Raw genomic sequence first — 144179 nt, forward strand, 5'->3', positions numbered from 1 at the left:
ATAATCTATGTATTAGAATAGAAACAGAATTCATTTTTTTGATTGGAAGCAATTGGTATTTTGATGAATGCGTCGATTTTTTGTCTTGGCTGAGCATCACATTGTATAAAACATTACATGGTGTGAATTTTTAATCTTAATCATACATACAATCTATGTAAGGAGAAACCAGTTTATGATTTTCTGATTGAAAGCGTTTGTGAATTATGTAAGGGATTTATAGGCCTCCACAAAATATGTAAGCTACTGCTGGCCTTCAATTAAATATGTAATGGACGAATTGAAATAACACTACCTGTTTTATGGGTGGGTGCAAATGATAATATTGGGCTATTTCAAATGATAAATATATTTTAAAAAAATCAATTACACATGAAAACATTGTAGTTTTCTTGTGGCTGATCCATTATACCTATAATAATCGTAAAGTCGTCCCTTATCTAATAATATTTCATTTTTCTTTAAAAATGCATTACATTGTTTAAGTATTAATACCGTACAGAGGTATTGGAAAAAATGATCATATGGGTGGTTGCCTGTGAGCAACTAGAAACAAATATTAATAAGTTCTTTATTGGCAAAAATATACCATTTTAGATTTCACAAACGCTATAAAAATTCGATATCAAAACTATAAAATCTGGACATTTATTTATCTATTTATCACATTGTGTACAAATACTTAACATGAGGAAAGGCACAACATGCTCATGCCCGAAACTGTCCCATTTTCAATTTATACTATACTGTCCAAATCAAAATGTTGCTTATATGTCACTTTCACTTTTCAAAATAGTATTTACGCATTATTTTTGCAAAATGAAAGACCAATGAAATATTCTGATCAAATAAAAGTAATGAATCATGTTGTTCAACTAATTTTTGTTTCAACTGATATTACCGAGTTCGAAATAATTAATTGTAATATAGTATTAAAGCGTGTGTATAAATTCTTGTAAATAATGATAGAGGTTACCAAATAACATTAAATTAATTTGTTATGCTATCCAAAAACTTATGATTTTGTCAACTAATGTGAAAAACTATAAAACCAATGTAAGAATAGCCCTGATGAACATGTACATAATATTCATGACATAAAAACAATATAAAAATCTTGAAGTCCCTTTATTTTTTAAAACAATAAAGGGTACTTCAAGATTTTTATATTGTTTTTATTAGTTCATTAAATGTAGCTCATGTGAGTGAAGTATTTTTATTCATGACATGTACAAATTAATGTTCCTTGTATTCGTTCTTGTATGTAGATTTGTACATAGTTGTATAATACGATAATTCTGTATAATATTTTTCAATGTATTTATTTTCTGTATTGTTCATTTATGACATTATATGGAGAGAGGAGAAAGCAATTCTAAATAAAAGGCGTCAATTGTCATATCTATGAATATATGACATTGATTGCTGAAGATGTACACAATGATTGTATAGCTAGTCTATGAGTAAGTAATATTATTCTTGTCAATTGAATATTATTGGTGTATTACTAATAACCAGGTCTTTGAATTGATGTTGTTGTTGTTCAAATTTCTCAGGGCTATTGTTTCATTGGTGTGTCACTCAACCTAGGTTCGATTCTATCAATTTTTGGAAAATTATTCCAACAACTAGCACAGAAGGAAACAATTAGATTTTTGAGGGAATAATAGTTAACTTATTCACCTTGAGGGATTATTAGAAGTATTTTTAATAGTGTTAGATATAAGATATTAATAAATTGTAAATAATCATTAATAAAAGAGTTAATAATCAACTTTAGATTGTACTGTACTGTTAAGACTTGTTCGGTTGTTTTTGATAATTTTGTAAAAATACTTTTTGTACATTGCTTCAAAGCATGTACCCATTGATAGCAGATTGGACTACACTCTTGTATAGACGTAGGCTAGATCTTGGGTTGTTTTTGATAATTTTGTAAAAATACTTCTTGTACATTGCTTCAAAGCATGTACCCATTGATAGCAGATTGGACTACACTCTTGTATAGATGTAGGTTAGATCTTGGGTTGTTTTTGATAATTTTGTAAAAATACTTTTTGTACATTGCTTCAAAGCATGTACCCATTGATAGCAGATTGGACTACACTCTTGTATAGACGTAGGCTAGATCTTGGGTTGTTTTTGATAATTTTGTAAAAATACTTCTTGTACATTGCTTCAAAGCATGTACCCATTGATAGCATCTTGGACTACACTCTTGTATAGATGTAGGCTAGATCTTGGGTTGTTTTTGCTAATTTTGTAAAAATACTTTTTGTACATTGCTTCAAAGCATGTACCCATTGATAGCAGATTGGGCTACACCCTTGTATAGATGTAGGCTAGATCTTGGGTTGTTTTTGATAATTTTGTAAAAATACTTCTTGTACATTGCTTCAAAGCATGTACCCATAGCAGATCTTGGACCATGTATAGATGTAAGCTACTTCAAGTTTTCACATGAATGCTGTAACTACTCTTTCAATGAAACCCCTTTATTTGAGCTCGATTATCCATAACTTCTGTTGTCCAAAACTCTAGTGAGTCGAAAACCGAAAATTTAGGTTCTGGATAAACTGAAGTCTACTTTGGACTTTTAATTTTTCATCCTTGATTCCTATTCCTAGTTTTCAAGATAAATGTTTTTTGTACAATAAAATAAAATTATAATAATTTGTTCCAAAATAATAACATTACTGTATTTGAACTACAAATATTAAATTGTACATGAATATTATTAAATTTCTATTTACAATTTTACTATATCTTTTTCAAGACTTACAGTAATCAGAATCTATTACTCTACTTCTTTAGTCCTTAATTATCCAATAATTAAATATCCAATATTATCCAATAATTTTATCCTTAATTAACAATAATTATCCGAAAATTTGTCTATTCGGACATCATGTCACAATAATTTTACACGGATAGTCGAGCTCTGCAACACTTTGTATGTCCTATATAATATGAAACTTGAAGTCTAGTTAGTTATAAGTATAAGAATATAATAGGAGAAGAGAACATACCCAAAGACTCTCCTTAGTATATAAGCTATTTAACTCACTTGATCCAGTTTTAGAATCTTAATTCTCTGTAAATATTCTCGAAATTCTCTAGAATTATAGACTATGAATACTATTCAAGGATATTATTATGATACCTTATGTACTAAGAATATTTTGTTCGAATTTTTTATCCCCTTAACGGGGATCATCATGGAAACTCATTCTAAATTGTAAAAAGAAATTAGTAAAAAGATTCTAGTAATCTTTGTAGAATATTATAGACTGTAAATACTATTTAAGAAAATCATTAAGATGACGTTATTGTACTAATAATATTTTGTTCGAATTTTTTATCCCCTTCAGCCTATTGGGGATCCACTTAGAAACACATTCTAAATTGTAAAAATAAATTAGTAAAAAGATTCTCGTAATCTGTCTTTAATTATAGACTGTAAATACTATTTAAGAAAATCACATTATTGTACTACGAATATTTTGTTCGAACTTTTTTTATCTATAATTGAATCGGTCTGAAGAGAAAGGGAACATGTCAAAAATCATAATTTTTCAGGGGAGAGAAAATCTGAATACTGTACATATAAAAGTATTGATAATTTCAAGATTGTTTTTCGTCATTAGGGTGCAAACTCTTTTAAGACAACAATTTTAATCCAGTATGAGCACTTATATAAGATTCATCTCTTAAAATTGAGTTTTTTGTTAACTTCCTTTTACTCATGATGATATTATAAATTATCACTCTTCAACTTTTACAATAAACACCTCAACCGAAAGCAATCTAACATCAAAGCAACGCGTGACCTAAAGGTGCGTACAGACTTTCGCTCTGCTCCGCAACCGAACGTCACTCGAGCAGAGCGATTGATGATCGACCGGGGAGCAAGAGTGGAACGCGAGAAGAGCTAACATCTCCCGTAACGTTCATGATCGGTGCGACTGCAGATCGGGGGCGGAGCGATTGCAGAGCGATGGCGGAACGATGGCGGAGCTTGCGCGGAGCGGGTTGGAGGCGCGTATATCTGTACGCAGCTTAGCAATAGCATAAAAATCACAACTGACAAACAGCTAATTTTCGAATGTTCGACGTTGAAAGGGAGGGAACATGTGTGTCATGACTAGTTCCCTTTCACTCCAGTGCAGCAAAAATACGATATCTGTTTCTCGTATAAAGAGAATGCTGACATGTTCCCTTTCAACTCCAATCAATAATTAGTCATGGATTAATTTCATCTGGTTTATTCTATTTTGTTGGTTTTTTATTTGATCGTTTTAGTTCACGGGGTTTATTTTTTATAAGGGGTATAATTAATTATTGTCCTTCTTTAATAATATTTTTTTTTAATTGTAAGAAATATATCTTGTCCTCCTAGACTTAATTTATCCCACAGTAAACAACTCATTTCAACCATAGAAAAATGAAAAATTTTGACATGTTCCCTTTCTCCTCAGGCCGATTCAATAATTATAGACTGTAAATACTATTCAAAGATATTATTATGACACCATATTGTACTATCAATATTTTGTTCGAATTTTTTATTCCCTTTATCAGGGATCAAGATGGAAACTCATTCTAAATTGTAAAAAGAAATTAGTGAAAAGATTCTCGTAATCTGTCTAGAATTATAGACTGTAAATACTATTCAAGGATATTATTATGTTACGTTATTATACTAAGAATATTTTGTTCAAACTTTTTTATCCCCTTTATTGGGGATAATTTCAATGGAAGCGCAAAAATTGTAAAAAGAAATTAGTAAAAAGATTCTCGTAATCTTTCTAGAATATATAGACTGTAAATACTATTCAAGAAAATTCTCATTCTAAATTGTAAAAAGAAATTAGTGAAAAGATTCTCGTAATCTGTCTAGAATTATAGACTGTAAATACTATTCAAGGATATTATTATGTTACGTTATTATACTAAGAATATTTTGTTCAAACTTTTTCATCCCCTTTATTGGGGATAATTTCAATGGAAGCTCATAAATTGTAAAAAGAAATTAGTAAAAAGATTCTCGTAATCTTTCTAGAATATTATAGACTGTAAATACTATTCAAGAAAATACTCATTCTAAATTGTAAAAAGAAATTAGTGAAAAGATTCTCGTAATCTGTCTAGAATTATAGACTGTAAATACTATTCAAGGATATTATTATGTTACGTTATTATACTAAGAATATTTTGTTCAAACTTTTTCATCCCCTTTATTGGGGATAATTTTGGTGGAAGCTCAAAAATTGTAAAAAGAAATTAGTAAAAAGATTCTCGTAATCTTTCTAGAATATTATAGACTGTAAATACTATTCAAGAAAATCATTAAGATAACGTTATTGTACTAAGAATATTTTGTTCGAATTTTTTATCCCCTTATAATCGGGGATCATCATGGAAACACATTCTAAATTGTAAAAAGAAATTAGTAAGAAGATTCTCGTAATCTTTCTAGAATATTATAGACTGTAAATACTATTCAAGAAAATCATTAAGATAACGTTATTGTACTAAGAATATTTTGTTCGAATTTTTTATCCCCTTATATCGGGGATCATCATGGAAACACATTCTAAATTGTAAAAAGAAATTAGTAAAAAGATTCTCGTAATCTTTCTAGAATATTATAGACTGTAAATACTATTCAAGAAAATCATTAAGATAACGTTATTGTACTAAGAATATTTTGTTCAAATTTTTTATCCCCTTTTAATCGGGGATCATCATGGAAACACACTCTAAATTGTAAAATAGTTATTTGTGCAACTAGTGCGCATAGTGACAGTTTGCTGCACCGAAAGAAACGTTTACGCCTGAGCCGTAGGCGAGGGCGGAATGGTTTCTTGAGTGCAGCAGAGGAACTTTGCGCATGTATTTCACATTAAGTTTTTCCTACAGTTACCATTGAATATGAAAAGTGGGTAATTATGGGTAAAATTGCCTGAAATGCATCAAATAACTTAGTAGTGTTTGAATGGCGAGGCGGCTGTGTGGTGTGTGCTGTGGTGGCACTGTGCTGTTGCTGTCCTCGTTATAATAGTAATAATTAGCGCGTTGTGCTTGGTTGCACCTCTGCTCACTATAGCAGCCACAGCAGTCACTGTTACCAACTTCATTTTGATTTTGCTGCACTGTTGCTCCATATAACCTACTAAGTATTTTTCGTTGCCACGTTGCAAATCTGGAGTGCAGAAAAATTTTTCCCGCACTAGAGCGGAAAAGTGATTCTTTGCGTTCTGTAATCAGTGCAGCAATGGCCACTTTTCAACGTAACTGTAGGAAAAGAAATTAGTAAAAAGATTCGCGTGATCTTTGTAAGCTAAAATAATCAATTTTTCCTAATAGTTAGTTGGTGTATAGCTCAGGCCCGAAAACCCCTACTTTCAATGGAACTAGTCTGCTAGTCAGAAAAAAATAACATTGAATCTTATGGGAGTGTTCACGTATTTTTGTTCTGCAAATGTGTGTGAACACTCCCATAAAATTCAATGTTATTTTTTTCTGACTAGCAGAGCATAAATTCATTAGTTAGAACTTGGATTAATTCAGATTATCTGCAAAACAGCTATATTGTAAATAAAATTAACTAGTGATAAAAGTAAATTCGTATGGCTTTTGTTGGTGGGGAGTCCCTTGCGGGAAGGTCCCACCGCCTGAATATATAATTTAAGCCGTCAATGGGCCTTACGACTGTCATACTTCAGCCGGGACCGACAGTTTAAAACTAGTGATGATATAGCACTACTCAAATTACAGCTTAATAGCTTAATGACAATATGTTTAGTGAACATTAGTCATTAAACTATAGTAGTTTAACTTGCATTTAATGATCAGATTTGTATTTGATTTCATGTAGGTACTTAAAATGAGATTTTGAGATTATCAACCATATTATTATCAACAAGTAACGTATTAGGGTTGATTGATTTGTTAGTTGACAAGTAAATTTTATAGTACCCTTTTTAAATTCACAATTCACAATTCAAATTTTATTCACAATTTCAAAAAAACAATTTAGGGTCCTGCCAAACCTGTAGGTTTTTCGGCGGGTGCCCAATCACAAAAACAATATTAAGAACATAATTAGGTAAGTTTACTAGGAATTTTTATGACATTCGAAGTTCGAAATAAATAAAGAAATAAATAAATTAAAAAGTTTTTAAAAACAAAAGGGTAATATGGAATTATTCTTCAAACTAGTTGAAACAAAATCTGTAGATTATCATCCACTTTATGGTATCCAGGGTAAAATTCGATAATTCTTTGTCAACGTACTATGACTAAGTAAATTTGTCATTATTAGGGATGGGTATCGATACATCGATGTTCCAACATCAAACATCGATGTTTACTGTTCGATGTTTTTCACTTATCGATGTTAGGATGAAAAAAACATCGATGTTTTGTCTTTCGATACCCATCCCTAGTCATTATACGATGTATTGTTTATTCTTAAAAAACGTATGATACATACAAAGGTATAAATTTGTAAGATGTATTGTTTATTCATAAAAATATTCATGATACATGTTGATGACATACCTAAGAGAGAAAGAGAGAAACAAAAATCGGCAACGTTGTTCTTCTATCTTTCTTCACTGCCATTATAACGTGGACTGCACTATAGTATCATGGATTATAAAAACATTATACATAATTATTTGAAAGTAATGTACTCATATATGTAAACAAGATTTAAAAATATGATATTTCTATAAAAATGTAAATAATTTATGATTGATATTAGCGTGTGTGTCAAGTTGTAATTTATTATTATTCAGCGTAAGGCGCTACGACATACATCTTTATTATGTAGAGTCGTTGTGTCGTCTACGGTCAGGAGAACATACTTTGTCTGACCGCCAGTTAGTAGACGTTAGCTCATTCAGCGTTATACAGGGTGCATGCACCACAAGGAGACTAACTAGCATTAAATCCTATGTAATTTATTAAAACTATCAAGTGTCTGTTGTAATCTGTGTGACGTCACACCAAACTAAACATGTAATCCTAATTCTGAAACTAGACTTTCGGATATTGTACTTAGGTTTCTTCATCTACTCAAATAGATTATCAAGTACCGGAATATAAAAGGTGTGACGTTACACCAAACTAAACATGTACCGGAATAGTAAAGGTGTGACGTTACACCAAACTAAACATGTACCGGAATAGTAAAGGTGTGACGTTACACCAAACTAAACATGTACCGGAATAGTAAAGGTGTGACGTTACACCAAACTAAACATGTATTCCTAATTCTGAAACTAGTGTTTTGGATATTGTACTTAGGTTTCTCTATCTACTCAATAGATTATCAAGTACCGAGAAGGTACGCAACCTTAACTTGAATATTGTTATCATACTTGAGTGTGTGACTTTGTGTCACCTGTTTGTAGATATGAGGACTTGTTCCTATCTTGATAAATGGTAACATATACCTCTTTCAGGAAATTGTTATCATTTGATTGGGGTGACTTTGTATCACCTATATGTAGATATGAGGACTTGTTCCTATCTTGATAAATGATAACATATACCTCTTTCAGGCTTAATAAAACTCTGCTTATCACTTTAGAAAGTTTCAATTTAAACTAATAACATTCATTATATATAAATGAGATCAAGGCTTTCCATTTTCAGAGTTTAATACTCATAGGGTTTAATACCCATAGCTTGAAGTGTATTACTCTCATTACACTTTACAAACTTATTGTCAGAGATGTATACTACATGCTGTTATCATTAACGGTATATTTTCTCTATGTTTGCTTAGTAATTTTAAGAGATCGGTGTCATTTATATATATATTTGTGAGTAAAATCTTAGAGGAAAGATATCTAGCTATATTTTCTCTATGATTCAATGCTCTAATCTCTATTTAAAGTTAATCTTTGATCTACTTCCACTGTAATAGGCCTACTACATCTGAGATCTAGAGATGGGAAGTTCGGATCACTTTACTGATTCGGATCAATAGTTCAAATTCACTGCCGCGACCCGTTGTCAAATGAACGGGTCTTTTGAATAAATGTGATCCGGATCACTCGTTCACCTTGATGACCCGTTCAATTTGAACGGGTCATGACCGAACGACACATCTCTACGTGAGATCTCATCTTTATTGAGAAAGAATATTCGGTATGTCTACTCACATTAGAAGAATATTAATTATTATCTTCATGTGAAGTGATGAATGGTTCAATATCTGAGTGGATTCTTGATTAATTTCGATCAAGTATTGAAGCTTCAGCTCAATTCTTTCTTGAAATTATGCTTCAATATATTTGTAATATTATATTCTATGTAATGTCTTGACGTTTTCAACTATGAATATTACTTGTAATGCTCAATATTTTCAAGCTCTCTGAGCTTGAATATCCTAACTGGTGTTATAAGATCTTAGCGTGTTAACTAACCTATGCTTGCTTGATAAATCGTAATTGAATGTTGTAAATGTATTTCTGTATTTCCTCATCTAATTCGAAGTTTGATTACAATTTCAAGCTTCGATTTTTGTAATTATTATCTACTTTCACTGTGATGTGTATTGTGATATGTGTTGATATTGTAGGTGCTAAATGTTAGATGGTATATGTAAATTTCGAAAGTAGTTTATACTATTTTCTACTTGAATGAAAGTATCTTAAGTTTTCGATGGAACTTGGAACTGTCTATTTTTGTGGCTATTGATATTCACTTCTAGACCTAAAATCGTCTACAATTATAGATGTTGTATTCTTGTGAAATATTTTTGAATGTCCTTTCTACTTGCTTGTCAAGATTGCTACGGTACTAAACATAGAAGTCATATTTATAATGATTAATTATTAGGAATTGATTTTTCTACTCTTGATGAAATTAATTTGAAATCTCATCAGCTATTAGTTATACTACACATGAAACAAAATGGCGATGTAGAGATCTGCTATTTCAAGAACAATCTCCGCTGTAATGTTGACAATAGACAAACCAATTTTTAGAGTTGTTACAAAACTATCCTTTTCTACAAATCTCTCGCCCCACCCTCAGAGCGCTACATATTTCAGGACCCTTATATTTTTTTTAATAATTTGTCAAGAATTGATTGGTTGTTTTTTCTTTTGAAAATAATTATTTTGATCTTAGAAAATGGAAATTCTATCATTTTCTCAAAACTGATGCATTCTAAAACCCCATATTCGGTTCTGATTTTTGAACGTGAAATTTCTTCACCTCAAAACTGATCTTAGAAAGTGGGAATTCTATCCTTTTCTCAAAACTGATGCATCCTAAAACCTCATAGGTCTATTCGGTTTTGATTTTACAACGTGAAATTTCTATCTTCACCTCAAAACTGATCTTAGAAAGTGGAAATTCTATCCTTTTCTCAAAACTGATGCATTCTAAAACCCCATATTCGGTTCTGATTTTAGAACGTCAAATTTCTATCTTCACCTCAAAACTGATGCATTTTTATGCATCTTAAACCCCCATATTCGATTTCAAACGTGCAGGCTTTTCGTCCCTCTAATATTGTATTCTGCTTTCTTATATTTGCCATATACATTTTGTTACTGACTTGGTATACCGTACTTTCATGTATATAGTTATTAATTAAATGGTTCCTGACTTTCTAAGTGTTACAATGTTCCCTAACCAGTAATTATTAGAAATCCTTAAGATTGTCTACAGGAAAACTGATGGTTTTCCAATGAGGCTGTTGTATTAGAAACCCCTTACGACATTGTCTACAGGAAAACTGATGGTTTTCCAATGAGGCTGTTGTATTAGAAACCCCTTACGATTGTCTACAGGAAAACTGATGGTTTTCCAATGAGACTGTTGTATTAGAAACCCCTTACGACATTGTCTACAGGAAAACTGATGGTTTTCCAATGAGACTGTTGTATTAGAAACCCCTTACGACATTGTCTACAGGAAAATTGATGGTTTTCCATTGAGACTGGTGTATTGATGTTTATATTATAGTAAGCATACTATGTGTAGATGGAGTGTTGTACCCTTTACCCTGAATTGCAAGCGTTTTTATTAGAATTTCAGTTTATTTTGAGCTGATGTTTATGTTGTACCCTTTACCCTGAATTGCAAGTGTTTTTATTAGAATTTCAGTTTATTTTGAGCTGCTCCTCTTAATTCATTACATGATAATTTCATTGCCCAATTTGTCAATTAGTTTATTATGTTCATAATTCTATTACCGGTACCATTTTCTATTGAATTCAATGATTCTAATAGAATATTAACCTGTTTTATCAATAATTGAACAATTAATTTAATTTCAACAATTAATAATCATTCAACCGGAATTTGAAAAACGTTTTATTCATCTATGGCAAGACAATACATTCATGACTCTCTCCAACTATTGATAATTTATTGTAAATTGTTTTTAGTTTTCAGTAGCTAACATACCAGTATTAGAGTGAGATTGTGTCGTTAATTGTATATTCTTGCTTATTCAATGTAAGATTTGTTTTTGTAACTATTTATTTTGTACTTTGATTTAGATTAGTAATGTTTATACTTTTATACGAATCCCTTGTTGTATTCTGTATTAATAAATGTGATTAATGTTTATATCGTTCAATTTTCTCTGTACCATACCATAGGTAATCAGCATGATCACTTACGGCCGGTTGCACAAAGTCTGTTAAATTTAATAATAATTGAATTCCAAGAGAACCAATCAGAGAAGGCTTTTCTGATTGGTTCTTGTTGCATTTGATTATGGTTAAAATTTAGCAGGCTTTAGTGCAACCGGGTCTATTATATTAAATTTATTTTTAAAAATGAGGCTAATATCAGAGACAAGAAATATAGCTTATGGATTAGCTTATTGATAATATAAGCTTATGCTTATCCTTTATCCATGCTAATATCAAGAGTAGAATCCAAACTATGATATCGATATTCCTCCAATCTATACCCAATCTAAACTCAAATAGAAAAAACAACATTTTGTTGATATTATCTATTTTTCAATTATTCTAACCAAATATATGAAAAATAGTGAATCAATAAAATTATAATTCTTATTTTTTAAAGTAGAATAATATAGTTGTCAACACCCAAAAATAGTTGTATTTCATACACAGTTGACAAATAAAAAATACTCATTAACATTTATTTACATAACTGTTCTTAGCAGATTTAAAAAAAAATACATTTTTGGCCTATGAACATGAGTCAACTTTACAAGCATGCGGCTATAGCTATGAATAATTGAGATACGGTATTGAAAGAAATCACTATACAAGAGTGTAGTGTAATGAACATCTTGAAGCAGTTCTTCGGTTGAGGGTTGGTGATTTTGGTACTGTATGTAATATTTTTTATAATGATAATTCGAAACCAATAAGTCATGTAATCCATCCCAGTTCAATTGGTTTTATTTACAAAACTGAATATTCAATGCCGTTCATAGACTTCGTGCAACATACAAAAATCAAATCAGGGAAATGTTAAAACAGGACTAAAATGTCAGTTGGGTTTTTAGTCATTTTTGAAAGTATGAACTTTTCGAGAGATTCTACATCGTTCCTGTTGCCATGAAGCTTCAAGGTTCACAGTCTTGGTTGAAATCAAATACATTGAAAATTATTATTATGCGCAGGACACCTAACCAACTAAAAGTAGATCTATAATAGCGTTGCAAGCTCGTTAAAAAACATGCATCTTATTCATGTTTTAATGAATGTGGAAAAAGCTCGAAAAACAGCGTTGCCGATTTCCTGCCTTTTATAGAGGATTACTGATATCGGTATATCTGATGTAATATCAACTGATCATTCTTGTTCAAAATACTCAATGATTGTTTTTTTCCATGAATTTTTTTTAATGATTTATTGATAATTTTTATAATTAAGACAAAATATTTTGTTAATTAAATTTCTGCATCTTATAAAAACGATCTGGAAACGTTGCAAGTCTAGAAAAGGAAAGCGTTATCTGATGTGTCAAATAGGACAAGGATTGCAAGATGGTAATCAGAATAGCTCAGTGTATATCCTTTCAGAAACATCAAACAACGACCAAATAGGTCTTAGTAGCAGTGATCGGAACAGTTTATGTGCGTTCAAAAAGGATATGATAAGAAACGCTCTTCGGGCATTGGTTCGTTCTCTAAATCATGTATTCTGAATATTGTTATAAAATTTTATTTGAATATTTGAAAACTTGATGTTCTTTTCAGTCAATTTTTGTCAAGATTAAAGAAAAAAATTTATTTTGAGCTTCCTTTGTTGCGGTAGCGCATGAAAGTATGATCAGCTGAACAGATTTTCGTTGAACAGATCAGCCAGGCAGTTGCATTGCAAGCTTGGTCAGTAGGTTCAAGATGTCGTCGTATTCGTCTGTCTGTCTTGTGCACTGTGCAGTCTTAATTCAACTGCCTCTGCTTTCAGTCTGTTTATGAATTGTTTAAAGCTAGATTATTGTGTACATTTCATTAAATACCATATCATGGATTATTTATGTTGATAAAAGTGAATTCACCAGTCAGTGGTGGATCTTGAATTATTTTAATTGTGCCTGTGAGTGGTGACTGAGTTGTGCTTCCGTTAGAAAGCTGGATTGTGCTTCCACATTGCAGGTTTGTAATTTTAAAATTATTTCTTTGTCTATTCATTCCCTGTCTTTCTTTGAATTGAATTTCATACTCCGCATTATTCCAATTGCCTGAGTTTCTGTGCTGTTATTCTAATAGCTTGATAGGTAAGATTTGATGAAAGAACGCTCAATAACGTTCAGTTTCTAAGTAAGTTAGGCTAGACAATCTGCCGGATTTGTAGTTAATATTATTTCATCAATCGATTTCAAACGGTCATAATAATAGATCTCTCTCTTGATCCATGAGCGTTTATACATGCATAATATCTTGTCAAAATTAAAAGATATATTCAAAGGTCAAATTATTTCTATGTGTCAAAACCGATAGTTTAAATTAATGTTTTCGCATGTTCAATTACAATCCAAACTAAATAGATAGCACCCGTTATCTATTAAATAACCTAATGATACCAAAAAAAAAAAGAAGTATAAACTGATAGTTTTAGTCCAGTTACTAGCATTGCGTTTACAATAAACAATAAAATAAAGTACACTTGTGTAGAAAAGTAGGTTTAAGTGTTCACCTGTTGAATTTATTGCGTTTGCAAATAAACTATGCGAGTTTGAAGCTTTTTACTGCTTTCAATGATTGGTAACAATACAATAAGTGAACTGCTAAATGTGTTATGTGGAGTTTTATTTATCTAGTATTTTACAATTAATATAGAAGGTACAGCAAGCTCATGCCCAAAACTGTATTTTTTCAAATTTAAAATACTACAGTTCAAATCAAAATCTAGTTTACGCTACTATCACTTATTAAAATATCAATTTACACTTCAGAAAACAAACAATATGTTTTTAACTAAAATAGCCTACTTTCTAAGCCCAATATAGCTTACTTTTAAGCAAACACTTCAATTTTTAAATCAGCTATTCAAAGATTCACATCGCTTTCTGGAAAAGGTAGGATCAATAATTCATCTCATCGACAGCAGTATCTAAAGTCAAGGTAGGATTATTTCAATAAATTATATTGTCTTTGTAAACCATTTGCTTAGCGTTATAAGTTCTTATTCATTTGTTTCCCTTCGTTCCCTTGTACATGATATTATACCGTTAAACTGTGTTAATATTTTTAATGGTAGATAATTATATAGCCTTATGTTTTCCTGATGAAGATGACCATATGAGCTCTTGGCTTGTGCGTAGGTAATGAGTCGAATGATGATGAGACATGAGAGTACAGTTTTAGTTGGTTTTCGAAACATTAGGGAGCAATTTTTTCAAGCTCATGGATGGTATTTTGAGAAATTTGGCTCTTGAGTGGTCATTCTCACAACGGGAGTAGCAGGTGCATCTAGCTTAACTTATCGATAGCTTGTCAGCGCGACCACGAAACCAATTGCTTCCCTAAAGCTACTAATGATTTATATTGTTTTAATAATTATTTATGAGCATGAAGGATATTTTTACTTGAAGTAGGCTTATCAATTATAATGACACCGCGTTCTTGCTCAATTGTTGGGGATTTCCGATAGGCTACTATTTGAGACTAGGGTCTAATAATTAAAAACTTTACAAACTGAATATTTGACCTACTGAAATCGTGATGAGACATCATCACGTCGTACTTGAAGTAGGTAGGCTTATAAATCATGACACCGCGTTCTTGCTCAATTTTTGGAGATTTCCGTTAGGCTATTATTTGAAACTAGGGTCTAATAATTAAAAACTTGACAAACTGAAAACATGACCTACTAAAATCGTAAAGAATTTGGGCCTACAACCATCCTCGGTAAACTAAGAATCAATATGCAAAATTGCAAGTTAATAAGACCAGTAGTTCAGACGTGATAAAGCGTCATACAGTTGATTCGTGAATTTCTTATCCCGTACGTGTAGGGCCTACAAGCCAATTCTCTTCTGTTTTAGCCTATATTATAGATTGAGGAGCATGAATTTTTACTTGAAGTAGGCGTATGATAAATTATAATGGCACGGCGTTCTTGCCCACTTATTAAATATTACAGATATCAGATTATAAATACAGATAAAAAGACAGCTTTGCTGATTTTCTGCTTTGTCACTGCCTTCCATAGCTGATAGCGGTATATCTGATATGAGCTCACCTGTTGATTCTTGTTTGGAATAATTAATTATAATTTATTCCTCAAGAAAATTTTTTTTTTAATTATTTAGAAATGAATTTTCATAATTGAGATTCAATTTTTTTAAATTAATTTATATTCCTACATGTTGAATAACGATCTGGCAACGTTGTGGTAGTAGAATAGGATAGCGCTATCTGTTTTGTCGAATGATAGACCAGGATAAAAACAACATCGTCAATGGAATACTGCCATTATAACGTGGACCTCTCTATAGTGTTGTATTCTTCAAATCGTAAAGTAGCCTATCTATGAAAGGTGGTTGCAAGTAATAATTTTATTTTTGTTTTAGCAAATTTTATTTATTTATCCATTCATTGTCAAAGTAAAATCGCTTGTTTCTCTAGTTCGACCGTCTGTTAGTTGGCCAGTACCATAGATAAACAATAGCGTAAGTAGATATCCCATGGTATAGGACTTTTATGTCGCAACTTTTACTGTTATCTCAAGCTAATTATTATCGATTACTGTCAGTTTTTACTGTTTTGTTGGGGTGAGATTGTATGAACGGCACAGTATGAGAGACTACCAGTGTTACACAGCTTCACGGGAAATAACTAAGTGGACTATCGGCTTGAGATAACAGTAAAAGTTGCGACATGAACGCCCTATACCATGGGATATCTACTTATGCTATCGTTTCTCTATGCCAATACCTACCTCTAACTTCCGCTGTCAAATTACTTTACATTTACATTTATTACATTCCTTAATCACAACATCAAATTAATGATTAGGAGAGAATCAACAGGATAAACCCAAAACTGTTCCTCTCCCTAATTTTGATAAAAATAGTCCAAATGAGGTTATGAAAACACTTTTATAAAGATCACAAAAATTTACAGGCCAAAAATACATTATACTAAAAATTTTGTATCTCGGTTGATCAGAAAGATGAAACAAATTATTATTACACTTGAAAATGCATTAATAAATTGAAAAATATTTAAAAACTTGATAAATTTGAAGCCAGAAAAATCACAAAAACATTCACTTTGGTTCGGAATGCACTTGAAACTTTTCTGTTCACAGTTTCTATCGTAATTACCCCGCGCATAAGTCTTTGAATTACCTATGTCGGTATCATCCTCACCCAAGAACGCCAAATAAACTATTTCATATTCAAAAAATATGAACCGTATCTATACATCTTGAAAATTATTTATTCATGATTTATTGCTGGTTTGATAATTTTAAATTAAATTGGGAATTATCCGAAATTTCAATGTGTGTTTTTGTGTTGTGCTGTAGGTGAGAAGCGAACACAGTAAGTCAGCAACGCATCGAATGGAGCTTGGCCTCCTGTCATGGACCACAGCTTTCAAGTATGCCACTTGACAGGTGAGGCTTTTTTTCAACTTATTTACTACTATCTCATTACCACTATTGATTCTGTGTTATAGATGAGATTATATTTATTTACGTAGATTACTTTATTTGCAGGCATATACACTAATAATACAGCGATAACTATTCAATGAATTTAAGAAACAGGAATTGAATTGTAGTAGGCCTACGTTAGCCTATGGAGGTGAAATGAAAATTGAATTGAGATGATATGCATGTTTATTAATTGAGTCAATTATAAACAATTCATTGAAATGGTTTCATCAATAATTTGTAACTCCATAAATCGTTGGAGTTTGAAAAAATAACATTTTATTCAGTTTTGTAGAATTATATCAAAAGTGATGAAGAACAAAGTGATACAAACATGACGTTACTGAGATATGTTTTGGATTTTGTTCTCAATAATAATAATAATAATAATAATAATAATAATAATAATAATAATAATGAACGTTGATTTTCAACAGTAATTGTTCTCAATCGGTGTTTTACTCTTTTGCTGTCATTGTTTATTCTCATCCCTTTCATTTTACAGGTTCAGGTTTTTTTTTTGTTTGCTTTGGAGGCGAACCTTCAGTTCAAACTCAATATCGAAGTATATGTCGATACATGGTTATTTTTAGTTCTTTCTGTTCTAGGATTGACCCTTTTCATAATTTTTTGCTAGATTTGTTGATGAACCTTCAGTCCATTAAATACCCAGAATTTCTTTCTCTTTATTACAATTTCCCTCTCTTTGAATATAATGTTAGTTTCAATGAATTGTTAGATATTTTGTTGGGTGTTGCCACACTGTTTGCTTGGAATCCATCTTCATCTTCTTTTTCTGGTATTTTTCTTGTGTCTTGTTTTGTTGTTGCATCTTTCAAAATATTGTTATCTAACTTCTTAAAACTGTCAACTCTTTTGCTGTCATTCTAAAGTAATGTTATAGTTATTGATACAGTATTTGTTTTACTAGCCTGATGGTGTGTGCGATTTGTAAGTACATTTCAATCTTATGGTTTGCGTGATGTTTTTAGGCAAAACGAGAAGTATTAATAAGTTGAGGATTGAGAGTTGAGGATTAATAAGGGAGACTCTCGACTGTGGAATGAAGAACTAGACTAGTTCCGAACAGGTATGTTCAGTCATATTTAATTTTGTGATTTTTATTTTATAATTTTAATGTTACACCTTTTGTAATATGTTGACTGTGACTGTCAGTGACTCTGCTGCGTTGTTGAAAATTTACTTTTTCAATAATTCTCAATGATAAAAACTCATATCTCTGATCGGCAGTACAAAGGTGTTGAGTCAAAACATAGGATTTCTCAGTAGAATAACTATAGTGAGGTCCACGTTATAATGACAGTATTTGATCAACTTTGGTTTTGCTATCCTTGTCTATCATTTGACAAAGCCGGTGGTTCTATCATTTTCTAGGTCCACAACAATGCCAATTATGTTTTTGACAGTGTAGAAATATAATTAATCAATGCAGAGAATCGGCATCGCTATTCTTTTATCTTCATCCACTGCCATTATAACGTGGACCTTACTATAGAGCTTTTAAATACTCTAATGGAAGACTTTGAACAATTTCAAAATTAACACATTACATTCACTTTTGAAAACACAACTGTAACATTCTCTTTTATCGACAGTCTTGCTACTAATTCTTAAATGCTTGGTAATATATATTTAGATATAAATACCTAGAATATATTGGATGTTTTCAATATTTTGATAGAATTTATGCTTATTCAAATGGCATGTCTTTTGTACCATACATATTTCAATTATCCTATACTATTAAATGAGCAACTTCTGTTTAAATGTTTGTATTTCACCGGATCTCGAAAACGGCTCTAACGATTCTCACGAAATTCAGAACATAGTAGGTTTATAATATAAAGATTCGATTGCACTAGGTCTCATCCCTGGGAAAACTCGTTGAAGGACATTAAAAGGATAATTATTATTCATCCTTGGAAAAAAGATGATAATAATTATTTCGTCGTCTGTTAGTGATGGAAGTGAGTGAGCAAGTTCATGTGTGTGGGACTGTGTCAAAATTATGACTCAGCTGTTGAACTTTTGTAATCATTCAATCAGGTACTTGGTGCCGGTTGCAAAAAAGCCGGCTTATTTTCAATCCTGATTAATTCCAGTAGATCCATCTTTTTGAAATGGTCTTCTCTGATTTGCTTCACGTGAAGTTAATCAGGATTAAAATTTAACCGACTTTTGTTCAACTGGGCCTTTGTGAGGGAAATTTTTGCATTCCTCTGGAAATTTATCTCAATTTACTGTGATTAGATAGAACATTTCTGTATGAATGTTATTATAATTTCTTCTTTCGTAATACATTTTTTATGCTTTTGTACTCCAGAGCAAAGCTCGGTCCCTGATGTTGTTCCTTATACTGCATTGGATTGATAACAATTATTCATGTAATGTTTTTTTTGCAACAAAAGTTTAAATATTCAACAATTATTGCAAGTAGCCTAAGATTCAATGTCAACGTGTCAATGTGCAAAAAATCGGCAAATCTTTGATGGATTGAAGCCTAAAACTGGCAGCTGCTACCGAATTGTTTGAATAGTTGATACCTCCTTACTCAACATCATGAAAATATTGTACAACGTTTAGTTGACTATTAAATTTCTAATTGGTTGTTGATATTATGTTGAGAGTTAATAGATGTGGTTTACCTTTGACAGTGAGCAGAGTGAGAGAGAACGAGGGAGAAGCTGAAGATCATCACTGAATGTCTCCGGAACATTTAAGCGAGCGAAGTGAGTTCTCACCACCTGAGGTCATCACTCTGTCGCCGCGCAAAGTGAGTTCTCATCCCCTGTTGCAGTCTCCATTCGTCTCGATTGCGTGGTGAGTCATCTTTACTATTTTTTTAGATATTGCTGTTACAAGAAAATTGTGTAGCAGTACCTTTCAACTCGAATAAAATGAGTTGACCTTCGAGCCGCCGCCTCCAGCTGACTATATCTGTGGCTTGGTGCAAGAACTACCTATAGTGAGGTGCACGTTATAATGGCAGTGTAGGAAGATAGGAGAAAAGGGTTGCCAGATCTCAGTCTTGCCACCCAAACAGCTCATACTGGTATATCTGATGAATTTAACTGTTCATTACTGTTGAAAATAGTCAATCATATTTTATTAGTCAAGAAAATATATTATTTTAAGATTTACTAATAAATTATCATAATTGAGATAAAATATTTTGTCAATTAGTTCAATTTCTACATTGTTGATAAACGATGTGGCATCATTGCAATGCGTGAAAGAGATAGCGCCATCTGCTTTGTTGAACGATAGACAAGGATAGCAACACCATTGAAAATCACACACTGCCATTTAAACGTGGACCTCACTATATGTCAAAATATTAATTATCTCACAAATCAGCTTGGAAGTTCACCTTGTATTTTCGAACAACGGCATTTCAATACGGAAGTGCTAGAAGTGCAGAAGTCGACATTGGTAGTTCTGGCACAGAGTATGAATGACATTCTAAAAACATATGTCTTCATTGGTAGTTTCCACACTCTGAGAGTGGAATAACAGTTATTTATAATTTAGTTACCAAATCATGACATTGGTAGTATACATTTTATAACTTTTTATTGCTTCGAGATAGGACATTGGCACTTCTGGAACTGAAAATAATCGATATTATTGATGTATTAAATTCATTTTTGAAAAAAATGACATTTGTAGTTTTTGCACCAAGCCACAGATATTATATCAGCTTCAAAACTTACAGGTTTCTTTTTTGTTGTAATAAAATAAATTCGTCAGGGTCGAGTAAATTCGGCTAGAAAACATGAAATGTTGGACGTGCCAGGGACCTTCAAGGGATTACTTGGTGGTGGAAATGAGACTAGATAAGGGCGAGACCAAACCAAAATATCAACCAGTCAACCCAATCAGCCAATCGGAGAGCTTCCTGTCCTAACGACTCGTCTGAAAACCCCTCGTGTGGCCTATTTATATGGATTTGATTATTGTTTGATCTTGCACATTAATGGAAATACAGCAATAGACTGGCTTCTCCACACATCTGTGTAATCACTTGTCAGCTGATTTATGATGAAAAATTCTATAGTCTGATTTTTACTCTAATATTGGCGTATGAAGGAGGCTCCTTCTTCCTTTTATATTATCCTTGAAATGCAAAATTTCCAAAAACCTTGTATATACGTCGACGCGCAATTAAAAAAGGAACATACCTGTCAAATTTCATGAAAATCTATTACCGCGTTTCGCCGTAAATGCGTAACATACAAACATTTAAACATTAAGAGAAATGCCAAACCGTCGACTTGAATCTTAGACCTCATTCGTTCGGTCAACAAAGCAGATAGCGCTATCTCTTTCTCGCCAGATCGTCTTTTAACAATGTAGAATTAATTAACAAAATATTTCATCTTAATTATGTCAATTCATTATGAAATTTTTGAAAAATATAATTTATTGCTTTATTATTTTAAACGAGAATGAACAGTTAGTATTACATTAATAAACCTGAATCAGCTACCATTTATAGAAGGCATTGACAAGACAGAGGTTCGGCAACGTTGTTCTGCTATCTTTCTACACTGCCATTATATAACGTGGACCTATCACTATAGCAACCAATAAGATTCTAGTGTTGGGTTTGTTTATAGACAACCAAATTTAAGATGGATCAAGTTTATTTTATGTATAGGGTCCTGAGTTGGCTTAGACTTGGGTACTTGATTTGATGTGAGTTAGGGCTAAACCAAATGAAGCGTTTTATTTCAGACAAAGTCGGCAGGGAAGGAAACTCGCCGATTGGCTGATGGGTTTTCGTATATCAGCTAATTGGAGAGCCTCCTGCACTTTTGACTCATGTGGCTTGGCCCTAAAGGTCAATGAAACTTGCCTTTCCAGCTGGTTACCTTACCACACATTTTTGCGATTTATTAAATGTTGCTCACTGTAAAATGTTTTTTTGTCATAACTTACTCAATTGCAGCTGTTTTCCATGCAATTAAATCAAGCCAGTAAACAGCGGTTTGCAGAAAACATGTGATTTTCATTACAGCATACTATACTGTAAAGAGATCATATGTTCTCTTTACAGTCGAGTATGTTGGGACTCTACTGAGTCCTAATAACATCTGAGTAATTAATATACTAGCTCAAATAATTAAATAACTCATTTAAGGAGTTTCAAGTTATAAGAACTCATCTGAAATTTTATAATATTTAGGCTTTATTATTTTATTTGAGCTCGAAGGGTCTGTCTGTTAAGAACTAGGCCCTACGGGCTTAGGTCATGTTTATAGAATGCAGTAGCTCGAGCAACAGCGGGTAATGGTTTCTGTTTCTCAGCAATATTATTCTTTCTCAGATAAGTATGACAAAAAATATTGTACGTAACTTGTACGGTAGCGTATTTACCGCATTCGTATGATAATTCTGCCCTCAACTACGTTTCGGGCAGAAACAATCATACTTATGCGGTAAATTATCGTTACCAGACTTGTTACGTAAAGTACTATTTCTGTGTCATTGATTTTGTAAAAATTATGCATTCTATTTTTACAGGACACAGAAGAGCGGGACAGATGCACCATAGGAGAATGATGGCCAAGAGAGAAGAAGGATATCAAGAAGTAGCAGACTGGAAGAAAATTGAAGAAGAAAAAGGTTTTTGGAACTCTAGTGAAATTTTTATAAAGTGACAAGTGAGACTCCAATTTAGTGCAATTGATTTCAAGTGAAGTGTGAGGACTCAAATCTGGTTTCACTCACACCAAGGACATTGAAGATATCTTGAATTTTGATATGCCATGTTTTGTTTTTGTTTAATGTTGTTTAGCTTTAGCGTTGTAAGAAATAAATGAGCAGGGGGTGTGTCTTATTGGGGGGGGGCCTTTTCAGGCATCGATGCTGGCCGGCAGGAGGAGGAGGAGGAGGAGGGGAGAGGACAACGCAGAACTTCAAAAAGGGAAAGTCAGCTCTCAACCGATTTTAACAGTTCAATCAAGTTTTCTTTCCTCATACTTTTCAATCTATTTCAGTCTACATCATTTCAATCATCTGTATTTAAAATTTTCATACAACTTCTAAAGTAATTAATTATTTACAAGTGGCATCTTTCGATGTAACTTGTAAAGCTTTTTCTTGTGAATCAAATTAATTTCTTAAATTAAATACATCAAATTCTAAAGTTTGACTTTTGTAATTAACTATTAATAATATAAATGTATTGTTGAACTGTTAAATTCGGTAGTGGGCGACTTGTGTGGAATTGGTAATGCATGTCTAGACCATCAACCCCCTTTCAGTAGTTTCTCTTTCTATTAGCTTTGGTAGAAAACCTTCAATTCTATTTTCTCATTGTTTATTCCCATTCCTTTCACTTTACAGTTTCAGGTTTTTTTTGTTTGCTTTGGAGGCGAACCTTCAGTTTAAATTCAATATCGAAGTATATGTCGATACATGGTTATTTTTATTTTCTTGAACTTTTAGGAATGTCCCTTCCATTTTAGGTTTCAGGTTTTTTTTATTTGCTTTGGAGGCGAACCTTCAGTTCAAATTCAATATCGAAGTATATGTCGATACATGGTTATTTTTATTTTCTTGAACTTTTAGGAATGTCCCTTCCATTTTATGTTTCAGGTTTTTTTTATTTGCTTTGGAGGCGAACCTTCAGTTCAAATTCAATATCGAATTATATGTCAATACATGGTTATTTTTAGTTCTTTCTGTTTCAGGATTGACCTTTTTCATAATTCTTTGCTAGATTTGTTAATGAACCTTCAATCCATTAAATACCCACAATTTCTTTCTCTTTATTACAATTTCCCTCTCTTCAAATATAATGTTAGTTTCAATGAATTGTTAGATATTTTGTTGGGTGTTGCCACACTGTTTGCTTTTTTCAGGTGGAATCCATCTTCATCTTCTTTTTCTTGTATTTTTCTTTCTTGTGTCTTGTTTTGTTGTTGCATCTTTCAAAATATTGTTAGCTAAAAACTGTCAAATCTTCTGCATATTTTTGTAAAGTGTATTTTCAATTGTAAAATCTGTATGTAATCCTTTCCTTTACCATTCATTCTTAGTTTTGCCTTTCCCTCATCCTCTCCAGTTTGAATACCGTACCTACTTAGTTCTTCTGTCTCCATCTCTCATGTAGTATTTCACCTCAACTCATCCATCCTTCCTCTACTACACTCACTCTCCACTTCCTCTAAATCCAAATCTCCTTTCACTCCTTCTCACTTCTGCATTATTTTCCAACTGGCATTCTCATCCAATTGCATTCTTAACTCCTTCTCCTTCCTCCTATCATTCCCATCTCTGCATCCTTATCCTGATATTTTTTACTTATTCTTACACAATCCTCTGCTATCATTCCTAACTCTGTATCCTTATCATGATATTTTTTGTCTCCTTCCACAATTCTCTGCCATCATTCCTGTCAACTCCAACAACTGTATCTCTATCCTGGTATTTTTTGTCACCTTCCACAATTAACTACTAACATTCCTTCCCCTTCATCCATATCTTGATATTTTTTCACTCCTTCCACAATCTCCCTTACTATCATTCCCATCTCTGCATCCTTATCCTGGTATTTTTTGTCTTCTTCACAATTTCCAGCTGTAATTCCTATCTCTGTATACCAATCCTGGTATTTTTTTTCTCCCACAATTATTCCCAGCTATCATTCCTATCCCCCTTCATCCGTATACTTGTATTTTTTCTCTTCTTCCACAATTCCCAGCTGTCATTCCTATCTCTATGTCCTTAACCTGCCATTTCCCCACTATCCTAATTCTTCAGCCTGCTCATCCTCCATTCTCATGATCACTTCATCATAGTTGCCTCTCGCTCTTCTCCTAAATCTCTTTCTATCCACAATTTCCATCACTATAATCCATCCCATTCACAACCCCCTCCCCATCATTAATTTGAATTACATATTTACTCATTTAATAATTCTCCACTCTCCTTATCTTAATATTAATTTTGTCCTTTAGAGCCCTATTTTCTTCTTTGCACTCGCTTTTGGCATAACTATTTGTATTATATTGAAATGTTTCAATAATATTAAGTGTAGGTATTGATATCAATAATTAGTATTCAATATTCTGACAGATGCAACAACATTAAATTAGTGTGGCAACACTCTTTTAGTGTAGATTGCCTGTTTCCCCCACCCCTCTTAATGGTCGAGACATGCACTTACCTCTTTCACAAATTCTTCTACTCCTTTTGGAGGGGCGATCCCCTCTTCGTAGAAGTGGGAGTTACCTCTTCAGAAGGGGAACCACTCTTTTTTGCCCCCTTTGGGGAACTTATCCCTCTCCCTTCCGGTGGTGGGAAAAGCCCCCTTTGGGGATTTGTCCCTCTTCCTTCTGGGGAGGGAAAACTGTCACCTGGCTCTGTGTGGTCCAGTCAGGCTCAATGCGCCCTCTGTCGTGGATGGGACCACTCACTACATTGGGGGGGAGGGGACAGGAACACATGGAGCCAGGTGCCAGTACTTGGACGGAAAGATTAGTGCCCGTTTTTTTTCTTTGGGACTTTTCGACAGTGAACGTTTGTTTCACTGTAAACCTGAATCTTGAGAACGAGGACAAGAAGGGAATAAAAAAAAAAAAATTTTTTTTTGCTTTGTATATATATATATATGGTTGGTGAATACTATATGTATATGGTATGTATATATACTAGAATAAAAACAATGTGTGTGTGTTTATATATATATGTAATCAATCTTTCTTTATTGGTCTATGTACAATGTATAAATAATCAATAAATACATAAAAATCTCAAATGTGTATTACTATCCTATCCTAGACTACTAGAGAAGAAGAATAAGAAAGAAATCTAGACTACTAGAGAAGAAAAAGAAAGAACGCCAAATTGCGGCTTCAAGCATGAAATTTGCAAATTTTCAAACGGCTATATCTAATGAACGGTAAGGAATTTCGCCAATGTGATGACATTATATTGTTTCTCTCGTCAAATATTAATTATATCATTGCTGAGAGTTTTAGCGATTTTAATTAAATTTTGGATTCATGAAAAATTTTTCTGCTGTGCTGTTCTAATTCTCATCCAATACAAATGAGCTCAGTAGTCACAAAAATCCTGAGAAATTTGAATTTCCCGCTCAAATCAGTCAGTACCTCTTGCGTTTCTGTTGCCCTGGTAGTATTTTAGTTGGTTTTTAATTCTGTACCAGGGAGTCAGAACACTTGAAGAGGTAGCAGGTTTTTTCAACGCCTTCAAATGCAAGCATAGGCAACCCGCAACACTTATCTACTTTGTGTACCTCTTGCATGTTTCTGATGCCCTGGTAGAAATCTGGTCATTTCTAATATGCAAATGAGCTACTATTTGAGCGGGAAATTCAAATGTCTCATGATTAGCGGGAAATTCAAATTTCTCATGATTTATACTAATTGAGCGTGAAATTCAAATTTCTCATGATGTATGTTACTACTGAGCTCATTTGTATTTTAGAATTGTAACAGGAAGTTAAAACATAGCAAGTGGTAACTGAGGCATTATTTAGTTCAGTTGATAATGAATGTGTTTTTATTTTCAATTTCATCAAATGTAAGACTTTAATTTGGTACCAAAATCAAACAAATCCTACCATCCTTTCGGAGTTTCCAAGATAATTTACATCATTTGAATTCTGGAAACAGACGAAAAAAGGTAGGCCAAGGAACAGGTGGGTGGACCAAGTGAGAGGATGGAAAGAAAGAGCCATGAACAGAGAGGAATGGAGGCGTGTTATTGGGGGAGGCCAGGGCTCACCTAGGGCTGTAGCGCCAGATAAAGAAAGAAAAGAATTCTGGAAAAATAAGATTTATTGAAAATAAAATTCCAATGCTAGTAAGTTACATTCTTATCCAAAGCAAAGAAATAAATAGAGGTTGTAAACGAGTCTCAAATATGATGCAAAATTGTCACAGTAACAATAAATAAATAATAAATATACATAGATCTAAGCCTAATAAATTCGGAATAGAATTGATAAAGTTGGCAAATCTTTACAAAAATTGAGTACAAATGAATATTTATAGCGTTTAAAATTTGTTTACAACTAATTACACAGGTTATTACTATATTTTACAAATTCACAACTTTAAGAAAAGTATAAAATCTATTTGGGGAATGAAAAGTATAGTTCAATAATTTTTCATTTTCTATATTAATCTGTAATAATTTGGTAGTTTTTTCATAACTTTCGTTTTCATGGGCAGTAGGCGTATTTGACACTTTAATATTAGAAAATAAACATGCAAGTTGTCAACTTTGATTTTTCAAAGTTGTGTGATTCAAGTTTGTAGAGCGAGAGAGAGAGAGAGAGAACTTTCAGGATTTACGTTGTGAAATTTAAAGAGTTAATTAAAATATAGAATTGAAGTTAGTTTATAAAAAGCAATAGCTTACGTTCCAAAACTAGTTCAAATTTTAATAAATCTTAATTCACTAAATATCGAAAATCAGATTATTAGAGAAAAATAATCGTTCTAAATCGCACAAAATTTGTATACATTTGCAATACGAGTAAAATATGAATGTCTTTTCAAAAATCAGAAAAATGATCGTTCTAAATCGCACAATTTTTTTATAAATTTGCAATAAGAGTAAAATAATTATTGCTTTAATTATAGTACAATAATAAATTATGGAGCAAAACACTTCAAACTGTCTGAATTGTTTAAATGAGAAGCATGACAGTTTAAAGTGAACCTCAATAAAAAATTCAAATTATTATTTTCATTGACCAGTTCTAAAGTATTCTCTGAACACTTCCCTCCTAATCTCAAAGAATCTATATAAATTTGACTTTGGAATAAAATTGTCTGATAAAATTTATGTTTTTATTAAAATTTTTGAAAATGAGGTTGATATTATACAGGTTTTGTTGTACTGATATCAATCAGTAGATAAGAAATAGCTTCCAGTAGCTAATGATATTTCAAACTCAGTATATATTTTCCTACTGAATTAAAAAGGCACTGTTGGACTATTTACAGTCCGAGGCTTATTTTTGTCAATTTTATAATTTATATTTCATGATTATTTAATTTATTTTATAATCGTTCCACAGTCTCCAGCTTATATACAAACGTATTATTTATAACAAACATGTTAATCATAAACATGCCATTTTTACAACAAATATACAAACTAGGTACTCTAGTCACAAATAGCGATTAATATTCATACAATAAACTATAAATTAGAATAAAAAATGCGTGATTACTTATAAATAATTAATATTGGTGATGCAATTCTATCACATAATTGTTAGAACGTTGTAGTTCCTTGATAAGGCTGAAGGTTTTTAGCGTAGCAAGATCGTGATACGCAACTACAGTTTCCGTTACATGGATTTGATACACAATGCAGTGGAGTTGAATAATAATTATATTATTTTAGTGGAGTTGAAGAATGGTGATACACAACTGCAGTTGCATTGCAAGATCGTGATACGCAACTACAGTTTTGATCACATCTATCCACTAAACAAGGTGGCAATAGACAATTGGCCATTCTACCAATCATTTCCACCACTGACTTTATATTACGTGAATTTCACTATAGAAGCAAAGTTTAGAATTTAAAAATCTATCAACAAAACTACTGTCATACTACATCAGCTACTAGACAAGGATATACATAGTTCTACACTGTAAGGCCCAGTTGCACATAAGGCTGTTAAATTCTAATCATGATTAAATTCCAAGAACCGAACAGAGATGGTTTTTCTGTGAAGAAGGCTCCTCAGATTGGCTCTCGTGGCATTTAATCGGGATTAAAAGTTAACAGACTTTTGTGCAAACGGGTGTAAATCAGCTAACTCACAGTTTTGTGTAACATTATCAAATCGTCAGCTTTCAGCTATATGGATGATCAGCGAAGAAGAAGAACAGGATGAAGAAGAGATGTAGCAGGAGAGAAGTGCAGATGAAGAAGAAGAAGAAGAAGAAGAAGACGAATCAGGAGAAGCAGAAGTTTGTCGAGTCGCTCACAGCACTGTTGTTGGGCTTCGATGGCCAGTTTATTCGGAAAAATCCAACCTGCAAAACAGCAAACAATTATTATTTTCATAAAATCGTCAAACAAATTAAATACACAGAGTGATTCATAATTATGGTAAAATAATTTAATACGTGATAGTAGAGGTAAAAATAAGAAAAAAAGTTCTTATAAACATATATCCATAAACGCTTTATTAGCGAGCTATACAGGGTGAAAGATTTCGCCCAGAATTCAGTTCCTCTGCTGAAATACACCGATGCTGAATTGTTTGGGGACTAGTTTTTGAAAAACTTATGCTGGATTCATATGGGAAAATATCTGAAAAATTGAATAAAACTAGTCTGGAAGCTGTAGTGTGAGTAGTTTTTGAGAAAAAATACTCCTCATAAAACAGCAAATTTTTGTGGTGTAATGTACTACATACGAATACATTTTATTCAACTTTTATTTGAATTTAGTTTACACAGCTTACATGATTCTTTTAAGAATTAAATTATCTACAATTTTTATTGCGAAAAATTATTTGTTTACTGGTCATTAAAGAAAGTTATTGGGCATCAAACGTAGAAGTCTGTGTTTTTCTACCTAGATTTATTGCATATTTCAACTTTTTTCTCAAAAACTACTCACACTACAGCTTCCAGACTAGTTTTATCCAATTTTCAGATATTTTCCCATATGAATCCAGCATAAGGTTTTTAAAAACTAGTCCCCAAACAATTCAGCATCGGTGCATTTCACCAGAGGAACTAAATTCCGGGCGAAATCTTTCACTCTGTATAGCTCGATAATGAAGCGTTTATGGATATATGTTTATGGATATATGTTTATGAGAACTAATGAACCTGTTCCGGTACCCATCTCTTTCTTGGTCTCCCTACATCTCTTTTTCCTGTAGGTCTATAGTTTTGGACTACAACGGGAATTCTTCCAGGTGGCATTCTAGGTTCATTAATAAACCTAATCCCTGAAGTGAAGATGTTCAACTTTGTGAAGATGAGAGAGTGAGAACTTTTTTCTTATTTTTACCTCTACTATCACGTATTAAATTATTTTACCATAATTATGAATCACCCTGTATAAATATAACACTATCAAGACTCATGAAAAAGACCTCTTTTATTGAAAACTAGCTGGTAATGCGAGCTCCGCAAGGGTTTAACTTTAAAAAACTTGACAAACTGAAAACATGAGCTACTGAGATCTAGGAATTTGAAATAGGCCTATAACCATCCTCGGTAAATTGAGAATCAACATGCAAAATTTCAAGTTAATCAGTTGAGTAGTTGAGACGTGATGATGCGTCATTCATGCATTTCCTATCCCGTACATGTATAAACCAATCTTTTCCTCTATTATACTAGTAGTTCTGTGAACAGTAGACCTCGCGCAGTTATAAACCACAGTCTCCTCTAATACTGTCCATCAGAGTAAATTCTGTCCTGTCCTGACGTGTCGGCGATGGCTGTTTGGGTTGTTGTATCAACAATGCTAATAATTTGATGTAAACAGCTATATGCTACTGCCATCAAAAGCTTACCGAGTTGAAAGCAGATAAAAGTCGGGAGAAAAAACTATGCTACTTCAAGTTAGCAATTGCATGCCTCACTGCATGCAATTAATAGTTCACACAACAGCTGTTTTTTCAACTTAGTTACATTGAGATATTGAATTACATGCAATTTATAATCCACTCGACAGCTGATTTATGATAATTCTATAGTCTGATTTTTACTCTAATATTGGCGTATGAAGGAGGCTCCTTTTCCTTTTATATTCAATTCAATTCAAAAAATAATTTATTCCGCACAACATAATATTATAACAAAACATTGTACCATCTAACAATACAAAAAAAAAATACTAATGAAAATTATATGTTTTGCTTCAGATGACAAAAACATAAAGCGAAATAAATATGAGCACACCTAGGCAGAAGCCCTATTGGAGTGCACTTCTCTTAAAATAAAATAAATTTAAAGACTAGAGTAGTAGGACCGCAACGCTCTACACAAGAAATAAACTTTATTTATGTGAAAATTAATAATTATAAATTTACCAGTGTTACGGTCTTCATAATGCGTATTATACAGGTAATCTATTATAACAATTGTAATGTTATTGAATGAATTTCCATTGATTTTCATGGAAAAAATTAAGATAAATGAAAAAAATAATAAAGTAAAATAAATAAAATTATTCAAAAATTTTCTCAGTGGATAGCGAATTAAATTATGAAAACAGAAAAACAGGGAAAAAACCACTGACTTAAGAATAAGATTATACTTCCTAATATTTATACTAATGTACAATCCTCAAAAAAGATTCACAGTCATTCAATGTGAACAAATTGAACTTCAAACTTTCAAGAAATATATTGAATGGGACTGAGGTATTAAATTTTCTTGAAATCAAATTAAACATTCTAGGTGCATTGAAAGAAAATGAATGTTGAAGAATTGTTAAATTAGATTGGGGAACTTGAACTAAAAACCGTCTGAAGTCATATCTGATATCCCGAGTAAGATTTGCATTGAGGCTTCTTAGAAAGAATATTATCCTTGAAATGCAAAATTTCCAAAAACCATGTATATACGTGGACGCGCAATTAAAAAAGGAACATATCTGTCAAATTTCATGAAAATCTATTACCGCGTTTCGCCGTAAATGCGGAACATAAAAACATAAATATAAACATAAAGAGAAATGCATAACTTTCGACTTGAATCTTAGACCTAACTTCGCTCGGTCAATTATATAAGATGAACGGCTGATTTTAAGCAGAGAACAACTGGGAATTAGAGCGATATGAAGACTATCTGTTTATTTAGAAGAGAAATAGTACATGATCAGCCTAGTTTTTCCTCCAAAGTCATAATTATATTATGATTATAGTGTTTTGTACAATAAATGAATACCATAAATAATTAAATTCATTCATCAATATAAATGCTGGTAAAATGCATTACAGTTTAATTCTGTTTGAATTACACGATTAAATTTCTAATTCGAATATTAGGTATTTTGTATCTTATAATTCCTTAATTTCATTCTTATATACTGTTTTATTCATATTGTACAGCAAAATGTTCTCATTTTGCAATAGATACCTACATTTGAAAATCAAATAATACTGATTTGTATCATAGAGAAAAGATGGCATAATAAGATATCCAATGGTTTGCAGAATTCATTCAATATTTGGTATCAAATTATGGTGTTGTGTATCTAGTTGCGAAGATACTGTATCATATTGTGTTGATTCTGTATCATGTGTGGTGATACAGTATCATTTAGGGCCGTTTGCACCGTCAAAGCTTAAACTTTGCTGGTGGCTTGAACTCAAAATGAAACACATTATAACAAACGAGACTTGATACGGGTTTAATCCAGTTTAAAATGGAATTTCGTTTAAACAGTTACTGTGCAAACGGCCCTTACGGTGCTACTGTATCATGTGTGGTGATACTGTATCATGTGTGATGATACTGTATCATCTATGGTGATACCATAGAGAAGAGATAGAATAAGAATACTTATGGTATAGGGCGTTTATGTTGCAAATTTCACTGTTAACTCAATCCGATAGTCCTAGTACTAGTTGCTTTTTGTAAAGCTATGTGACACTGGTAGTCTCTCATACTGTGCCGTTCTTACACTGTCATCCCAACAGAACACTAATAATAGACAGTAGTTGACAGTAATCTGCTAGAGTTAACAGAAAATCGGTATAAAATTTGGAACATAAACTACCTATACCATGGGATATCTTCTAATGCTTGTATCTACACAAATCAGAGGTATTTGAATACTCATCAACCGTCCATTCATTGATTGATTGAGTACTTTATTTATGTAGATTACAATATATACTGGCTTATACACTTATATACAATAGCTTACAATACAGCAAAGTTTTAGATGAATTTACATAACATAAACTAAGAAAATAATTATTGAACAGTACAATAATATGAAAAAAGCAATTTGGAATAACTATACAAGATAATATTGTAATGCATCTACATAAATTGAAGATACTGGGAGACTCACCTTACAAGTTTCGTGCTTGAAAGCTGAGTTACAAATGACCGGAGATACAACTCAGAAAATCAGCCGAATCAGGGTGAGTTATGCCAAGTCAATCTCCAGACATTCCAGAGAGAAATCGTCAAGTATATCAACCACCAACAGTCAGGTTCATACCTGAAAAGACAGACAACAAACCTTTTTAAACTACATTTACTATAACCATAGAGAGACAATAGCGTAAGTAGATATCCCATGGTATAGGGCGTTTATGTCGCAACTTTTAGGGCCGGTTTCCGAGCTCGGGATTTAGCTAAGTTCTAGACTTTAACTGGCTTTAAACTCTGGAGTCAGAAAATTGGCTTTCCGAGTCAGAGCGTTAACGTAGTCGAGGACTTGAATAGACTCTGGAGTTTAGAGATCACGTTAGACCCTGGAGTTTATAATTTCGCTTTCTGAGTGAAGGGCTTATAAGTCCAGGACTTGAATTAGATTCTCGCCTCTTTCCGAGTCGAGGATTTATCAAAAATCGTCAAGTCCAGGACTTAAAACAGCGTGATTTTAAACCCTCGACTGGGGTAGGGTTTAAATTCAAGTTCTAGACTTAACCGAGCAAACACAATAAATTCAGTTATTGTTTTGGAGTAGATAAAAGCCAAATAGATGTCATGGAATACCTAAATTATTTGGATTAATCTAGTCCATCTAAATTCATAATTTATAGTTTGCAAGTTCGTTTTGGAATAAAATTGTATCAGAATCATGCGTAAAAAACTAACCTCATTTCATTTTCCTGTGACATAACCTAAAAATGTTCAAGAAAAATAATACAAGGATTGTCTTGGAATTTATTCTCCAATCTGGATTTTATTAATCAATGTCATATTCAACATATTAATAATATAAAAATAATAAATTATTATTCAAGTTTTTTCAAAACAAATACGTTTTCAAACTCAATAGCCTAATGAAATTTTTATTCCAAAATCACTGATTAGGATCAATGATCAATAATAGCATAACGTAAAATGAAATGTTTATTCATTCACCTTTCAAAGGTTTTGCTTTGAATAGGCCTACAAAGAAATCGAAACGTATTTTTACAAAATAGTTTGGAGAGCATGCTCATTTGAATTGTCCCGCTGCAATCAGCTGTTTCCGTTTTGGCTATAATGCCAACAATACAACAGCAAAATATTGTGAATTTCCCTCATGTTTACTGCGTTAAAGTCCTGGACTCAAATAAGTCGAGAACTCAATAGACCCCGGAGTTTAGAAGATAAAATCGTGACTCAGAAAGTCAATTTAGACCCGAGAGCTTATTTTAGTCCTGGACTCTGTAAGTCCAGAACTTATAGATCCCGAGCTCGGAAACAGGCCCTTACTGTTATCTCAAGCCGATTACTGTCGATTTTTACTGTTTTGACCGGGTAAGAGTGTATGAACGGCACAATAAGAGAGACTACCAGCGTCATAAAGCTTCACGGGAAAGAACTACGTGGATTATCGGCTTGAGATATTGTTTCTCTATGCTATAACCAACCACTCCTACATACTACAATATCAAAGCTAAAAAACACAATTAGAATAGTACTAACCTATAGTACTTTGCAGTGTAAGGCCCGGGTGCACAAAAGACGGTTAAATTTTAATCGTTATTAATTTCAAAAGAACCAGCCAGAGAAGGTTTTTTAGAAAAGAAGGCTTCTCTGATTGGTTCTCGTGAAATTAATCACGATTGAAATTAACCGGCCTTTGTGCAACCGGCACTTAGTATAGTAATGTACTGCTAGAATGCAATGGGCCATGCAAGACCTGGCAATACATTGTAATTTCTTTTGAAGAAAAGTCCACGTTATAATGGCAGTATTTTAACAACATTGGTGTTTCTATTCTTGTCTATCATTCGACAAAGCAAATAGCAGTATTAGCAGCTAGCAGATAGCAGAGTACCTAGCTTCTCTCTAGCACAGTCCCTCATGCTGTATGGGATTGTGGGATGGGGAGGTGCAAGCTTCTTGCACATCAAATCAAATTTTATTCTCACAATTTACAAATAATACAGTACAGTTACAGTACATTTATATATACCCTTACGTTATGAGAGACTCACATGTAGGCTTAAGCCTGTGTTTGTGAGGGCCTGGCGTAATTCGCTGAATTTAAAATCGATAAACTAAATTATGAAAATTGATATTATATTAAACTAAATTGAGAAAAATACACATTAGAAAAAATGATATGAGTAAATGTTGATATTATAGGAAGAAAACAAATAATTGGCTGCAGAAACAGCCAGTTATAATTAATGACTAAAATTTAGTAAAACTAAAAGGTAGATTCCAACATCGAACCGCTCCTCAGGGTACAGAGTGTCATCAACCAGAAGCCTCCACGCTATTCATGAGATCAGCTATTCAATGAGTTTGACGTGATGGATCCAAGACAGCTTTACTCCAAGGAGATACTATGCAGATTACACAAGAACCCAACAACATTTCAAACCAGAAACCACAACCACAACACCAGATACAGGAATCTTCTCATCACCAGTGTTGCAAGGAAGACACTTCACCAGACACATTAAAATCATTTAGCACCAAAATTATATAATCTACTTACTGCAAACTTTAAACAGATTAATCATCCTAGAAAGTTCATAACAATAGTACACAATTGGTTGATGAGCAAAGGAAGACAGAACATAGAAAACATTATTTCAAATAACAATTAACCACCTAATGACTTACTAAACACTAACTAATTAATAATACGCACAAAAAAACTAACAAAACCTACTCTAGAACATGGTACGCCATAGTGGAGTAGGTCAATTTCCACACAGAAACAACTAAACAAGTAGAGGACACATTATAAGAATTTTTTGTAACTAACTATTGTATGTAATATTGTAATTTATCTAATATTTGGTGTAATTGATGTTGTAGTTTTAGTTTTTGGGAAATAAACATTTATTTATTAGTATCATTTTCTACCCTACAAAGTTGCCAGATCGTTTTCAACAATGTAGAAATATGATTAACAAAATATTCAATATGAAATATTTGAAAATTAATTATTAAATAATTGATGAATAAAATATAATTGATTATTTCCAACAAGAATGAACAGTTAGTATTACATCAAATGAACAGGTATCAGCTATCCTCTATAGAAGGCAGTAGCAAGGCAGAGAATCGGTGGCAACGCTGTTCTATCTTTCTCCACTGCCATCATAAAGTGGACCTCACTATAGCGAACAACTTATAATAGCTGACGAGTGAAGAATACTATCCTCAACTTCCATTATAAGCTTTATTCAAGTAAGGCTTTCACTGCCTTATTTATAAACTAGCAGGTAACCCGTGCTCCGCAAGGGTCTGATTAAGAACTTGACATACTGAAAATTTGACCTACTGAAATCTTGAAGAATTTTTAATAGGCCTATAACCATTCTTGGGAAATAAAAGGATCTATAATGCAGAATTTCAAGTTAATCATTTGAGTAGTTGAGACGTTATGTTGCGTCATTCGTGAATTTCCTATCCCGTACGTGTATAAGCCAATTGTAGGATAGATTTTATCATTGTAATGTGTTTTTATTCCGGATAATAAATAATTGAACTGAAGTTGAAAGCCTCACCTGTCAAGTGGCATACTTGAAAGCTGTGGTCCATGACAGGACGCCGAAAGCTCCATACTGCAACAGTGTCCTCACCACAACAAAAGTGCTGTAACACATCTGCAACATAACACAAAAACAGTTTCACATTTCGATAAAATCGCCGTAATATTTTTTTTATCTATTGGATGAATGGAACAAATGCAATATTTAGAATAGAAGGAACAGCTAAAATATTAAATAAAAAGGCTAAGAAATAGTCAAAAACCACAGATTTTATTAATAGTTAGAAAGACCGTTTTCGGTTGTTAAATCATTGTCAATCTCTGATTGAAAAAAGAACAGTTAAAACTTGACACTCAAGAGGAAGAACAAGAAAATGGAAGAGAAAAAGAAGAAATTTGAGAAGAAGAATAGGAGGAAAAAAAAGTGTGGTGCATATTATAAAGTGAGCACCACATTGATTCGCTATCCTTGTCTGTCATTAGATAAAGCAGATAGCTCTATCATTTTCCAAGTCCGCACTGTGCCAAACTGTTTGTTGGCTATGAAGAAATAATGAACTACCAAAATATTTCATCTCAATATCAACATTATTTATTACAATTATTTGCAGCGATCAGTCCAAAGTTTTAGCAAACCTCAAGTGACAAGTAAAGTTCAGGACTGGTGTTCTATTATTGAGTCATGAGAAAATTACTTTCGTGGAGAATAAAATATAATTTGAGATAGAATTGATCATTATTAACAGGAATTAACAATTAATATAAAATCAAATATACAGTGGAAACTTGAATCACAGCTATCTACTAATCTATGAAAGGCGGTGATAACAGAAGGTGGGCAAATTGCCGTCCTATCATTTCCACTGACTTAACATAAATCTCCCTATAGTCTATAGATGATGATCATCATAATATGACTATTTGATGGGATAATGGGTACCCTCAACCACTGCTTGAAAATTGTCTCGCTCCCTTCGTCGTCCCGCACTGCGATTCGAATGATGGCGACGATTTCTACCATTTAACCACAGCTTGTAAACTGTCTCAGTCCCGTCCTCGTCCCGCACTGCGATTCGCATGATGGCGCCGATTTTCACCATTTAATCGCAGCTTGTAAATAGTCGCTCCCGTCGTCGTCCCGTACTCATCCCCGCATTGTGATTCGCATGACGGCGCCGATTTCTACCCATTTAACCACAGCTTGTAAATTGTCTCTCCCGTCGTCGTTCTGCACTCATCCCCCACTGCGATTTGCATAACGTCGACGATGTCCGCCATTATTATTATTATTATTGTCATTTGTTACGTGAAGCCACAAATCTGAGCAGAGCTCAAGTGGCATGTAACATGTCATGAACATTTTTCTATGCAAAGTGTATGCATCTGTATCAACTCAAAGTGTGAAGGCACCACAACATTCCTCCATTGTATAGGGACACGCTTCCACAAGTACATTAGTAATAGAAGACAAGAAAAGCCTATGACTACCACATAACCGTATTCTTTCAGGTAGACAATTGAAGAGCTTCAGTCCCGAATAATATGGTCCTTTTTCCAAAAGTGTCAGTCTGTGAGCGGGGTACTGATATACAGCTGAACTCTTTGCTCTTGTGCTATTGCCATGGCAAACTACATTTCCTTCAAATCTCTCTGAATTTCTGAATACAAAATTTACAGTCTCAAGGAAGTGCAATGCTGGGACTGTGAGAAACCTGTATTTTCTAAAAATGGGCCTACATGAATTGGATGGCCGCAAGCCCTCCAAAACACGAACAGCTTTCTTTTGCATCTTAAATATTTTATATAAATTATTTTTACTATTCCCCAAAAGAAGATGCTGTAGCGTATTAGGGCTAAAAAATATCCATGATACACCTTCTGAGCTGTCTTTATAGTGGATGCAGTCCTCACAGTTCTCAGTGCAAAAAGTGCATGATAGAGCTGTTTTATAAGTTTTTCCAAGTGTTTATCCCATTTCATATTTTTTTGCAATTCCACTCCAAGAAAACTAGTCACTTCAACAGACAAGCACTCCCATTTGAAGCATTCAGGTTTGAAGGTTCAGCATGATGTCCCGTCACGGCAAACCTGATATAGTTGGATTTAGTCATATTCAACTTCAATGCATTATGACCAAACCAATTGTTGAGTTGATGCATAGCTGTTTGAGCCCTAATCATAACTTCGCTATCATCCTTACCAGTAACCAGAACCGTTGTATCGTCAGCATATAAAATGAGCTTGCCATCTACATTATTTGGCAGGTCGTTTATAAATAAATTGAAAAGAGTCGGTCCAAGCACAGAGCCCTGTGGCACACCTTGCTTTATTCTTTCCCATGCTGAAAATACCAGTGAACTCCCATTACTCAATTTAACTGACTGATATCTATTTTCCAAATAGGACACGAAAAATTTCCCTGCTTTACCAACAAATCCATAGAATCCAAGCTTATTCAACCTACCGTACTACCAGTGTCTGATTTTATTTCACCTGCGGACTTATTGACCTGTTCACTAAAAAATGTTGATGGATATTTGAGCGTGTAATAGTATATTTCGCACCTAGGGCCGAAAATGAGACTTTTCCGGCTCGAAATCGGTTTTCAAGTCCGAGGCCGTAGGCCGAGGACTAGAAAAGATTGAGAGCCGGAAAAACATTTTTGCCCGTGGTGCGAACGCTATTTTTCGCCACACAGAGAAATAAACAATATATATGAGAATAATTGTTTATTAAGCAGTTCCGAAAACAAAAGTGGAAGGTCATAGCTCTAGCTATTAGTATAGTTATTAGTATCTAGTTATTAAAGTATAGAAAACTGAAGAATACATAATACTTGGAAACCTCACAGAATCATATTGATTTTTCCAATACATCAATAAATTTTAGTTCTATTAGGATCCTCCTCAATTTAAATCAGGCAGCCTTTTGTTTTCCCAATTCCAAAAAAATACCTAAAATACTCGTTTCACTGGGAATTCGTGTCTGATAGTAGCCTACATTATAACTGAAGAATATAAATTATTACTTATTTTATTGTGATCTATTCATATTTTTCTTATGAAATTCAATAAATTATAGGCCTACAGCATGAAGACTATGTCCAATTCATTTGTACTGGTGGCAAAATTTTACATTGAAAATAATTATTTGATAAAATCCAAGTTCAATAGTAATGAAAACAAATTCCTTCAAAAAATAATTGATAATAATACGTTTCGAGGGAAAAAATTAAGAACAAAAAAATGGGAAGCATCGGGGGATTTGAACCGAGGTACCATCGCTCCGTAAGCAAGCTTCTTACCGCTGCGCTACATAGACATTTGTAAATGACAGTCTTATAACCTGCTGATAAAAATACACACTTTGGGCTATGGAACTTCAATTAGCCTACGGTAGCATAGATGAATTTGAACATTAATATTCTGAAAAATATAGAAGGAAAATAGAAATTTGGGCTTCCAGGTGCACGAGATTGATATTTTTAGAATCTATGTTCAAAATTTGGAGATCTAAATCATTCCCGTTTTTCCGGTATGCAATCCACAAGTTGACATGTTTTGATGCGAACAAACACAACTCCACTCTCTCTTATTATAATAGAAGAAGAAGATATCTTACCTCTATTTCATTCATCCAAATAAAATGATAGTATATTACTGCAGAATACTTTATTCAATTCTAGAAGCATAAACTGATTCTGTCTCATAAACTATTTGTTAAAACGTTCAGCACCATGGATATTGCCCAAGTAGTTCCAAAACTATCCACCAGGTTTTGTGATAAACGCAGTACTATGAGGTTTGAGGTTAGATTCTATTATACTCTGAAAATTGAATTTGAGTAGTTTATAATATCTTATTTGTATTTCATTCATCCAAATGAAATGATAGTATCTTATTGCAAAATACTTTATTCAATTCTAGAAGCATAAACTGATTCTGTTTCATAAACTATTTTGTAAACCCGTTCATATCAAATCAGAATCAGCTGTTATTCAAGGTCATTTTACAGCCCTAGGGCCGTAAAGTTTTACCGGCCTGGTCGGAAAACAATCACTTTCGGCCACCATATGACGCACGTAAACCAGCTCATTACATCCAAGTGTGGCGAAAAACTATTATTTAATTCTTCGGCAGCTGTATTATCTGTATCAGTGTCACCTGTCATGTTTAAATCATCACCCAGACTCGAAATGTTATTTGTACCTTCTGTATCTAATCTAGCCATTTGTGCACCACCGTGAGATTTTCCAAGTGTTACAACTGTATCACTAGTGTGTCCACCAACAAGCAGATGATTTCGTATGTATTTTCGGATTCTTTTCTTTCCCTGACTCTTATTTAAATGAAGGCCGTGACGAGTGTAATCCCCTATTTCAAAGTGGCCAAGGTCGAGTAGGTCTAAATCATCACTACTGGAAATCTGACCTGATAGCCATGAATTCAGCTTGTTGACGTTCACATTCATAAGGGGCTTATCATATCTGTACGGAATCGTTGATATTCAACGTTCAACCACAGCTTGTAAATTGTCTCTCCCGTCGTCGTTCCGCACTCATCCCCCACTGCGATTCGCATGACGGCGACGATTTCTACCATTTAACCACAGCTTGTAAACTGTCTCAGTCCCGTCCTCGTCCCGCACTGCGATTCGCATGATGGCGACGATTTCCACAAATTAACCACAGTTTATAAATTGTCTCTCCCGTCGTCGTCCCGCACTGCGATTCGCATGACAGCGACGATTTCCACCATTCAACAACAGCATGTAAATTGTCTCTCCCGTCGTCCTTCCGCACTCATCCCGCACCGGTGTTCGTAAAGCTAGCTACACTACTACGATTCGCATGATGGCAAAGATGGCGAGAGAATTTTTAACCAGAATTTTATTTTTTTAACTGTGGATACAACTGGAGAAATTTGGTATCCCAAAGAAATTAATTTGTTAAAAATGAGTGTGACAGGATCAAGATGCTGTGTTAAAATAGATGGCAACTACAGTGAACCGTTCTTGGTTAATTCAGGAGTCAAACAGGGTGATGGGCTCTCTCCAATTCTATTCAGCTTGGCCATAGAAGAAGCGCTTCAAAAAGTAGCACAGCAAGATTTCAGTGTAGAGGTTGGATCGAAGATTAATGTGTTGGCTTTTGCAGATAATGTGGCAATTATTTCAGAAAATATAGAGGACATGAAAACTCTCCCAAATTGCTAATAGAAGAAGCCGAGAAAATGGGCCTAATAATAAATTACTACAAAACTAAATTTATACATTTTACAAGAAACCAGGGGGAAAGGATGGGTAGTCTGAAAATAGATGAACATCAATTCAAAGTGCAGGAATTCAAATATCTCGGAGTAACAATCTCAAGTACAAATTTGGATAGTGCAGAGATACAAAATAGGGTAAACTCAGCAAACAGGTGTATATATGCCTGCAAAAAACTACTTTCTTCTAAGTCCCTATCTCACAGAACAAAGCTCAGACTATACTAGACAATCATAAGTCCAGTGTTACTCTATGGGTCTGAAACTTGGAAAATGACCAAGAAAGAATAAAAAAAGCTCATAGTGTTTGAAAATAAAGTGCTGCGAAAGATATATGGGCCCACGTACGAGCAAGGAAAAATGGAGGAGGAAACATAATAAGGAAATCAGAGACCTCTACAAAAAACCAGTCATTGTAAGTGGAATAAAATGTAGGAGATTACAATGGGCTGGGCACATACTCACAAGAGGAAAAGAGTTCAAGCTGAAAAAAGTTTCAACACCCAACCCTCCAGGAAGAAGACCCCGTGGGAGACCCAGACAGAGATGGTGGCAACAGGTTAAGACTGACATGGAGAGACTTGGAGCGACACAAAGAGATGCTGAGGAGCGAACTACGTGGAGACAGTTTGTTGGTGCGGCCAAATGTCAACTTAGATATAGATGGCCCTGGCAGTAAGTAAGTAGAATAGAATAGAATAGAATATTCATTTTATTCAATAATATACATATAATACAGAAAATTTCCATACAGTTGAATAACGTCAGGAAGATTTACAGTCAAAAACTGTAAAAACTGTAAGTGACCCGTGGTTAAATGATTGTGAAATCATCTTCTAAATTCAGTACTCTAACATCTTTAAATGCGGATTGCACGCCATAAGTATCAGTATAAGTTTCTGGTACAGTGAAAATATTATTCCCATAAGTTTTGATGGGACTATTCATATAGGGCTATAGTGAGGTCCACGTTATAATGGCAGTGGAGAAAGATACGAGAAAAACGTCGCCGATCCTTGTCAATGCTTACTATAGACGGTACCTGTTACATGTTTATTGATGTAATATTAACCGTTCATTCTCGTTAAAAATAATCAATTAATTTTATTAAGCATGAAATTATATTTTTCAATAATTTCATAATTAAAATGAAATATTTTGTCTATTATTAATTCTACATTGTTGAAAGTCGATCAGGCAAAGCGAGAAAGAGATAGCGCTATCCGCTTTGTTGAATGATAGACAAGGATAGCAATACCATTGCCAATCAAACACTGCCATTATAAAGTGGACCTCACTAAAGTCACTCAGCCGGGCTGAGTGGGGCTATAGTGAGGTCCACGTTATAATGGCAGTGTAGGAGTAAAGGGTTGCCAGATCTCAGCCTTGCCACACAAACAGCTGATACTGGAATATTTTATTTTTATTAATATTTTTAAGTATTTTTTTAATTTAAAAATGATTTTTGTTTGTTTTGAATTTTAAATTGAGTGTGCAATTATTGATGAATGTTGTGACACATAACCTAGCTACATTTGGACTGTTTTATAAATTAGAATTGGAACCGTTTTGGGCTTATAAGCCTGTCATACTTTTATGTAAGTTGTGTAATTATTCTAAATGATTAAATTATATCTGATCAATTTAATTGTTCATTATTGTTGAAAATAGTTAATCATATTTTATTTGTCAAGAAAATAGATTTTTTAAATATGTAATAAAAAATTTTCATGATTGAGATTAAATATTTTGTCAATTAGTTGAATTTTTACATTGTTGATGAACGATGTGACAACATCACAAAGCGTGAAGGAGATAGCGACATCTGTTTTCTTGAATGATAGACAAGGACAGCAACATCATTGCAAATCACACTATCATTATAACGTGGACCTCACAAGTATCATTAGAAATCATAATTTTCACTGTACTGGAGACTGTGTATATAATATTTGTGTAGCTAGCCTTGTATACAATTAAAAATAAAAAAAAAATAATAAATCAGCGCTATTCTTTTTTAACTCCAAAAGTTGCCAGATCGTTATCCGACAATGTAAAAATATAATTAATTAACAAAATATTCAATCTCAATTATGAAAATTTATGACTTAATCATTGAGAAATACATTCACTTGACGAATAAAATGTAATTTAACATGTTAAACAAGAATGGATAGTTGAAATTATATCAGATATACTCGTACAGTATCAGCTCTCTTCTATAGAAAGACTGTGGCAAGGCAGAGAATTGGCCACACTGTTCTCCTATCTTTTTCCACTACCATTATGACGTGGACCTCACAATAGATTCATTAGAAATTGGAAATAATATTTTTACTGTATCGGAGACTTACACTGATACTGATAGTGTGAATCTGCCTTTATTCTATGAATTCTATCACTTTTTAAAACATTACATGCGCGTAATGGGTAAATAGAACTTGGCTAGGTAACATAATAATATGTTTTAAAACATTGCATGCGCGTAATTGGTGAATATAACTTGGCCAGGTAACATAATATCTATATAATAATAGCATGGATAATAATAATTATTATAGTAATAATAAAAGCTAATGTAACTCACAAATAAGTAAATAATAATAATTATTAAGTTATAGTAATAATAAAAGCTAATGTAACTCACAGATAAGAGAATCATGTAATACATCAAGATAAAACCATAGAGAAACAATAGCGTAAGTAGATATCCCATGGTATAGGGCGTTTATGTCGCAACTTTTACTGTTATCTCAAGCTGATAGTCCATGTACTTCTTTCCTGTGAAGCTTTATGACGCTGGTAGTCTCTCATATTGTGCGTTCATACACTCTTACCCGATCAAAACAGTAAAAATCGACAATAATCGGCTTGAGATAACAGTAAAAGTTGCGACATAAACGCCCTATACCATGGGATATCTACTTGCGCTATTGTTTCTCTATGATAAAACGTACAAAAATATACAGTTTAATATGCACGAGAACCAATTATTATTAGAAAAGGCTTTTCTGAAAAGACGGCTTCTCTGATTGGTTCTCGTGAAATTATTCAGGATTAAAATTTAACCGGCTTCTGTGCAACCGGCAATATGTTGTTTGAAATAAGAACAGCTAAATTAACAGAATGAGATGTAAGAACAATAATCATTCCATATCGCATTATTCAAACGATTCCTGTTTGTAATACTTGAACAAACTAATAAAATTAACAAAGAAGAGTAAATAAATATTGAACTCATTATTATCCTCAAATTATAGATAGATCATCTGTAAATCAAAAATCAAAATAAGAATTCAGTAGTAAACTGAATTAGAAATTAGAACTGAGGGACGCAGAACTGTATTGTAACGCGGAACTTTAAATAAACACCGAAATTAATCACAAATATCAAACATATTTACCACACAATATGAATAAATCATCCGTGAATCGAAATAAAATTTCTCACGACTAGAAATTCAAACTGGGAATGGAATTAGTAATGCAACACTTCCGAAGTATTACAATGTAAGGACCCCAACATAAAGACCTAAACCGTGCAATTTCATCGGTTAGATTAACCAATAGGCTACTCGCACTTTTCAGTATAAAAACATAAAAAATTGTATGATATTCGTAGAAGTGAATTGAACCTTTTTAATACAAAAACTTTAATTAATATTTGATTATTCAAGATGTATTAGATGTGAATCAAAACTAAACAAGAATCAAGTGGATAACCTGTTGAATACGATTACCTATCCGCTCACCAGCTATTGAACATTTGTAAATGTATGGATAGAATAAGGAAATAATAGTCAAAAGCTATTTGAAATGTAATAATAATAATAATAATAATAATAATAATGGTTTTTGTTCATAGCACAGACATGCCACCAGGGCATGTCCATAAGGGAACACGTCAAGATAGTAATAAAAACAAGTCCATAGATGGACAGTCAAAATGTAACAGAAAGTAAAAAGAAACACAGAAAAATACAACCAAGCAGCAGGCAAATGCGCTATTACAAGAAGTAGCTACTTACAGTTGCCGTGTCACATTCAAAAAATTCCCTTAAAGAGTAAAAGGGATTCTCGTGCAGGAACGTCCTCAATCTCCTCCTCAAGACCACCTCAGGCAAACCTCTGGCGGAAATGGGCAGCTTGTTGAGGATCCTCACCGGCTGGTAGGCCAAGCTGTTTTGAGTCCTCCCCAATCTACAGTAAGGGAGGTTCAGCCTGTGCCTGTTCCTGGTGTCATGCCGATGAAAGTCACCTCTGGTAGGTAAGGCAACAAGTCCCCGAAAAGCTGCAATGGCAGACCTGTAAATGTAGAGGTTGAAGACTGTCATAATGTGCTCCCTTACAAACAGTGGCTTGCAATTCGCCAGATAATCAGCCCCACATAAAATTCTTATAGCCTTCTTCTGCACCAGCAATATCCTTTTTACCTCGGCAGCACCACCCCACAGTGTAATACCATAAGCCATCACGCTATGGAAGAAGGCAAAGTAGCACATTCGATGATGGGCCCCCGGGATGCAACCTCTCAGACTCCTCAGCAGGAACAGCACTCTATTGAGCCTGCAACAGACACCCTGAATGTGATCTCCCCAAGCAAGCTTACGATCCATTGTAAAGCCCAAGAGCTTTACCGAGGGGAAGTTGAACTGATCACCATTCTTGAGGCTGAACACAATGGACTGAGTCTTCTCGCTGTTAAGCAAAAATCTATTTGCTCGGAACCAGTCAGCCACGGTCCCCTCTGAAGCCTGCATCAGTTCATGCAGGTCAGCCAAGTCCCCATTGATGTCCAATAATGAGGTATCATCAGCATAGCATACCACTGTCCTGTTTCTGGAGAGAGCAACATCGTTTATCATGATCAGGAACAATAAGGGCCCCAGCACAGAGCCCTGGGGCACCCCACAGGTCACCAATCTCACCCGCGACCTTATACCATTTGCAGACACAGCCTGCTGACGACCCTCCAGGTAGGAGCGGAGAAGCACCAGAGGACTGCCAACTATGCCATAGGCAGAGAGCTTAGACATTAAGATGTCATGGTCTAGGGTATCAAAAGCCTTGCTGAGATCACAGAGAGTCAACCCAGCAAGACCTCCCCCCTCCAAACTCTCAATTACTTTTAAGATTAAATTACCCACAGCCTCAACAGTGGACCTCCCCGCTCTGAATCCAAACTGCGTACCTGCAAATAAGCCATTAATCTCACAAAATTCATAAAGCTGCTCTGCTATTACCATCTCGAATATCTTTGAGAGTACAGGTAATATAGATATTGGCCTGTAATTGTTGGGGTCACATCTATCACCTTTTTTAAAAACTGGAATCGTTTTTGCCAATTTGAGCTGGCTAGGAAAAACAGACTGAGCTAAGCATAGGTTTATACAGTATGTCAGGGGAACAACTGGGTAATAAATATCAATAATTAAAAGTAAATTTACATACTTTACCTAAAATATAGATAGAACAAAAATTCAGTCAATTTTTGAGCACATCAGTTCATTGTTATGAGCACTTACGTTTGTGGAATCAGATAGATTTAGCACTAATAGCACATTCACGTAATTATGAATTTAAAAAAAAAATGTTGAAAACCCGTTATTTTAAAAGATATACATTAGAATATTACAATAATATTATCAAGAAAACTAACTAAAATCCGACTGTTGTTGACAAGACAAAACACAACAGTGACAACACGGTTGCAGACTGCAGAGTGCAGCTATTAGGATCGCCAACATGACGGAACTAAATTCACCTACATTTGACTGATATTCCTTCAATTTTATTTGGAATTCATGACACAGGCATTAAAATTTTTATTATATAATCTATAAAATTGATAAATACATACGAAATTCCAGTTTATCGATATTATTTCATTAACAGTAACATAATTATTAACTTCGACTAGCATCGACAGGAGCAAATATCATCAGTATGGCTGTGGCACTGAACGCTAAAAATCAAAATCACGCTTTTCTACGTCATGGCGTCGTTGCTACAGTGAGATTCACATTCATGTGTCAGAAATGGTTGGATCATAAATACAAATGTTATTTCATAAGGAATGCTGACTGTATGAATGGAATATGAACTCACAAAAACCAAAAAAATCGTCATAAAACCTCCAAAATACAAAGATATATCCTTATAACATACAAATAAAATTCCTATATCCTCTTCAGGCCGGTGGGGGGTTTTTGTCCTCAATCGAGGACATTCTATTCCAATCTATAAAAAAAATTCAGATTAACTTATCGAAGAAGAGCCGGTTGTGTCCAATCAAGGACGTTCTGAACTGCACTCTAGCGCCAGTTTTTCACACTAAAAGTTGCAGGTTATGTTTGTAGGAGCGAATTTTCTTGAAAGGTCACGTGAAATGGATCAACCCATGAACATTGCTGGTAAGTCCTTATTTTTCAACTAACTTGTGGATATTCCCATATTTATCCATTCTCTATGTATTTTTTCATCATTTGACTGCATATTAAGTTAATTTTTATTATTTTTTCCATTATATTTGGGCATATGAAAAACGTACTCATTTGAGGACAAACGGCGTCTTCTCTTCTATGAGTATTCTCTAAACAAACTTTTGTTGTCCTCATTTGAGGACAATGAGCTCATTATCTCAAAATTACAATTACTGACTGGACTATACAACTTTGCATTGAAAATTTAATTAATAGGACAACAACAATTTTAAAATGTAGAATTTCTGCAATAAATGATTTATAAAAATGCATCCATATTGGAAGAACTGATTTTTCAAATTACAATGCCTGTATGCTGATAAATTCATCAATCCTGCGGTTGCAGCCTACACATTTTACAAAACACACATCAGAATAATTTTGGTACAGTACTCTATAAAAATTTGGTACATTTTTTCTAAGTATTTTCATGATTGAACTCTTATCTTTTCTCATCCTTGCTTTTCCACAAATCTGAACGAGAATTAAATTGAAGAGATTCTTTTGAATGGAGACTTATCCGAGCTGGAAGATGAAGGATGCGATGGAGATGGAGGTAAAGTATTTTTAATCAGTTGTCAATTTCTCACTAATGTAAACTAGTTATTATTATATTGAACTATAAAATAAAGATATATACTTGTGGTTTGCCAGCTGTTTTGCTTTGACAATCTTTGTTAATCTTGGAACCGGACTGTATCAAGCCTTGAGGTTCTTGATTGGAGTAAGGTGCTGTTTACTTTGTTACACCAAGTATGATTCTCGTGTATTGGTACTGCACAGTTCTGTTCATTGTCGACAGTCTCTGACAAAGCTCCATGTAAAGTAAAAAACCTATCACACTACAAATATATGTTTATTTTCTACTTCAAAGTTATAATATCAAGTTTATTTTTTGTTTTGTGCTGAGATTGTTATTCTCTTGATCTATAATTCGAAGAATATTTTAAAATTTGATATAAAGTTTTTTGAAAAACAAATAACAATTATGTATCTTCTTTCTCTCTGACAGGTGTCACAGAAACTGATGATGCCTTAATTGAGGCGGCATTGGCTGGTGAATATGATGGAGATGGATATGAAGAAGATGATACTAGTGCTGCAGGAGAAACAGGGCAAGAGGAAACAAGACAACAAGAAACAATTGCTTCAGAACAACCAATTCCTTCCACCAGCACTGGAATCACACAAAAAGAACACGGTGGCGACATAGAGAGGAATTCAATGGCCAGATACAAATGAGGGATGAACCCAATACTGAAGCTGGAACTCGAGCAGATTGGAGTTCTATGAACTATTTTGAACAATATATCACAACCGAAACCTTCATGTCATTCGTCAATTTCACCAACCTCAGGTATGTCCAAGAAAAAGGTAGAAATCTAAATGTCACGTTTGAAGAGATGAAAATATTTTTTGGCATCAACCTTCTCATGAGTGTATTGAGGTATCCAAGGCTGAGGATGTATTGGCAGAAATTCACACAGGTTTCAACTGTCACATCAAAAATGTCCAGAGATAGATTTACACAAATCCGCACAAATTTAAAAATTGTGAATGACCTAGATGTGTCCCAGGACCAAAGAAAAGCAGACAGACTTTGGAAAGTGAGACCATTCCTTACTGCAATAAGAGATGGATGTCTGAAGATGATTCGCCCAGTAAGAGTATGCATTGATGAGCAAATGATACCTTTTACTGGTACTGTCACAAATCTGAAACAATTTCTACGAGGCAAGCCCAATCCAGAAGGAATGAAAAAATTTGTTTTGGCAACACCGGAGGGTCTGGTTTTAGATTTCTGTGTGTATCAAGGAAAAGGCACTACCTTTCAAACAGACTGTCACCTGACTTTGAATGTAGCAGAAGCTGTTGTGGTGAAATTGTCAGAGTCTGTTCCAGCCGGCTCTTGCATCTACATGGACAGATATTTTACAACTGAAAAATTGATCGATCTGTTAGGAGAGCAGCAAATAGCTTGCACAGGGACAGTAATGAGGAATAAGCTTCCAAAATGTGATTTCATTTGCGATAAAGATTTTTCTCGTTTGCCAAGAGGTACCACTGAAATGTTTGTTTCTCAAGATTTAGAAAAGGTGTCAGTTGCTGTAGTGAAATGGAACGACAATAAGCCAATCTATCTTATGTCGAGCAAAGAAGGAAAAACTCCTATGGATGAGTGTAGACGTTGGTGCAAGAAACAAAAAAAATACATTGACGTGTCAAGGCCCAATATTGTAACAAGTTACAATCAATACATGGGTGGTGTGGACATGAACGATAGGCTCATATCCTATTACAGGAACTTCTACAAGACAAAAAAGTGGACATTGAGAATTATCATGCATTTTTTCACTCTGGCTGTTGTCAATGCTTGGGTGCAATACCGCAATGATCGAAAAATTCTAGGGAGACCCAAAAAGGAAATTTCTGACCTTATGGATTTCATGATGGAGATTTCCGAGCATCTGACAGAGTCAGGAGACAAGGATAGTTCAAGTGAGGAAGAGCTTGAAGAAGAACAAGGACCTCCCCCCCAAAAAAGAAAACGTCTTCCTCCTCTACCAGCACGACTGAAGAAAGCCGGACATATGCCAGAAGCTCTTGAAATGAAGAATCCTGCAAGGTGCAGACGACCGGGATGTAGTACTGGCAAATCACGGATCAAATGTAAGAGGTGTGATGTTTTCCTCTGTCTCACAAAGGATAAAAATTGCTATGAACTATTTCACCAATAGATTATAAATTTGTGTTCTCAATTTCATTTAAGTATAATTTTATCCACTGAAATTCTAATTTTTCATTGATTTTTATTTGTTATTTTTATTCCTATGTTGATGTCTATGATTTTAATGCTTAAATATATAGTGATAAATATTGAATGACTGAGATAGATGAAGGATGCTCTTATTAGAATTTTTGTGACTCAATATTGATTTTTATTTTTATGACTAAGCATTCATATTCAGTGAACTTCCTGTACATTGATTGGTGAGAAATGCGAAAATTATTTTATTAAATTATATAATCTATAAAATTGATAAATACATAGGTAATTCCAGTTTATCGATATTATTTCAGTAACAGTAACAAATTAACTTCGACTAGCATCGACAGGAGCGAATATTATCAGTATGGCTGTGGCACTGAACGTTAAAAATCAAAATCACGCTTTTCTACGTCATGGCGTCGTTGCTACAGTGAGATTCACATTCATCTGTCAGAATTGGTTGGATCATAAAATAATACAAATGTTATTTCATAAGGAATGCTGACTGTATGAATGGAATATGAACTCACAAAAACCAAAAAAATCGTCATAAAACCTCCAAAATACAAAGATATATCCTTATAACATACAAATAAAATCCCTATATCTGCTAAAATTAATGTTAGAATTTATATTATAATTAAACATAGAGTACGATTTCAGATATTTCGAAGAGATGTTGTCCTGAACTGGCAGAATCCAAAGTCAGGGCAGTGGCACAGTGAATGAGAGTTTTGAAATTTTCAAACAGTACAGCGCGCTCTACCTACCGGCAAATTCACGAACTAACTACTGTAGAGCGCGCATTTTGAATTTAAATTTAGCAATTTTGTCTCCTTACCTCAATTTACCGGCATAAATGTTACAATATTGAGTCAATTATTTTTAAATTCCAGCAGTGAACCATTTGAAATACTTCTTTCTTCTTTCAATAGAGCTGTAAAACACAAATAAAATCACTCGTTTAATATTGTGATTATAGCTGTGACTGTTTCAAAGCTCTATTATAAGAAACAAATTAATTTTATATAAGTTAATAAAATATAATTTCAAGATGAATTGAACAAGAAAATTTCTTCTAATATAGCTGAAACAATGCCAACCATAATTATTTAAACTACTATCGTATTATCTAGGTCTACACTACATTCTATGCATTGTTCAGCTCTGAGCTAACTTGGCCGCTCTTCTGTTATTAGTTCCTAAAAATTTAATGCTGTAGTCATGTATAGTGTATAATAGTTTGATTCACCTCAATCACAATATTATTCATCTTGAGCTACTTTTCATTTCAATTTTAATAGTCCATTCCTTGAAGTCTTGTAATTAGTGATACTTCATTCAATAAAGCTGTAAAATACCAATTAAACCATTTTAATTAATTTGTTCCACTTCCCAAGCTCAAGCTACTAACTCAATTGAACCACTTATATTAATTTGTTTGACTTTCCAAGCTTAAGTACTGTATAATATATAGAATTGATGATAATATTGAGATGTATTCTATTATGTATATTATTCAAACATCATTATATAGTTTATAATTTAGATAATATGAAATTAATTCAAAAAAAGAAATTGAAATGCTTCTATTTTTAATGTTAAGCAATCACACCAATAAGGGAAATCTTTACTACTAATACACTCCCTTCAAAGAATCTTGTTATTTTACCTTTCTACTAATACACTCCCTTCAAAAAATCTAGTCTTATTTTACCTTTCTACTAATAAACTCTCTTCTAACAATCTAATTTCAAGTACAAATATTCTACCTCGGATCAAATGGTTTCAAGTATTTCTTATTAGAAAATCTGTATAGGTACTTCTTTTCTCTTTGCTATAAGTAGGCCTACTAGTCAAACAGTCAGTATTTCTTTCAAATATCATTCATGTTTTTCATTCTACCAACACTGACGGTCTGAAGTGTATCTCACTTTACTCATAGGGTGCAAAAAGTATAACACCAATTCTAGAGTTTAGAAGATATGGATTACTTCTCTATATCTGAGCTTATACGTCCAAGGTTCAAAGCTAACATGATATTAATATATTTTCACCAAAAATGGTCGAAGATCCTTGATGGTGTAGCCTATAGTGTATAGGTCACCTTTCTTCAAATATTTAATACTCAAACACCTTTAATAGGGAATTAGATTTTTGATAAACGTTTGTCAAAGAAGTTTGATTAAATAAATCATGCCGCTAGGCTTCTGCCATTGGATTGGATACAGGTATCAGGGTTGGATCAAACTGTTTGATGCAGAGGATCATAACGATGTAACTAACGTTTGATAATGTATTTCATAATTTTACATTACCTAGGCCCGGTTTTAGCTTGCCGGTAGCTTTTTGACATAGCTTGAGCTTCTAACTTAGGCCCGGTTAAATTTTAATCGTGATTAGTTTCACGAGAACCAATCAGAGAAGGCATCTCTGATTGGTTCCCGTGAAATTAATCACAATTAAAATGAAACGGCACTTTGACGGAAACTAAATTGTTTTGCTAAATCTATGTAATGGGCCTTGCAATACAAACACAACCACACTTCAATTTTTCATAAATTTTTATTAATTTAATTGTATATATAAGATTTTTAAATACTTAAACTTTGTGAAATTAATGACCAATAATTGGTGATCGCCACTGTTATCAATTAATCATCAGAAACCGACGCGAAAAGGAAGTATTTGAAGAGAATGGGAGAAGAGGAAGGAAATAAAAGAGGATAAGGACAAGGAATAGCAAAGAAGACGCCTGGAACAAATTACACTGTCATTTCGGATACTAATTTCTGACATAAGAACTAAAAAAGCTAGATATCCATGTGTGAATACTATTAATATCGTATCCTATGAACCACAATTTCAAAAAATTTCCACCTAAAAAATTAACAAACATCACTACAATAAGGAGTTGAATTTGTAAAAAGTGATGGTAAGTTCTAGCAATAAATAATATAAATGTACAGTAACAAATTGTTTTACCTCCAGAGATGATGTAGATTGTAAACGCTGTTCTAAAAGAGCATCCTCTTTGTACTAAAATGTTCGTTATCTCGTGATCCGTTGACAAACACCACTACTCACAGAACTGCTCACGATCACATCATCATAAAAACATGGATGTATCGAAATATCTATCTTTGTTCCAATTTTTCTCTTCTCTCAAATTTACGATTATTCTCGCAATATTCGAAAACTGTTCACCAACAAATCAATAGTGATTACATCACTATCAATATATTTTTTTTTTCAAATTCATGATCATTTCCACAATAAATGTCATCAATGAGAAATGTTCACCATTAAATTGACTGACATTCTTCCAATCAACAAGAAGTATTATTCGATGAGAACAATTGAACAAAAAAACCCTACTTAAAATTAGCTAGCAAACGCATTGTTGACAATTTAATATCATTGGCAATACGACAGAAATAAACAAAAACAATAACAAGTAATCAGTTTGTTGTTATAAATACATCTATACCGATAGAAAAAATAATATATAATAATATAAAAACAATTATATATTATCAGTTATTATTGATTAGAGTAAGAGGGTTGTAGTCTGTATTTCTCAGCAGTTTCCATAGGTTTTCATTCAAGGAATAATAAATAAGAATAACTCTTCTCAACTCTTCAGTATGGGAGGAAAATGTATTATTTTCCTAAAAGATTTCCTTTGACACGTACACGTACGTTACCACATCACATAATTCGCTTGCCTCCACGCAGAATGCGTCGATACCTTCGACACACCCTTTATATCACACATGACTTGTCTAGCAGAGTTTCTGACATGACATTCTCATTATTACTTGTAATAATAAACAAATGGAGCCCGATCTTCCAATTAATATTTTTTTCATTATGCACAAAACAAAGAGAGATGAAAGAGACAGACAACCGATGATGACGACACCACTTAGTTGTCTCCCCACCAGTCGGTGTGAGAGCTGCCTCCCCCTCCACTGTTGCCGCCGCCATAGGAGCCACCGTAGCCGCCTCCGCCACCACCATGGAACCCTGTAGACAGCACGAATTCGAGTTAATTCAACACAAACTTTGAATCCAGCACGATATCGAGTCTAATTGTCAAATCAACGGTCAAACAGGTTTGTGCAAATTAAAGCCTGGTCCACACGCAACGATATGATCGCACCAATAATCGTTGCAATTAATTGTACATCGACGTTCCGTCCATATGCAACGATTTTTTGCCCCAATTTCCTTCGCAATTTGTTGGTCTTTCCTCTTTCCTTTCTTTCAGTTGAGATCAACATGGAAGAGATACTGTTGTGGTCTCTTTATGTAATTTGTTTGGCGAAAATAGGGAAAAAGAGACAATTCAAACCAAGAAGTGGTGTCGTTCTTGGCTTCTCAAGAGAGACAAGTTTTCGCATGTGAGACTACTGAGAGAGTTGAGGGATGAACCAAATGACTGGCGCAACTATCTGATAATGAGAGAAGACTCATGCGTGGAATCATTAAGGGCCAGTTTCCGAGCTCGGGATCTAGCTAAGTCCTAGACTTTAAACAGCTGGAGTCAGAAAATTGTTTTTCCAAAACAGGGCGTAGTCGCAGTCATTGTCATAGTCACGTTTGAATTAAATTTCGAAAAACTAGAACACAGAATAAAATAAAGAGAAAAAAGGGTAAAGTTTCAGCTATTTTGAATTATTTAGGAATGTCTAATTTCGTCAAGGAAAAACGTTTCCAATTATAGAAATGAGAAAATAAAAACTACGACTACTGTTATAAAAGTCGCGACTACGCCCAGTTTTGGAAAGCCAATTTTCTGACTCCAGCTGTTTAAAGTCTAGGACTTAGCTAAATCCCGAGCTCGGAAACCGGCCCTAAAAGATACGTAATTCGTTTATTAATTATACAAGAAATATTTTTACAAATAAAATAATCATTAAAATACAATAGTTTTTGGCGTGACTGGAAAAAGAAGCCTTGAGCTCCAGCCACGAGTTCTAAAAATAAGAAATACATTTTAAAATTAAATTTTTTAAACTTGGTTTCTCCCCTGATAGAGAAACAGGATACAGATATGCGAAAATCAATTTCTTCCCATGAACGACTCACCGCCACCCTCAGATATCTTGCTACAGGATGCAGTTTAAAGTGTATGGAATTACTGGTTACTGATTGAACAGATAATCGGAGAAATTTAGTTTGATCGAAGCACTGTCTACTCGCTACAACCTGTCGCTGCAATCTTGCCAGATTGGTGCAATCGTTGCCAGGTTGATCAAGTTATCGATCAACCGATCAACCCCGATATATCGCGATCAATCTCGCTCAATCGCATCAATCTTTCGTGCATTGGCTCAAATTATTGTAACGATATGGTCGGTACCGATCAGATTGGAGCAATATATCGTTGCATGTGAAGAATAAAAATCAATTATTATTTTTAAGATGATATCAATAAAAATGTTCTATGATACTTTTATCCAAAATGGCGGCTCATTCAAGTTTTAGTTTTTCAGGAAATAATTGATAAAGTTCAATCAGCCGCTATTTTGGATTAAAGTATCATAGAACAAAAATAGAATAAAAGTTAATGGATAAATAGGAATGAATAAAAAAATAAATACAATGGAAATAAATAAATAAATAAATAAATAAATAGAATAAAAGTATCATAGAACATTTTTATCGATGCAATCTTTCTTGTATTAAAAATGACTTTAAAATGATGTATCACACAATGGGTGTTATAAGGTAGAGTATTTGACCAGTAATGTATCCTGAAAGTTACAGTATCATATCCAATTATTAATTTGATATTGCGATTGTGGTATGTAATAAATAAATAAATAAATATCTACAACAGACCCCAACTTATTGAAGGGTTCCCATACATATGACTCACTCTTTATAATTGGACCGTAATTAAACAGAGGTAATTGTTTTTAATTTTTATGCAATAGTACTGACCAGAGTTGCCGGAATTGCCATAGTTGCTGTAGCCGCCCTGTGAGCGACCACCCCCGCCGCCCCCTGAAGAGCGACCGCCTCCACCGCCCCCACCCTGTTGGCGGTAGTCACGTGACCCAAACTGGCTGCCGAAGCGACCGCCACCGCCACTAAAACACAAACAATCATTCATTTATTCCTCATAAATTATACAAACCGAATCAATAAACTATACAATATACCATGGTATAATTGAACTAATGTACAAAATCAAATATTAGGAACAACTTCCCCAAAAGAGCAAGCACGAGCTTGGGCAAGGAGCCAGCCGAACTCTAATAACAACTTCAATAACTTCAGTTACTATAGTGAGTTCCACGTTATAATGGCAGTGAATAAAGATAGGAGAATAGCGATGCCGATTCTCTGCATTAATTAATTATATTTCTACACTGTCAAAAACATAATTGGCATAGTTGTGGACCTAGAAAAGGATAGTACCACCGGCTTTGTTGAATGATAGACAAGGATAGCAAAACCGAAGTTGATCAATTACTGTCATTATAAAGTGGACCTCACTATAGGAGAAAAACGTTGCCAAGTCTCTCCATTTTGCCACTGAGTGTACACAGCTGTTACTCAATTCATTCCATTAAATTTGATCTAATAATAATAATAATTAACACTTCCTTGATAGAATAATCAATTTAAGTCAAATTAATCAAGAAAATATATGTTTTCATAATTTGATTCAAAAATTTGCTTTCATAACTCTGAGATCAGATTTTTATTTTCATACAAGCCTGAAATGGCGGTTAATTTGAAAAGCTGTGATACACCAATCTGAATTTCAAAACAACAGAAATTAAGTTATTTGGTAGGTATTCTATTCCAATTTCGTTTAAAAATAATAGAAAAACTATTCAAAATAAATAATTTCAATGAAAATAATTCTGAAATAACCAGTATTATTTATACCGGTACGAGTAGGTCTAACCTATACGTGTAGGCTAACTGAAGCAAGGATGAAGTCTAGAATGGTTAGTTATCAACTTTAAAAATGTCATTTCAGGTATTTTAATTAGTGTTTCTCATACGGTAATGTCTAAAAATTATCTCATTGTTTCAAAAATACATTTTAAATCAATTATACGACTTGTGTACTCAAGTATTTTGATAGAATGAAGAAAAAAAATGGCGGCTGAGAACTGTTTCTTTACTTTTGTACAGCCACTGTCAAAAGTAAAAATAAAATTTTCTGGCAAACGGACAACATTGCAAAGCGAGAGAGAGATACCGCTATCTGTTTTGCCGTATAATAGAAAAGGACAGCAACAGTATTGTCAATCGTACACTGCCATTAAAACGTGGACCTCACTATATACCATCTTTCTCCTGTAAGACCATATTTTAAGAACTCAATCCACTTACAGTTCCAGCGATATACTTCCTGGAAGTTGTTACATTTGTGTTCAAAAACAAGAATATTTTTATGCTAACCGAATTTGTCATACTTATAAAACACGAGGTAAAAATGCAGGATTGTTCCAGTTCCCTATTCATAGACTGACTCTTCTCGAAAAGGGACCGTATTATTCAGGACTCAAGTGTTTCAATTTTATTCCAGAGAAAATCAGGCTGTGCAGCAGCTATAAATTATTTGTATCAAAGATAACTAGGCCACTTGTAGAGTCCTTAGACCAGTTATAGAATAGACACGCTGGGAAGTCTAGCCTCTGAAGCCAACATCTACTGCCAAATCCACCCATCTTGACGTCACAACAGTGACGACACGCATCGTATGGAAAACTTTCAGATTGTGTCTATTTCAGATTCATTATGTTTTTAGGTTATTTCTAGCTACGAACAAAAACGATATCGGTTAAGTTATAATGTGTTATGTGATATCACCTTCAAAGTTAAGATGTGCTTTGAAAATAATAAGGTACGGTAGCCTACAAAACTAATTTATTGTCATGCTGCAATGAGTTCACTTACATCATAACCAAGGATAATATTACAGTTACAACTTACAATATTTATGTGTATAAATTTCAACTTACGCATGAAAAGATATTCCACTTTTTTCCTAAAAATGTCAGTGCAATTATATGCTGCGCAGGAGATTACCATTTTCATAAATAATAATTACATAAATAAATAACAATCTGCTATGGCAAACAAGCTATGTTTAACAACAATGCATTGTTCAACAACAATGTAAGTTAAACACCACAAACACTTACACAACAAACTCAAAAAAGTTTTCTATAATTTCTTTACGATGTGTGACGTCACTGTTGTGACGTCAAGATGGGTGGATTTAGCAGTAGATGTTGGCTTCATCGACTTTCAGTATGAATATACAATGAGTCATGTCTATTCTATAACTGGTCTAAGGTAGAGTCTTGCCATTATACCATTGAGGAGTGTTTTAGAGCATTAATGCCCGGTTGCAGAATCGACACATAATGTCACCCATAGTTAACAGCGCGGACTTGACTATTTAACAGGCCAATTTCGTTGCAAAGACGTTCTGTTAGCTATTGCTCCGCCGATAGGTAACAGCGCGCCACAAACAGGTTTTTCCGTTGCAGAGACGAAAAACCTACAGGCGGGTGACGTCATCTGAGGCTACCAATAACCAAAAGTGCTGTTATTTAAATGCCCAAAATCGTGCTTATAAATCCACTATAGATTCGCGCCAAGTGTACTTTAGGTTATGTTGACTTGTTTGCATGTTTTAAAAGACAGACGAAAATGGTCATACATTATAATAACGCTAACTATTTTAAACTGTGGATAAACTGAATAAAATATCATTGACTGTTCGAGTAGCTTGGACAAAGATGCAATACAACTTTTAATAAATTGTATAATTTAATAAATTTGAATAATCAATTATTATTAATACTAATAATAAGCACTGTATGCAGAGTCATTAGAAATATCTTGTAAACTGGCTGCTTTGCTTCCAAGATATACCAAAATTCTAGAAGGTAATAAAATAATTCTGGTCAATTTTTTTAAAATTAATATTATACAAAAATAAATACACCAGACACTTATTTCACTTCTACCTCTGATTTTATTTCACTTAATGAATTGTTTATAGTTATTATTTATAATTATCAAAAATTCAAGCTAACTTGACTGAAAATAATTACAAATTAGTCTGCAGTTTACAATCTTGATTCCTTAACCTCCAAACATCAACAACGCATAGCAGACGATGCAGTGTTGTGATAAACAAGCGCCATGTTGTGACGTCATCCGACTGGAGGTTTGGAAGAACTGTTCACAGTAATTCCCTCCCCGTTGCCAATACATTAGTTGGATAGAAGCATACCGCGCAAAAAGTGGTATGAGCAGCAGTGTGACATGTGTGTGCCTCATCCTTTGGTAGAGTTAGTACCTTTTGGTAGAGAGTTAGTGGGGAGGATATTTTTAATATTCTTTCCAAAGAATGGACATTGATATGTCCAAAGCTCCGCCAATTTATGTAGATGCATAACAATATAATTATTATCTATAGTTATTATATTACAAATTGCTTTTTCATATCATATACAGTTCAATAATTATTTTCTTAGTCTCCATTATGTAAATTCATCTATAATTTAGCTGTATTGTAAGCTATTGTATATAAGTGTATAAGCCAGTATATATTGTAATCTACATAAATAAAGTACTCAATCATCAGAACCATAGCTAACAGGGGTCTGGCAAACGACTCTGCTATGAACAACTATTTATGGGCGAGTTGTTAACTAATGGCTCTGTTAGCTGTGGGTGATTTTATGGAACGACTCTGCAACCGGGCAAAATGACTCTGTTCCTGAAAGTGGCAAAAGTGCTAGAAACTAGTTGTGTTTATATAAAAATCTGGTGTGGCGCACTCATACAACTTTCCTTGCCGTTATGAAAATTGATCACCTGACGCTAGTGTTCCCGCGCATCTCAAGTCTACTATTCAAAGATTTTAAGCTGGTTACAGGTTAATAACGCTGGAGACACACGAGGTCTGCTATCTCTTCATAGTGAATCATTTAATAGAATCAACAGTTTGCAATTGGATAATCACATTTTCTCGAATTTCGAGCTAATTTTTAATTTTAGGTGAAAATGTTACTGAACATTAATTGTAGAGATTCTCATGCTCAATCTTTTCCACTCGAATTTTTTTGTTTAAATTGTATCTGAAGCCTGATAATTAAGAATCTAAAATCAAACTTTGCATAGATGGGGCGGAGCTCCTGAAATTTTTACAGATAAGGGACTTGTGGCAGTTGATAGAACTTATCGATGACTATTTCAGGTATAACTTCAATCAAAATCGTTGGAGCCGTTTTTGAGAAAATCACGAAAAACCCTAATTTTGACAAAATTTTCGCCATTTTAGCCGCCATATTGAATCGCATTTGATCGAAATTGTTCGTGTCGGATCCTCATATTGTAAGGACCTTACGTTCCAACTTTCAAGTCACTCCGTTAATTGGGAGATGAGATATCGTGTACACAGACGCACATACAATCATACACATACACACACACATACAGACCAATACCCTAAAACCACTTTTTTGGACTCAGGGGACCTTGAAACGTATAGAAATTGGGGTACCTTAATTTTTTTCGGAAAGAAATACTTTCCTTACCTATGGTAATAGGGCAAGGAAAGTAAAAAATATAAGAAGGCACTAGTGATGTGAACTGACCTGGACGGGTATTTGCCACCTCCTCGCTTGCTGCCGCCAAAGTGCTTCAACTCGGCAGACAGGTTCTCCAGCCAGCTGGGGATCTCCTGCTTGGCGTCACTCAGCACTTCAACCAGGTCCTTCACCAGGTTGCGGTTCTTGTCGTTGAAAAACGACGTGGCCAGCCCTGCAAAAGCAGTCAAATTTCACTAAAAACACTTGAAACAGTCACTAATCATAGTTGTCTAAACATATCAACACAACAAACCAATCAAAACTAACTCATTAACAATTGTTGTCCTAACCTGCCAACACACACTTAGGTGAGCCGTCCACTAGAACCGTTTTCGTCCGAACTAGCATCGGCCGAAAACTACCGAACTCGTCCGAAGGATCCCCCAACAAAGAAAGGAATAGATGCTCGTCCATTGCAACAGGTTTATACGGCCGTCTCCGGCCGAACAAGTTTTCGATCCGAATTGAATGGGATTTTTTGGCTCCATACGAAGTCGAGCTGGGACAACATCATTCTAACCTCAAAATTGTTTCACAGTCTTGTCTGTTTTTGTTTTATAAAGTTTCAACTATGGACAATGAAAAGTTTGTTTCAAGAGAGCATGTTTCATTGTGGGATATGCGAGGCAAAATATATCAACGTCATAATCGTCATAATGTTCAAAGTAATCTGTGTATTGTATTGTTTTTCTAATTCTCTCTTGCTTACAAAAGGAATTGCATATATGCTACAAATGAATTACATTATGTTACTAATGGATTACATATGTACAGTGAATTGTAGATTAATAATTACATGAATCATCTCTTTTTCTTTTGAGTTTTTAAATTATTATGAATTCATTCTAGTTTTTCTGCTCTCTTAGTATTTCACTCTTAGTACTTCTTTTCGGATTGAAATTTTATTTTTTTTTCTAGTTTTTCATACATTCCATATGTTTCTTTTTTCTTTATTATTTATATTTTTTCTATTTTCGACTGAATCTCAAGCCACTAATTATAGCCGACTGATTACTCGTTGCCATCGCTCAAACTACTTAGTTTTGCTGGTAACGCTAATGATAATATTATAATCGATTTTTAAATGGAAATATTTTAAGTTTAAGTTTTTGCAATGTATTGTATATGAAAATTTTTATATTTTCACATTTGTAAAGTTTGTTAATGATTTTGGCAATAATATTTCTTATTTCTTATTTTATTTATTTCAAAGATTGCTTAGTAATGAATAACTAATTTAGTGGATATTACTATTCAATTTTCAAAATCTCAATATAATCATTGTATATGAAAAATTTTGGTGGCTATGATAGTAGTTAACTAATGGCTCTGTTAGCTGTGGGTGATTTTATGGAACGACTCTGCAACCGGGCAAAATGACTCTGTTCCTGAAAGTGGCAAAAGTGCTAGAAACTAGTTGTGTTTATATAAAATCTGGTGTGGCGCACTCATACAACTTTCCTTGCCGTTATGAAAATTGATCACCTGACGCTAGTGTTCCCGCGCATCTCAAGTCTACTATTCAAAGATTTTAAGCTGGTTACAGGTTAATAACGCTGGAGACACACGAGGTCTGCTATCTCTTCATAGTGAATCATTTAATAGAATCAACAGTTTGCAATTGGATAATCACATTTTCTCGAATTTCGAGCTAATTTTTAATTTTAGGTGAAAATGTTACTGAACATTAATTGTAGAGATTCTCATGCTCAATCTTTTCCACTCGAATTTTTTTGTTTAAATTGTATCTGAAGCCTGATAATTAAGAATCTAAAATCAAACTTTGCATAGATGGGGCGGAGCTCCTGAAATTTTTACAGATAAGGGACTTGTGGCAGTTGATAGAACTTATCGATGACTATTTCAGGTATAACTTCAATCAAAATCGTTGGAGCCGTTTTTGAGAAAATCACGAAAAACCCTAATTTTGACAAAATTTTCGCCATTTTAGCCGCCATATTGAATCGCATTTGATCGAAATTGTTCGTGTCGGATCCTCATATTGTAAGGACCTTACGTTCCACTTTCAAGTCACTCCGTTAATTGGGAGATGAGATATCGTGTACACAGACGCACATACAATCATACACATACACACACACATACAGACCAATACCCTAAAACCACTTTTTTGGACTCAGGGGACCTTGAAACGTATAGAAATTGGGGTACCTTAATTTTTTTCGGAAAGAAATACTTTCCTTACCTATGGTAATAGGGCAAGGAAAGTAAAAAATATAAGAAGGCACTAGTGATGTGAACTGACCTGGACGGGTATTTGCCACCTCCTCGCTTGCTGCCGCCAAAGTGCTTCAACTCGGCAGACAGGTTCTCCAGCCAGCTGGGGATCTCCTGCTTGGCGTCACTCAGCACTTCAACCAGGTCCTTCACCAGGTTGCGGTTCTTGTCGTTGAAAAACGACGTGGCCAGCCCTGCAAAAGCAGTCAAATTTCACTAAAAACACTTGAAACAGTCACTAATCATAGTTGTCTAAACATATCAACACAACAAAACCAATCAAAACTAACTCATTAACAATTGTTGTCCTAACCTGCCAACACACACTTAGGTGAGCCGTCCACTAGAACCGTTTTCGTCCGAACTAGCATCGGCCGAAAACTACCGAACTCGTCCGAAGGATCCCCCAACAAAGAAAGGAATAGATGCTCGTCCATTGCAACAGGTTTATACGGCCGTCTCCGGCCGAACAAGTTTTCGATCCGAATTGAATGGGATTTTTTGGCTCCATACGAAGTCGAGCTGGGACAACATCATTCTAACCTCAAAATTGTTTCACAGTCTTGTCTGTTTTTGTTTTATAAAGTTTCAACTATGGACAATGAAAAGTTTGTTTCAAGAGAGCATGTTTCATTGTGGGATATGCGAGGCGAAAGATATCAACGTCATAAATCGTCATAATGTTCAAAGTAATCTGTGTATTGTATTGTTTTTCTAATTCTCTCTTTGCTTACAAAAGGAATTGCATATATGCTACAAATGAATTACATTATGTTACTAAATGGATTACATATGTACAGTGAATTGTAGATTAATAATACATGAATCATCTCTTTTCTTTTGAGTTTTTAATTATTATGAATTCATTCTAGTTTTTCTGCTCTCTTAGTATTTCACTCTTAGTACTTCTTTTCGGATTGAAATTTTATTTTTTTTTCTAGTTTTTCATACATTCCATATGTTTCTTTTTTCTTTATTATTTATATTTTTTCTATTTTCGACTGAATCTCAAGCCACTAATTATAGCCGACTGATTACTCGTTGCCATCGCTCAAACTACTTAGTTTTGCTGGTAACGCTAATGATAATATTATAATCGATTTTTAAATGGAAAATATTTTAAGTTTAAGTTTTTGCAATGTATTGTATATGAAAATTTTTATATTTTTCACATTTGTAAAGTTTGTTTAATGATTTTGGCAATAAATATTTCTTATTTCTTATTTTATTTATTTCAAAGATTGCTTAGTAATGAATAACTAATTTAGTGGATATTACTATTCAATTTTCAAAATCTCAATATAATCATTGTATATGAAAAATTTTGGTGGCTATGATAGTAGTTAATTCAATAATTGGCAACTAGACTGACGTAAACGGTTCCAATGGACGACCATATACGGCCGAATCAACGGCCGGCAGATTCGTCCGATCCAACGGCCGAACGGATCGGTAGAATACGGTTCCAGTGGACAGTTACCCTAGACGGTAAACGTACTCGACCGATACGTTCGGCCGTTGATTCGGCCGAATATGGTCGTCCATTGGAACCGTATTCTACCGATCCGTTCGTCCGTTGGATCGGACGAATCTGCCGGCCATATATGGTCGTCCATTGGAACCGTTTACGTCAGTCTAGTTGCCAATTATTGAATTAACTACTATCATAGCCACCAAAATCTTTCATATACAATGATTATATTGAGATTTTGAAAATGTAATATAGTAGTTAATTCAATATTTATTCAATATTCAATAGTTCAGCCAACTACTGAACTAGACTGACGTAAACGGTTCCAATGGACGACCATATTCGGTCGAATTAACGACCGGCAGATTCGTCCGATCCAACGGCCGAACGGATCGGTAGAATACGGTTCCAGTGGACGGTTACCCTAGAGCGAAGCTCAGTTCCCCGATACTGTGAATTATACAGCTAAAGCTTTAGTGACGTTCACCGACCATATCATTACGGTCGCTAAATAACGTCACCGCTATCTTAGGAAACCATATAGCTTACTTAACTCTCACCAATCTGAGGACAATTCAAGTTTTGGTAGGTGTGAGAACAAGCATTATAGTGAGGTCCACGTTATAATGGCAGTGGAGAAAGATAGAAGAAAAACGTTGCCGATCCTCTGTCTTGTCAATCAATGCCTTCACTACCTTCGTTGACCTGCAGGGAAATGTTAAGTGGGATAGCCACGTAAAAACATTGGATGTGAAATTGTCCAGTGCTATTTTTGCCTTGAAAACAATAGTCAGAGTGGCAAATAGAAAAACAGGGTTATTGAGGGAGCCGAATCTAGGGTTTCATGTAGGCCAATTTTCAAAAAACTCAAATTATTAACAATTCCAGCCCTTTATTTTTTGGATATTGCATCTTTTGTTTACAGTAATAAGCAGAAATTCATGGAGGATAACATTTCACACAGATACCCCACAAGACATAAAATGTTTACCCTCCAGTACCCCACTCATAGACTTTCGCTCTTGGAGGGGGGACCACATTATGCTGAGCTCAGAATTTTCAACTGTTTGACGGAAGAACTTAAGAGTGTTGACAGTCATGGTAAATTTTATACAGCTCTCAAAGATATACTGACTGAATGCTGCCCGTATTCATCAAGAGAATGTTATGAGATCTTCTCATTGAAATCCTAGAGATCAGAAGTTATCCAGACGATTTTGTAAAATGAAAAACTTTCCCTCAATGGAGGGAAACCATATACTTGATATATTTGACATGTCGTACACCGTTTGAGCTGTGCTCATCATATGCGGTTTTATACGATGAAATAACAATAACAATAACTTCTATAGACGGTAGCTGATACAGGTTTATTGATGTAGTATTAACGGTTCATTCTCGTTTAAAATAATCAATTATATTTTTCAATAATTTCATAATCAATATGAACTAGTTAATTTATTATTAATTCTACATTGTTGAAAGATGATCTGACAACAGATCAAAGCGAGAAAGAGATAGCGTTATCCGCTTTGTTGAATGATAGACAAGGATAGCAATACCATTGCCAATCAAACAGTGCCATTATAACGTGGACCTCACTATGGGATTGCAGTAGTACTGACCGAGATTGCCCATACGGCCGGTACGACCGATGCGGTGGATGTACTCCTCAATGTCGCTGGGCAGGTCGTAGTTGATGACATGTGTCACGTGGGGGATGTCCAGGCCACGCGCCGCCACAGCCGTGGCCACCAAGATCGGTGTCGACTGCAACAAACATCCCACAACACACCATTATTACATGCTCAAGTAATAGTGAATATACAGGATGGGTGAAAAGTCCGAGAACGGCTTAATATCTCATACACAAAGGTAAATTGACGGTGGGTGTGATTGGAGATCCTACTCAAATTGAAAAAACTACTTTACAATGACTTTAAAAATCTGATTGGGGATCCTACTCAAATTGAAAAATAGTATATTTCGCACCTAGGGTCGAAAATTAAACTTTTCCGGCTCGAATTCGGTTTTCAAGTCCGAGGCCGTAGGCCGAGGACTAGAAAAGATTGAGAGCCGGAAAACATTTTTCTATGATATAAACATTTTTCAATATACATATAATAATAATTGTTTACTAAGCACTTCCGAAAGCAGAAGTGGAAGGTCATAGCTCTAGCAAATCTGAGGTAATCTGAATATCAGAAAATTGTTCAAGTATTTTCATATTTTTTTCGGATTTGTCTAAATAACCTAAAAGATTATGTTCAATTATGTGGAAGGTTGAGTTTATACTTTTTTATTCTTTCAAATGACAATAAGATGATAATTATTATTATAAATGTTTTAATTATTGAATAATTAACACAAATAATGAAAAGTTTTTTGATCAGCTGTTTTAGCACACTTGAAATTTAGCGGCCGGAAAGGGTACTCTTTCCGGCCTTAGCCGGAAAGAAACCTGTTCTGACGTCAGACGAGAGTCGTCTGCAAACAATGTCTTTCAGATCTACGTAGGGGCTGGAAAACAGCTGCTTTCTGTGCAGTGTGGCGAAAACTACTTTACAATGACTTTAAAAATCTGATTGGGGATCCTACTCAAATTGAAAAAACTACTTTACAATGACTTTAAAAATCTGGTCCGCCATATTGAATGCAACTTCATTTTTTTAAATAGGAAGGTGGTCGTGCGATACATGATTTCGATAGGGAATTTCAAGAAAAAAATGAATGGCGGAAACCGCATATCGATATCTCAAACCGTTTCGAAGATCGATGATCTGAGAACGAAGAATCAATGATTTTGAGAACAAAAGTCTGAGAACGGCTTAGTATCTCATAAAAAGAAGTGATTCCAAGGTGAGTGTCATTGGGGATGTTACTCGAATTGAAAATACTACTTTACTATGACTTTCAAAATCTGGTCCGCTATTTTGAATGCAATTTTATTTTTTCAAATAGGAAGGTGGTCATGCGATACATGATTTCGATACGAAATTTCAAGGAAAAATGAATGACGAAAACTGCACATCGATATCTCGAACCGTTCAGAAGATCAATGATCGTCCGTGTACAGGCTACCTTCATCTTGAAGCAAAGTTAAATCGATGCCATTAAAAATCGACAAATCGATGCCATTAAAAGTCGACAAATCGATAGTATTGCGTACCGATAAATGACCAATCAATATAATATCGACAAATCGACCAATCGATGCATACCTTCGACTTGAAGAGATGCAGCGCCTCCTCGCGCTCCTTCTGGGAACGGTCGCCGTGGATGGAGGTGGCCGGGTAGTTGGCGTCGTGCAGGAAGTCGTGTAACGAATCGGCGCCGCGCTTCGTCTCCACAAACACCAGCGTCAGCGACGGGTTGTCTGAACACACAACAAATTCAAATAACATTTCAACAATAATTACAGTATAGTGTGTTGTCTAGTGAACAGAACTAACCTTAAAATGTCAATACTTTTTAATAAATTAACACTTAAACACTTATTAACACTTTTTAATTGACCGAGCGAAGTGAGGTCTAAGATTCAAGTCGACGGTTTGGCATTTCTCTTAATGTTTAAATGTTGCGCATTTACGGCGAAATGCGGTGATATAGATTTTCATGAAATTTGACAGGTATGTTCCTTTTTTAATTGCGCGTCGACGTATATACAAGGTTTTTGGAAATTTTGCATTTCAAGGATAATATAAAAGGAAAAATGAGCCTCCTTCATACGCCAATATTAGAGTAAAAATCAGACTATAGAATTATTCATCATAGATCAGCTGACAAGTGATTACACAGATGTGTGGAGAAGCCAGTCTATTGCTGTATTTCCATAAGGTCTATAGTTTCAATCAGGTACTTGTGGATGAGAATACTGCGTGAGGTCTACTGTTCACAGAACTACTAGTAAATTAATAGAATAATAATCTATTTCACTATCCATGACAAACTGCCATGACTATTTTCAGAGTTGAAAATTAATTTTAAAAAATCCGAATGCGCTCCACACGAGAGTACTAGTTTTTGATAACTAATATTCAAAATTTAGACTGCAATGTCGTCAAAAATAGTTCAAAACAAACTTTTTAATAAATAACACTACTTCTTAAACTTGATAGCCTACGGCACAACTCTACTTTACTAGCTCGTTTTCATAAGCATAGTAGTGGTAGAGTAGAGTGAGAAGCGGTGGTGGGGGAAGGCAAGTGGTAGAGTACTATCCCACGGTGCTATAACACTCTTCAAATTCATTTATTTAAAATATTGATAAAATAAATATTCTAATTACTATCGTATTTCATAAAACTTAAAAGTGAAAAAACACTCACATTCTTTGATGTGGCGACGTCCGTTTCGTGCTGGTATTACACATTTTGTGCAATGTCAGTGTTTTTTCACTTTAGAATTTTATAAAATACGATAGTAATAATAAGTAAAAACACGATGGATAACCAACAACGAAATATTCTAACTTACAAAATGGCACTACCGGCAAAGAACTCTACTGAAAACTAGTACTCTACCATGAACATTTTCATTGGGAGAGTTGACAAGATAGTTAGTACTTGCCCAGGTAACTCTACCACTAACTCTACTAAAGAAAACCAGGCTTTAGTGGCCAGCCTCAAACTATTTATTTTATCCTTCAAGCATTTTAGTAAGTACAATCATAGAGAAACAATAGCGTAAGTAGATATCCCATGGTATAGGGCGTTTATGTCGCAGATTTTATTGTTATCTCAATCCGATTACTGTCGATTCTTACTGTTTTGACCGGGTAAAAGTGTATGATCGGTACAATATGAGAGACTTCCAGCGTCATAAAGCTTTACAGGAAAGAACTACGTGGCTCAGCTTGAGATAACAGTAGAAGTTGCGACATAAATTCCCTATACCATGGAATATCTATTTATGCTATTGTTTCTCTATGGTACAATGCTGTGTTTTCTTTGTGCGTAAATGCCGTCGTTGTCCACGACAGGGTGAGGATCTCAGATTGGGTAGATTTCAATTTGTCTAAATAACCTAAAAGATTATGCTCAATTATGTTTTAATGGGGAAAGTTGAGTTTATACTTCCAAATGGCAATATGTTGATATTATTAGAAATGTTTTTATTCTTGAATAATAAACACAAATAGTGAAAAGCTATTTGATCAGCTGTTTTAGCACACTTGAAATTTGGAAAATATGAATGTCAACAATGCTTGCCGTCGTCGACTGAGGAAATTTACGCTTAAACGAGAATGCACCTTAAGCACTATTCTATTCCATCTTGGGAAGAAAACAGAAAAGTGACTTACTTTTGTCGTGGAAAGCGGCAGACAGCAGGTCGAGCAGGAACGAGCGCTTGTCGTTCTCTGGCACGTACACAATCTTCTGTGTGATGTTCTCCGAAGTGGAGCCCACTCTGCCCACCGCCAAGAATATGTAGTTCTCCAAAAAGTCACGCGCCAGCAGCTACACACAATACAATCATTACATTCCACCATACAGAAAAGGTAGCACTTGATTTGCAGAATTAATTCAGATTTTGGAGTTATGTATCAAATTATGGTGATACTGTATCAATTTGGGATGATACTGTATCAATTTGGGATGATACTGTATCATGTATCGATATTTTCCACTTTCGATCTCTCTGTATTGAGACACTAAAATCTTCTCTGATCTCTCTGTATTAAGATTAAAACTATTCAAATGTATTTTCAAGTATTTTGATGAATTAAGATTAATTCTATCTTATTCGAACATACCTGTATCTCCTTGAGAAAGGTGACCAAGAACATGACGTCTTGTAGTCTCAATATTAAAAAAGCAAAACTGCATTTATTTATTTCAAGAGTATCATGTCAAAATTGGCGTATCATTATACTCGCAACACACTTGTATCTCCTTGAGAAGATAAATTGATACATCACTAGTACGTATCATAATACTAGCGTATCATTATAAATTCAACTGTATCATGTCACAACTAGTGTATCATGATAAATGCAACTGTATCATGTCACAACTAGCGTATCATGATACACGCAACACACCGGTATCTCCTTCAGAAGGTAAATTGATTCATTACTAGCAACACATAACATGAACATAACCTACGTAATATTTTGACAATTCAAGACAAAATTAGGAAATTGAAGAAGTTTTGGGCAATAGCCTGTTTTTTCTTTTCCGACTATTGTATTGTTGCTCTAATAAGTAAATACAGGGTTGTGCAGAGGAAACGCATGTTTTTTTCGAACAGCCAGTACTCGTCAACGGGAGAGGGTATTGCCCTGGAACGAATGCTGGCAGACGACCCATACTATGCCATTTCAGTTGCTATGAGCGTTGGAACGTTCAACATCGTGTGTTCGCTGTTACACTTTTGTTCCTGATTGAATACCACAAATTCACAGTTGCACAGAAGTATGTTGAATTTTAAACATGATTTTTGGAGTGGCTGTATTCGATTGATGCTGGCTTTATGATCCAGAGGCCCGGGTTCAAATCCGTTGAGGACATAAACACGGGTTCGTAATCCCATCGAAAGCAGTTTTAGAAACAATGAATCTGTAGTCACAGTGCAACAACGCTTTTTCGTCAATATTTTAGAGTTGGGCGTCGAGGTGCAATGCCCGATTTAAATACTGTACTCCGATGGGTTGCAGCGTTTAGGTGTACTAGTTCTGTGATGAAAAAGAAACCACCTGGTCTTTCCCGTTCAGTTCGTACTCCTGAAAATGTAGACCGAGTCAGTGTCGTCGAGTCGATCGTCTAGGACTACACTAGGACTGCCGTTCTGACTCGGTCTACACTTTCCGGGGAACGGGGAAGACCAGGTGGTTTATTTTTCATCACAGAACTAGTACCCCTAAACGCTGCAACCCATCGGAGTACAGTATTTCAATCGGGCATTGCACCTCGACCCTCAACTCTAAAATATTGACGAAAAAGTGTTGCACTGTGACTACAGATTCATTGTTTCTAAAAAAAACTGCTTAACAACGATTTCACGATATTGTACGTTCCAACGCTCATAGCAACTGAAATGGCATAGTTTGGGTCGTCTGCCAACATTCGTTCCAGGGCAATACCCTCTCCCGTTGACGAGTAGTGGCTGTTCGAAAAACATGCGTTTCCTCTGCACAACTCTGTATTAAACAAACCTGTATCTCCTTGGGGAAGGTGGCGGAGAACATGAGCGTCTGGCGTTGGCCGGTGGGAGGCATATAGTCGTTCTCGACGATGCGCCTGATCTGCGGCTCGAAGCCCATGTCCAACATTCGGTCGGCCTCGTCGAGCACGAGGAAGTGGCAGTTGTCGAGGCCGATCTTGCCTCGCTCCAGCATGTCCACCAGGCGGCCCGGCGTGGCCACCAGCAGGTGACAGCCGCGGTCAAGGTCGCGCATCTGGTCTGCCACTGACGCGCCACCGTATCTACCCGACACAACAAACAGTCAAGTTAGGTTAGGTTCACAACCTAATTAAAAAATACTAAATTATTGCCTCAAAAACAAAACAGAGCATAGAATAGAATGATGAATTTATTTAAATTAATCGGCGTTAAGCTACGTTTACACTATGCTTTATAGCAGAGCTATATAAAGTTTGAGCTACATATAGCTCTGTCAGCTACATATAGCTCTGCTATAAGTAGATTTAACGCTAATTTTATGTAGCAGAGCGACATATAGTTGGGAATAAACAAGTATTCACTGCTCAGTTCCCAGCAGGATGTCGCAGAAGAAGCTAGTTCTTGCAGCAGCCGTTGCTTTCGCCGCAGCTACTGTGATATTTTCAGCACAGAGAAGAGAAAGAAGATATTGGATAAGACCTTCACTTCAGGCTAGGAAACAAAAGTCCTAAATGAGGATGATAGAGACGACTTGACTTATGAAATGCGCAGTAGCCTACAAGCTCTCTGACAACAAATGAGTACAGTATAATCTGGTGCAGACCCAGCAGGCACCAAACAGCTGCAAACAGCAGTAAACAGCTGCGGCAGCCTTCCTTCAAGGACAGAGCAGCTACATCTAGTTCTGCTATAAACACAAATTGACATGTAGCAGAGCTACATATAGCTCTGATTCTTTTTGATGTTTACCGAGAAATTTTGGATAGCTCATTTTCTGCTATATAGCTGAGAAAATAGGCTTAAAACTGCTATATAGCAGATCTCCAGCGTCACTTTTTGAACTTGTAGCAGAGCTATATAGCTGTGCTACATGGAGCTCTGCTACATAGTATAAACCTAGCTTAAAGCTGGCTATGTAGCAGAGCTATATAGCAGAGCTGTATAGCTCTGCTAAATGTTCAAAAAGTGACACTGGAAATGTGCTATATAGCCCGGCTATATAGCAGTTTTAAGCCTATTTTCTCAGCTATATAGCAGAAATTGAGCTATCCAAAGTTTTGGATAAAGTTTTATCTAAACATCAAAGAAAATCAGAGCTACATAGCTCTGCTATATGTCAATTTTTAATATAGCAGAGCTAGATGTAGCTGCTCTGTCTTTGAAGGAAGGCTGCCGCAACTATTTACTGATGTTTGCAGCTGTTTAGTGCCTCCTGGATTTACACCTGATCACTTGATATACTGTACTCATTTGTCAAAGACCTTAAAGAGATATCTTTAAGGTCTTTGTAATTTGTTGTCAGAGTGCTAGTAGGCTACTGCGCATTACAAGCATTTCTTTCTGATTTATAATTATATTATTGTGCAAAAATGGAGAGTGAATTTGACTGGAATAAAGACAATATTAGAAGAAAGTTCTTGAAACTACCATCACAACGAATTTCATAAGTCAAATCGTCTCTATCATCCTCATTTAGGTCATTCAAAAGGTCACTACTACTGTATAGTTTTCTAGCCTGAAGGGAGGGTCTCCAAAATCTTCTTTCTCCTCTCTGTGCTGAAAATATCACAGTAGCTGCGGCGAAAGCAGCGACTGATGCAAGAACTACCTTCTTCTTCGGCATCTGGCTGGGAACAGAACAGTGAACTTTATTCCAAAAATTAGCGTTAGAATCTACTTAAAGCAGAGCTACATTTAGCAGAGCTATATGTAGCTGACAGAGCTTTATGTAGCTCAATTTTATATAGCTCTGCCATATAGCTCTCCAGCTACATAGTGTAAAACTAGCTTTAGAAGCAAAACCAAGAGTTCACAATAGCAGCAGGCGTTCACAATTATATGAATTGAAATGTTTAAATAAATAAATGTCCTGAATAGTTTATCATCTCCAGGAACTTACTGGTTCAGTGCCGACTTTATAATAATTTATTATAGTTAATCTTTGGAATATATAATAAGATTTATTGCCTTACACAACAAATTAAACAGATGCTCTCGGATTGTGAAAATTCATGTTAAATAATCAGCTTCATTACAACATGAAATACAGATTACAATAATGTAATATTCTAAGGGCCGTTTGCACAGCGACAATTTAAAATAAATTTCATTTTTATGTGGATTAAATCCGTATCAAGTCTAGTTTGTTATAATATGTTACATTTTGAGTTTAAGCCACCAGCTGATTACATTCAGTTCAAGCTTTGACTGTGCAAACGGCACTAAAGGTGTGTACAGATTTAGGCGCTGCAAACACGAGCAATTCACTTTTCATCAGCTTAGTATATCTGTATTTGTACACAGAAAAGGTAAGATATAGATATAAAATGCTCGGCATCAGCTGATTAAAGGTAGGCGCACACAGATCGTCATCGGACGGACGGCACGCATCGGACGATTAGATTTGATGCATTGTTTTCTATTAGAGTGCTCATACCTATCCGCATCGTATAGGTATGCGCACTCCAATTGAAAACAATGCATCAAATCTAATCGTCCAATCTGTCCGATGACGATCTGTGTGCGCCTACCTTTAAAGTGAATTGCTCGAGTTCGCACCTTATGGCCTAGTTGCACAAAGGCCTGTTAAATTTCAATCATGATTAATTCCATGATAACCAATCACAGAAATGATTTTATGAGAAGACGACTTCTCTGATTGGTTTTGTTGGAATTTAATCATGATTGAAACTCAACAGGTTTTTGTGCAACTGGGCCGTAGTCTGAGAGCTGGTGACGAGTAACGAAACATTTAAACGAATAAAAGCGAATATCTCACAAAATTTTACAGAACAAAACTTGCATAGTGACGTTCACGTTATAATGGAAGTGGAAAAAACTAGCAGAACAGCGTTGCAAATTCTCTGCCTTGCCACTGCCTTCTATAGAGGACAGCAGATACTGGCGTCTGCTGTAATATATACTGTTCATTCTTTTAATAATCAATTTATATTTTATTCGTCAGGAAAATCTATTTTTCAATGATTAAATAACTAATTTTCTTGATTGGCATATAATATATTGTTAATTAATTGTCTCTATTCTGTATAGGGCTACTTGTAATATAAATATAAATAAAAATAATTAAAAAAAGGGTACTGAGATTTTTATTTTTATTTCTATTTATGTTAATTACTTATTTTCCATTTTTTTCATCCCACTGACCACCTATAAAGGGGTTTAAGGATTTGTCAATTATAATCTAAGTCGTCAATCTTTGCATTCCATAATGCAAAAAAAATTCCTCACTGGAATAAAATCTGCAACAACTCCTCCCTCACCTTAGCAGGTAAGGACAGAGAATGTAAGAGCCTTTACGCGTGTTGGCAATGAATTATAAAGCCGAATTCCTGCGCTCTTATGAAAATTTATATTTCCACATTGTTGAAAACAATGAAATGGAGAGTCCGATATCACTAGACACCAAACCTGCATCACTGTAGAAATCAATCTGAAAAAAACGATCTGGCAACGTTACGGAGCTAGAAGAGGATTGCGCTATCTGCTTTGTCTAATGATAGACTAGGATAGCAACACCAATATTAATCACACACTGACATTATAACGTGGACCTCACTGATTCAATGCCAGACTACTCACGCGACAGATGGACGCACACGTGACCGATAGGCGAACTTCTTGGACTCCTCGTAGATCTGTGTGGCCAGCTCACGGGTGGGGGCCAGAACCAAGCCAAGGGGGTGCTGTTTGCGGCGACCGTACGACTGAAATCAACAAACAAAACTATTACAAAAATCAATAAACAAAAATCACCAGACAAAACACAACTATTACACATAAAAATCACCAAATTATATCCACTCAACCAACACACTACCATATTCATTTCCTAAACACCTTTTAAGCTAGATTCCCACATACATAACAGTGACAGTGAACAGAGAAAATATAATTCCCATAAGTTCTTATTGGATACCACTGAACAAAAAGTGTAAAGGATTCATCAAGCTTCATTTTTGAATAGTTAGTTATGTCGGTTGAACGCATTGTTCTCAAGATATGAGCGTGGAAGCAAAACGCTGAAAAATGCAACTTTTAAACCACCCTCATCCCCTTAGCACATGAGTTAGGAATGGGGACGGACGACTTTTGATATGTTCTCCTCCTAACTAGTCTCAAAAAAATAAAAAATTTCACACCTTCAAGAGCGGATATCTCAAAAACTAGAGGAGATATAAAAAAAGTTGTAGAGTATAATAGAGTATGGAATATTGTAGGAAATTATGTTAGTTTTAATTTGTTAAATGACAGTCAAGTCCTTAAGATACATAGTTTTTAGTTTATGCGCGAAACCAAAAAAATGGACCTTTAAACCACCCCCACCCTTTTAGCACAGGGGGTAGGGGTGGGGACTTTTGATATGTCTACCTCCTTACAGAACTGCGGGGTGAAAAATTGTCTTCCCATCTTTTCCCTCTATAATCTTTCCTTGACTGGACTATATAGGCTTATTTTTATTGCTATCTATCAATTAATTCAAATTCAATAATTAAAACATATTTATCAAATTTATTATTCAAAGTCTACGCAACAATAAAAGCACAACCATACAGAACTTTCTCAAAGTGATTATGTGGCATTATTGGTGGCACGCGCGACTCATGAATGAAAAATTGCAGGTTCAAGACCGATTAATCCCATTCTTTTTTTTGCAGAGAATTTTCAACTCTGTTAAGATTATCCACGTAATTTTGATAAAATAATCAATAATGATGATGGTTTCTCGATCCATTCCGAGCTATTAATATACGGTTTTGATGTAGGTATTTAAAAGGACGTGCAGTCAAGTTTTCAAGTGAATAAGCAATATTTATTGTTCACTTACTGACTGGGGTATTTTCAAACGGCAAGCGTCCATTTTCAACAGTGGAGATAGGAATTGCATTATGTTTAGGAAGAACATGTGAAACCATACTGAATCGCCACTGTTAAAAATGTACATGTAGCTTGCCGTTTGAAAATACTCCAGTCAGTAAAGGCTCGATTACACGGGGCGAGTTTACTCGCTACTCGCCGGCTAGTTGGCTAGTAGCTAGTAAACTCGCCCCGTGTAAACCCATACTAGCCGACTCGCTGGCTTTTTACTAGCCGGCGAGTCGGCGAGTAAACTAGCCCCGTGTAATCGAGGCTTAAGTGAACAATAAATTACTTATCCACTTAAACAATTGACTGCACGTCGTTATAAATACATCAGAACCGTGAAGTAATCATTCTATTTTTGATATTTCCAGGACATAGGAGATTGCATTTTGCAAGACAAAAGTTTCCTCAGTGCAAAGCACTAGACTAGGCACTCACTCTAGCGTTGGGATTCTGATTGAAGCCATGCGGGCCGCGCTCAAACATCTGGTTGAGAATGGGCACAAGGAAGGCAGCCGTCTTGCCCGAACCAGTTTGCGCGCAGGCCATGACGTCACGCCCCGCCATGATGATGGGGATGGCGTACTTCTGGACCGGCGTCGGCTTGTCGTAGCGCGCCAGCTTTATGTTGTTCGAGATGATTTCAGTCATCTGGATGTCCTCGAACTGAAACCAATCACACATTCACAATTACAATCACAATTACAATCACAGTTACAATCACATTTACAATCACAGTTAAAATCACATTTACAATCACAGTTACAATCATAATCACAGTTAAAATCACAATTACAATCACAGTTATAATCACAATTACAATCACAGTTATAATCACAATTACAATCACAGTTACAATCACAATGCACAAATTATAGTGAGGTCCACGTTATAATAGCAGTGGAGGAAGATAGGAGAACAACGTTGTCGATCCTCACTGTCTTGTCAATGCCTTCTATAGACGGTAGCTGATACAGGTTTATTGATGTAATATTAACTGTTCATTCTCGTTTAAAACGATCAATTATATTTTATTAAGCAAGGCATTATATTTTTCAATAATTTCATAATGAAATTTCAAATTAAGATGAAATATTTCGTTAATTATTATTTCTACATTGTTAAAAGCCGATCTGGCAACAGAGCAAAGCGAGAGAGAGATAGCGCTCTCCGCCTTGTTGAATGATAGACAAGGATACTACTTGACAATCACTTATCACAGTTTATGATAGACAAAGATACTACTTGACAATCACTTATCACTGTTTACAATGGGCCCGTTCTGTGTACATAGTATGTGGTAAATTGTCCGATTCACAATTTACCAGGTAAAAAGTACCGCGACCCAAGCGTTCCCGCGTGGGAAGAATTTTGACAGATTCTGTACCAGAAACCAGTTCCAAATTCCTGCCCCACAGTCGAAGCGTGGTAAATTGTCCGGCCTGGTACAGTTGTTTCAACTGTCTGAGCTCTAATTGGTCGATTATTGTAGTCTGCTTGCTTCTCTGCGCATGCGCTGATAGTTTGTTTACAATAGCATAGCCATATAATAAATAACCAACAATATTATGTTTGATAACCATTTGTTAAATGAATTTTTACTGCCGGTAAAATGAGTACAACTGGGATTTCAGTTATGTTATATCTAATTTATTTTTATTATTTCTAGAATAGAGTATATTCTGAATTTCTGTATGATGTACCCAATTATTATGTGAATTGTAATTGTATAAATCTTGTATATATGGCAAATAAATTGAATTGAATTTTTCTCTATAGAAAATTTGAGAGTAATGGAATGAAAGAAATGCACACTTTTCTAGACGGTAAGTTTGTAAAACAGCCTTTTTTCATTCACGCAGCTAGTGAACGACACATTTTGGTGTAAATCAACTTCTCAAGTGCGCGCCGAAAGCTTGAACTAACGATTTTGAAATGGCGTTCTATGGGAACATTATGCACTAGTCACGTGATGGAACAATTTACGATTGGAACTGGAACAATTTACTGTACACAGAACGTTCACAATGGTACAGTGGATTACTGTTTCTGTAGTTTCAAGTAGTCTTGAATTGAAGAAGACTTGACTCACCGAATCGATGTGATTGGGCACATTGTTGCCGGTAGCATCGACGGGAATGCCCTCGTACTTGTTGAAGTTGATGCCGGTGTTATCCGAATGGAAGAGCATCGACTCCGTCTTCTCGTCGCGTGGCAACATGTGCAGCCAGTCGTTGCCACCGCCCCCGCCCCCGCCACTGCCCCCATCCTGCCACCGGTCGTTCTGTGCCGGCATGTTGCCGCCTCCGCCTCCACGGCCGCCCCAGCCGCCTCCGCCCCCGCCACCTTGGTTACGGTCGCGATCCCTGCAACAAACATCCAACATGTTAGCTTACAATGATTAGTAATAAGTAATTTTTCAAAATTATATTTTTAATATGTGAATATTTCCTATTTTAGTTATAATAATAATGTGAAATATTTCTTCTATGTTTAATTTTGAAGCATCTAAATTTAAAAACCTACTTTGTGAAAATACCTGTTGATTTTGTTGACCTACTCCACTATGGCGTACCATTAACACAAGAATACAAGATCTTTATCTGCCATAAAACAAGTTTACAATAGGCATCGTCTGTTTAACAATATTTTCATTTTTGAAATAATTGAGTCAATTTGTCACATATCACATAATTTAGATACTCATCTGTTGAGTAAAATCCTCTAACTCTTAAGCCATCCGGCAATAGTTCTCGGCCTACGGCCTCGGACTTGAAAACCGATTTCGAGCCGGAAAAATCTCATTTTCTGCTCTAGGTGCAAAATATACTATTCTATGGCTCTTTTCAGATTTTGTTTTTCGGCTCATTCATGAAGAAGGTTTTTCGACATGCTATGATGCTACTTCCAGAGATGGAGGCGCTAACCGATTCCCAGTCTGGCCTGAGGGAGTTTCGCATGCCTGCTACTTCCAGAGATGAGGGTACCATGATTACAAACCACTCTCGGTCTCAGACAGCACCGTATCGCGCATGCGTTAGTAACGGTTTTTTCCCGATCCATACAGTCAGTTCTTTGAATGTAACGTTCTTTGTGATGATGATTACCGAGCACCGTAACTGGAGCTGTCATTCCATTTTGATGATGATATTATTATCCAATGCGCATGCGTTAGTAACGGTTTTTTCCCGATCCATTCAGTCAGTTCTTTGAATGTAACGTTCTTTGTGATGATGATTACCGAGCACCGTAGCTGGAGCCGTCATTCCATTTTGATGATGATATTATTATCCAATGATGATTTATCATTAAATTCGATATAACAATCAAATCAAATCGTTTATTGCACAAAAATATATACAGAATACAACTAAAAGGAAATTGACAACTTTGTGCTACACGTCGGCAAAAGAAAACTTGTACGCCGACGTGGAGTCCTAATATAACTTATTCACTTATACATTAATATTAATATATAAAATGATCCTACAATATTATAATATAGGCTAACAGTAATCAACATTCAACCAACTAAATATTCTATTCTAAGAAATAACAATAAATTAAAGATATACATAAAGCTGAATTTAAGATTCATACAACATCAATCAATATTAAACCAATCAATAATTATCATATCATCATTTCATTCAATAAAAGGAAGAGTACTTTTCAATAATATAATTAATAAAATATAACGGTTGTTATTCAACTAATGTTAAAAAACACTACAACCAAGTCAGCATATTGTCATTTCAAAGCAAAAACCTAACCCCCTAACCTCCCCTTTTATATTTAAAACATTAATAAACATAAATCTTGGTAAAACCCCGTATTCCCTTCCAGCATATTGCAATTTCAAAGCAAAATCCTAACCCCCAACCTATCTTTTCACCTTTGAAATATCAAAAACCATAATCCTTTCTAGCATATTGCAATTTTAAAGCAAAAACCTAACCTAGCCTTATGAAACATTATCAAATATAACTTAAAAAACCTAACCCCTAACCCTTTCACATTCAATACTTTGGTTTTCAAAGCAAACTCCTTACCCCCTAACCTATCCTTTCATCTTTGAAACAACAAGAAACATAACTCTACCTGGACCCTAGCCCCTTCTTGCATATTGCAATTTCAAAGCAAATACCTAACCTATCCTTATGAAACATTATTAAATACTGTATAACCTAAATAAAACCTAACCCTTGACCCTATTTTGTCAATTAGTTGAATTTCCACATTGTTGATAATCGATGTGGCAACCTTGCAATGCTTGAAAGAGATAGAGCCATCTGCTTTGTTGAATTATACACAAAGATAGCAACACCATTGCAAATCACACACTGCCATTATAACGTGGACCTCACTATAGATACTCAAAGAATAATACTGTATAACCTAAATAAAACCCAACCCTTAACCCTATTTTGTCAATTAGTTGAATTTCCACATTGTTGATAATCGATGTGGCAACCTTGCAATGCTTGAAAGAGATAGAGCCATCTGCTTTGTTGAATGATAGACAAGGATAGCAACACCATTGCAAATCACACACTGCCATTATAACGTGGATCTCACTATAGATATTCAAAGAATACTTTTGAATAACTATGTGATAACTGTGACCGTTGCAAGCCGTTACTCTGTATCTGAGACAAAGAGAAGCTGCTCCATGTGGGATGTAACCCACATAAATTGGGTCAGGATAGGTACTTGACTCGGCTCACTCAATGGTCAGGATAGGTACTTGATGAATTGATAACTTGAAGAACTGACGCTGTGTGAAAGTAACCATAGTCTGGTCTCTCACTGGCTAGCCTCGAGACTCCACTGTGGCCAGCTACTCCCAGAGACGGGGAGTCTCAGAAACCTCTCATAGTCTGGAGCCTTCATCCAGCCGTTCTGCTATAACTAGAATAGAATAAGCAGATGTAGAACTGTTATAGAATAGGTAGAAACATACCTGTTACCGCCGCGATATCCGCGATTGTCGCCCCAGTTGTCACGATCTCGGTCATCGCGACGATCCCTGTCATCGCCGCCGCGACCGTTGAAGTTGTCATAGTCCAGACCATTGCGTCTGCCACCCCCACCACCGCCTCCACCGCCCCCGTCTCTACCCCGACCGTAGTCGCTGCCTCCGCGGTTGTTACCTGGCAAACCACATAAATCACAAATATTAATAAATAAAAATCATAAATTTGTTGAAATAGCTACATGAAGGGAGTACATTAGTTCGTCAAGTGCCTATTTTGACAAGTCCTTGAAATACTGATCAGAAATCCATCAATTTAAAAGAGATAAATAGCAACATGAAAGCAAGGACATTAGTTCGTCAAGTATTTATTGCATACGAAACATCATGCAGTTGAATATCGTCAATGAAATCTAATATTATTACACATTATAAATCTACAAACTAATCAAATAAGATACTAAAATCGATATCAATGCATATTATATAACATTTATGTGAATGCAACGAAATACAATATCAATATAACACAATTTATCATTGTGTTCGAACATCGGCGAAACCAGATATTCTTATTGGGCCACTCCCGTGTTTCGGACGGAAACATTAAGTGGTCGATCCCGGCTGCATAAAAGCAGTCATGTCAGAGGCCCTGCAATTGGTCAACCTGGAAACCCTGACATCTTACCTGGACCAGCCAGGTCACTCGGAATTCATTCATTTATTAAATTGATACTGAAGCCACTCTCTGAAGAAGAACTCTTCATACTAATACTCTCTGAAGAAGAACTCTTCATAAAAGTTTTAAAGAAGTTTTTTATGAAGAACTCTTCATAAAAGTTTTATAATATCTTGTTTAATTCATCTGCAAAATGAGAGATTCAACTAGAACGCCGCCTTTCTGTCTACAGAAAGAACGTGGACCTCGGATCAATCAGTCGATTGATATAGACTTACATTTATTTTTTGTAAAGCTTTTTTGTATTTTGTTTTTTTATTGATTTAATTAATTTTTATTTCATATTGATGTATCTTGTGTGTGTGTGTGTGTGTGTGTGTGTGTGTGTGTGTGTGTGTGTGTGTGTGTGTGTGTGTGTGTGTGTGGTGTGTGTGTGTGGTGTGTGTGTGTGTTGTGTGTGTGTGTGTGTGTGTGTGTGTGTGTGTGGTGTGTGTGTGTGTGTGTGTGTGTGGTGTGTGTGTGTGTGTGTGTGGTGTGTGTGGTGTGTGGTGTGTGTGGTGTGTGTGTGTGTGTGTGTGTGTGTGTGTGTGTGTGTGTGTGTGTGTGTGTGTGTGTGTGTGTGTGTGTGAATAAATAAATTGAATTGAATTGAATTGTTTTTGGCAAATAAATTCATTCATTCATTCATTTCACTCATTCATTCAGAGCTCGGAACGCCTAACCGCTCTCCTCACACTCATCAGGATCAAAGTAAGCGACCGGTACGACAAAATTATAATTACCACGAGTCTATAGTGAGGTCCAAGCTATAAATTGCAGTATTTGATTGAAATTGGTGTTGTTTTCCTTGTCTATCATTCGACAAACCAGATAGCGCTCTCCTTTAGTTCCACCACGTTGCCAGATCAATTTTTAACAATGTAAAAATATAATTAAAATATCAAATCTCAATTATGAAAATTTATTATTTATTCATTGAAAGATATATTATCATGACGAATTAAATGTAATTGATTATTTTAAACAAGAATGAACAGTTAATATTAGTTGTTATCCTACTAATTATAGTAATGTATATATTAATAATATAGACGTCAATGTATGTAGACGTCAGTTTGAATATCAGTGTTACTTGTTTATCAATAAAGTCCCAACTGAATTCATTATTAATAGAATTAAAAAATCCATAATGAATCTTATACTGGATTGGATTAGGATAAATGCTTATTTTAAATTATCTATATCCATTATGTAGTGTTTCATTCTTGTGTTATAAATTTAAAAAAATATTTGTCAAGGCTTCCTTGAATTCGTCTTTTTGAGCTTGCCATTTGCTTATGATTTTGTTACTTTGTCTTATAGTTTGTAAGTATTGAGATGTGACCTGGTTTCCATAGTTTTATTTATTCTAGTGGTTTGGATTAGCTCTTTTTTTCTATTGACATGTTTGCTGTACCTAGTTGTTCAAACTCACTGCCGGCGCACAAGTTTTCTTTGCCGGTAGTGCCATTTTGTAAGTTAAAATATTTATTTTATCAATCTGTATTATTTTATGGCAAATAAATGAATTTGAAATATAAATATTATACTAATTATATTAGATTTCTCCACTGCCATTATAGCGTGAACCCCACTATAGGAAGAGACCTTTATGTATTTCTGTGAGCCTATATAGTGAGGTCCACGTTATAATAGCAGTGAAGAAAGGAGAAAAACGTTGCCAAGTCTCTCCATTTTGCCACTGACTGTAAACAGCTGTTACTCAATTCATCCCAATAAATTTAATCTAATAATAATTATCATTTCCTTGATAAAATAATCAATTTAATGTCAAATTGATCAAGAAAATATATTTTTTCATAATTTGATTCAAAAATTTGCTTTCATGACTGAGATCAGATTTTTATTTTCATACAAACCTGAAATGGCGGCTAATTTAAAAAGCTGTGATACAACAATCTGAATTTCAAAACAACAGAAATTAAGTTATTTGGTAGGTATTCTATTCCAATTTCCTTTAAAAATAATAGAAAAATAGAAATCCTATTTAAAAATAAATAATTTCAATGGATTAATTCTGAAATAACTTTTCAATATTATTTATACCGGTACGAGTAGGTCTAACCTATACGGGTAGGCTAACTTAAGCATGGATGAAGTCTAGGATGGTCAGTTATCAACTTTTAAAATGTCATTTCAGGAATTTTAATTTGTGTTTCTCATAAGGCAATGTTTAAAAAATATTTAATTGTTTCGAAAATACATTTTAAATCAATTATACGACTTTTGTACTCAAGTATTTTGATAGAATGAAGAAAAAACATGGCGGCTGAGAATATGGTTTGTTCAGTTTTGTACAGTCACTGTCAAAAGTAAATGTAAAATATTCTGGCAAATAGACAACATTGCAAAGCGAGAGAGAGATAGTGCTATCTGTTTTGTTGTATGATAGAAAAGGACAGCAACAGTATTGTCAATCGTACACTGCCATTATAATGTGGACCTAACTATAGGCCTACATTATTGAGATGTAGATGGATGAGCTAATAGTATTCTTTCATTCATTTATCAATGCGGGTAGATTTTATCAGGGTAGTATTGATTTGAATTTGAACTGACCGTAAGAGCGATTGTTGCCGCGATTATAGTCGCGATCCCAATCTCCGCCGCGAGAGGAATCTTTGTAGCCGCCCCCACCTCCGCCTCCGCCGCCCCCTGACTTGTTGCGCTGATGCGGTGGCACGTACAGGCTCTTGCCTCCGCCCCCTGAGTTGCCTCCCTGGCTACTGCCTCCCTGGTTACTACCAGAGCCAGAGCTCTGCAAGTCCAGACCAGCAAACTGCAACAAAATCAACATTAAAATCATGTCATTCACATTCAAATACAAGAACAAATGTAGTACACAATGAGCCATGTGAATAAAGTTGAGCATTTGCTTATACCCCTAAAATATTGCCATAGAGAAACGATAGCATATAAGTAGATATCCCATGGTATAGGGCGTTTATGTCGCAACTTTTACTGTTATCCCAAGCCGATAGTTCACGTAGTTCTTTCCCATGCAGCTGTGTGACGCTGGTAATCTCTCAAATTGTGCCGTTCCTACACTCTCACCCCAACAAAACAGTAAAAATCGACAATAATTAACCCTTTCTATCCCAATTTATGAAAAAACAAGATGGAAAAATTATTCTGGTGTTTTTATGTTTCAAAACACTCTTAAAAATGAGAAAATAATTTTCCCCAAATTTTTCTCACCCTCCAGGGGCCCCTAGGGGTTTGTTGTTTTAAAACAACATTGGGACATTTGGGTCATTTCAAATATGTATAGTAAAAAATTTTGGTTTTGCATTAGAAAAATCAATGGTACTTTCATCATGCTTTATTCAAGGAGAGGTGAATGATTTCATTATGGAATCATTCCTAATCAATAATTTTTTCTTGATTTCAACATTATAAGAATGATAGTCATATAATAAAATTCTCAAGAGTAGTAAAATGGATTCTCAAAAATGTGATACACAGAACCAGATTTTGGTGACTAACTTATTTATTATATTCATAACTGATACATATCTACATAATATAAAAACATGAAATTGAAACTGAAAATAAGGTTCTAAATATCATAAATTTCCTACTTTTTTAAAACTATATTTTGGTTACTAACTTATTTATTATGTTCATATCTAACTGATACATACTTACATAATATGAAACAAACTAAAAACTGGGAATTGGGGTTTATCATATTATAAATTTACTACTTTACTACATCTACTTACATCTACTACTTTATCATATTTACTATTTTTGTAGAACAAGTTGTTCCTTGTAGCCTATTGGATTTTTTTATTTTATCTATGGTAATCATTGAAGCACATTCTGTTTGGGACTGAGCAAAGACGTACTCCACATTTTGTGCAATACACCTTGGTGTACCCAGTCTTACACAGCTTCCTTGTTTTGCAAAATACCCATGTTCGTGCCCAATATTTCTTCCAGTGTCTGGAGAAAAAGGGAATTATGAAGCTAGGTTACACTATGTAGCAGAGCTACATGTAGCTCAGCTATAAAGCTCTGCTACAAGTTCAAAGAGTGACTTTGGAGATATGCTATATAGCAGTTGAGCCTATTTTCTCAGCTATATAGCAGAAAATGAGCTATACAAAATTTACAAAATTATCCAATATCTTCTCTGTCGTCTCTCTCTTCTCTGTGCTGAAAGCATCACAGTAGCTTCGCCGAAAGCAGTGGCTACTGCAAGAACTACGTACATTCTTCTTTGGCATCTGGTTGGGATAACTAAGCAGTGAATAGTGGTTTATTCCAAACTATATGTAGCTCTGCTACATGAAATTTGCATAGATCTGCTTATAGCAGAGCTATATGTAGCTCAAATTTCATATAGCTCCCCAGCTACATATAGTGTACACTACTATAATGTAATGTATAATGTACTATAGTGTACCACTACATATAGTGTAAACGTAGCTTTAGGCTATTTGCTTTCTTACCAATGAGTCCTGTAATACAGGACTGCTGACTCAGGTAATGATTTAAATTGCACAGGTAAAACAGACTTTTGAAAATAAATTGGAGAGAATCTTACCTGTACATTCTCTTGTAGAGGATCAGCAATAATATTACTGTCCGGTATCTTGATTTCTAAAAAACTATTCAACTCATCTTCAGGAAGATTCATGAGTTTGTCTAAATCTTCATTATCCAAGATTTTGTACATTATAACGAAAAACAATCATCCACAATAATTCAATAAACAATAACTCCACGAACGCGTTTGAAAACTGAGAGAAACATAATAACATAACCTCAAAGTCTCCTCACATGTGACTCCTCTAACGGCTCAATGTTGTTCTAAAACAACAGACATAAAATTTTGAATATAAATGATATTTTTGTTCAAGTTTCTATTCCTATGACTGATATTTCATCATGAAATAATAAACAATTATATGGATATTTTTTATTCTTATTTTCAGTTCTTTAGAATTTTATAAAATATTATAAAAACCGGAGAAAATTGTCACATTGAAGTGTTGGTACAATTGGATATGACAGCTGCTTTTTCAGAAATTAGACTGCATTTGAGTGCTCTCTAGTGGTATAATACTAAACTAGACTAATGTAGCTTCCAAACAAGGCCAGTAAATGGCAGATTCATTCAATCACTGATCCAATAGACATCATAGAAAGTCATGTTGTTCAGGAACAACAGTGGGATAGAAAGGGTTAACAGTAATCGGCTTGAGATAACAGTAAAAGTTGCGACATAAATTCCCTATACCATGGGATATCAACTTATGCTATTGTTTCTCTATGATGATACGCACCGCACTACATTATATGAGAGAGGAGTTAAAAGTGCTGGGATTCGATTGTACAACAAACTACCAGCCCTCTTAAGAGCATCCACAGGTCGTAGATTGAGAGCCTTGATGAAGAAGGAATTGTTAAATATTTGTGCATACTCGATTGATGAATTTCAAGCTTATTATGAGATGCAAATTTGAATAAAAACACAAATCTGTTGTCAAATTCTACACTGTTTTATTTGGTACACGACTATGGTTTCGTGACCACACCGGTCACATTTTCAAGTTCAGTCAACTTGGTCGTGTACTAAATAAAACAGAATTTGACAACAGATTTGTGTTTTTATTCAATTATGGAACGGTTCTACAATATTGACAATGACTCAGTCGAAGATGCAAAATTAGTTGTACAGTTTTATGTAACTTATTCGTACAATATTATTGACTAATATTCATTGACAAATCCAAATACCTCTTTTAAAGGTGGTCAGTGGACGAATGGTAATAATAATAATAGAGCATATGCTTCATTTTCTATGAATAAACGTGAGCAAAACCTTTTGCTCATGCTCATCAAAAAAATAGTTTGAGCATTTGCTCAAAAGAAAAACTTATGCTCAAAATTGTATGAAAAAACTAGAGCATTTGCTCAACTTTTGAAGCAAATGCTTCAAAAAAGGTGAGTCTATTCCAGAGCAGCTTTTCATCTTTTGCTCATAGTAAAATGGCTCAACTAATTCGTATGAGGAAGAGGAAACTATACCAGATACGATCACAACCAATAGTTGAGAACTATAAAACTCTTTCAAGATTCAACCATGATATATATCACCATTATTCCTTCTGATATAAAGATAGCCATCACAAAATAGGAAATAGGCATTCAAGAAGATGAGAGTGTAGACGATTATAAGAAGGTTATTGATATTATAAGATTATGCTGAAGATTATTACAAAGTTAACAGTTTTTACGCTATTATTTCAAATCAATTATATTTTATTCGTCAAGAAAATGTATTTTCCAATGATAAATTAATAAATTTTAATCGTTGAGGTTCAATATTTTGTTAGGCTAATCATATTCCTAAATTGTTAAAAACGATCTGGTTACGTAACGGAGCTAGAAAAGGATAGTTCTATCTGCTTTGCCAAATGATAGAAAAGGATATCACCACCAATCTTAATCGAATACTGCCATTATAACGTAGACTACACTGTAGGTGATATGAGTCATTCCTTTAATTCTCGTAAAACAAGTGAAAAATAAGCTAACACTTTATGTGTCATTTACTCTATCACTTCCATACTTACTCTATACTACTACTTAAAGGCACGCCACACCAAGCTCGCTACCGCAGCGGTAGCGAAGTTTTAAAAATCGCTAGCCACCACCTACGACCGCCTGCTAGGCGATTCAACTAAACTTCGCTGAGAGGTAGTACGGCGGACAAAGCGAGCTCAGTGTGGCGCGCTCAACCTGAATACATGGCAGGCGATTCGGAACGGTTCTACAATATTGACAATGACTCAGTCGAAGATGCAAAATTAGTTGTACAGTTTTATGTAACTTATTCGTACAATATTATTGACTAATATTCATTGACAAATCCAAATACCTCTTTTAAAGGTGGTCAGTGGACGAATGGTAATAATAATAATAGAGCATATGCTTCATTTTCTATGAATAAACGTGAGCAAAACCTTTTGCTCATGCTCATCAAAAAAATAGTTTGAGCATTTGCTCAAAAGAAAAACTTATGCTCAAAATTGTATGAAAAAACTAGAGCATTTGCTCAACTTTTGAAGCAAATGCTTCAAAAAAGGTGAGTCTATTCCAGAGCAGCTTTTCATCTTTTGCTCATAGTAAAATGGCTCAACTAATTCGTATGAGGAAGAGGAAACTATACCAGATACGATCACAACCAATAGTTGAGAACTATAAAACTCTTTCAAGATTCAACCATGATATATATCACCATTATTCCTACAAAAGAATAAATACAAAAGATATCTGATATAAAGATAGCCATCACAAAATAGGAAATAGGCATTTAAGAAGATGAGAGTGTAGACAATTATAAGAAGGCTATTGATATTATAAGATTATGCTGAAGATTATTACAGAGTTAACAGTTTTTACGCTATTATTTCAAAATTCAGAACTCAACTAACCTAAAACTCAATTCATAAATAGAAAACAGAGCAGACGACGCAAACACAAGCGGTGTCTCCTACTTGCATATTTAGCGCTAACGTGAGCTATAAAAACAACGTGAAGGCCACAAAGGCGAATCAGCTGATGAAAAATCTTTAAAATACGTGAGCATTTGCTCCAGAGTTCATGAGGAGAAGGTAAGAGTATAAGGTAAAGCTTATTCATACAAAAATGAGCAAATGCTCATGCTTCTACCTAATGCTCATGAGCGAAACCTTATGCTAATGAGCATATGCTTTGGTTTTATTCATATGGCCCAATGTGTACGACACCATAGAGAAAAGATAGCATAAGAAGATACCCCATGATTTGTAGAATTCATTCAATGTTTGGACGTTTTGTATCAAAGAATGGTATTGTGAATCAAGTGGCGATGATACTATATCAAATTATGGTGTTGTGTATCAAGAGCATATGCTTCAGTTTTATTCATATGGCCCAATGTGTACGATACCATAGAGAAAAGGTAGCATAAGAAGATACCCCATGATTTGTAGAATTCATTCAATGTTTGGACGTTTTGTATCAAAGAATGGTATTGTGAATCAAGTGGAGATGATACTACATCAAATTATGGTGTTGTGTATCAAGTGGAGATGATACTGTATCATTTTGTGGTGATACCAAAAAGATAGCATCAGAATATATGCCATAGGTCGTTTATGTTCCAAATGTCACTGTTAACTCAAGCCGATAGTCCTAGTAGTTAATTTTCGTGAAGCTATGTGACGCTGGTAGTCTCTCATACTGTGCCTTTCCTACACTCTTACTCCAACAAAACAGTAAAAATTGACAATAATCGACAGTAATCGGCTTGAGATAACAGTGAAAGTTGCGACATAAATGCCCTATACCATGGGATATCTACTTAAGCTATTGTTTCTCTATGGTATTATTTTGTGGTTTTACTGTATCATTTATGGTGATACAACAGAGAAAATATAGCATAAGATATCCCAATGTATAGGTCGTTTGTATTCCAAATTTCAAGCCGAATTTTTGTTCACTCAACCCGATTACTATGTATTATTATTGTTTTGGCCTGGTGAGTGTAGGAATGGTAAAGTATGAGATACTATATCAGCGTTACATAGCTTTACGAAAAAGATATACTATGGCAAGGTCCACTGTATAATGACAGTAGAGAAAGATAGGAGAAAAACGTTGCCGATCCTCTGTCTTGTGATGACTTCTATATACGGCAGCTGAAACAGGTTTATTGATGTAATATTAACGGTTTATTCTCGTTTAAAATGATCAATTATCCTATTTTATTAAGCGAGCAATTTCTGTATATATTTTTATTTCTGGTTATTTATGTACAACGGATCTCGAAAACGGCTCTAACGATTCTCACGAAATTTGAAACATAGGAGGTTTATGATATAAAAATTCGATTACACTAGGTCTCATCCTTGGGAAAACTCGCTGAACGACATTAAAAGAATAATTCATCTTTGGCTGAAACAGCTGTGGATAGTAAAAAAGTGAGTGAGCGAGTGAGTATCCAAATATCGCATCCCCGAAATTCATAAGATGACATATAGCCAGCTGTGAAATATAAACGCGATCATTTTAGATAATTGTCTTCTGTTTATCAATAAATAAAAATAACGAGCGAAGCACGGTGCCCCGATATTATTTTATTAAGCAAGAAATTATATTTTAATAATTTCAATAATTCCATGATGAATTTTCATAATTAAGATGTAGTATTTTGTTAATTGATTATCAATTATTCTACATTGTTAAAAGACGATCTAGCAACAGAGCACAGCAAGAAAGAGATAGCGCTATCCGCTTTGTTGAATGATAGAAAAGGATAGAAATACCATTGCTAATCAAACACCTGCCATTATAACGTGGACATCACTATAGGACTATTGGTTTGGGTTAACAGTGAAAGTTGAAACATAAACGCCCTGTAAGAATCTTCTTATGTTATCTTTTCTCTATGGCGATAATTGGTAAATACAAATGATGCAAAATTCTAATTGTCGGTTGCACAACACCCGGTTAAATTTTAACCGTGATTAATTCCAGGAGAACCAATCAGAGAAGCCGTCTCTTCAAAAACGCCTTCTCTGATTGGTTCTCGTGAAATTAATCACGATTAAAATTTAACCTGCTGTTGTGCAACCGGGCCTAAGTCATTTCATCAACAAGAGAGACAACAACGTAATGTTAGTGAGGTCCAAGTTATAATGGCAGTATTTGATCTACTTTGGTTTTGCTATCATTGTTTATCATTCGACAAAGCCGGTGGTACTATCCTTTTCTAGGTCCACAACGACGTCAATTATGTTTTTGACAGTGTAGAAATATAATTAATTGATGCATAGAATCGGCATCGCTATTCTTCTATCTTTATCCACTGCCATTATAACGTGGACCTCACTATAGTGAGGTCTACGTAATAATGGGAATGTGGAGAAAGATTGAATGAAAAAGACAGAGAAAAAGATAGGAGAATAGAGTTGTCAACTTCCTAACTTGCCACTGCCTTCTATAAAAGATAGCTGATACCAGTATATATTTCAACTGTTCATTCTTGTTTACAATAATCAATTATATTTTATTCGCCAAGAAAATATATTTTCCAATGATAAATTAATAAATTTTCATCATTGAGGTTTAATATTTTGTTAGGCTAATCATATCCCTAAATTGTTGAAAACTATCTGGTAACGTTGCAGAGCTAGAGAAGGATAGTTCTATTTGCTTTGCCAAATGATAGAAAAGGATATCACCACCAATCTTAATCGAATACTGCCATTATAACGTTGACTTCATTGTAGGTGATATGAGTCATTCCTTTAATTCTCGTAAAAGAAGTGAAAAATAAGCTAACACTTTATGTGTCATTTACTTTATCACTTTCATACTTACTCTATACTACTACTTACTCATGCTACTCTACTTACTTTATTGATCCTAATTGTAAATATTGTGAGTTTGAATAAATAAAATTTGAAAACTCAAGGGCCAACCTAATGTTGTAGTCTCCATAAGCAATGTTATGATATATGTGTCAGCAATATATGCAGTAGATATTTTTTTTAGAAACTTTTAAAACGCATAACTTCAGATTTTATAGAAGAAAATATTGCCTACATCAACACACATGATACAGTAACTTAGATATAATTCAAGTTACGATTAAAACAAAAACTTTTAGCTGATTTACAAGAATATGGGAATCCAACTACTGAACAGATACCAGTATAATCTATTACAAAACAGAAATTGAATTCACAGCTAAATCTGAAAATATTGGAAGAATAAACGGAATCGTGAATAAACGGAAGTTGCTTACTCCCACCAGAGGAGATTTTTATCTTTTCACTGGTTGGTGAAAATGTAATTCTCAATTATTGCTTTATTCACTTTTCTTATCTCTGTTATTATTATTAATTGTTAATCTTAGATAAGTTATGTATTTATTATTATTTCTTTCTTCTACATTTTTTTGTCACATTTACTGCTAATTATTTACAATAATTTTAATTATTGAATCAATAAGGCTCGTCATAGGATCAAATTATATGGATCATCTGCGATCCTGCAGGTGCAAGTTATGTGCTATACAGTTGTATGCTACTTTATAAGAAAAATAAATTTATCCCATTTCATAGATAATTGCACTAAGAATTGAAATAGAATAATTTATATTATTATCTAAAATAACATAAAATTATAAGAATCAACTCATAGGAATTCCTTTCAATAGAATTTAAAAGTAGAGCCTGGAAAACCCATTAATTTTCATAACTATCGGTAAACAACATTCTCATTAGTCTAGGTTAGATAAGCTGACCTTAACCTTTATTTGAAATAATAATTATTGTGACCAATATAAATTTTGTCATACATTAAAAAGTTCGATAAATATATAATAAATACGAATGAATGCTTTAATAATATCTAAAAACTATAAACTTTTAACATCATCAAATTATTGCCATCAACAATAAACGTAACCTAGTCATGAAGTAGGCCAGTTTGTAAAGACAAAAACTATCAATTATAAAACCCTATCACTTAATTTTAAATGCGGTTAAGATCTTATTACTCATTTCAATGGAAATAAAACATAAAATTTTAGTAAAAAAGAACGGTAACCTAAATCTTATGAATTCGATAATTTTTGAGGAGAAAGTTCAACTTATTTTTATTAGGTTTAGTGAGCATTCAATTCATTGCGGATTAAATATTTGAACTGAAATATTAATAAAAGAAAAAGCTTATATGGAATTGAACCGAAACAATGCAAAGGAAGAATTTTAGTTTAGAAAGATGTAACTAGTTACTAAGTGCAGATGAGCCGAGATGAAAATATACGGAAGGTGATTGAATATAAAGAAAATTATTGGGATATTCTTATTAGTCACAACAAAATGTTTTATTATAAAAATTAACAGATTGATTGAAATTAAAATAAAATTGTAATCAGTAAAAACAACTACATGATGAGCACCAAAAGACTTGGGGGCCATGGTTGTTCGTACATTGCCCCTTGTGTTTTCGCACGGATATTTCGATAAAACAAAAATATTTATGGATATAAATACCTGCTGCTCTAGACCTGATCCATTTTGGTTGGGTACATTACTCATATTATCTCCAATCTATACGTTGATTTAAGAATCTCCCCTGTGAAGCGTCCTTTACGAATAAACTCAGACAAAGAGCATCAATGTATGAAAGACTGAAAGTAATGAAATGAAATGAAGGTGTTCGTGTCTGTGATGGTGGATGGAATGGATTTGACAAACGCTATCCAAGTTAGATTTTGATAATCATAATATGGTTAATAATATTATTATTCCTACCTTTCTTATACGGTACTCAATATTTACCGTACCGGTACCTTGTTGAATTACCTATTCATCATAAATTATACTTACGTAATTATGTATCTGCATTTATAAATAAACTTCTCAGGATTCCAATCATTGGCATTCAGATAAATTATTATTATGCCGCACTTTTGATGTCGTTGGAAATGCCTATTAAAGGTAGGTATTCTAAGATTGTTTTTCTTATCTTAGGCTACAACTCTTCTCAAACTCATTTTTATTGGATCGATTTACAAGATTCATCAAAGGTTGTCAAGTAAAAACAATCTTTGAAGAAGTAAGCTCATAAGGCGATTCATACTGTAGGCTACTACTTAAAATGAAAAAATGTTTATCCACGATTTTGGTCCACAAAATAACATCCATAAAAGATAGATAGATAGATACGGTAGATATTCAATCCATTCAACACAGTGTACTCATTATTACACAAGCAAACAGTTGAACGTCGTCAAATTATTACAAATATAAATATAGTCTACTAATTAAAATAGTAGCGATTCCTTCAATGATCCTCCAAATACTCCTATAGTAGTAGGCTTTGTCTATAAAATATTTTTGAAGGTCGGTTTTAAATCTATTAAGAGGAATGCTGGTGGATGCACGCTTTAAATGTATAGGAAGCTTATTATAAAATTTGCAGCCTGAGTAACTAGGCTTACCCTCAAAAAGCTTCCTCCTATGCGGCTGAATCGCAAAGTTGTCTCTGCCTCTAGTGTTGTAGGAGTGCGTATCGGAGATAAGTGTCAGGTCCATTCTATTTTTTACAGTATGCATGATCATTCTAAACATGTAAATCGAAGGCACCGTCAGCAGCGACAATGATCTGAACGCATCTCTACAGGGGTGATTAAATCCAAGGCCCGCTATATACCGTATTGCCCTCTTTTGTAGTACAAAGACCCTCTGCATATTTTCCTTTGTGGTACAACCCCAAAGCTCTATACCATATGTGAGGTAACAGTAAAAAGTAGCGAAGTATGCAACTTTAACGGTGTTTTGTGGGACATACTTCGCAAGATTTCTTAAGAGGAAGAGACTTTTACTTATTTTCTTCACAATATTATCAACATGCATTGTCCATGTCAACCTGTCATCAAAGTACACCCCCAACATATTAACTGTATCCGTGCACTCAATTTCATCTTCTCCAATACATAATTGAGGAAGAGTAGCGGCAGATTTGAAGTGGATAGTTTGACTTTTTGTAGAATTAATTGATAAGCAGATTTCATTGAAATACTGAACAACAGCATTTGTGGAGATGTTCATGTCTATTTCAAAATTATTCACATCTTTATCTGAGAAAAAAAGAGTTGTGTCGTCAGCATATAGTGTCAAGTGAACTCTGTCAGATACCGCTGAATGAACATCAGAAATATACAGAAGGAAGAGTAGCGGGCCCAGGATTGAACCCTGAGGGACGCCAAATTTAAGTTTCATTTTGGAAGAGGAAACTTCTCCAGAGGTCGAAGATATGGTGACATACTGAATGCGTTCAGTTATGTATGATTCCAATAGTTGGTAGGGGATACCTCTCACTCCCAGGCCTCGCAATTTAATCAGCAGGACCTTGAAATCGACACGATCAAAGGCCTTCGAGAGGTCTAAGAGAACAGCCGAGGAGTAATTTCCTTTATCTAATTCATCTAATATTCTCTCATACAGATTTATTGCTGCACCAATAGTCGATCTCCCCTTGACGAAACCATATTGATAGGAAGGAATAAGCTTGAATTTGAACAAATAGCTAGTTAATCTTATATGGATTATTCTTTCGAAAATTTTTGAGAGGGCGGGCAGAATTGAGATGGGTCGATAATTAGCGATATTCGTTTTATCTCCTTTTTTATAGATAGGAGTGACTTTAGAGATTTTCAGGCGATCTGGGAAAACTCCCTGTTCAAGCATTGAGTTTATGATGTTGACGAGAGGGGAAATTAGCTCGCTAATACATTTTTCAATTACACTCATAGATAATCCATCATAACCTTTACTTCGCTTAGATTTTATACTCTTAATGATGGAGAGAACTTCATATGCATTTGTTGGAGAGAGAAACATATTATGGTTTGGTTCAGGCATACTATTCGCAAATCCTTCTCTAGCACTGCTTTTCAATCTCTCTCTTTCAGTTTGCATTCCCACTGACACAAAATGCTCATTAAACATCTTTGCTATCTCACTTGGATTTCTAATCATCTCATCATCAACTTTAATTTCAGCAATCCCGGACTGACTTGTAGTTCTGCTCCCATCAACTCTGAAGCTATTGATCACGTTCCAGCAACTTTTGGATTTGTTGTCAGATTTAGAAATAAAATCGCCGTAAAAGTTTTTCTTTGCTGTGACAACCGCCGCATCATAATGTTTTTTAATTCTATTTATTGCACTCATATCCACCTCTTGTCCTGCCTTCATCCTTTGGGTAGCCATGTTCAGATATAGGCGCATTTGCTCCAACTCCTGAGTTATCCAGTTACCTTTTATGCCACTCTTTTTATTCTTGAAGTTTTTTTTGGATCTCAGAGGACAACACACATTAAAGTGGTGAAGGAGAGTTGAATGAAATCGATTGAATTTTTCATTTGTGTCACATTCCTCATAAACATTACTCCATGTTTCGTTGGATAAATGTAGCCTGAGAAGATCAATATTGGCATCTGAGCAATCGTTAATCAATGACTTGAATTTATTGTTTGGCCTCTCTGCTTTATCAGTTTCAGATGTACCTCCAGCAGAAATGTCAATGCATTGGGCAGCATGATCCGATAAGAAAGTATGAATTACCTGAGTGGAGTACTGTGAAGAAGAAATGTTTGTAAATATATTATCGATACATGTACCGCTTTTCAATCTGGTTACCTGGTCAATTGTGTGTGAGAGACCATACTGAGTCAAAATTTCCGTGATTCTTGAGCGTTTAATACTGTCCAACAGAAAATTCACGTTTATATCCCCAAGTAGAACAATAGAATCATTTGAACTAACTGACATTCTGTCCATCAGAGAATCAAGATTAGCAATGAAAGTTTCAAAGACTCCATTTGGGGGTCGATAAATTCCAACCACAATCAAGTTTCGAGAGGAAAGATTTAACTTTATTCCAGTCACTTCTATATCTCCTTCAACACATAATAATTCTGCATTTGACACTGGCAAAACCTCACTATTTTTTAAGTACTCATTGAAATTTTTATGAATAAATATTGCTACTCCTCCCTTTCTTTTTTTGTCTCTACAATAGCAAGATGCTAGGGTGTAATTATTCAGATTTAAGTCTTTAATTTCAAAGTCTCTCAAAGCATGCTCCGTAATGACCAGGATATCAGGAGACTCATCTTCCAATAGTATGTCCAATCTATCCATCTTATTCATAATACTGTCGACATTTTGGTGAATAACTTTAATAGTCTTTCTACATGGTCTGTTGATCAGAGCTTGCCAAGAAGAGGCTCCGATTCGGCGTTTATCTATAGTCTCTTCTGGAAGCTCATCAAACTGAGAGACTCTACTCGAAGAGATCAATCCCTCACATTCCTCTTCAGCCACCTCATTAAAAAAGACTCTTTCTTATCTACACTTCTGCATGGTGATTTATTCTCAACCAATTCCGCCAGTCTAGTACACAGTATATTGTATCCTGATCCATTAAGGTGAAGCCCATGTCGGGTGAAGTTTGCTCGCCTCAATCTCTCATTTATAAAACACATCCTTATTCTCTTCGAATTTTTCCTTGTACTGCTATTGATGTGTTTATGAATAGCGTCATTTATCTCGTCAATTGTCTGGTTAAGTTGAGGTCTGTCAAAGCGATGTGGTATGGTGGTCATGATAAGATTGGTTTTGAGACTCATAGGAACCAAAATATCAAGTACTTTCTTGAATTTATTTACACTTCGTGACGTTTGAGCTCCAATGTCATTTGTGCCACCCATAACTATCAGAAAATCACTTGAACCAAAATTCTCAATTTGCTTTTCAACTCCTTCAATTACCCGTTCCATTGTAGCATTAGGTTTGAAAAAGACCTGGACGTCATAATTAGGAAGCTTATTACCAATAAATTTCCAGATTTTCCTTCCATGACTATCGGCTAATACCAATATCCTATTTTTATTGATGGATTTCTTATGAGAGTTAATTTCATTATTTTCTTTCGTTTGTGAGCTCGATTGCCTTTTAATTGTGTGTGGATCATTCACTTCATATATACTTTCGTTATCATGTCCCACTCTCTTATCTTTTTTCTCAGTTTTATCAACACTGGAAGAAGTATTTTTTGTTCGAGACTCTGTATCTTTATATTTACTTACTTCAGACAAACTCGATTTAGCAGTTTGGACAAGAGCATTGAAAGAGTTTTCTAGTCTTAGGTCATCATAGTCGACAGATGCATTGATATCTCCAGGTGAATAGAAATTTTTTAGTTCTACTGTTTCAAGTTTGAGCGATTTATTTTCGGCTCTCATAAGAGTATTATCCGCCTCTAGAACTTCAATTGTGGTGATCATTTCGGTATTTCTCGATCTAAGATATTCATTCTCCTGTTCCAAGCATGCTTTATTTCGAAGGGCTAATTCGATCTCAATTTTTTTCTCCTGGAGCGACTGTAATAAGAAATCCTTCTCCTTCCTGCAAGACTCTAACTCTATCTGAAGACTCATAGAATGAGCAATAATATCATCTCTTTGCTGCTGAAGCTCAACTTCTCTAAGAGATTCATCCAAGGGTAGCATACGAGGTGATGAAGAATTTCCTCTATATGAAGGTGTATTCACGGCAGCATTTTTTGTGGCTATCTTAATAAATTCTCCACCTCTTACAGGTGAGTAAGGACTATTCGAGTCACACATATTTTGCTTATCAATATTCACCTTCTCCACATTGATTGGTGATTTCAGCATGCTGATATTAGCTTCGGAAGATTTTGTAGGCGAATGGCCATGGACACCCTCAGCTTTCAAGACTTCCGATTCGCTCAAGTTAGTTCTCACAGTAGCTGAGCAAGACCGTTGCAAGCAACGCCATACCACACTGTCATCAGCTCGACGAGTATCTCGTCTATATCTATAGCCTTTAAAAATTAGCCCTGGCTTTCTTTGCTGAGTCAAAAATTTTTCAATTTTTTCCATGCCAAGTGTCTAAATTTATTATTATGATCTTATTTATAATTCAAGACAGCCTATCTACCCCTGACTTCCACTTCCTTCGTAGAAACACCCTAAAAGCTCTATACTGAAAAAACAGATTTAAATAATTTGAGATAAATTCCTATAGAAAAAAAAAGATTATTTCAGCTCTCAATTTTGTATTAGTGTTAATAGTTATCCCTCAAAATAAACCTTGCCTTATTTTGTATTAGTGTTTAGTATTTTGTTCAATTTGGAAGTATTATTCTATAATCGTTAAGGAAAAAGGTGGTTATTCCAAATTACTAAAGTTTTAGTCAGTATTTTTTGTAAGATTTACGGATTGAAGATATAGTGACAATGTTCTATTACACGTGAAAATGAGTAATTAAATTAACTGTAAACGACTAAATTAAGAAATCTAAATTTTACTAAGAATTTTTATGCTACTTTTTTGAGAAAAAATAAGCTGTTTGAAAGAGAGAAAATCAACAACCGTATAGTTGTTAGCGTTGTTTGAATGGCAATATTTAGGTGAATTGATTAATATAACGATATTATATTAAAGTCTATTATTTGAAGATAAGTCAGAGATGATTTGGGAAGGAAAAGGAAATCTGGTGAGAGCTATGCTGAATAAATAGAGAAACAGTTAAATATATCAGCAGAAATACAAAGAAGAGTCAAAAAAGAAGGAATCAGCTCTAGTGAATTTTCAACAGAAAACAAGTCTTTAACTTTCAGTAAACACAGGTGAAAATTCTATGAAACAGTCTGTCCTCAAATCGCTCGTACCCCGTCTGGATCCGGGCTAAGAGCGACTATAACAGGATGCAATGTTCACAAATCTTACAGAGCAGCCCGCCGATTCTGCAGATCTATTTCAACCCGTGTGTCAATAATTATGATTATCTATGATACAGAATAAGCTCTCCTCTAGGAAATCAAGAAGTAAAAAGGAATGTAAAAAATGGATTTCTTATGAAACAGAAAAAAGGATAGGTTTAAGAAACTAGAGAATTTATAAAGTTATCGGTTTACTAATACAATTTTCAGTTTTATTTATGGTAGGACTAAGGTTTAGAAAAACATTTACTACGGAGAAAATATTGTGATACGTTTAAGTGATAAGATTATCTGGGTTTAAGAATTGTAAATTGATCAATTTGTTCTAGGAATAGTTATTTGAAAAGTTCAGTGTTAAAAAGGTAATTGATGAGTTTAAGCTACTTATGTAACGGATAAAGTGAAAGTTGAAACTAATGATATGTTAAGAAATTAAAAAATATATATTAGAGTTGAATTAATTTATTACATTTGACATTTATAGATTATTGGAATATTGTTAATAATTTTAAACAAATACTTTCTAGGTTAGGAAATGCTACGAAAAACAATGAACAACATTAATCTCTACAAGCAGAATCAGAAACAGTCAGGCCTATCTTATCTGAACAGAGCAGCCACGAAAACACTCCTTCTATCACCACGGCCCGAGCCGAACTGGCTTATTTGAAAAAGGTTCAAATAATAATACAGGAAAGCAAACGAGCAAGATGACAAACAAAATTGTTTGAATTTTTAATATTATGCAACAAAAAGTAGCCTATATTACTGAACAGAAAATTTAATTTTAAGCATGTGATTTAATCCTTTCTACTCACTTAACGAATTTTTTGAATGTGACAGTGCACTGGTGAGTAGATATTTTGACTAATTTTGGCGCTGTGATGTCCGCTGCTGGTTTTTGCCTTTTATGTTTTTCTTCTGACTTGTCTCTTGTGAGCATGCCCTGCATGGTCACTTTATGGACAGAAAGTCAATGATTATTATTTCTTTTTCATTCTCACCCTAATATGACTCGTGCATTCATCTTACAAATTCATTTTTAACGCATCTAGATCACTTGGTTATTGTTTCAATGGGAGAAAGAAAAACTAAAAAAAAAAATCTTTAATAAACCTATTGACCTTGTAATTTCTAGTTGAATAAAGAATTTCCATAGCTCAATGATCTCCTGTTGACACTCAATCTCAAATGTACTTTGATCAATGAAGTAGTAAGTCTAAGTATTAAGTACTAGGCCCTAAGTCAATGAACAAGATGCTTGAGACTCAATATCACTTCAAAATAACACAGTATTTCTTGAAAAACCCGAAAAATTGCATCTTTATCAACTCTATTATTTCTGGTAGCTTCAATGTTCATATCACCAAAAAAACACTGAACAACGGGAAAAATATATTGGATAAATCAAGTTTATGTGAAATGTGTGCTAAACAATATTTTCGAGATACAATAATTGAACCTCTCTGTTTAGACTTCTAACAAAGTTGATTATCCTAAGAAAATTTAGTTATGGAGAAAATTTTGTTAGAGGTAGAGAACCAGTAAAATTTTGAAGGTGAAATTAACGAAGGAATAATTGGAAGGATCATTAAGGAGGATAAGAGAGGACCTACAACTTTAAATGGGTTCCGAACGTTTGCAATTTATTCATTCAATAACATAATTCATGAATTCCAACAATTTTATTGTAATGATTCAATTCCATATTATATTACTCACTCTTGAGACGAACTTTTGTTGTTCAATGCAACTCGACGGATCATGTTTCTTCAGTTGTTATTCAAGTAGATTATTTGACCTATTCAGGTAGATTTTACCAAGCTTTGCAGGTAGATTCCTTTTAGCTTTTCAGGTACTGAGCGTGATGCTTGAAATGTTCTTCAATGAAAGTAGAAATAAAGAAGTAGCCGTGATCATAACCCTCGCGCTTTCTCAAAATAACTGCCATTTCAGCATTTTTGCAAGCGGCTACAAACTCATCGGGCTGCAGTTGACCGGCCTCTAGGAATTTATCGGACAGGCCCTGAAAATCAAATTTAAAATAAGATTAAATTAAATGTAATTCGAAATAATATTTCATCTTAGAACCATTGAATGTAGTACCTATGTTTGAGCAAAGAGCATTCATAAAATTTCATGAGAAATTTCATTCATAATAATGTTTTATTTTAAATCATTGAATGTAGTACTTATGTTTGAACACAGAACTTGAATTTGATAATATGAGAGATCCTGGAAATGAATTCCACTTTCATAATATGAAACTACAGTATTTAAAAATTCGACTGAGTAATTGTCAATATTGTAGAACCGTTCCACAATGAAATAAAAACACACAGTTTAAAGTGTGTAGAATTTGACAACAAATGTGTGTTTTTATTTAATAATGGAACTATTAAAATTCACTTCATTATTCATTTATTTTGAAAATAGTAGCAGTAATTTCAAAATTGCCTATTTTATTTCTCCCATCGAAACATGTTGATGCACGTCACTGCATAGTATCATACAGAAAGAATAGCATAAGAAGATATCCCATGGTTTGTGGAATTCATTCAATGTTTGGAAGTTATGTATAAAATTATGGTGTTGTGTATCAAGTTGAGCTGAAACTGTATCATTTGTGGTGATACGGTAATGTTTTGTGGTGATACTGAATCATTTACGGTGATACCCTAGATAAAATATAGCATAAGAAGATATCCTATGGTTTGTAGAATTGAATGAAAAAGACTAAGAATTGTCAAAAAACCACTGATTTATTGATAATTAGAAAGACCGGTTTCGGTTATTACACCATTGTCAATCTCTGATAAACGATGGTTAATGATGATGGATAATCAGAGATGATAAACGGTTTATCAGAGATTGACAATGGTGTAATAACCGGAACCGGTCTTTCTAATTATCAATAAATCAGTGGTTTTTTGACAATTTCTTAGTCTTTTTCATTCAATATGAATAATTACCACAATATCAACTTCTCAACTACACAAAAAGTTTGTAGAATTCATTCAAAGTTTAGAAGTTTTGTATCAAATTATGGTGATATGTATCAAGTTAAGATGATACTGTATCATATTGTGCTGAAACTGTATCAGTTTGTGGTGATACTGTATCATTTATGGTGATACCATAGAGAGTAGATAGCATGAGAAGATATCCCATGGAAAAGGTTCTCTATGTTCCAAATTTCAAGCCGATTTTTTGTTAGGTCTAGCCGATTACTGTCGACTACAGTCAATTATTACTGTTTTGTTGGGGTGAGAGTGTGAGAATGGCACAATATGAGAGACTACCAGCGTCACATAGCTCCACCAAAAACAACAACGTGGACTATCGGCTCGATTTAACAGTGAAGTCTGCAACATAAACGCCCTATACCATGGCATATCCTCTGATGCTATATTTCCTCTATGATTATAGTTATAGCCTTGAATGTCGCAGGTCAGTTAGGGTACAAACACACTGAAAGTGGGCTAACATTGAATATACTAGTGTACCAAATGGTGGGAAAATGTAAAAGAACAAGTGCATTATTATGTAAGAGGTATCGTTTTGTGGTGATACTGAATCATTTACGCTGATACCCTAGAGAAAAGATAGCGTAAGAAGATATCCCATGGTTTGTAGAATTCATTCAAAGTTTGGAAGTTTTGTATCAAATTATGGTGTTGTGTATCAAGTTGAGATGATACTGTATCATTTGTGGTGATACTGTATCATTTGTGGTGATACTGAATCATTTACGGTGATACCATAGAGAAAAGATAGCATAAGAAGATATCCCATGGTTTGTAGAATTCATTCAAAGTTTGGAAGTTTTGTATCAAATTATGGTGTTGTGTATCAAGTTGAGATGATACTGTATCATTTGTGGTGATACTGTATCATGTATGGTGATACCATAGAGAAAAGATAGCATAAGAAGATATCCCATGGTTTGTAGAATTCATTCAAAGTTTGCAAGTTTTGTATCAAATTATGGTGTTGTGTATCAAGTTGAGATGATACTGTATCATTTGTGGTGATACTGAATCATTTACACTGATAGCATAAGAAGATATCCCATGGTTTGTAGAATTCATTCAAAGTTTGGAAGTTTTGTATCAAATTATGGTGTTGTGTATCAAGTTGAGATGATACTGTATCATTTGTGGTGATACTGTATCATTTGTGTTGATACTGTATCATTTGTGGTGATACTGTATCATTTACGCTGATACCCTAGAGAAAACGGTGAAAAACATGGATTTTTAGTCATTATCCGCCATTTTTCTCAAGAATATTACGGAGCTCCTGAAATTTTCCCAGAAATGAAACTTATGCCAGTTGATAGGGCTTAAAAATAGCTATCCATGGTATAAATTTGAATAAAATCGTTGGAGCCGTTTTCGAGAAAACCGTGAAAAACATGGTTTTTTAGTCATTTTCCGCCATTTTTCTCAAGAATATTACGGAGCTCCTGAAATTTTCCCAGAAATGAGACTTATGCTAGTTGATAGGGCTCATAATAGCTATCCATGATATAAATTTGAAGAAAATCGTTAGAGCCATTTCGAGAAAAACGTGAAAAACATGGTTTTTTAGTAATTATCCGCCATTTTTTCCGCCATCTTGAATTGAATTTTATTGAATTTCTTACTGTCGGGTCCTCATGGTATAGGGACCTTAAGTTTAAAATTTCAAGTCGATCGGTTAATTAGGAATGGAGTTATCGTGTTCACAGACATACACACACATACACACACACAGACCATACCCAAAAATCATGTTTTTGGACTCAGGGGACCTTGAAACGTATAGAAAACTTGAAATTGGGGTACCTTAATTTTTTTGGAAAGCAATACTTTCCTTACCTATGGTAGTAGGGCAAGGAAAGTAAAAATAGAATCAGAAGATATCCCATGGTTTGTAGAATTCATTCAAACAATGAATGCGTTCGGATCATAACCTCTGACCTGATCGATGAGTATCTGCAGCGGAGGTCCGTCGTAGTGTTGTACAAGACAGGTAGCGTCATACTGGGCCCACTTGTCCTCCTGCTCTGCGCCCAAATATCCCTCGAATGCACTGCGCCCGACAGGCGCCGCAGTCGGGTGGCAAATGGGCGCAAATGCCGACACACTCTTGTACAGGCCCGGGTTCTTCAGGGCGCAGATCAGTGCGCCGTGACCGCCCATACTAGAACATGATACGGAAGAAGAGAATAAGATACACAACAAGATGATAAGGTGATACAGATTAGCAAGATGATACAGAAGAAAATAATAAGATACACAAGAAGTTGGTAAGAACATACACATGAATATGATAATAAAGATTGTATATAAAGAAAATAAAGAAAAGAAATATTACAAGTAGCCCTATACAGAAAAGAGATATATAGATTGATATGATGATTCAGTAGAAGTTTATAAGAAGATACAGATTCATAGGATGATACAGAAGAAGATGTGGAGGAGATAAATATTAAAAGATGATTAAGGAGAAGTTGATAAGGAGATACAGAATGATAATTGATACAGAAGAAAATAATAAGATACACAAGAAGTTGATGAAAAGATACAGATTAATAAGATGATATAGAAGAAGATGATGAAAAGAATCAGATTAATAAGTTCATACAGAAGAAGATGATGAAAAGATACAGATTAATAAGATGATACAGAAGAAGATGATGAAAAGATACAGATTAATAAGATGATACAGAAGAAGATGTGGAGGAGATAAATATTAAAAGATGATTAAGGAGAAGTGATAAGGAGATACAGAATAATAAGATGATACGGAAGAAAATAATAAGATACACAAGAAGTTGATGAAAAGATACAGATTAATAAGATGATACAGAAGAAGATGATTAAAAGATACAGATAATAAGATGATACAGAAGATGATTAAAAGATACAGATTGATAGGATGATACTGAAGAAGATGTGGAGGAGATACACACATATCAAAAGATGATTAAAAGATGATTAAAAGATACAGATAATAAGATGATACAGAAGATGATTAAAAGATACAGATTGATAGGATGATACGAAGAAGATGTGGAGGAGATACACACATATCAAAAGAGATTAAGAAGAAGTTGATAAGGAGACACAGAATAATAATATGATACGGAAGAAAATAGGATACAAAACAAGAAACTAGTAGTTCTGCGAACGGTAGACCTCGCTCATGAATACAACTTCAATCTATGAGAAGGGCCAGTACAGTATATTGTGAAGATTTAGCCGTGCCATCCATTATTTTCTCCATTGAAAGTGCTAGAGACACTGTTTCCAGGGACACCGGACTTATCAAGGAGGTACCTTTATATCGTCTCCATATTTACAATATAAACATATATTACAACTTTTCAAATAATTAATCATAAGAAATCGGTCAACTGACGGAAAAATGGAATATGCAGTAGGCAATTTAGATGATGAATCGTCTCACAGACGATGGTGAGACGGAAAATGATTCTAAATAAGATGGGTTTGTTGGTGACAATGACAGGAGGTTGCTAATGATGTTTTTCATGAAAAGTGGATTCAATGTTATGGCTTGTTATGCTTATGCAGAATGTTAATGCTCACAAATCGGTTTCCGATCTCATACCAAAAGGAAAAAAAGACTTGACACTGTAGAGCGACGCAAAAATGCATACAATACAATAATGATTGTACCTGATAAACTGAAAATTCAGTTTAAAAATAGCTAAAATAGTAGTCTAACTAACAGTTATGAATAAAAGAAGTTGGAGATCAAAGAAATGTTTATGATGTTAAATATTGTCTACAACTAAAATAGTTGTTGATTTATTTTTATCATTATAAAAATTGTCTATTTTATGTTATAAAAATTGTCTAAATTAACTACGCTCTAACCGACTTGTACACCATGCCCTGATTACAGTGGATGCGAAAAAGTAGGAACATGAATTGATGTATCTTCAAAGTAACTTTTGAGGTTATTCTACAGTTTTTTGAATATTACAAAAAAACCGGAGGTCTTACCAAAAATCGTTACACATACGTTTCTGCGCCTTGTTTCAAAGAACTTGCATACCAAATTTCATCCAAATCGGACAATAGCTGCGACTGTAACTGCGGTACAAACAAACAAACAGACAAAAGCCGATCGAGTCGAAACTAAGACCTCAGCTTCGCTTCGGTCAATTATCTACCATACTTACTTATTCAAGTTCCAAAGGTTATACTGTGATTATATTTAGTTACTGTACATAGAAACAGCAATTGATAGCTTTAATTCAATTGACATAATTGATTCATTGTGATTGAGAGACAGTATATGACCCACCTGTGACCCATGATGCTCTGCCTGCTAGTATCCAGTGCGGGGAAGTGTTGGGTGATGAGTTGCGGCAGCTCCTGTGTGACATAGGAGTACATGCGGTAGTTGGTGGCCCATGGCTCACGGGTGGCGTCCAGGTAGAACCCGGCAGCAGTGCCAAAGTCCCATCGGTCATCCTCGCCCTCTATGCCACACCCTCCTGGCGACAACAACAACACAAACCACATTCAATCATTCATTTTAAAGCTAGATGCCCACCTTCTTATGTATCATTTTGTGGTGATACTGTATCATAGAGAAACAATAGCATAAGTAGATATCCCATGGTATAGGGCGTTTATGTCGCAACTTTTACTGTTATCTCAAGCCGATTACTGTCGATTTTTACTGTTTTGTTTTGACGGGTAAGAGTGTATGAACGGCACAGTATGAGAGACTACCAGCGTCATAAAGCTTCACTGGAAAGAACTACGTGGACTATCGGCTTGAGATAACAGTAATGGCCGGTTTCCGAGTTCGGGATTTAGCTAAGTTCTAGACTTTAAACAGATGGAGTCAGAAAATTGGCTTTCCAAAACGGGGCGTAGTCGCAGTCCACGTTTAAATTAAATTTCGAAAAACTAGAAAATTGAACACAAAATAAAATAAAGAGAAAATAGTGTAAAGTTTAAGCTATTTTGAATTATTTAGGAATGCTTCATTTCGTCGAGGAAAACGTTTCCAATTATAGAAATGAGAAAATAAAGATTTATTTGGCTGAAACTATTTACTGCGACTACGCCCCGTTTTGGAAAGCCGATTTTCTGACTCCAGCTGTTTAAAGTCTAGAACTTACCTAAATCCCGAGCTCGGAAACCGACCCTTATTGTTAACTCAAGCCGATAGTCGATAGCAGATATTGGAAGTTTTGTATCAAATTATTGTGTTGTGTATCAAGTGAAAATTGTACTGCATCATATTGTTTTGATACTGTATCACTTGTAGTGATACGGTAACGTTCTGTGGTGATACTGTATCATCTATGGTGAGACCATAGAGAAAAGATAGCAAAAGAAGATATCCCAAGGTTTGTAGAATTCATTCATAGTTTTGTATCAAATTATTGTGTTGTATATCAAGTGGAGATGGTATTGTATCATAGTGTTGATACTGTATCATTTTTAGTGATACGGTATCGTTCTGTGGTGATGCTGTATCATCTATGGTGAGACCATAGAGAAAAGATAGTATGAGAAGATATCCCAAGGTTTGTAGAATTCATTCAAAGTTTGGAATCAATTATTGTGTTGTGATGATACTGTATCATCATATTGTGTTGATACTGTGTCATTTGTAGTAGTACGATATCATTTTGTAGTGATACTGTATCATCTATATTGAGACCATAGAGAAAAGATAGCAAAAGAAGATATCCCAAGGTTTGTAGAATTCATTCAAAGTTTTGTATCAAATTATTGTGTTGGGTATCAAGTGGAGTTTGTACTGTATCATATTGTGTTGATACTGCATCATTTGTAGTGATACGGTATCGTTCTGTGGTGATACTGGACTACCAAAATATTCCATATCAATTATAAAAATGTACTACATCATGAAAATATATACCGTATTTTACTTGTGAATATAATATACGGTATTTGAAAAAGATTAATCAACATTGATAGGAATCTACTATAAAAATATATCTATTCATCTATTTTGCCTATTTATTTATTGATACAATTGCAAATCATATGAATATGATTTATATACGAGTAGATGTACTTTACATCAGGTGTACAAACATACACATCCGTGTCCCGTTGCAGCTTGTGCCGGGTCTGGGTGTGAACAATGCCTCTCCATCTTCCTCGGTCTTCCCACCTCAACCTGTCGCCATCTCTATCCTCTCTTCTCCACTGTGTCTTTCCATCATCGTCCTCTTGTTCTCCTTCCTTCAATTTTCATCTCTTCCATTATCTTTGGCAGCCGATTCTCTCCCATTCTCTTTACGTGTCCAAACCCAGCGTAGTCTCAAGCTTTCTATCTTCCCCTTTCCATGTTCAGTTCTCTTTTATCTCCTCATTCCCAACTCTGTCTCTACGTGTCTTTCCCTTTATTGCCCTGAGAGACCCCATTTCTCCTACCTGTATTGTATTCCATTCTCTCTTTATCATAGTCCATGCCTCAGCACCATACAACATGAATAAAGAATAAAGAAAAATTTATTGCCAAAATCATTAAACAAACTTTACAAATGTGAAAAATATAAAAATTTTCATATACAATACATTGCAAAAACTTATTTGAAACTGATATATATATATATATATATATATATATATATATATATATATATGATATAGATAAATATATGTTTTAAACATGATAGGTATATAATACATCATAATCTTTACCTTTTCTGGTATCCATCCTAAATAAATTTTTAACTGTCTGATAAAAATGTCCTCAATTTCCTAATCCGATTTACCGGGCTGACTTAGGGCCGGTTTCCGAGCTCGGGATTTAGCTAAGTCCTAGACTTTAAACAGCTGGAGTCAGAAAATTGGTTTACCAAAACGGGGCGTAGTCGCAGTCATTGTCATAGTCACGTTTGAATTAAATTTCGAAAAACTAGAAAATTAAACACAAAACTAGACATTGGAAAATCAAAGTACCGTAGGTAGTCCTACTTTTTTCAAGGTATTTTAAAAAATATTTCATTCATAAAATGTTTCAACATATCACAATAAACCAGACATTGTAAGCGAAATAGAATGTGGGGGATTAAAATGGGCCGGGCACGCACTCAGAAGAGAAGAGTCCAATAAGAACCAATTTTTAGCACGCAACCCTGCAGGAAGAAGAGACGTGGGAGACTCAGACAGAAATGGTGGCAACAGGTTGGTGACAACAGACTGACATGGAGAGGCTTGGAGCGACAGAAAAGATGCTGAGGAGCAAACTACGTGGATACAGTTTGTTGGTGCGGTCAAATATCAACTTATATAGATGGCGCTGGGAGTAAGTAATTAAGTATATTAATGCCATTTTCAGCATTGATATCAGTTGAGAACACGCCCACTAGGTTTTCTGGGCAAAAATTGACAACTTTGTTGCTTGCTCTACATTTGACAATAGCAACTTATGTTTCCGACAAGAAATTGTCAACTTATTTGTAGAAAACTATTTGTTGACAACCTTGGTTCAGACGCAGCTTGCTCTTGCTGTTGCTTGCTCTACATTTGACAATAGCAACTTTTGTTTCCGACAAGAAATTGTCAACTTTTTTGTAGAAAACTATTTGTTGACAACTTTGGTTTAAATGCAGCTTTACATAAAAATGCATACGGATAAAATATTTCACTTTATTCTCTGAATACGGTACTCTATAGATTACAGATGATACCTTACCTATCATGAGAAAACACCTTTTGATAGCCTCCAAAACACTTACTACTCGACACTTCCTTCAAAGCCATCTGAAAAAATTATAAAACAACAATTAAATTAAAGTACAATGAATAAATTTTAAGCGGTTTTAAATTGCTTTCTTATCTGTCTGATATGGACTTTGACCGGCAAAATTTCAACCATCTAATTTTAGAGTTAATGGATGAAACATAATTTTTAATTAAAGAAAGTATAAAATATATTTTTGAAATCATTACATACCAGTAAAGAGCGTAAACTTTGCATGATTATGCTGCTTCAATTAATTGAAATGAAACACTGATTTGTAAATGTCAGTTCATTGACTTGTAAAATGTTATGTCAATGTGGAAAAAATATTTAGTATTTGTATGAAAACTAAGGGTTAACCTTACCTTCTAATATTTATTTTTAAATTGGTAAAAAAATGGAAGAACCGGGACAGTTTTGAAATTATTAAAACTTAATTTAATATCAGACTTTTATGAATATGGAGACTTGAACCTAACCTATAAATGGAATCATCAGACAGATAAATTCAGTGCCATCTAAATTTAGAGTTTATACTCAATGGATTTGATAATGATTTTCAGCTTGCAAAAAATAGAAATTCATAAAAGCTCAAAAAGTAATTACCGGTATTTTACCAAATTAGCCTTAATGAAATATCACAGTTAATAATAAATCCCTTCATCGGTTCAATATTAATATTTTTTCAAACTACATATCTTAGCAAAATGAGCGCCAAATTTCAAATACCAGACCTACTCATCATCTACACTAACAAGAACGTTTAATAAATTTCAGCATAAATAAGAGCATCAAGCTCTTAATAATTATACAGAAAATACCTTGTAGGTAATAGGAAAAACTATAGTTGTTTCATTCAAATTGGAATCATTCTATTAAACATTAAAAAATCGCCAAAACTTGACAATTACAGTACCTATATTATTACCTACCTAATTATAAAGAGACAATACCACAAAGAAACATCTTTTCAAAAACGCCTTCTCCGATTGGTTCTCGTGATCGGTTAAATTTAACCGGCTGTTGTGCAATCGGGCCTTAGTTTTAAAGCTAACAAAACCCTAGATTGCTCCAACTTTAGTAGACAGACTAACTAACTTTGAGATTGCTCTACAGTTTCTGCAGACTGCCTTATTATGCTCTAGATCCTAAGTCTCAATTCTATATCCTAAACACCCTTTAATTGCATGTTTCTTAATATCTATGCGACTAGACTCTTAGATATAAGATAATAATAGAGTTATGTAGCATATATATAGGCCTGTTAGAGTAATATAAGAGTATAGATTGATCTGAAGGATGCAAGTTCGCCCTATCACCAAAGCTTTATCAAGAAGAAAATAGTAAATTGTGATTGATAGTTATTTTGGACTCAAAAATAATACGAGTGATTTGGAACAAAACTCTACACTAATAAGAATGGCCTCTGGACTATTTTATTATAAGGGTGTGATCACATTGAATGTTTATAATATTTGTAAGTGCACGTCAGATCATGCATGGGCCGAAAAATAAAATTTGAGAAGTGTCATTAAAACACATTGTGACTTGCATGTAGCTGCTCACACTGAACGCAACCAGCAAGTGCACGCGTTCAGTATGAGTGTTCTTATTGCTCTTATCCAGATTTTGTTTCTCATCTGCGCTCTTGGTCATGCATAACCAAGCGTGAACTTGCACATATATGCATCCAATGTGATCACACATTAAAACTAGAGTATGAAAACTTTTGGGAAACTGCCTGTTAAATCTATCCGTAATATTAATAAAATATAATATCGAGAATGACCTGGCTGGCTCAGATCTGGTGTCAGAGCTTTCAGGCCGCAACTGATCAATTTTAGGGCCTCTGACATGAGCTAACGACTGCTTTTTAGGCATCCGGGACCGACGACTTAACGTATCTATCTGTTTTGTATTAATTGTGATGAATTATTGATTAATAAATAAACAAAAACATACATACCACAAAAAACAGCTAGTATCTCTTCTTATTTACATAATATAATATGCAGAGTACAATAACAAAAATGTTGAACAATTTTCTGGTACAATACCTCTAAATAATAATAAATTTATTGTGTTCTTGTAGGTATAATTCAGAAATTTTTTCCTCCAGATGTCCGTAATTCATGCCATGGTCTCACCACGTACTCTCTATTGCCCCATATATACTTTCGTCCGTAAAAGTACCACATTCTGTAAAACAAAAACAAAAAATATCAACTTTAATAATTCATCATTGATGAAGAGGCCAAGACAATAGTCTGAGTTATAGTGAGTCCACTTTATAAGGGCAGTGGAGAAAGGGCGATTCTGAGCCTTACCACTGCCTTAGACGATAGCTGATACCGGTTTATTATCTGATGTTATTAAGGCTGTGCAAAGTTTAAAAAATAAACTTTCAACTCGTGATATTTTTCAAAGTTTTTCGATTTGTATATCATCAAGCTATCAAAATGACAACGTTTTCTCGGGAAAACATATTTTTACTGATCATTACTTTTTGAGATATGAGCGCCTAAAGATTAAAATTTTTGGGACAGAACATTTCAAATTTGGTAAGAGATAAATCCAAGAAAATTTAGAGGATAGATTCTTCATGGTATTGTTGATCTAGTAAAACAAAAAAATTCTGAAAATATCAATTTTTAAGATAGTTATTCAATTTACTAAAAATAACTTTTAGTTGAGTTATTTTAGGTAAATTGAATAACTTTTTCAAAAATTGATATTTTCAGAAAGTTTTTGTTTTACTAGATCAACAATACCATGAAGAATCCATCCTATGAATCTCATGGATTTATATCTTACCGAATTTGAAATGTTCTGTCCCAAAAATTCAAACTTCAGGCGCTCATATCTCAAAAAGTAATGATTGGGAAGAAAATGTTTTCCTGAGAAAACGTTTTCATTTTGATAGCTTGATGATATACAAATAGAAAATCTTTGAAAAATATCACGAGTAAAAAGTTTATTTTTAGCCTTTGCACAGCCTTAACTGTTTATTCTTGTTTATTTTATTCGTTAAGAAAATACTTTTTTCAATAAGTTAATAATAAATAATGTCCATGATTGAATTGAACATTTTTTTGATGAATTATATTTCAACTGTTAAAAATGATCTAGCAACGTTACGGAGCTAGAAAAGGATAGCGCTATCTCCTTTGTCGAATGAAAGACAGAGATAGCTACACCAACAGCAATATCATTGCTAATCAAACACTGCCATTATAACATGGACCTCACTTTAGCAGGTAACGCGTGTTCCGCAATGGTCTTATTAAAAACTTGACAAACTGAAAACTTGACTTACTGAAACATTCAAGAACTTAAAATAGGACGATAGCCATCCTCAGTAAATTAAGGATCTTTATGCAAAATTCAAGTTAATCAGTGCAGTAGTTGAGACGTGATGATTCGTCATTCGTGAATTTCCTATCCCGTACGTGTGTAAGGCAACAATTTCCTATCCCTCTATTATATTATAGATTATATTGATTATACTACTCACACTCCAAAAAGAGCTCCTCCAAGATGAGCAGCATGGTCAAAGAACCGCCATCTGAATATTAAACCAGCCAAATCCACGGCCATCAACGCTTTCAATGCCTGCACAATACATAAAACAAGTGAATAAACTATCAAGAAATACAGAGCTACTACTAGAGCTACAAAACAAGACTAGGTCTTAAGGTGCGTACAGACTTTCGCTCTGCTCCGCAATCGAACGTCACTCGAGCAGATCGATTGATGATCGACCGGGGAGCAAGAGTGGAACGCGAGAAGAGCTAACATCTCCCGTAACGTTCATGATCGGAGCGAGTATGGAGGCGAGTTGGAGGCGCGTATATCTGTACGCACCTATATATATACAAAGTAAGATTCACGTTCTCAAGTTAGTGTATTTCAGAGGAGAGTGAACTATAGTCAGGTCCACGTTATAATGGCAGTGTTTAATTATTAGCAATTAGCGAATAGCGCTATGTCTTTCTCACTGTGCTCTGTTGCCAGATCTTCTTTCAACAATGTAGAATTAATAATTGATTAACAAAATTATCATCTTAATTATGAAAATCTATATATATAAAAGCGAAATGGCACTCACTGACTGACTGACTGACTCACTCACTCACTCACTCGCATAACTAAAAATCTACCGGACCAAAAACGTTCAAATTTGGTAGGTATGTTGGCCCTTTAGAGGCGCACTAAGAAATCTTTAGGCAATATTTTAACTCTAAGGGTTGTTTTTAAGGGTTTAAAGTTCGTCTTTTAGCATGTATATTCATCTTCTCCCAATCTCTTAATTAGAATTGATATTTCCATATCATATGTTACTATAGAACTATAATCTAGATAGAGTACCTCTTCGAAACAGTTGTTAACTGGCAACTAAATTAATAATTTTGTCAGGTTGGGATTAGGTTGAGTTGACTTTGTTAGGTTGGCACCAAGTTGAAGATTTAAATGCATTTATCGCGGAAAAATTGATTGGGCACTGCTACTTCAATCCTGGGAATATTCTATTACTAGCAGTCAGGCTCGCTTCGCTCGCCATATCCGTTTAGCCAGCCGTTTAGTCTGGACCCCCGACTGGATTGTCCTAACATATGATAAAAATGCCCAAATGAAAAATGCAGGCGAGCGAAGCGATCTCATTCTTGGACGATGCAGTCGGGGGTCCAGGGGGCGGAGCCCCCTGGGTAGACGGATATGGCGAGCGAAGCAAGCCTGACGGCTAGTCAATTATAAAATTATTGAAAAAGATAATATCTTGCCTTATAAAATATGATTAATCATTTTAAAGAAGAATGGACAGTTAATATTCTATCGATATACATGTGTCAGCTACCGTCGTCTATAGAAGGCATTGACAAGACAGAGGATCGGAAACGTATTTCTCCTATCTTTCTCCACTGCCATTATAACGAGGACCTTACTATAGTCACGTTTTTTCACTAGTTTTTATAGTAGATAGATGTGTTTCAAGCCAACCCGGTATATCTGGTCTAATATTAATTGTTGATTATTGTTTAGAATGATCAGTTCCATATCAAATATACAGAGTTGGACAATGAAGTATGGAGGTTTGAAATAGCTGATACATACTCATTTTTGAAATCCAGTGTGTTACGTTCAAAAAATCTATGTTTTAATAAAAGAATCTACGTTGTGAAAATAATTAAGGACTGAAAATTTTGTGAAGTGAACAACTACAAGACTCAACCTATTTCGGACGATATGTAACCTTATCTAAATTTGGGAGAGGAATAGCACAAGGTTACCTTTTTTTTCTCCCTATCATTTTGATGATGTACTTATTGTGTCAATCAATCCTGGATTCCAAATTATCCATACTTCATTCCCCAACTCTGCATTATATTCGCCAAGAAAACATATTTTTTCATGATTGAATAATACATTTTCATAATCGGGATTAACATTCTGTCAGTTCATTTTACTTTTAGACAACCTACCCATATTTCAGGCTATAGTAAGGTCCACGTTATAATGGCAGTGGAGAAAGATAAGAGAACAACGTTGCCGAACCTCTATCTTGTCAATTTCTTCTATAGACGGTAACTGATACAGGTTTATTGATGTAATATTAACTGTTCACTCTCGTTTAAAATAATCAATTATATTTTATTAAGCAAGAAATGATATATTTCAATAATTTCATAATGAATTTCCATAATTATGTTGAAATATTTTGTTAATTAATTATTAATTCTACATTATTAAAAGACGATCTGGCAACAGAGCAAAACGAGAGAGAGATAGCGCTATCCGCTTTGTTGAATGACAGACACGGATAGCAATACCATTGCTAATCAAACACTGCGTGGACCTCACTAAAGGTCTAATAATACAAAGTAAGATTTACGTTCTCAAGTTAGTGTATTTCAGAGGAGAGTGAAGTAGTCACGTTTTTTCCAGTAGTTTTTATAGTATATAGGTGTGTTTTAAGCCAACCTGATCTAATATTAATTGTTGATTCTTGTTAATAATGATCATTAATTCCATATCAAATATACAGGGTTGGGTAATGAAGTATGAAGGATTTGGAATAGCTGACACATACTCATTTTGAAATCCAGTGTGTTTCGTTCAAAAATGAGTATGTAACAACTATTCCAAATCCTCCATACTTCATTGCCCAACTCTGTATTATATTGGGCAAGAAAACATATCTTTTTATGATAGAATAGTACACTTTCATAATCGACATCGAACATACTGGCATTTTTTTATACTGGGTGATTAAAAAAGGACTTTACAACTTTGAAAGCACATAAATATTTATTGAAATTACTTACAGAGTTGAGAATAGTGTCATTTTGTTACAAAACACTTCAAGATTAAGGTATGGGTGTTATTTTGGTTGGATGTGACTGCCGTTGGTTGTTATTTTGTAACAAAATGACACCTTTCTCAATTCTGTAAGTAATTACAATATATATATATATAATATATATATATTATATATATATATATATATATATATTTATGTGCTTTCAAAGTTGTTAAGTACTTTTGTAATCACCCTGTATTTATAGATACCCTAAGAATATTCCTGGTAACGGTGTAGAATTGGAGAAGGAATAGAACGACTTGGACATTTTTTTATGAGGTGGCGAAGTTTGGACAGTTATGTCCACTCTACCACGGTGGCGGAGTTTGGACAGTTATGTCCACTCTACCACGGTGGCGGAGTTTGGACAGTTATGTCCACTCTACCACGGTGGCGAAGTTTGGACAGTTATGTCCACTCTACCACGGTGGCGAAGTTTGGACAGTTATGTCCACTCTACCACGGTGGCGGAGTTTGGACAGTTATGTCCACTCTACCACTTAATCACAAAGATTAGAATTATCGAAATGTAGAAACAAAACAATGATTGTTTTAACGATCATTAAACTTTAACATGGATGGGATTTGTCTGAGACGGAAACAAATCATGAAATAAATCATCGTTTTTAATGCTTATCTAACTTTTACATGATTGGATGAAAAAGACTACTTACTGTTTCGGCATTGACCGAATAATTTGGCACGAATATGACGGACACCTGAGATGTAGGATAGGCCATGCAAGAGTATCCAATAACCGCCATCACTGCCCCAGACTGCAAAACAAGATTCAACAAATTATTGAATGAAAAAGACTAAGAAATTGTTTAAAAAACCACAGATTTATTGATACTTAGAAAGACCGGTTTCGGTTATTACACCATTGTCAATCTCTGATGAACAGAGATTCCTATTACTTTATTAATTTCAAAGGGTACTATAATTTATTATATTTTATAAATATAAATGTCTGTAGTTTTCTGCTCGTAAGCAGGTCCTTTTATATGGCTGCAGCCTTCCACTCTCTTCTATTCTCCGCCAGTCGCTTCGTTGCATAGTAGCTCATCCCCTCCTTGATGTCGTCCAACATTTTGTATCTTCTTCTCCCTCTTCCTCTTCTTCCCTGAATGGTCCCCTCCATGGCACCCACCAACAAGCATTGCCGTCTCATCCAATGTCCCAGCCATCTCCTCTTTCTTCCCTTTATCATATCCAGCAGACTCCTTCTTTCCCCAACCCTCCTCAACACCTCCTCGTTTGTAACTTTATCCCTCCAACTGATCCCTTCCATCCTTCTCCATATCCACATTTCCAATGCCTCAAGCCTCCTCTTATTCTCCTTTCTCAGCGTCCAAGTTTCTGCACCATACAGTGCCACACTCCAAACATAGCACTTTATTAGCCTTTTCCTTAGTGTCTTGTCCAGTTGGCTACAAAGAATTCTCTTTTTCTTATTGAATGCTGTTTTTGCCATAGCAATTCTTACTTTGATTTCTTTGTTGCATTTCATATCCTCTTCCATTATGCTTCCTAAATACTTGAAAGATGATACCTGCTCCAACTGTTCACCCTCCAGTACAGCATTCCCCATTCTTGCTCTCCCTGCACCAATTCTCATGCACTTTGTCTTCCACTCACAAGCCTCATTCACATCTCTCAACATTCCATTCATCATTGTCAAATATAAATACAATATATTAAAATATATTGTATTATTGCGTTTACATTATAATTACCAATTATTATAATACTACATTATGATTTAAAAACGTGGATTCGGTTGAAATAGGACTGTATTATTATAATATGATGAGTAGTCATATTGATTTCTGAAGGAGTATTATAAAATAGGATAGTTGGTGTTTACTTATCAGAGATTATCTGAGTTTATCAGAGATTGACAATGGTGTAATAACCGAAACCGGTCTTTCTAAGTATCAATAAATCTGTGGTTTTTTAACAATTTCCTAGTTTTTTCATTCAATATGAATAATTACCACAACATCAACTTCTCAACTACACAAAAATGCAACAAATTAAAACAGTGATACAATAATAAATAGAAAGGAAAGAAATTAAAAAGTATTTATTTGTGAAAAAACATACACTTCACATGCCAAAAAGAATAAAATAGAATAGAATAGAATAGAATAGAATAGAATAGAATAGAATAGAATAGAATAGAATGGCTATTCTAAAAGAGAATGGATGTGGCCAGCTTGCATTTTGAGAGGTGTTCTGAATTTCTTGACTGATTTAGGGTGTGTGCACACAAAGAGTGGTCAATGGTCAGAGAATATATAGTGAGGTCCACGTTATAATGGCAGTGTTTGTTTAGCAACTGTATTGCTATCCTTGTCTTTCATTCAAAAAGCAGATAGCGCTAGCTCCTTCTCACTTTGCTCTGTTGCTAGATCGCTTTTAACACTGTAGAATTAATAATTAATTAACAAAATATTTCATCTCAAATATGAGAATTCATTATGAAACTAGTAGTTCTGTGAACAGTAGAACTCACGCAGTATTCTCATCCACAAGTACCAGATTGAAAGAAAATATAGACCTTATGGAAATACAGCAATAGACTGGCTTCTCCACACATCTGTGTAATTACTTGTCAGCTGATTTATGATGAATAATTTTCTATAGTCTGATTTTTACTCTAATATTGGCGTGTGAAGGAGGCTCCTTTTTCCTTTTATATTATCCTTGAAATGCAAAATTTCCAAAAACCTTGTATATACGTCGACGCGCAATTAAGAAAGGAACATACCTGTCAAATTTCATGAAAATCTATTACCGCGTTTCGCCGTAAATGCGCAACATATAAACTTTTAAACATTAAGAGAAATGCCAAACCGTCCACTTGAATCTTAGACCTCACTTCGCTCGGTCAATTATTGAAAAATATAATATCTTGCTTAATAAAATATAATTGATTATTTTAAACGAGAATGAACAGTTAATATGACATCAATGAACCTGTATCAGCTACCGTCTATAGATTGCATTGACAAGACAGAGGATCGGCAACGTTGTTCACCTATCTTTCTCCACTGCCATTATAACGTGGACCTCACTATAGATACAGATATCTATATCATTCCAAGACCTTTAGAGCAAAGATCGCCTGATCGCTTTATGTGTGCACTCACCCATAAGTTATACATGTACTGTATTAATAGCCTAAGGGCCAAGCCACACGATGCGTTTTTCAGACGAGTCGGCAGGGCAGGAAGCACTCCGATTGGCTGATTCTCGAACGCCAACCTCGGAGAGCTTCCTGCCCTGCCGACTAGTCTGAAAACAGCTTCATGTGGCTTGGTCCTGATACAGAATACTCTGTCTAAGGCTGTGCAAAGGCTAAAAATAAACTTTCTACTGGTGATATTTTTCAATGTTTTTCGATTTGTATATCATCAAGCTATCAAATGAAAAAGTTTTCTCAGGAAATTTTTTTCCGATCATTACTTTTTGAGTTATGAGCGCCTGAAGTTTAATTTTTTGGGACAGAACATTTCAAATTCGGTAAGAGATAAGACAATGAAATTTAGAGGATAAATTCTTCATTGTATTGTTGATTGAATAAAACATTTTTTTTTGAAAATATCAGTTTTTGAGGAAGTTATTCAATTTACTAAGAAAAACCAAAAATACATTATTGTTGAGTTATTTTTGGTAAATTGAATAACTTTCTCAAAAAATTATATTTTCAGAAAATTTTTGTTTTATTCAATCAACAATAGCATGAAGAATTTATCCTCTAAACATCATGGAGTTATCTCTTACCGAATTTGAAATGTTCCGTCCCAAAAATTTAAACTTCAGGCGCTAATATCTCAAAAAGTAATGATCGAAAAAAATTTTTTCTGAGAAAACTTTTTCATTTTGATAGCTTGTTGAATTTGCACTGATAGTTTCTAATGCATATTTGTATATTTTATTCATATTACTGTTATTAGTTGTTATACTTCTGAATGATTGCTAAGTTACTTATTTGACTTTATGTTACGTATCTCATATTTATATTTGTCTTGTTACTATTGTATTCTTTTGAAATTGGTGTAAACCGTTGGAAATGTAATAAATAAACAAATACAAATCGAAAAACTTTGGAAAATATCACCAGTAGAAAGTTTATTTTTAGCCTCAGCACAGCCTTAAGTGAACAATTCACAAGTATTCGGAATACTCACAGCTCCCAAAGAGTGTCTGCCAACTCCCATTCCCACACTTGTGATAATACTGGCCAGTGAAGCCACAACTCCGCCAGTCAAATACATCGCTGTGAACTGTTCTTTGCCCAGACTGGCAACTGTACCTGAAACCATAGACAAACCACATACATAAACAACACTATAAACTATATTAAACAACACTATACAAACTATAGTGAGGTCCACGTAATAATGGCAGTATTTGATTGGCATTGGTGTTGCTATCCTGGTCTATCATTTGACAAAGCAAATAGCGCTATTCTTTTCCACCTTCCCAACGTTGCCAACACCAAAGTTTATCAAATACTGCAATTTTAATGTGGAACTTACTATAGTAACCCTTTCTCCTTGAGTATAGTTATTTATTAGGTTAGCACAAAGAATACAATGATCGGTAAAGAAAAAACAGGCTATTGCCCAAAACTTCTTCAATTTCCTTTCAATTTAGTTTCAAATTGTCCAAATATTATACATAGGTTATGTCCATTTCAATTTCCAAGTTATGATTGTACATGATGACTCAATAAATTGTGCAAAGGATAATCACAATCAAAATAATCAGACGTATCCTATTATATTAAGCAAACAATTTCTGTACTTTTATATCTGGTTATTTATGTTCAACGGATCTCGAAAACGGCTCTAACGATTTTCACGAAATTTGGAACATAGTAGGTTTATAATATAAAAATTCGATTGCACTAAATCTCATCCTTGGGAAAACTCGCTGAACGACATTAAAAGGATAATTCATACTTGGCTGAAACAGCTGAGACTTTCGTCGTCAGTGGATAGTAAAAAGTGAGCGAGTGATTCTGAGGAAAATCAAAATATCGCATCCCCGAAATTCATAACCTGACGTATAGCAAGCTGTAAAATATAAACACGATCATTATAGAGGATTGTGTTCTGTTTATCAATAAATAAAAATAAGGAGCAAAGCTCGGTGCCCCGATATTAAATAAATAAATGAACAAATAATATGCTCAATATAATAATATAATCATATTTTTGATGTATATGATTTACCGGTACGTAATTTTCCCTTCCAAACAGAATGGAAAAGGCTAGTTGAATGTGAAGGTGAATTATATATGGATTACTTTTTCTTCTTTTAAATTAAATGAGTGAAAATGATTTACCATGGGAAAAGCTGTGCAGGACATACATGTTGGCACCCAGATGTAGAAGCATATAGTGACTGAATGTAGATAACAGCATGGGCCAACACAGTGCTTCTAAAAAACAGAAAAACATTGGAAAATACATTAAAAAAAACAAAGAAAACTCATGTAACATCGTGTAATCATGTAAACATCATGTAATCAGGTGATGACTATAACGTGAATCTTACTATAAGAGAACTAGACAGAACTAGTTCTATGCCAATTTTACATAATAATTGTTGTGCAAGACAGTAATTTATTGTCAAGTCCGATATGGAGAGGCTTGGAACTACCGAAGGATATGCTCAGGATAACACCACCTGGGGCCTATTGTAACCGTCATTTCTCATGACAGCATGAGAATATACAAACAAACAATATTATTAGTTAGCTAAAGTGAAAAACTCAGGAAGAGAAAGTGCAAATGTTTATTGAGAAAACTTGAAGAACCCAATATATAACCTATAAACCTGAGTGTTGATAGGAAATAACATTTATTTCATTGACAATCACAAATCATAATTATAATATGATTGGGAGAAGACAACAGTCATAGCCCAAAACTGTCCTCTCCCAAATTTTTACAAATAAAAGTTTCAAAAAAGAATGATAATATTGGATAATCCGGCAAGACCCGAAAGGATCTCTCTGCCGATAAAAGCCATATGAATAAATAAATAAATTAGTAAGCTGGTTTTAAAAATCGGAAATTACTTGAGTATTAACTTGTATTTTCTAATGCGACAGAGCCCTGGAAGCTTTTTGTTGGTGCAGCCAAATGTCCGGTTGGAGATAGATGGCCCTGGGAGTAAGTGGTACTCACTAAAGTTTTAATTACTTATGTAAGTGTGCAAGTAAGTAAGTGAGTAATTGAGGAAGTAAGTAAATAAGTAAAGTAAGGCTAGGCACACACCAGTTAAGTCAAGAAAAGGCAAGACAAGACATGATCAGACACGTTTAGTCACAATACTTCACATAGTTGCTTATGAAGCCATGTCTAATTGCAATGGCTAATCAGTGTGAGATGCGTCACAAGCAACAATGTGAAGTATTGTGACTGAACGTGTCTGATCATGTCTTGTCTTGTCTTGACTAACTGGTGTGTGCCTAGCCTTAGTAAGACAGTATTGCAAGAACTTACTGGATGCAGCATTTGTACAGAAATACTTGAACATAGTCGATTGCCAACTGGGAACTTTCCACGCCAAATAGACAAGAACATTCGCAAAACAGATGGGCGCGAAAATTTTCTCAGCCTCTGTAAGGCGTTTCCAAAATTTGTGCATTTCCTCTCTTAACGGCATCTGTTGAACAAAATAGAGAAACGATAAAAGTATTGAAAATACGTAATTTCATAAATGTTACTGTAGCCTTTTGGTGTGAACTTTCCGATGTAATAAAAGGGCGTGTGTACATAGAGATAGGTCAGCGGTCAGAGCGGTCTTAGGAGGATATAGTTATCCATGAATCTAAGACCGCTGGAACTCCAAACGCCTGACCGCTCTATTTGCAAACACTCTAATACCAAACCAAATTTATTTATTTATAATTTTTAAAAATTAGCACTGATTGGGAGAGGAAAACTAAGGGTACTCCTTGTACTATTTCTTTCCCAAATTTAGATAACATTTTAAAAGTCCGCAATAGGGTTTATAAATACCAATGGAACAACTACATTTATCTCGAGAAGTTTTCATACTACGAGGCTGATAAGTAATGCACAATTACTTGTAAACACAAACCAAATAGCCCTCAGAAGCGAGACTGGTGGCATATGGAAGTTCTATTTATCCTCTACACGGCTGTGAAGTTTGAAGGCGTTGCGTTTATCCTGTTTGGTTTGGTTAATGAAAGTATGGAGTCCTGTTCTGCTGTTATGTAAACGCGAATTGAATAACGCACTTGAATTGAATTTTCAACTGCTAAGAAAGTGAATCCTATAGTGAGGTCCACGTTACAATGACAGTGGAAAAAAGATAGGAGGAAATCGTAGCCGAACCTCTGTCTTTTCAATGCCTTCTATAGACGGTAGCTGATACAGGTTTATTGATGTAATATTAGCTGTTCATTCTCATTTAAAATAATCAATTATATTTTATTAAGCAAGAAATTATATTTTCCAATAATTTCATAATGAATTTACTTACATTATTAAGATGAAATATTTTGTTAATTAAATTATTAATTTTACATTGTTGAAAGACGATCTGGCAACAGAGCAAAGCGAGAAAGAGATAGCGCTATCTGCTTTGTTGAATGATAGACAAGGATAGCAATACCATTGCTAATCAAACACTGCCATTATAACGTGGACATCACTATAGTTTAATACTGGGGAGCTGAGAATGAGAAGCCTACACTCACAACAACACGAATAAAAATGCATGATAGTTGTATATTTTAGAAAATTTTGACACTGCCTATCTGGAAACCCCAGCTGTTAATTTTAATACTTCGCACTATGGTAGAACAGGATAGCTTTAGTAAAAAACGACATAGTTCATTCTTTGGAAAGACAGTAAAAAATACACATCTCCATCGTTTATCTAACACACACAAAACAGCTGTTGTCATTGCCAACATAGGAAAAACAGTGTATTTAAATTTGAACGTATAATATAAAATAATAGTTCAATAATATTAACTCACTATTGTTTGTGAAAAACATGAGAAGTCAATAAATGAAGAAAAGTCTCGAAAGGAAGTGCACCCAGTTTCCAAGTATGATAAAAGGAAAACAAACTCATATCAGAAGATTGTATGCGGCTATTGCGGAATGCAGCATGTAGAAGGTAGGAGCTGCCCAGCGTCTGGTAAAAGCTGTAATAAATGTGGTAAGATGAATCATTTTAGCAAAATGTGCCTGAATAAAGCTAGAAGAAATAATTTCAGAGTGAGTGAGCAAAGGCTACCTCAACCATTACATAATGTTGTGGAAAATCCAACAGCAATAGAAGAAGCTCACGAGTTTATTGATTCAGTATATCTAGTTAACACTGTCAATGAAAAGGCTTGGTTCAAAACATTATTAATTTCAGAAGTTATTATTATTATGAAGTTCAGAAGCAAAGTAGTAACAACAATGTGAAGGATAGAACGTATTTTTTTGAAACGTATTCTGATGTGTTTACTGGCCTTGGTTGTTTCCCCGACAAGTGCAAAATTCGATTAAAAAAGGACGCAATGCCACATGCCAGTTCAGCGAGACGTATACCAATGAAGATTCAAGACAAATTTAAAGAAAAACTTGATGATTTGATAACCATGAAAGTTATTGAAAAGGTTGAGGAGCCCGTTGAATGGGTTTCAAATGCTGTGATAGTAGAGAAACCTGATGGATCCTTAAGAATTTGCATAGACCCTGTACATTTGAACAAGTACATTGTAAGAGAAAGAGTTACAATCCCAACAATACAGGATATTCATCCTCGTCTAGCAAATAAAGAGTACTACAGCGTTCTTGACATAAAAGATGGATTTTATCACATACTCCTTGATGAACAATCTGCTAAATATTGCAATTTTAGCACTATATTTGGAACTTATAGATTTTTACGTTCTCCTTTTGGCTTATGTAATTTACCAGAATTGTTTCACAAATGTGTTTCAAAGTATTTTGAAGATATTCCAGGAGTAGTGGTTTATTTCGATGATATTTGCATTGCTTCAAACAGCAAAGAAAAACATGACGAGACAGTGAAACAGGTCTTGGAACGAGCGAGGAAATTAAACATAAAATTAATTTCAAGAAATTTCAATATTGCGTACCTGAAGTGAAGTATTTAGGAATGCTGTTTAATAAATCAGGAATGCTTCCTGATCCAGGAAAAATAAAGGTTATTAATGATCTCCCCGACCCAACAAATAAAGCTGAACTACAACGTCTGTTGGGGATGGTCAACTATTTGAGAATGTTCATCCCAAATATGTCACAAATAGTGTCACCATTGAGAGAATTATTGAAGAAAGACGTCTCTTGGTGTTGGACAGAGATTCATGTAAATGCAATCAATAACATTAAAAAGGTTCTTACAAGTGACAAGGTAATTGCTCCCTTTGATTATAAGAGTCCAGTTTTAATCCAATGTGATGCATCACAAGACGCTTTAGGATGCTGTTTACTACAGAACAACAAGCCAATTTATTTCTCATCACGATCTATGAACTCTTCTGAATGTGAATATGCCCAAATTGAGAAGGAACTCCTTGCTATTGTATTTGCTTGTGATAAATTTCACACCTATATCTACGGTCATGATGAATTGACTATATATACTGATCATATGCCATTAGTTTCAATAATGAAGAAACCATTAAACAACATACAGAATAACAGAATTCGTCGATTGAGACTAAAACTAATGCCTTACCGCTTTAGCCTCCAGTACTTACCTGGGAAAAACATGTATATTGCTGATTATTTGTCAAGGTGCGGTGTAAGAACTAAAGAAAAAGTTGATTTGAGCATGGCGGATATGGTTCATTGTGTTACTGAGAATGGCGAAGTTGAATTTTCAGAGAAACGCTTGAATGAATTTGTAACAGAAACACAGAATGATGATGTTCTTCGGAAAGTTATAGATTATTGTGAAAATGGCTGGCTTAATAACATTGTTGATGGAGGAGAACTAATGCATTTTTTCAAAATAAGAAATGAAATACAATTTAGCAAGGGTCTATTGTATTATAATTCAAGAATTATTATACCCAAGAATTTGAGAGATTTTATCTTGAATAGGCTCCATGAAACGCACTTAGGAGAAACAAAAATGAACAGCATTGCCTCAAAATTTTATTATTGGCCAGGAATAAGAGCAAACATAAAAAATCTGGCTGAATCCTGCACGCTTTGCCAAAAATATAGAAGGTCCAATGTAAGAAGTCCAATGCTTTCTCATGAAATACCCGATTTTCCATTTTTAAAAATTGGAGTGGATATAGCTGAAGTAAAAGGAATAGCTTATCTCATAGTTGTGGATTATTATTCAAGGTGGCTTGAAATAACAAAAATGAACAGTAAGACAAGTTCGGCTGTTAAATCTATTTTATCCCAGTTATTTGGCAGGTTTGGAATTCCGCAGATTATAATAGCTGATAATAATCCGTTTGGCTCCCAAGAAATGATACAGTTCGCAAAGGAGTGGGATTTTAAAATTATTACAATAAGTCCTCGTTATTCTCAGTCTAACGGCTTAGCTGAAAAGGGGGTGAACATAGCAAAGACTATGATAAGAAAGTGTGCTGAAAGCAAAACCGATTTAAACTTGAGTTTGCTTAACTATCGGAATAGTTGTGTTGCGGGTCTCAATTATTCTCCTGCTCAGTTAATGTTTGGTCGAATGATAAGAACAAAGTTCCCTTATCCTCAAGATAGTTTGAAACTTCATCAACTTCCTCGGGAAGAAATAGCAGTGCAAATGAAGAACCATAAATTTCAACAGAAAGAAACATACGATAAGCAGTCACGGAAACATGTATCTTATTTCAAAGAAAATCAGCCCATTTATATCCAAGATTGGAGAACAAAATTATGGGAGCCTGGAGTAGTTATTAATGAAGCTGATGCCCCACGGTCCTATGTGGTGAAGTCCAATAGTGGAAGAATATTAAGAAGAAATGAGAGGTTTTTAAGAAGACGATGAAATCAAAGGAAAGGTTGAAAAAGGAAATGTTTGAGAAAGTAAAAGTGGAAGATGTTTGTATATCATGTGATGTTACTTAATCACATGATAACTGTTTGATAAAATAATAAGTTGTTTACTGAGTTTAGTTTGTTATCTACGTAAATAAAGATGGTTGCTTCAAATGGCTAAGAATTTATTAAGATATTTAAACAACTATTATTTTCTAACACCAGCAACTACCTCAAGTAGCTCGACACATATTATTATAGTGAGGTATCATAATTAGGACTAGTTTATTATTAGCAACTTTTGTATGCATAATATAATAATTATGTATATGTTTTGTCAATGAACTCCTCTGGTTGCAATTCATTGGCAATCAGAGAAATTATTATTGACCGAACGAAGTGAGGTCTAAGATTCAAAGTCGACGGTTTGGCAATTCTCTTAATGTTCAAATGTTTATATGTTTTTATGTTGCGCATTTACGGCGAAACGCGGTAATAGATTTTCATAAAATTTGACAGGTATGTTCCTTTTTAAATTGCGCGTCGACGTATATACAAGGTTTTTGGAAATTTTGCATTTCAAGGATAATATAAAAGGAAAAAGAAGCCTCCTTCATACGCCAATATTAGAGTAAAAATCAGACTATAGAATTATTCATCATAAATCAGCTATCTAGTGGACTATAATACTACCCGTTCAAAAACATCGAACATCTTGAAAATGTATCTTTCCATCAACGTAGTAGACAGTTGCAGCCAGACCTGATAACAGCTCTCACACTCACATTCCGGTACAACACGTCACGGTACGATAGAACAAAAAGCTCTATGTTTATTTAGGATTTTTTCTAGACATTTTAAATTGATAAATTTATTTATTAATTTTTGAGAAAACATAACAACAGGTCAATGAAACTTACTGAGAGCGAGGTCTACTGTTCACAGAACTACTAGTTATTCAAGTAAATAATACATTCAATACCTTCTGCTTCATCCATCATCCACACTTGTGGGATCGATGGCGTCATAAACCTCAATACACGTAATTACACAAACACACACAAATATTCAGATGGCAGGTCCAAACAGTGACGACTTTCAATAATAATTCAAATCATCATCCATATATTCATCCGTACTATATTAAGGTGCGTACAGACTTTCGCTCTGCTCCGCAACCGAACGTCAGCAGCAGATCGATTGATGATTGACCGGGGAGCAAGAGTGGAACGCGAGGAGAGCTAACATCTCCCGTAACGTTCATGATCGGTGCAACTGCAGAGCGGGGGCGGAGCGATGGAGGAACGAGGGCGGAGCGTGCGGGGAGCGGGTTGGAGGCGCGTATATCTGTACGCAGCTTTATGCCTTGCCATAAACAGCCTCCTGGCAGTTCTCTTGAAGGCAGCTCCACACCAGGAGGCAGCTTGTTGAAGGAGACGTCTCCTGGAGAAATCCTCTCCTGGGTACACGGTGCCGTTATTATGGCACAATTACAGTAGTTATTAGTGTGGTTACAATTTCAGTGGTTGGACATTTGAAATGAAAATAGCCTTACCCGTTTTTCGGCCGGTTGATTCCAGTTGTTGAAGTATTGGAACGGTGATTCTACTTTTTCTTGAAACGATTTATGTCTGGCGCGTATATTCTCATACTGCCATATGGCTGCAGCAGAAACTGAGGCTGAACCAAACTGAAAAAAATAAATTGAAAATTAGAGAATAGGCCTACCAGAGTTATTGGAGTGATCCGTGGTTTAGTGCATAAAGTGCTTGCATAGCAGTGCTTGGTTTATTGCTTCCGGGTTCAAACACAAATATGAGCAAACGTTTTTCGACAGGTCAAAAGAACAACATTGATTAAATTATTAATATCAAAAACCAGGAAGATTAGGTTTATTGGAATGATACAAGATCTAGAGATCAGTCCTAGCTGAAGTACGGACAGTCGTAAGACGCTATTATTGATTTAAATAAATAAATCACTCTCGTGTTATTGGATGGGGACGTCAAACTTGGAAAGGCGACATTGGTGGCTTAAAGTTCACACCAGGTGGGAGGAAACGCCTCGCAAGGGACTCCCCACCAACAAAATGTATGAAGAAAGTAAGCCTATTGAAAAGCCATGCTCATATGAAAATTCACTTTTTCACCAGTTTATGTATTACTAGTTGGCCCGGCAAACTTCGTAACGACGCCAAACAGTTAATGCATCTCATGACAAACTTTAGCTGGATGCACACCTGAGGAGGCGCGACCCTACTCTCTCTTATTATATAGATTATGTGGCCTTGGGACCATTTTTATTTTATTATGTAAATTCATTTCTTCGTTCATTATAATACTAGAGATGACGATTCCCAGATCTAAGGACCGTGGCAAAGTCAATCGTAAGTAAGTAAGTAAGTTTTTCATTTCTTTTTGACGCGATCCATCCGGGAACACCTGGCTAACAAACAAAACTTTGGATATTTTATTTAAATGTAAGTAAAGACACCAATAGGTGTCCGGCTGGTGATTCACCCGGGTCACCAGTTGGTGTGTCACCCGTGACACCAGTTAGTGATTCACTGGTGTCTTACCCGTGTCACCAGTTTGTGTTACATTGGTGTCTCACCCGGGTCACCAGTTGGTGATTCACTGGTGTCCCAGCTTGCTCTACACACGGACACCACTGGTTTTACTTGTTACCTTTTCTAGATTGTTGGTGTGTTCTAATGTAATAGCCTACAGGACCAAGTTAAGCTTATTAGCAATTTAATTTTATTGTTAACTTACAGCGGCTGTGAACAAGACAGGTTTCCACAATCTTGGCGTGCCAACTTCTCCAGTGGACGGAATAACCGGAGACTGAGTTTCAACAAATTCCGGGCTACTTTTCATACGTTTTCTGGGTAGTCTGAAGTGTCTAGATGAAGTCCTAAACGACCTTTTTCCAACCAGTCGCAGAAAATCATTTACAATAGGAAAATGTGTTGTTTTAAAGCTGTTCATGACCCTGAAACAATAAAATAAGAGTCTGCTCTGTTATATGGTTACAGAAATGTATGATACTGATGTTGTGTGTAAAATAAATGAGTGGAGTTCATGAAAATGAAGACTAGCTTGTAAAATCATAAACTAATAAGAGGTTTAGAGCTATAGTAGTAGAATCAAAGAGTAAGAATAGTAATTTTAACATGTTTAAGACTTACCAGTGGTTGGAACACTTTTGACAAACTATAAAATTCTGGATGATACTCATCGTGAATTAAATATTTTACAAAAGAATAGAGGCTGATAAATTTTATTTCAACCTCTAATAGTATTAAAATATTAAACCATTGTTGAAAAAGATGACGCAAACTGCGAAACGTATTGACTAAATTTGTTAGGTTATGTTGAAAATTTATAAATCAATTCACCGCCAGCTGGATCAAAATGACTGTGATCTTGGTTTCCAAAAATTATCTCTACAGTGTTGGCAAGCATGTTTCTTGCAAAACAGCTGTCAGTTGTTCAAGGCCCCTTGAAAATAGATCGTCGTTCTCCTTTGTGATTGAACTTTGCATTCAAAACAAAAGTCAAATATTGATTTGGTTTGTGCTATTTGTGTGATAAATTATCCTTTTAATTGTTTACAAACTCAGCCAGTGATTTAAACCCCAAATTTCTGCTTTCTGAGTCAAAATGGGAGCAATTTTGGGGGTGTTCTCAGTTGCTCAGGTATGAGTCAATATTGTCAACTTCCTTGTTCTAGTCTTCAAGACGTAATTTATTTATCATTTCTCTAATTCAATAAGGATTTTCCGTATGTTTAAGTCATTTCCTTGCTAAGATTTATTCTACCAAAAATAATGTGCCACATTCAAGTAGTTTGAATCTTGCAAAAGATAATGTTTTGTTTCAATTTCAAGTAATCACATGAACTTATTTTTAAATAAACAATGAGTATTATATAACTAAACATATGATTTAATTATAAACCCAAATTTGAGCTCTATGTAATTTGTTTTTTTTTTATATAAAAATTTAGTCCAAATCTTCAATGAATCAAATTTAAAGTATTAGCAACGATTACACCGTACTTCTTACTAATTTTATTCATTTTTCCAATTTATTATGCCATTTTGGTTACCAATAGTAAGTATTGTCACACCATAGAAAAATAAATTGAAACATGAATAACATGATAGGCTACCGTACTTAATTTTAGTATTCTATCCAATACTGTATCATATTCATAGAATTACCTGAATAACCTTGCTCTTTATCAATCTAAGATTCGTTTATTGTCATAACATTAAAACAAATGCAAGACATCTTCAAAAAACATACAATCAATAACAAATAGGCTACAATACAATACCATCAAGGCCGGATGTGTTGTGTCTAGATTTAAAAAAGAAGATAGAAAACAACATATTTTTGTCAAAAATTAAGATAATTTTATCATAATTTGTGTTTTATAGGATACAGTTTCAAGGAAACTATGCTTCCGTATCATCTATCATTTCTAAATTAAAGTTGAGTATGTTTCTGAAGGTGGTGTTTTGAGACATTTCCCTATATTTATGTTATGTGGCATTTTTGTGAAAACTTATGTTGTTACTAATGTTGCAGCTGGCATGTTGTTGCGGAAGTGCAGCATGCAGTTTATGCTGCGCCGGGTGTCCTTCATGTCGCAACTCAACATCGACTCGCATAATGTATGCTGTTATGCTTCTCATTGGAACCATAGTGGGCTGCATATTCCTCGCTCCCGGCTTACAGAACGAATTGAAAAAGGTAAGAAAAATACGTATGGTATTTTCACAAACTTTAGGCAGTATCACAGTCCATCAAAGCTCTCACTAAAGAAATCCTCCAACTGGTGGAAGATCCTTCAAATGAGCCACCGCGACAATGAGTTCCTGAATACATTTACAGAGCGCGCCCTAACTGAGTCTGGCAGGCAGTTAAACATTCGCACAGCCAACACTGGAAAACTATCCTTCTCTCTTGACAGGCGACAGGGCGGCACATCCAAGTTGACCCTCCTCGAGTTCCATGTGAATACACTATCTTCTGGTGAATGTGTAATTTTTTTCCTGACATGTAGGAGCGATGACAGTATGTAGAGGCCATAATTATACTGAATGGATACCCAAACGCTGAAATATGGGCTGGCAGTGTGCATCATACTCACTACATGTCATTACACGGAGTGCCTTCTTCTGAAGCTGGAGAATGTTCCTCACATTCGAGTGAACCCATAGTAGGCCACTCTTCGCCAGACTTGGGATTCTCACAGTTTTTAGCCAGTTCATCTTTGCTTCCCTGGTTGGTATTAGGAATACCAATCTGACAGTGAATTTGAGGGGGTTGCAGAGTGCCTACTCACTTCGAAATGCTCTCGAAGTCAATGTTCCTCGATGTAGGCTAAGTAAGGCTCAGAACTGTTACCCCAATATCGCTATTAAAATGTTTAATATGCTACCTCCATCTGTGCGTCATTTGAGTGACAGTGAGTTTAAGAGGAGACTCAAGTCCTGGCTGCGTGCCAGACCATACTACTCCTTGAGTGAATTTTTTCAGGAGTCTACAGTTGACATTTAGTGGCCATCACCGTGTTTAGCCATCTATGCCATTATGTTTTATTTTTTGACTTGACAGTGTTGTCAAAATCTTTCTGTGTGATATTGTATTTTTGACGTGATGACCAACCCAGCTCATCTGGCTGGTTAATGGTCCTACAAATGAAGATTGAAGATTGAAGATACATATCAAGATGCCGTACTGAATGTGGCTGGCAAATACCGCATGGTACAACATCAGCAGGCGATCAACAGTGAGCAGATAAACAACTCTAGAAAGCCTTTTGCAAACTTTGATCTATAGAAATTGATCCTTCTCCAAGTGTTGAAGGAGTGCACTTGCTTTCACGCTGTAGGTATTCTCCTCTTAGCTTGAATTTTGTATCGATTATCTCATCTATATATCGAAGTATTCGATGTATCAATACTCCTCCATGGTAATATCAATTTTAGTGCAGCATTCCCTTAAATTCGACAGCGTAGAACATCCAAATTAATCCTTCATGTGTTGAGGGAGTGCACTTGCTCTCTCACTGGAGGTACTCTCCTCCTAACTGGAATTTTGTATCGATTATCTCATCCATATATCGAAGTATTCGATGTATCAATATTCCTCTATCATAATATCAATTTTAGTGAAACAGTCCTTTAACTTCGACAGCGTAGAACATCCAAATTAATCCTTCTCTCTCCTCTTAACTTGAATTTGGTATCAATTATGCCATCTATATATCGAAGTTTTCGATGTATCAATTGTCCTCCATGTTAATATCAATTTTAGTGAAACAGTCCTTTAACTTCGACAGCGTAGAACATCCAAATTAATCCTTCTCCAAGTGTTGAAGGAGTGCACTTGCTCTCTCGCTTTAGGTACTCTCCTCTTAACTTGAATTTGGTATCAATTATGCCATCTATATATCGAAGTTTTCGATGTATCAATATTCCTCTATGATAATATCAATTTTAGTGCAACATTCCCTTAACTTCGACAGCGTAGAACATCCAAATTAATCCTCCGATTGTTGAAGGAGTGCACTTGCTCTCTCGCTGTAGGTACTCTCCTCTTAACTGGAATTCTGTATCGATTATCTCATCTATATATCGAAGTATTCGATGTATCAATACTCCTCCATGATAATATCAATTTCAGCGAAACAATCCCTTTATTTTGACAGCGTAGAACATCCAAATTTTTCCTTCTCCAAGTGTTGAGGGAGTGTACTTGCTCTCTCGCTCTAGGTACTCTCCTCTTAACTGGAATTTTGTATCGATTAACTCATCTATATATCGAAGTATTCGATGTATCAATACTCCTCCATGAAAATATCAATTTTAGTGAAAGAGTCCCTTAAATTCGACAGCGTAGCATATCCAAATTAATCCTTCTCCAAGAGTTGTAGGAGTGCACTTACTCTCTCCTCTTAACGGAAATTTTGTATCAATTATCTAATATTTTATAATAATCAACGATATATTTCATGTATCAATACTCCTCCATGATATTATCAATTTTAGTGAAACAGTCCTTTAACTTCGACATTGTGGCATATCTAAATTTGTCATTCTCAGAGTGTTGTAGGAGTTTACTTGCTCCATAAGCTGTAGTGTTGTAAAGTTGTTCCTCACATAAAGGCCTGTGGACTGGAAGATAGGTCTACATCATTCAGTGGCTTCCTAGATCATTGTATACCTCTCTTCCAGTCCACATCTGTAATGACCATCTACAGTCACTACATATATTTGTGTGCCATGTTTCGGGGAGCAAATCTTAGAAAGTTCAACACAAGGAGTGACTTTTATGGTCACAACACTAGAAGTTTTATTTATTTATTATTTTACAAAGGCAACTTTCTAGAAGTATTTTAAGCCTAGGTGATGATGATGGCATGAATGATAATACAATGAAGGTAGAGTTATGAATGAATAAAAAATTATAGGTTATGCTATCCACTTGAATTGATTTGAGACCACTTTTCAGTCCAGAAATAAATCATAAATAAGTCGAGGACTTATAGATGTGCCGTTTGTCAAAGACCCGTGATGCATTTCCTGCATTGGTCTTGCGGATCTTCAATAAACTGCCAGAGGATTTGAAGAGGTTAAAACATACCTGCATTCAGCTGAAGACATGAGTTTTGGCTTAGGAGAAAGCCATTTTATTCTATTCAGGAATATTTTCTGGACTGAGGCTGTAAGAAATAGAGGAAGGCCGAGGGTTCGATGGATGTGGAGAGATACCTTCGAGCGATGAGGGTGGGAGGTTGGAGACAGAGAAGCTTGGAGGCAGATTGTGGAGGAGGTCAAAAGCCCACATCGGGCTTTAGCGCCAGGATAAGAAAGTAATATTTTCTGGAAGAATCTGTTAAGTCCATTTAGCAATATTTTCTGTTCGAATGCTGAAAGAAAAAGAGGGAGGCTGAGGCTTGGATGGATGTGGAGACTGGAGAGAGACCTGAGAGCGATGAGTGTGGGAGGTTGGAGACAGAGGAGCATGGAGGCAGATTGTGGAGGAGGTCAAAACCCACTTCGGGCTGTAGCGCCAGAGTGAGAGAGTAATATTATCTGGCCGACCTGTTAAGCCTTGTTTAATCCATGCTGCTTTTTTGATCCATTTTAATAGGTAGAAAAGATAAATAGATGGATATAAAAGTGTAATAAGTTTTAAAACTTATATATGCTGCTTCTTTCCCAATCATTCATAGTTGAGAATGATATTGTATGTATAAATGTATAGATAAATAAATAACTCTCGACGCAACTTATCCGGGCTTGCTGGTATTTGTGAAGAGGAGAGTAATTCAGCCAATACTCTGAATTAATTTTAAATGAAAAAGACTAAGAAATGTCAAAAAACCACAGATTTATATATGTTTTTATTTTATTATATATAAACTCAGTTTATCAGAGATTGACAATGGTGTAACAACCGAAATTGGTCTATCAATAAATCTGTGGTTTTTTTGACAATAATTTCTTAGACTTTTCATTTAATATGAATAATTATTACAATATCAACTTCCCAACTACACAAAAACTGAATTAATGTGTTTTTTGACTGTTTGCAGGTGCCATTCTGCGACAACTCGACACTGACAGGACATATAGTACCGCAATTTGACTGCAGCAATGCAGTGGGCTACATGGCGGTGTATCGACTCTGTTTCGCGCTGTCTGTATTCTTCTTCCTCATGGCCGCCATTATGATAGAGGTGAAGTCGTCACGTGATCATCGGGCCGGGTTGCAAAATGGGTTTGTTTCATTTTTAAAAATAAAAATAAAGTATTCTAAACTAAAATAACTCTAATACCTTCTGCTTCATCCATTACCCACATTTGTGGGATCAATGGCGTAAACTCAATACACGTAATTCCGTTTCAGATTTCACGTTTTTTGAAAATATCCTCTTGAACAAATTTCGGTTTCAAGCATGCTTATAAATTATAAAAGTACTGTCCAGCTGGCAACGTTGCGGAGGTAGACATGGATGGCACTATCTGCTTTGTCGAAGGATAGACAAGGATAGCAACACCACGTTAATCAAGTTCTGCCCATTATAACGTGGACCTCACTATAGTGGGGCTATTCCTACTCAGTCTGGCTGAGCGAGTATGAATGGTCTCATTAGAACTTATGGGAATAATTGACCGAACGTAGTGAGGTCTATGTTTCAACTTGATTTGCTTCTGTCTGTCTGTATGTCAAACGCGTTGATAGAATTCTACGAGATTTGGCAGGAATATTCCTTTTTAAACTGTGCGTCGATGTATACACAAGGTTTTTTGAAATTTTGAATTTTAAGGATAATATAAAAAGAAAAGGAATTCCTCCATACTCTGATATCACTATATATATCATCTACTTTGAAGATAGGATCAAAAGATCAATCAGGCTATAGAATTATTCCTAATCAATCAGCTGACAAGTGGATTATTCATTGCATGCATTACACAGATGTCTGACCGTGTCTATTTCTGTAAGGTAGGGTTTCAATATTTTTTATGATGCGTATCAATATTCTCACATTTGAAAAAAAAATTTAATAGGTTATTGAAAATAACATAAAAAATGATCAAATGAACTGAATAATGCTGAAGAAATTATAATATTGTTGATTGAAAAAAATTAATTTTAAAATAGTTGAGAAATATTTTTATCAGATGGAAAGATTATCACGAAACTGGATAAATCATCATATGGGATACAAATTCAAACGTGAACCGAGTTTATTAACATAAGTGAGTTTTTGATCTTGGAGAAAACAAATAACAGTTTTTAAGAGTAAATTATGATTCAACTGTGAATTGTGATTCAACTGAATCAACTAGAACAGGTGACATCAGATACTTGTGGATGAGAAAAACTGAGTGAGGTCTACTGTTCACAAAACTACTAGTATTATTTTATCATTTCATTTACACAATCACACTGTACTTACTCTCACTGTACAGAATTGGCCTTCAATTAAAAATGCCTTCAAAACTCGTTCATGAATAGGGCCAGTTATTTCTCTTGCTATATCCTGTATATAATCATTAAATATATTCTTTGACTTTGAAATTCCATGTGAACTAATAGTGTGTTGTGTTGTCAGGTTCTGGGGCCTGAAATATCTGGTGGTGATAGCGATAATGGTGGGCGCTTTCTACATTCCCGAGGAGCCGTTCGGCTCAAAATGGCGCATGTTCGGCCTGTTCGGCGCGTCGGTCTTCATCATCGTCCAACTCATCCTCATCATTGACTTTGCGCACTCGTGGGCCGAGTCATGGGTCGGCCACTACGAAGAGACTGAGTCGAACAAGTGGTCTGTATCTCACCAACATCTAGGCTCGGTTGCACAAAAGCCGGTTAAATTTTAACCGTGATTAATTTCTCGAGAACCAATCAGAGAAGGCTTTTTTGAAAAAACGGCTTCTCTGATTGGTTCTTGTACAATTAATCACGGTTAAAATCCAACCGACTTTTGTGCAACCGGGCCCTACTCTTTTACTGTTTTCTTCTTCTTCTTCTTCTTCTTCTTCAAGTGAAAAATGCCTTTTTCCTCCACCTACCGTCTAAAGTACCCACCTACTTTACTCACTGGAACATAACGATAAAGTGTCACTTTTCGCTCTTGCGGGACTAAAAGTAAAAAACATAAAACTCCCTAGGACTAAAAGTAACTCCATTTAAATAACATAGGAAGCATCTCTATTTCAAAATTTACATTGGAAATAGGATGGGAGGTCGAAGCTCAGATGAGGAAACATGATAGAGTTGTCTGTCATTGAGCCAACTGAATTCAATACCTCAACCAGATATTTGATCAACTCATGAAATAAACTGTTTGTATGATATTACATACTTAATATTAGTAGATGATAAAAATGTATACATCTTTTTAAATATATTATACTATTCAAAATACCAACAAAAAAAAATATTTTTCATCTTCAATTCAAATCTGAAACGCGCGAACTGGAGTCAGCCAATTTTGATTATCGGACAGCTGATAATTGTTACAACTTTTTCCGATAGATAGCTCAATCGTCAGTGTCAACCAGACGACCGGTTTTTAGTTTTTAGATTTCAGGTTATGTTGTAAAGTAAAACATTAACACCAATAACGTGAGTTATTAAAATTATTTGATTTGCAGTGTCCGTAAATATAGGTGAACGAAAAATGTTGTGTACATCACGAGTGAAAAATGTTTTTTATCCCTCAGGAAGAATTTTGCCCTCGGCTTCGCCTCGGGCTTCAAACTTTTCCCTCAGGGAGAAAAAACAGCACTTTTCACTCTAGATATACAAATAACTATTTTTTGTAAAGGAGAGTAACTTCTAAGGAATTGTCTATTTTTTTGCAGGAAGGTAAATGAAATTGAAACTAATGAGAGTTCATTAATTTCATCGTATAAATTGGTTTATTGTTTTATTTTGCAGGTATGCGGCTCTTATGATCGCAACTCTCACCAACTATGCTCTCGCTCTCACCGGCATTGTATTACTCTATGTATTCTTCACACAGGTTTGTTTCTAGCATAATATTATAGTCTATCCAATCAAATATAATTCAGCTTACAATTAAGATTTCGATATCAAGTTCAGTTTGAACCCCAGATTATGGTCATAGAGAAAAGATAGCATAAGAAGATATGGTTTGTAGAATTCATTCAAAGTTTGGAAGTTTTGTATCAAATTATGGTGTTGTGAATCAAGTTAAGATGATACTGTATCACTAGTTGTGATACCTTAGAGAAAAGATAGCATAAGAAGATATGCCATGGTATAGGGCGTTTATGTTGCAAATTTCACTGTTAACTAAAGCCGATAGTCCTAGTAGTTGTTTTTGGTGAAGCTATGTGACGCTGGTAGTCTCTCATACTGTGCCGTTCTCACGCTCTCACCCCAATAAAACATTAATAATAGACAGTAGTCAACAGTGATCGGCTTGAGTTAATAGTGAAATTTGGTACATAACGTCTTACACCATGGGCTATCTTCTTATGCTATCTTTCATCTGTTACAATATCTAGTCTTTCTATTCAATACATCAATCAAGTATCAATTGTTTTCTATTAAGAACGGCACAGTATGAGAGACTACCAGCGTCACATAGCTTCACAAAAATGAACTACTAGCACTAACGGATTGAGTTAATAGTGAAATTTGGTACATAAACACCCTATACCATGACATATCTTATTTTGCTTTCTTCTCTCTATGCCAATGACTTTTTCTTCAATACCTCAATCAAGCTTCAATTGTTTTCCATTGCAATTTCTTTTGCTGATGCACTTCTTATGCTATTTTTCATTTTTGTGTAGTTGGGAAGTTGATATTGTGGTAATTATTCATATTGAATGAAAAAGACTAAGAAATTGTCAAAACCACAGATTTATTGATAGTTAGAAAGACCGATTTCGGTTATTACACCATTGTCAATCTCTGATAAACTGTTTTCCATTGTTTATTCATTGTTTTTGCTGGTTATATAGAACCATTGTTTATCAGAGATTGACAATGGTGTAATAACCGAAACCGGTCTTTCGGTATCAATAAATCTGTGTTTTTTGACAATTTCTTAGTCTTTTTCATTCAACTATTTTTTCATAATGACAATATCTAGTCTTCCTATACAATAATTCTATTCAATCAATCATCAATTGTTTTCTATTGCAGTGTTCTTGTTGATGCAGTGTACTGTTTATGATTTAAAATCACTTTACTTATATGGGCTACTTAATTAAAGTTAATAAAAACAATATAAAACTTGTAGTACATTTTTATTAAAACATTTTTGAAACTTCAATTTTTTGTGTAGTTGAGAAATTGGTATTGTGGTAATTATTCATATTAGATAAAAATACTAAGAAATTGTCAAAAACCACAGATTTATTGATAGTTAGAAAGGCCGGTTTCGGTTGTTACACAGTTATTGTCAATTTCTGATAAACTCCAAGTTTATCAGAGATTGACAATGGTGTAACAACCGAAACCGGCCTTTCTAACTATCAATAATCTGTGGTTTTTGACAATTTCTTAGTATTTTTATCTACAACCGAAACCGGGCTTTCTAACTATCAATAAATCTGTGGTATTGATAGTTAGAAAGACCGGTTTCGGTTGTTACACCATTGTCAATCTCTGATAAACTTGGAGTTTATCAGAAATTGACAATAACTGTGTAACAACCGAAACCGGGCTTTCTAACTATCAATAAATCTGTGGTATTGATAGTTAGAAAGACCGGTTTCGGTTGTTACACCATTGTCAATCTCTGATAAACTTGGAGTTTATCAGAATTGACAATAACTGTGTAACAACCGAAACCGGGCTTTCTAACTATCAATAAATCTGTGGTATTGATAGTTAGAAAGACCGGTTTCGGTTGTTACACCATTGTCAATCTCTGATAAACTTGGAGTTTATCAGAAATTGACAATAACTGTGTAACAACCGAAACCGGGCTTTCTAACTATCAATAATCTGTGGTATTGATAGTTAGAAAGACCGTTTCGGTTGTTACACCATTGTCAATCTCTGATAAACTTGGAGTTTATCAGAATTGACAATAACTGTGTAACAACCGAAACCGGCTTTCTAACTATCAATAAATCTGTGGTATTGATAGTTAGAAGACCGGTTTCGGTTGTTACACCATTGTCAATCTCTGATAAACTTGGAGTTTATCAGAAATTGACAATAACTGTGTAACAACCGAAACCGGGCTTTCTAACTATCAATAAATCTGTGGTTTTTGACAATTTCTTAGTATTTTCATTTAAAACTTTAAAACATTCTAACGACTAGTTTCGACCTACTTTGGCCATTTTCAAGTTAAAATTTAACTTGGAGTTTTAAAAATGTTTTAATAAGAGGGTACTTCAAGTTTTATATTGTTTTTACTAATTTGTTTATGATATATATATGATTGATGTGATGATTTTGTTTCAGTCGGATGACTGCACCCTGAACAAGGTGTTCATCACAGTGAACCTGATTGGAGCGATTGTGGCCAGTGCCATCTCGATCCTGCCCAACGTTCAGGAGATGCAGCCTCGCTCCGGTCTCCTGCAGTCGTC

General features: G+C 34.7%; 6 protein-coding genes and 2 long non-coding RNA genes across 15 annotated transcripts in view; 4 read left to right on the forward strand and 4 right to left on the reverse strand.

Moving 5' to 3' along the window:
• The window catches only part of LOC111062131, a 108180-nt gene extending 107465 nt beyond the window's left edge, over nt 1–715 (forward strand). For all 6 annotated transcript variants that reach the window (XM_039439790.1, XM_039439791.1, XM_039439793.1 and 3 more), the window contains one exon: nt 1–715. This exon is cut by the window's left edge and continues 3345 nt beyond it. The gene's annotated coding sequence lies outside the window, so the exon portion shown is untranslated.
• A 12642-nt stretch (nt 716–13357) lies between these two features.
• LOC111058650 lies at nt 13358–23662 on the forward strand. Of its 2 annotated transcripts, XR_005572762.1 has the most exons (4): nt 13358–13618; nt 16998–17087; nt 19802–19967; nt 22674–23662. It is a non-coding gene; the product is annotated as an uncharacterized LOC111058650 (long non-coding RNA). The 2 variants fall into 2 exon arrangements; XR_005572763.1 differs by lacking the exons at nt 13358–13618; nt 16998–17087 and adding an exon at nt 18151–18216.
• A 3784-nt stretch (nt 23663–27446) lies between these two features.
• On the reverse strand, nt 27447–36962 carry LOC120354010. Its single transcript, XR_005572764.1, has 3 exons — nt 36817–36962; nt 33198–33350; nt 27447–29182 (listed from the first exon to the last, which is right to left on the reverse strand). It is a non-coding gene; the product is annotated as an uncharacterized LOC120354010 (long non-coding RNA).
• Nucleotides 36963–49787: 12825 nt separating this feature from the next.
• Nucleotides 49788–51287, forward strand: LOC111061852 (piggyBac transposable element-derived protein 1). Its single transcript, XM_039440342.1, has one exon. The coding sequence runs from the start codon at nt 49788–49790 to the stop codon at nt 51285–51287; it is 1500 nt and encodes a 499-aa protein (XP_039296276.1).
• Nucleotides 51288–53876: 2589 nt separating this feature from the next.
• LOC111058649 (ATP-dependent RNA helicase bel) lies at nt 53877–95840 on the reverse strand. The gene is made up of 13 exons (XM_039439797.1): nt 95673–95840; nt 86170–86389; nt 82860–83049; nt 79989–80262; nt 78335–78562; nt 76616–76740; nt 72828–73098; nt 70974–71130; nt 68893–69047; nt 67297–67441; nt 64229–64394; nt 57272–57420; nt 53877–55348 (listed from the first exon to the last, which is right to left on the reverse strand). The coding sequence occupies exons 1-13, from the start codon at nt 95715–95717 to the stop codon at nt 55248–55250; spliced, it is 2226 nt and encodes a 741-aa protein (XP_039295731.1). The 5' UTR covers nt 95718–95840; the 3' UTR covers nt 53877–55247.
• Nucleotides 95841–103563: 7723 nt separating this feature from the next.
• Nucleotides 103564–109639, reverse strand: LOC120354011 (S-formylglutathione hydrolase). The gene is made up of 3 exons (XM_039439798.1): nt 109259–109639; nt 106903–107125; nt 103564–103964 (listed from the first exon to the last, which is right to left on the reverse strand). Exons 1-3 carry the CDS (start codon nt 109477–109479, stop codon nt 103782–103784), a joined length of 627 nt encoding a protein of 208 aa, XP_039295732.1. The 5' UTR covers nt 109480–109639; the 3' UTR covers nt 103564–103781.
• A 5027-nt stretch (nt 109640–114666) lies between these two features.
• Nucleotides 114667–133697, reverse strand: LOC111058633 (presenilins-associated rhomboid-like protein, mitochondrial). Its single transcript, XM_039439801.1, has 9 exons — nt 133257–133697; nt 132841–133060; nt 131622–131756; nt 125576–125738; nt 124411–124506; nt 123248–123372; nt 119726–119827; nt 116208–116305; nt 114667–114892 (listed from the first exon to the last, which is right to left on the reverse strand). The coding sequence occupies exons 1-9, from the start codon at nt 133304–133306 to the stop codon at nt 114793–114795; spliced, it is 1089 nt and encodes a 362-aa protein (XP_039295735.1). The 5' UTR covers nt 133307–133697; the 3' UTR covers nt 114667–114792.
• LOC111058632 (serine incorporator 1) overlaps nt 133524–144179 on the forward strand; it is a 23792-nt gene continuing 13136 nt past the window's right edge. For both annotated transcript variants that reach the window (XM_039439799.1, XM_039439800.1), the window contains exons 1-6: nt 133524–133767; nt 134665–134829; nt 138683–138867; nt 140210–140419; nt 141538–141622; nt 144052–144179. The exon at nt 144052–144179 is cut by the window's right edge and continues 56 nt beyond it. In XM_039439799.1, coding sequence (XP_039295733.1) covers nt 133732–133767; nt 134665–134829; nt 138683–138867; nt 140210–140419; nt 141538–141622; nt 144052–144179 — 809 coding nt within the window. In that variant the 5' untranslated portion in view covers nt 133524–133731. The remainder of the gene's footprint in view (nt 133768–134664; nt 134830–138682; nt 138868–140209; nt 140420–141537; nt 141623–144051) is intronic.

This window comes from Nilaparvata lugens, chromosome 13 (assembly GCF_014356525.2).
Source record: "Nilaparvata lugens isolate BPH chromosome 13, ASM1435652v1, whole genome shotgun sequence".
Lineage (NCBI taxonomy): Eukaryota > Metazoa > Arthropoda > Insecta > Hemiptera > Delphacidae > Nilaparvata > Nilaparvata lugens.

Coding starts and splice junctions, on each gene's coding strand:
- LOC111061852 (XM_039440342.1), top strand. CDS start 49,788: ATGAGGGATGAACCCAATACTGAAGCTGGAACTCGAGCAGATTGGAGT.
- LOC111058649 (XM_039439797.1), bottom strand. CDS start 95,717: ATGAGTAATGTACCCAACCAAAATGGATCAGGTCTAGAGCAGCAG. Junction 86,390..95,672: donor GATCAGGTCTAGAGCAGCAG/GTATTTATATCC, acceptor ATTTTGTTGCAG/TTTGCTGGTCTGGACTTGCA. Junction 78,563..79,988: donor TGCCCAATCACATCGATTCG/GTGAGTCAAGTC, acceptor GATTGGTTTCAG/TTCGAGGACATCCAGATGAC.
- LOC111058633 (XM_039439801.1), bottom strand. CDS start 133,306: ATGAGTATCATCCAGAATTTTATAGTTTGTCAAAAGTGTTCCAACCAC. Junction 125,739..131,621: donor ATCAACCGGCCGAAAAACGG/GTAAGGCTATTT, acceptor TTTGTTCAACAG/ATGCCGTTAAGAGAGGAAAT. Junction 119,828..123,247: donor GCAGACACTCTTTGGGAGCT/GTGAGTATTCCG, acceptor CTTGTTTTGCAG/TCTGGGGCAGTGATGGCGGT.
- LOC120354011 (XM_039439798.1), bottom strand. CDS start 109,479: ATGTGGTTTGTGTTGTTGTTGTCGCCAGGAGGGTGTGGCATAGAGGGC. Junction 107,126..109,258: donor CAGAGCATCATGGGTCACAG/GTGGGTCATATA, acceptor ATCATGTTCTAG/TATGGGCGGTCACGGCGCAC. Junction 103,965..106,902: donor TGCAGATACTCATCGATCAG/GTCAGAGGTTAT, acceptor TTTGATTTTCAG/GGCCTGTCCGATAAATTCCT.